This window comes from Catharus ustulatus, chromosome 2 (assembly GCF_009819885.2).
Source record: "Catharus ustulatus isolate bCatUst1 chromosome 2, bCatUst1.pri.v2, whole genome shotgun sequence".
NCBI classification, from domain to species: Eukaryota; Metazoa; Chordata; class Aves; order Passeriformes; family Turdidae; genus Catharus; species Catharus ustulatus.
In genome coordinates this window covers 61085974-61230152 of record NC_046222.1, presented here as the reverse complement: position 1 = coordinate 61230152, position 144179 = coordinate 61085974, and the positions used below count along the sequence as shown (strand labels likewise).

Sequence of the window (144179 nt, the reverse complement as noted above, 5' to 3'; positions counted from 1 at the left end):
CATCAAGTATTCAAATCTAATCAGAATTTATTTTTATAGCATCATTTTAAACATAGTCTACAAGAACATTGCCACAATAATGCAGACGGAACAGAAAAGTGTCGCGCTGTAACAGCTCTGCTTTTTTTAGTACAAGCTCCTGATTTTTCCACGCAAAGAATTTTTCTGCACTAATGAATTGCAGCTGGACTCTATTCCAAGACCTGCAGCAGCCAGTCGGGTTTCATCAGTGGTTCAGTGACAGGTTGAGGGTGCATCAGTTTTGGTTTGTAAACACAGATGAATGGTAGCCACTTGCTGCGGGGGAGATTGGTCCCATTCACCCCTGCCTGAAACTAAAGACAAAGAGAGACCAAACAAGAAAAAAAAGAAGATGTGAAAAGGGAACTCTTTCACTCCTGACATGAAGTCATTCAGCCTCAGCTTAGTCTCTGGAAATCCAATCTCCTTTAATTTCTTCCCCATTGTATGTATATTGCAGCTTTGGGCAACATTTTAATAAGGTGATGTTTTCTCTGTCTAATCCTGGAAATACTTTTTCTAATCCTGGAAATATTTTTCCCAAATATATAGCAGAGGTTCAAGAACAAGGTAAATTATGTGAACCATAAATCATCCCAGATTTTTCTTAGCTCAAATATTAAGGACCAGGCAAATTTTTAAGCAAAACAGAGGCCTCTGGATGAAGATTGTCAGAGATTCATCAATCCATTTTTTAAAAAATGATCCCTACAGGCCAAGAAATCATTCCAGAATCTTACACAAAAACCACAATTTGCTATTAATTTCTGAAAGCAGTTTTGTATGCTCTTATTTGATGGGATGGAAGAAGAACCAGATGGGGGCCCTCTTCCACATGGATGTCAATACAGTTATTACTTGTGAGGATATAATTGTCCTTTAGCATTACATGAATAATTCATTTTTAATTCCATATTAAATTAATTTCATCTTATCCTCTCTTTGAGAATTGTCCTCCAATAAGTTGTAATTTTCTTGAATATATTTATTATTCAGAATAGACTAAAGGACTCATGAGTCATTCATTTCAGGTAAGTGACATTCAGAATCTGAGACTTTCAGGATGGACATACAGGTCATTTTTGTGCCCTGTTACACAGGAAAAATACACAGAACCAGGTTTCTATTTCCAGCATGTATTTACAAATTTGAAATTCACTTGCTTTTACTATTTTGTAATGTTAATCCTAAACCCACCATCTCAGTAATATCTCCAGTAGATTCATTGGCTGGAATATTTGAAAGTAGGAAGAAGTGCTGAAAAAATTCATTAAAAGAATCTTGAAGAAAATATTCATACAGCTTTTTATAACGCTAAGTGATCTGACATGCTGCCAGGGATTAAGTACTCTTACTACCCACCATTCAACTTCTCCTTTGAATCTTTTTCCTCACCTTCCTTTCTTTATATAAATCAAATGTTGTTGATCAGAATTTACCACTTCAACTTTTTCTCCCCTAAAACTCATATCTTCCCCCTTTTCAACCCACAGAAAGATAAAAACACACAATTTTTTAATAACACCTTAATTTACTGAGTCTGAAAAGAATTTCCATGTTTAGAGAGGGAAACTATTCACTTTGGGAAAAAAGCATTTTTATACTAGAATTGTTTTTATCAATTGAATCATAGAGTTCTTTCAGCTGACGTTTGCATTTCTAGTCACGAAACACTTGCCTTTTGGAAAGTTCCCCCCATCCAGAACTGGATTTCTTTCTGTTCCTCAAAAAAAACAGAGAAAAACCTTGAACAATGGGATCCTAGCAGGTGTTCTGGGGTTGTAAATTTGGCCTGTAGTAATTACATGGGTTTTCTGCACAGCCAGTAGAGAATGGGAGATGCTTCCAGAGTGTCATATACCAGTGTAATAAAGGCATTGAGGGAACATAGGAAGAAGCTGCTGTTATTTGAGGGCCCTGGTCAACAACACAGCCTATATCTCATCACCTTGTTTGCAGGTAAATTTGGGCAAAATGAAGGTTACAGTGAAAAGAAATATAAAAAGAAAGGTGAGCAGGAATGGAGAGATCCAAACTTGCCTGGAAAGGATGTACTTACATGCTTCTTCCTTATGTCCCCATGTGGCTTGGGAATGTAATAGAGAGGGACAGTTCCCCCCTCTGACTCTCTCCAAACAAACTGAGTCCTCAGGAGTCTGTTTTTGCATTTGGTAGGGAGAGATACACTTTCATCCATGCCTTGAAGCAAGAGCATGCATCATGTTGATGTTTAGGCTCAGAGAACTCTTCACCACCCTGAGGGATTTACATATCATACCCTATTGTAGACATGGCTCAAGAGAGCTTTGGCATCACAAGGCAAACATTTATGGAAGCATTTGTGTTCGGCTTCTGTAAGATAGAGCAAGTAGTTTTGGTACAGCGTTTCAAGTTACAGGGCACATCTGATACAATCTGAGCTGAGAGCCAGGTGAAGTCAGAAGTCTTTAGCAGTTGTGTCCTGTGAGGATGAAAAAGGGTTCACTGATCACAAGGGGATTGATAAATAACAGAGAAAGCCTGTAGGTAGGTAGCTGGTAGGCATCATGCTGTGTGTCATGTGGGAAGCAAAGGGAGAAACTCCCCAAGTATAACCCATAGTTTTTGTGTCCTGTTACACTAAAGGATCCCCGGGAACCTCCTTGACTTCCCTTCACTGATGCATTATATGTGCCCTATTTTAGTGCATCAGGAAGTCAGACCCCATGCTCAAAACCCTTGACAAAATGAGGTTGACAGTATGATATGAGAAAGGATCAAAAGTTCCAGAAGTTTGAAGCTCCAGACAGGAGTTGGTTCATTAGCACCTGACTGTGTCCTGTGGCTGTGCAGAGTGCAACTACCCTCACCAGCAGCATTAAGCTTAATATCGAAGTTTTTGGTAACACTGATACACAATAAGAGAAACAGAAAAGAAGGAAGAAAAGAAACAGAAGAAAAGCAGCTGCATGAAGTAGAGAATAAATTATGAAAATATTTTTTTAAGTTTTGAAGAAACCCATACTTCAGCCTGTGTTCATGTTATTCTCTTTTGAGCGAGCAGCAGTGACCTTTGTAACTAACCCAGTCTTTCTGGCACATATTTTGTCATTCTGTTTTGTGGAAGAGTCCTGATGAGTTGGGTTTGAAATTACACCATGTGCAGGGTTAAATCTGCCAAAGATTAAGAACCAAGTATTGCAATCTTTTACTGTAGAGTTCTCAATACCAGAAAAAAAAGTAGAATAAACACAAAAGCAAATTCTCACTCATCTTACCAGAAAATAGAGTATTGTCTCTGTATTATCTCTTATGATTAAAGTGAGTTCAGCATTTCACAGGGATATACAGTAAAGTAAAAGTAAAAAATGAAGGGCAAATGCTAGTAGACATTCAGGATCTCACTTTTTTCCTGTCTTATAGAAAAAGGTTAAATTGTGTAAAACATCAGCATATGAAGAGCACTCATTTAAGAGTCAGATGCCATTTAGGTTATAAGCAGAATTAGTTTGCTGCTGTCATTACAGGGTCCAGTGGGTGCAGTTTGCTTCAGCAATCCATCTCACTGTGTGGTGCAATGCATCCCAATTGGTGCATTCTGCTTTGGATCTGCCTTCTGGAGAGAGGCCGGTAGTTTTGGCAGGCCAGCCCTGAAAGGTGTGCAGTCCTTTGTGCATTCCCAAGACTCGGTGTCAAGTGGCTTGTCAGGGTGGAGTGTAGTGCATTATTCTGCCTCTGCTATGAGAGGCTTGTCTCTGTAACAGTATTGGGGATTTCAGGCTGGTGCGTGTTGTTGCTTTAGGGAAGGAGAATAAAACTGGTCTGTCAGACCTGAATTAAGATGGATTTTTGTTGAAAGTTCTTGGAATTGATTTCTTTCCAGTTTCCTTATTGGTAAGAGACATCACAGATGGGTTCGACTTACAAAATATCATTGATTTCTCTCCCCAAACCACAGATGATTCAGCTTGTAATTTCCTCTACAATTATAGAGCAGGTCTCCTTAGAAACTGGTTGTATCCATTCAAAGTTTGGTCTTGTGGAAACCACATTTCCCCTCTCTTTGGCCAGATGTGCTTGACATGAGACCAGAAAAAAAAAGTGGAGGAAAGTACAATAAACATTTTCCTGCTCCCATTCCCTCTTTTCTGCTTCCTAAAATGAGATCCATGACATTGCAACTTCATTTGTCTCTGAGTGCCTTGGGATCTTGGGCTATCCCAAGTGGTGGGGTTGGCTATGGGTGGGCCTGCTTGTGCTCTGCCAGAGTGTTGCATGGCCTTTCTTCTCTAGGAGAGGCCAGGGTGCCTCTGACCTGACACAGAGGTCATGATTTCTGCACCCTGACACAGCATCATGCCACCAAAAACCAGTCAAACTAAACTGATTCCACAATTGGCTCTGCCATGGTTGGCTGTCCTGTGTTTCTCCTCATACACAACTTCAACAAGGCACAGGAGTCTCCACCTTCTCTCTGCATGCCCTGTGACTCTCAAGGGAACATGTATCCATGCAGGGAATCCCTGCTGTGGAAATTGCTTGGCTTCTGGGTTTGAGAGGGAATCCCAGATAAACCACAGGATCTCGTTTAGACAGATAAATCATAGGACCTGATGACAGTTTGAAGAGCTTTGCAAGAGAGAATCTTGTGCTGGGACAAGGTCACACACAGAGTGTCTCTAAAGTCTGCTCTACCCTCAATACTTTTCAGAAAAGGTCAGGGTAAAATTAAATTGATTTACATTTGGAAAATCTCCTCAGGTCTTCTGTCTTAGTAACTGAGAAATGGGTTTGTGCTGGCAATGGAGACAAAAACAGATTCAGTTTGCCCATATCTGCTTCTCACTGTGTCATGAGAAACCCACACACTGATCTGAATTCAATCATTATGGTGGCTGTAGATTGACACTTCTGTAGAAGATGTTACAATCACATCTGTTATGTGGAAAACTTTCATGCATTTGAGTCAAGAGACAGAGAAGGTGTAAGGAAAAGACACGAGAGTGGTGCTTCTATAAGACAGAAAGTTGAACAATGTGTACATGTGTTCTTACATATACATTTGTGGATGTGTATGCAGACATATATGCACTCACATACACACGTGGGTAACAGATATGTGGAGGTATTAAAAATATACATAGAATATTAAAACACACCATCTTACCAATAAACTGAGACGGACCAAAGGAAGGATATGGTAAAAAGAAGATAGATGTCAGTTTTGTGGATGTGTGCTCTTGCCTTTATTCCTTCATCCTTTTCTGTGCAGGGAGAAAAATCCTGGTCTTTGAGGTGTTTATATCATGCCAGCTTTTACCAGCATGGTTCTTTTTCCCTGAAAATAAACTCACTTCCAATATTATACTTGAAATCTGTTGTTGTACACAGATTTTTCCTGAAATGGGTGGGATCTGGTCTTCCCAACACCTTTTTTTCAATCGCTTAAAGTGTCTTTGTGTATCAGGTCCTTAAGCTGAGCAATTAATTGTGAAATCATAGGGGTCTGGAGGCCAAATGCCTGTCTCAGAATGGGAGGCAGTGTGGGACACAGCCCAGTATTTCAGTCAGCACTGTAAAGCCTTTTTGTGCAGCTAGGCAGATGTGCACATGGGGATTTGATTTCTGTAATTTTGTGTGTGTGCTGTGGTGTGGAGAGGTGCCCACTTATCACTGTGTCAGCTGGAGGGCAACACCTAACAAAGATTTTGCATAAGCTGTCCCTTTGGGAGAGGATTTTCACGTAATGCCAATATTGAGGTCTGCTGGTAAAACAGTGTTATGGGACAGAGCTGAGAAGCTTTTCAAATTCTATTAAATTTACATAGGCTCTACCCATTTTTAATCCTGTTCAAACATCCTTGTGTACAGCAAATAACTTCCACGATCCCTTAAAAAAGCACTCATGTGCAGTGCACATTTGCACTGATGTACTTATTTAAAATCCAAATATTTAGTAAAGAGGCTGAAATTGCCTCCATCCTTCCTCTATACAAATACAGACTACAAATACAACACTAGGCCCAGAGAAATCTTTTCCTTAAAATTACTCGACTCTTAATTGTAGATGGGATATGTTTTGGTGACGGCATACTTTTTACAGACACCACAGAAGGGAATCCAGATCTTCCCTAAGTGCAGTGTGGGTGATTTTCAAGAGCTTGCTCAGCAATCACTGAGATCTAAATGCCCGGCACTTTCTGAGGCATGTCCACAAGCATGGTAGATGCCTCTTGCGGAAAGCACAGGAGATGAGGTCTAAAATCACACCTAGATACTCCTAGATAAGTTACCTGATTTACTGTCTGCAAAACTTCACTTGGCTTCAAAAAGCTGCTTTGTTTTCCAGGTAATACAGTGCAAGATGTACTTTGTCTTTTGTGATGATCATCAGTGGATAAGGATTATTGTGCTAATTCTGGAGAACATGGGAAAGTAAGTGACCAGTGTTTTCTACCCACTCTTCAGTCTCACCACAAGATTTTTGTAAAAGACATCGTTTCAGAGAGCTAACCATCTACTAAACAGCAACCTCCCCACCTCTCCCATCACCTCTTTTTGGTTTTTTGGTTTCTTTTTTCCCTAGAATTATGAATTAAATGTGATCATCCCAAATGCATCCAATACCTGGTACTATTCACTGCACATTTCTGACAAATAATCTTTGGCTTGTGATCTCTTTGTGAACATCCATATTCCAAATATGCATGGAGATGCATAAGCCATGGTACATGTGTCTTTCTCCTGAGCCAGTGCAATTAATTTTCAGCAGCAGAGTTTCAGATTGTGAATTAAAACTTGTGTTCCATTATTATCTTACAGTTCTTACTGGAAAGCTGCGGTTTCACTCACTAACTTGGTACTATGCTTGTCCTAAAGTAGTGCAGAAAGTTACAGGGGTTCAGAGATCCCATTGAAAAATAAGATTTTTAGATTTTCAAGATTTTCAACAGACTTCACAACCCACAACCCCCTGATGAAAGTCAGTGGGACACTGTAATTCCATTCTATTAGGACTTAAATGAAATGTTCCGCCTCTGCCTTATTAGCACAGTTGAAACTGGCTTGTTTGAATCACAAAACAATTTCAGAGGATTTTCCTGGATCTGTTATTTCTGCCTACATGAAGATAACTGTTTGCTGTCTGGTTAGCATAGCATGGACATGTTCTCTGCCTGATGTTAGGATGCATGATGCTACTCATGTGCACTCCAGCTCTCAGCATCCCTATGCATCCATGCAGAGACAGATTTTGAAGGCTGGGCAGGGGTTTCATAGGGAAAATCAGAGCAGGTGGATGAATTGCAAAACAGCAAAGATGCAGTCATCTGAAAGGAACAGCGGTGCCGTGGCTGAGGCTGTGCAAAACACTTGGATCAGTTTCCAGAGCTCTCTGTCGCACTTTCTGTCTCCTTTTCCTCTATCCCTATGTTGCTGAGATATTTGTCAACAGAATGGAAATGATACTGTTCCCAAGGAGAAATTGAATTTAATATTAATGCTATCTCCTGTGGAAAAGCAAGAGTGAGTCAGAGCATAGTAGGGTTTGTTTTATATATGAAGTCTTTCATTCTGGAGAGTAACTCAGAGCACAGAGCTGTGAATTTAATGCTACCAACTTGGGAAGCTGGTAGGCAAACACAGCAGGCTTTGTCCATTAAGCAGCAATGTGCTTTGCTATAGTCATTAGAAACAGTTTCACTAGCAAAGAAATAGGGGTAAAATGCTCATCAAAGTCTTTCTCATTGGGCAGTATTTGATAAGTTCCACAAGAAGCTTTGAATACACACTGGGCTGAAAATGTTTAGTATTACCTTGCTTTAAATGGACTCTGCTTTGTCTTTGTCTTTCCAGCCTTCTTTATGTTTTATATTTTATTTATCTTCCTCCTCAAAATGAAACTCTCATCAGCAGCGACTCCTACATTCATGCTGCCCTTATTTCTAAACAAAGTAATATAGCACAATTTAAAATGCAAGGATTCAGTAATACAAAGCAAAGAAAGAGCAACCTTTTCTGTTCTTAAAGTAAACTCCACCTTTCCTTTGAGTGCCTTTTTCTGTTATGTCTCATCGGATGGGCCCTATGACCTGTCATTCCCTGGTAATATGCCTTGGTAGATGCTGTTATTAGTAGCTGGTGCTTCCCCTCACTTTAATACCCTGTGGCAAAGGAGATTATTTGCTGAAGGAACCCTGCACAGCCCTGACACTGATGTATGGATGTCCTGACAAATGGAAGGCAGTGGTTACTTCTGTTTTGCTCCGAGATGCTGCATTCCCTGTTTGTGGCCAGCCATGGAAGGTGTAAGAGGAAGGAGGAGAGAAAGGATAGCGTAACTGGAGAAAAATATGGTGTTTTGTTGATGCTTACAGGATCCAAGGCAGATGGTCAGTCACAGATGGATGCCTTGGGCTGACAGGTCAGCCACAACAGCTATCACTCTGGTTGCTGGCTCCCTTCCCCAGTTAACTGTGTGGCCTGGTCAGCTCTCTCTTTCTCTCCTTTTTACAGAATTTTTGCCAGTCTGGACCGATAGCTGTGGATGGCTCCTGATATCTCAGCCTTTTGGCTGCAGCACAGTCAGTCTCAAGACGGTTGAAAAGCTGAGTGCAAGAGGGAGAGAAAGGGCAGACCATGAAAGAGGAGCTTTGAGGGAAGGGGACACAGAAGGATTGCATGTTTCTGGGTTCTTGTCCATGCAATGGATGTGACTGGGAAGGGTGCCAGAGGGGATCTCATGGAGCCATTGTGATTCCTCACATCCACTGAGGCTGTGTTACTGCAGCATAGCAGATGCAGGTTGGCCTGTGCCCTTTTTCCCTTTCTCCAAGTCCTCCTTCTCTCCCTCATCCACTCATCTTTTTTTTTTTTTTTAAGAGGTAAAAATGGACACAAGCTCATCCTTTCATTATCTTTTCTCATTACTTCTGGTGCATCTTTTTGTAAACTCATTTCCAATTCCAGGAAATCTCTACACATTCTTTGTACTTTTCCAGCTGGAGGATTTTATTGGTGTAGTTCAGCATCCTTCTCTTCCTTTTTGCATCTTTGCCATTTATGCTCAGTGTTCAAGACTAACAGAATATTCACAAAACTGGTGTGCACTTCCCAAGTTTCTATTCCCAAATAGTGTAAGGCAACAATGACTCAGTCATTACTGTGCTTGCCCTTGGGGACTCAACAACTGAATTTAAGGAATCTTCAGCTTTACTAACATTAATAAAAATTGGCAAAAATACTTTAATGTTTCCTTTCCTCCCATCCCTGGGCTCTTAGTCCCCAGAAAGTGAAGAGCTGCACTGGTATATCATGACACGCTGAATCTTTGAGCTGCTGTTTTTCAGGCTGCTGCCATCTACCACTCAACAGCAACAATGCTCTTGGAAGTAACAAAGGGAGCTTCTAACAAGTGTTGCATCATGAAATCATGCTCTTAGTGGTCTCAAATGGTTAAAATATTCCAATGTATCTCTCAGTCCATAGTTTTGTTCCTTAGTTCTTTTATTCCATGCCTCATTTAATAAAATGCCCTGCAAGAGAATAGAGGGAGCAAAAAAAGCAACCAAAAAACCCAAGAAACAACAACAACAACAAAACCAAAACCAAAACAACAAAAAAAAAAAAAAAAAAAACCAAAACAAGAAACAAACATCCCCCCCCTAAATAAACCAAACAAACAAACAAAAAAAAAAGCAAAACAAAAAAATCCAAAATCCTTTCAAAGGCATGTGAAATGACTTCTGAATCAGGTGCAAATTCAGTCCTATTTCACAAATTCACAAATTGCTATGTGCAGCCTTTCTGTGATAGGTCCTCAGGCAAGGGCATAAGTGCTATCTCTACAGCACCATGAAGCTTTATGATGGCAAACCTGTGAGGGGAACACAGTGCCAACGATCCAAGCTCAGCTTCCAGTGGCAGAGCCCACTGGGGAAGTGCCTGCTGGCAACAACATGAGAGCAGTAACCTAAAGGAATTGGAGCCTGGAGGAGAAAGCTGGGGCTGGAGCAGGTGATGAGGAGAGGCTCATGGGCTGTGCAGTCACCACGCACACACAGACCCAGAGCTAGGAGGACCTCTGGGAGCTTGTGGATATGAGTCCTCTGTGGCCTTCCCAGCAGAGTTAATGCTGACACCAACAGGGAGAGATAATGCTTCCTGTGCACAGGGGAATGTGCTGCTTTAACTGATCTCAGGTGTAGGGCCACAGCACCAGGACCCTGACTACCAACAGAAAGCTCAGCAGCTCCAGCTTTTAACTGCAAACAGTACCTTCACACTCCATCATTCACTCTTGGCAAAGGCCAGCCAAATTTACAACCTTCTGCTGCTTTAACCAGAGCCGCTGTGTCTATGCTTGGGCCAGCTTTCATGTGCTGCTGGCTCTTCTCCTGAGCAAGCTCTTCAGCACTTTCAGGGGTATGTGGCCTTGTCACTGGGACAGTAGCAATGGACCGCATCTTCATCTCACAGCAGAATTATTTTCATCTCCCCCACCTGCCATCCAGGTCACATTACCCAAGAATAAGTCCAATTTTTACTTCTCTTTTCTGGACCATGCCTGTGAGAGATCCTCTCAGAGAGTCTCAGCTAAAAAGAGCAAAAGGGTTCAGCTGGGTATGAATCAAATGGATTGTACAGACATAGAGATCCCAATAAAAGGGGATCTGCTAGCTCCTCTCTGGCCATCACTTTCAGCTGGAGTCTCTATTTCTGGTGGATATATTATAAAGTGATATAAACCTGTATTATTTGGTTTTGTCCTATCAACGTCCAGGAATTACAGTAATTTCACGAATACAAGCCGCACCATTTTGACTAAGATTTTGCTCCCAAACCGGAAATGCGGCTAATACTCAGGAGTGGCTAACATGTGAATAATTTTCTGACATTTACAACCTCAGAAGTGCCAGCCAGAGCGCCGAACCTAGCAGCTGCAAAGCCGGCATTTCGCGATTGTTACAAATTGTTACTCTGTTGCACCGCGGGTGGAGCCTGGCTCCCTGCAGGCAGCACGGGGGGGTGGGGAGAGAGGAGGGAGAGCTCTCTCCTTCCCTCCTCTGCTGCAGCCCAGGGGAGAGGCGGGGGGGCCCTGCGCCGCCATTGCCGCGGCTCGGGGAGGAGGCGGGGGGCTCCATCTCCGCCTGCCGCCGCAGGAGCGGGGGGGGCTCCGTCCATGCCTGCCACCACGGGGCAGCGCCAGGCCGTGGTGACCGAACCCAGTGGCAGCGGTGGCTGGCCCAGAGCGGCCCCGCCGAGCGGCAGCGCCAGGCTGGGCCACCTGACCCCGTCGGCAGCCCCGAGTGGGCCGAGCCTGCACAGCCTTAGCTGAGCCAGTAAACCCCCGCTCTGCCGCCGTTCTGTTACTATTTGGCAACTTTGTTGCACGCGGGTCCTCGCTGCGAACGACAGAGCGGCTTATATTCAGGTGCGGCTTATTTATGGACAAAAAACGAAATATTTGCCAACACCCAGAGATGCGGCTTATACTCAGTGCGGCTTGTATTTGTGAAATTACTGTAATGTAAGTCCTTCCAGGTGCGCATGGTACTCTCCATGTTGATCATTAAAATGTATTCTTTCTTAAAAGACACCACCAAAAAGAGAGAATCCAGGTTGTTGTTTTGACCTATGCGTTGATATGGGTGGCAGAAGACAGATTTGTGATAAGAACAGTCCAGAAATGGGCTGTTACAAAAGACAGCATAAAACTGTTCCCATTTGTCCATGGCAATGATTTAGACTGTGATTTTTAAAGACACACCTGATGTAGTGGGGTGTCTGAAGCCAGAATACTTCGTCAGGTTCCCAGACTTTAATGCAGGATGAAAAGCACCGCTGCATGGCCCACATCTGAAATACTTAATTCTGCTAACTTTCTGGGGGTTTTGTTGACCAGCTTGCTTTATTTTTGAAGGAAAATGACTTGAATGAGACCCATATTTTTACTTTCCCTCTGCTCTCCCAGTCACCTATACCTCTACAAGTAATACTTCAGTGCACTCATTCCCATTTCAGAGTCTTCCATGAGTCAGTATATCTACTTAAGCCTGGCAGACACATAAGTGAGGTGACAAGCTATTCTGCTCCTCCCTTCTCTGGAGAACTTTCATCTCTTTAAGAACAACTTAAAGACTGGGTTCCTACCTGAAACAAGCTAGGAACAAATAAGACTCTTCATTCAACTTTCCAGCCTTAGACAGGGTATCAGTGATCTTACTCTGTGTTTGGACTTCTTGAAAAACACATCAGCCTAACTAATACTCTTAAAAAATGCAAAGGAATGCCCTACTCTTTGGACAAGTTTCAAACCTTCTTTCAGGTTTAGAATGTGCCCTCCATGGACAATTTCTGAGAGAAAGAAGGAAAGCAGAGGATGGGGTACAGATGTTCCTGGCAGATATGCAGCACTTAAGCAACACAAAACCAGCACTGTTCATGCCTTTCTGCTGCTGTTGTTGAACTGTGAAAACAACATATATAAGTGTTGCCCTAGATGGCAGTTTTTCTGCAAAGTGTATTGGCCTAACTACAGTTAGTCATAAAGGTTCCATCTGCGCTGTTTTTCAGAGGAAAATTGAGATTCCTGAGGGAAGCCTTTGACTTGGAAAGTGTGATCTTAGTTTTGAAGGTAGAATAGGACATGATATCCTTTAATTCCACTATCCTCTCAACAACCCCGGCCCTATTTCTGTCAAAAAATATGTAGGCTTGAGTCAAAGAAGAGACTAATCTGTTTTAAATTTAATAATAAATATTTTCCAAAAGAAATAAAGAAATTCTTACAAGTTTAATTAATTTTTTTATTTGCCAAACCCACCCCCTTGCCCAGAACTAAGACAACTATGAGCATGTGCAGGAGTACGTTCAAGCAATGTATTAACAACCTAATAAAAATATTTACTTGCATTGACTTTGATTCAATTAGAGATTTACTCTAATTATCCAGCAGAAATTAACTAGCTTGCCTTCTTAGACACTAAACACAATAAATTCAATCATTTATTCAATCAACTGGAATAACTCACAGGGGAAATTGTGTGAAGAACCAAATACCCTATTCAGCCTGGTAAGGGGTGCAGTCTGCTCAGTGCCTTGCAGGATGAACCTTCTGGGTGCTCCCCTTCCTGTGGGTTTGCTCTGTAGCTCCCAGCCCTTGCAGGGATCACAGAGATGTGAAGGGATAATGAAGTCTCTGTCTATACAATTATAATGAATTGCTAGAAGTATTAGAGTTGCTGTAAATAAATCATTATATCAGGCTCATTTAGCCCGATTCCTACTCTCAGATGGCTTGTAATAGAGTCCTGTCTCTGAAATTCAACCATTCCTTTGCAATTAGATTTATCACTAATCAAAAACGGAAGCTATCCCGTCAGCTTTCAAATGCACTTGGAAATATCATGTTGGACTCAAGCCTCAAAGCTGAATGGATTCATTTATTCAAATTTTGAAACCACCCATCTGCAAATATTTAAATGCCCTAACTATTAATTAAAACTTAAAATGACCATCTAGTGAGGTACAGCATCCACATTAACCCAGATATCACAGCACTAGAAGAGCTCCTTTCACCTCCCATCTCCTGGCAACACACTTTCCAACTTCCTGAAAAACTCCATTCAGTAAGGAGTTCACAGCAATTGCTGCAAGATGCATAGAGCTCTGTGGAATGACCAGTCTTGCAGGGACTGTGCCGCCAGACTTGCACCAGCTGTTCTTGGGACAGAGCTCCCTTGTGACAGGACTTTGCACTCCAGGACACAGGGCATTTGCTCCTGGCTCAAGGTTCTCCTGAAAGGCATCTCCCTTGTCTGCCTTGCTGCCTTGTTTGCAGTCCCAGACTGTATGGTTGCACCTGATGCCTGCCTCCTCACCGAGCGGTGCATGTCGCTGTCCTGCCCGGTTTCATCTTCTTTGGATCTCAAATCACTTGCATGGGTAGGGAAAGATGTATTTTGTATCCTGGAAGGTCTCAGGCCACTTCAAATTCAGGACCAAATGCTTATGCAGAGGTGAATACAATCTCTATCCCCCACTGCCAAGTACACCCACAAAATCCCAGTTTAGTAAATTCATCTTCTGCCAGCGTGTACTTGGCCAGGATACCAAATAACATGCTGTGTGGGTGGATGTAAATAAAATCCCTTTATCATTGCAATCTAGCCATCTCTTGGCAGCCATGGCAACTGAATAGCGGTGCTCAGACTTTGTCATCAGTGATACAGCAGGAAAGTTTATATAACACAGGGTATGTTTACACCAAGTTCCACACAAGTAGGACAAAAGGTAATACTGTATTTACCTAGAGCTACAGTGGAACCAGGTATGAGGGAGAGAAAATATCTGGATATGATCAGATTATATTTGGTAGGTAATCCCTTTCCTATCTCATAAATAGATTTAGGTGTCAAAATACTATTTGAAATTGTTCCTCAGTGAAATTCATTTCAATGAGCAGCATTCTGTTAATCTGTACACAATGAGCAGCATTCCGTGGCTCTGTACACACATTCTCCAAAGCTGCTTTGAAAATAGTAAAGTGTTTTTCCACCAGCATGCCATCCCATGAAATACTGGTATTGAATATATTTCACATGTAAGTTTTGGGTCCCCAGGGGATGACTACAGAGAGGAAGAAACATATGCTTAGGGACAAGGAATTTGTGAGAGTAAGAAGTATATTACGTGAAGCAGAAGTCCACTCTGTATAAGGCAGCAGCCCAGCCCCAGTTTCCATCCAAATATCTTCAGATTATAAGCCGCACTGAGTATAAGCTGCATTTCCAGGTGTCGGCAACTTTTTGTTCTTTGTCCATATATAAGCCACAACCTGATTATAAGCCACACTTTGGGTTCGGACCAAAATTTTAGTCAAAATGGTGCGGTTTGTAATTGTGAAATTTCTACATTCTTAGCTATTAGCTAGACACTGGAAATGTTTTTAAAAAATCTCTCTTTTTTTGCCCAAAATGTAATGCATTACACAGAAAGGAATAACTTAAATAAACATTCCTTCTTTCTGACTAAAAATAGGCATATATAAAAGTGAATATAAAATAGAAATACACTGTTATCTCAAGCTGAAATTCTGTCAAGCACAGTGTAATGGTTTTGCAATTTAGTTTTGCTACTTCAATGCAACATGATGCTTGGTACAGTCCAGTTAGTCAAACCATTCAGTATATGGACCTAATTAATATAGTGATTAAGTGGCATCATGCTATAGATTTCAGTAAAGTGTTCACAGTATGCTAATGTTTATACTTACCTGTAGTATTGTGGTCCAAGAAAACTTCTCTGAGCAAAATCATGTTGGACCTGGCGCTGCAGGGTGGGAGCATGGCTCTGTCCCTACTGATATACCAATCACAGACTAGGAAATATCTTGCCTCTGGTGAGAGGTCTTCCCAGCTGAGTAAAATAGGAACTCCCAAGGTGCTCAGCAACACCCTTTTAATTCTTTCCCCAGTCTCTTGGTCTCAAGTGTAAAGTCTCAGTGTAGGTCCCGAATCACAAGGATGAGGTGCAAACTGATTATGAGGGAAGATGCTGATACATGAAGACACTAAGAAATGACACCTGAGCCAGAGTGCAAAAGTGAAAGAAACTCTCAGTTCTCCATAGCATGGCCAGGACCTCACACAAATCCATGCTGCTAATTTCCAGGATAATTCAGCGAATAGCTTATGGTTTAAATCTCCCCTAAAAGCTGATGGCAATTGCAAATTTATCAGATCCACAAGACCTTACTCCCTGCTGTGTCATAGTCATTTAAACCTCCCTGACATCCCTATTACAGCAATAAACGAGATCCATCATATTTGTATGAAAACCAATAATGTACATTGGAACTAAGGAATTTAACAGAACAATATGTTTCGACAAAACAACTGTTTCAATCCAGCAAAAGCAGCAGGAAATAATTTCTTTTTTTTTTTTAGAAAACTCTTTCTTTTTCTATTAAAAACATTTTATAAACTCATAACAATTTGAGTAAATGTGAAGGGAACTCTTTAGTCAGAGCTCAGAAAATGAGAAAAGGGATGATTTAAGTTACAGAACCTATAAACTTGGCCTCCTTGAAGTTACCAGAGCTAGCAGTGAGCGTGATGATAAAAGGGATAATTTGGAAGACTAAGAAAATGTGGTAGAATAAAAAGAAAGGACAAAAGCTACATTAAAGTAGTTATTGCTCTACTTGCTGCTATGCAACACATGAATTTCTCACAAAATTTACCTTCAGTTTTGTGAATTTAGCAAAAACAAGGGGAGGTAATTCTGAAATATTCAGATCAAATTGATGCCTCAGAGACATGGATGTTTGATCTGGGCATTACTTTAAAACCAGAAATTCTGCTGTGTGGTCCAGGATGATCTATGGTTTCAACAGTGAGTGTTACACAGAAGGCTGGATGCAGACCTTGTGCCACATGCACAGCCTGTCCTACAGCAGTGGTAAATCATGTCTGCACATCATTCATCTTGAGCACAGGCTGGAGGCTGCACAGCCACCCCTGTCAGGCTCAGGGCCTGGTGTTGTAACAACAGACACGCAGGGAAAGTTTGCTAAAAGGTCTTGAAGTTAGGAGCGACCAAGTCTGACTTTTAACCAGCTGCTGGGCTCTGGCTACCTCTGTAGTCAATGGAGCAAGCTACAGATTGGACTGCCTGTGGCTAACTGTGGGCATAATGGTTAGATTGTGACATCCTTTCTTACATCCACTGAGTTCTTACCTCCGCTGGGTTGCTAAGGGTCTGGCAACCTTGTCTGCTACCCCTCTAAGTCATTCATTGTTCTCCTGATAATGAAGGATGTCTTAACAACCATCACCTCACTCTGGCTTTGGTACAAAGGCAAGTGGTTTGGACATGGTCCATATCTATGCTGCTAAAATAAAAAAGGCTCAGGTGCCCAGAAGCTGCACCTCAAGCCAATAGGGTGACCAATGTCTACAGTGCCTTGCACAGGACCCTATGGAGCATCCTTGTTTGGCAGAGAGCTCACCAAGACAAATCATCAGATGAGCCATTTGGATGATCAAAGATACCATGTTTGACCTTGTACCCTGATAACACAGACCCATACAATCTAATCAGTTATGAGACACAGCTCAGAGACTGATGTAATATTCCCTGCAGGAAAAAGGAGAAAAAGTCAGATCTACCTGAAAAGGTCGAAGTGTTCTGCATTCTAAACATTTACTTATGATACAGCTTACAGTATTTATTAACACCTCTATAAATGTTGAGAGATTCTCACACAACCAAGATAATTTCAGTAGCACTTACATTATGAAAGACATCTCTCAAGCTTTACTGAAAACCATGACCTTGCCTTGCAGACTTCTATTTTTTGTGCTAATGGACAGATACTTTTTAAAATTCCACCTCCTTCCTTTTACAAGTGGCTGTGTTTGCTATACTGCAAAAGAGCTAATGAAGGCATTCTTATAACTCGTTCTGAGCTAAAGGGATGAACCAGATGACTCAGAGGCTTTGGTTGCTGCAATTTTGTTAAGCTCATCAATGGCAACATCTGTTTCTTGAGTGTGTGAAGCAGGAAATATTTTCTTTCCTTTCTTTCCTTAGTTATCAGAATTATTTAAAAGAGGAGGGGTGAGCTAGAGGTTTGGCTCCATGGTGTCACAGCTACAACATTATTAGCACTTCAATTATTTAATCCAAAGATTGTTTGTGTCTTTATGCTGGACATGAGTGAAGGTCAGGCCACAATGGGTATATCTGGAAGGGAACAGTGACAGTTCTGCCAACACTTTCCATCTGATGAATCTTCATCCAACTTGGAAGTGGTCTATCTCCTTGTTTGAAGAACAGGAAAACTCTCCTGTAGTTTTAACTGTGAATTGACACAGAAGTCACATCCTTTTCTCAAACCATACCCACTTCTACCTGCTTTGGAGGAAAGGGTACAAGACAGTGAGGATGCAGAGGTCGATGCTGTTAGACTTGGAAGCAGCATTGCAAAGGCTGTCCTACAGCAACAGCCATGTAGATCTAGTCCCAGTCCTGCACTGAATGTCTAATACAGACAGGGCAACCAGTCCTCAAGTAAGAGGCAGACAGACAACTTCTTTTTCATAAAGAAATGAAAACATTGATGCAAACAGCTCCAGCATGACTACTCAAGGAACAGCTCACCTGTATGAGAAGGAAATCCCTGATTCAGCCACATACTGAAAACAAACAAATAAGCAGGAGTCCTTCCCAGAAGTATTCTGACCACTCTGCCCATGAGCACTTGGACTCTTCCAGGTCTTCTCACTGTATGGATAGCAGTGGTACATCACGCATACATCAAGCACCAAGGAAAGGTCCCTTAGTCTGCTCTTGTCTGCTTACACTGAGTGTAGGAAGCACAATGAAAGAAAGGAGCACTAGAAAGTGGTTGAGAGGTAGAAGGGCTTGTCTGGGAGAGCAGAGGAAGGAGAGGCACACATAAATAAAAAATAATAATCCATTTTACTAAAATCTTGTCGCAGAGCCTCCTGTGTCAAGGGGAACAATAGATAAGCTGGTATTGGAGGCATGACCAAGAGATGTAGAGCTCTAGCAGATATGCAAACTAATTTTGTGCCTAGTTAGGCAGTCCCAGGGTGTTTTTTGTCGCACATACATGGGCCAACCCCCAAACTGTGTGGCACGATTTCTATTCTTTGTTGCTTTGAAATTCATCCAGAATCCACACTCTCACCCCAGTGCCACAAGAATGTCAGAATCTGTTCTAGGTAGGAGATATTAAGACTAGAGTTGACAGAATAGGCTCTAAACCTTATTTACCCTTCTCTCACCCACGCCAAAGCAGTGCCACAGAGTATGATTAGACACATTCCTCCTGATACTGGCTGTAATGAGAAACAAGAAGTAATGAGATGATTTATTATCCCCTGTCTCTCCCAAAGACCTCAACATGCTGGCTCTGTCCTGTGCAGCTGATTTCAGAGGGACAGAACTCTACTCATTTTCTGCAGCAAAATATCCTGCCTGTTTTCCAACCTAAAGAAATGAGGAGGTAAGGCAAGTCGCCAGGTTCTCAGAACAACTTTCCCTCATAAAAGTAATATATGTGCTTACTGTTTGTCTAGATTACAAAAATTGGAAAGGAGAAGAGAGAACAGTAAATTGCACAATGCATTTTATGGAATGGAAAACACAGCACGACTGCTGCAGTGAAGTTTGCTTAGCCCATAAACATGTCATGGCTTGATGGAGAGCACCATAGTCAGTGAAATGAGTCAAGATTCCCCAAGAGGACTTTCCCCCAAGTTCAGCATGATTTACCAAATTTGATGGAGAGTGAAGAACTGTGGATTGGCTTCAGTGGCTAACTATCCCCTGGCTTCAGACACTCCATCTCTTAACTGCTCTCAGCCTTCTGCACTCCCAGGTGCCCCAAAGTCTTGGAGTAAGAGTCCTGTTGAGTCAAACATTAAACAAATAGAAATGAACAAACAGACCTTGTCCTGAAGACATCATAAGGCTATCTTCAGATTTTTTCTATGCTTTAAACAATATGCTTGAACAGAATCTAAGGAAGGGATGAGATACTTAATCTAGAATTTAGAACTTGTTCAGGACTGATTAGATTCTTAGGCTTCCATGCCAGAATGCTTTCTTCACCCTTGATCCTCTTGATTTCTTTGAGACTCCTGGTGAAACAAAGTTGTAATAGATCCAAACCATGCTGCTGAAAGGGAAGCACCAATGTCCCTGGTGATATTTCTGGTACTGCTGAGCACACAAGCAATAGCAGAATATCCCGGCAGGTGTCACTGGTTAGGCAACTCTCTAAAAGAGAGTGTTGTTGGTACAACCATGGTATAGTGCAAAGTTTAATTAGTGTTTATTCTGTCTCACACTGTGTGGGACAACAAAAGTAGGGTGAGCAACTCAGGCTGCCTCCAGTCCACAGCTGCCAGGGTCCAACTTCTTACATCACTGATGGAAAAAAGTCACAGTAACTCAGACTACTGTGTGTCCTTTATCAGCCTGGTCCAGCGACTGCTTAAAGTCACAAAAAATGTCTACTGTGTTCACTCTACTGTGTTGACTGGGCTAGCCTTTGTATACCCTGCAGGGTCTGATGATACTGAAAGTGGCCCCAGTACCTCACCTAAATAAGGTAGCACTAGTGTCACACCAGCTTATAATCACAAATGGAGCTGATAGGCCCGGTGCCCTTCTTCATTAGAAATAAAGCTCCATAATGCCAGTCTGGGAATCCAAACAGTTTTTCATGTACTGATTAAGTTACAATGAAAAGAAGCAGAGGTAACAAGCTTGAATTTCAAAATAAGTCGCAGAAGAAAAACAGCAGTCCTTCTCTCAATACAGAAGAGTATTCTGAAAGACATCCTAAACATGAAGTTGGCATTCTGTTTGCCTCACCTACAGTGTTTATCTCACGCTGGTTCGCAACAAGAAAAAGCAGTCTTTTAGTAAAAACTGGCTTAGGATACTTCTGTTAATACCACAGGAAACTATTTTTTAGCCTCTTGGGGCTGCTTTCTTTCCTCTGAAATTCTTTCAGGCTCTGGTTGGACAAGGGTCTGAGGAACCCGGACTAGCTGAGGATGTCCCTGCTCATTGCAGAGGGGGTCCCTTCCAACCAACACAATTCTATGGCTCTGTGAGTGTATTTGGCCAACAAGTTTGGTTTGACACCTGATGCTGTTTCTTGCTCTGCAGCAAGGATATGAAGGAGAAACCACATATTCCCTGGTTATGCTTAACCCAGCCATACAGTTTATATGTGTTTGGGGGTCTGCTTTCCCTGTCTGGCTGTAAGACACACCTGACATGTGTCACAAGCACTTGGGAGGACAATTCTGAGCCACCACTGAGCAAGCTTGGTCAGAGTGACCAGCACAGTGTCAGCGCATGTCCTGTCTCAGTCCCAGCAGAGCTGTGGATGCATTAGGCTGGTGCTGTGCCCAGAGTAATTAGATCTGCCTCTGAAGAGTAAGGAGCTTGGGCCAACTGACAGGGCAATGTAATTATATTAGTTCTTCTGGAGCTAATTCAGAGACCACAGCATTAGGTTGAATTTTGTAGCCTAGATATTTCAGAAGTTATTCATTTTGAATTATCTTTCATAAAAGCTCACAAGGGAGAGATTTGGTGCTGCAGTTGTAGGTTCCATCCATCTCTCCCTCCTGCTTCTGCTAGCAATGCCTCCTGTGGTGTGTTCCCTTCCAGTCCCAAAACCTGCAGTGCGGCCACACGAGCCTTACAACCCCTCCAAGCTCCATTCTCCATCAGGAGGCATGACTCTTTCAGAGGGCATCTGCCACATCCTCCCATTCAACCTTGGAAAAGAGCTTACTCCAGCCATTTTCAGGATTGCAGAATGGGGAGTTACACTATTAAAGAAATGAAAATGAATGGTATCAAGCACAATGGAATCAGGTTAGGTTAATGATATTGGAAGGTCATTATTAATTTTTGCTGCCTTTTCAGACTTCCTTTTTTATTTCCAAAGCAGCTTAGATACGTTACTGTGATAAGCACAGCATAAATGTTCAGTCAGACAATCCGACATTGTACCTTCACCTTATTACTTGTGACTGAGACTGCAAACAGCTCAGATCAATCTCAGAGATATTAAATTAGAGCTGAATCTCACTCCATCTCCCATACAAAATGAGCTGAGTTAAATCTGAGATAATGCCCATATCAAGAGACATTACAAACCATATTCTATTGGGTGAAGATTTATTTTTAGTTTTTCCACAGAATATTTCTGGTTATATGAACAATAGGAAAGAAGAGAAATTCTCAGCATTAGAAATGCATTGAATCTGTACATGTATTATGTAGCAGCTAGGGGTTCTGTCTTTAAGACAGGACCAAATAATGATTCTTGCATAATGTAACTATATGACAACTAAAAAGAAGCCCCGGGTTGAAATGGGAAGCAGAGAATATTGCAGAATCACAATAACAAGGTCATTTGAAAATGAGGGCAAGTAAGTAAGCAACTACTTATATCATTAGATATAATGAAAAGAAAGGAAACATTCATTATGAGGTGGGTGCAAAGCAAGGAATAAATTAGATTCATAAACTAAATTGGCACATACAGGCTATTTTCTCTCTCTACAGGTTTAAAAGATTTGTCCCATTTCCCATGCTGTTACTGCAGTTCTTAGGGGCACAAAAGAACCTTGCATCATAAACACTGAGCTGAGCATCACTGTCGTCATCGTGACAATGAAATTGGTTTAGGCCATCTCAAATGGTTTAGTGATCATGTTCTGGCTAGCCCTGTAATGACAAATAGAGCAGAGACAGGTTACAGTCTAACATGCTGTCTTAGGACCACTCAAACTGTCTATTGCTAAAATCTCCTTGGCACATCTTTGTCTTTTTGTTCTACTATTTTCCTGGACATTTTCTGGACACAGATGGGGTGAGGCACAGCTTGAGTGTGTTCAAGCCTTTCCAATGAGTGAGGGGAAAGGTTTGTTATGCGGAGATGAATTGTGCTGTGCCACTTGGCCTCAGGACCAGAGTGTGTTCCTCAGTCTGTTTTATTTGGTAGTGCAAAATGAAGCCTTTGAGAATTATAGAGGTCAAATAAGGTACCAGAAGACAGGGGAAAAAAGACAATCGTAGTTAGTCTTCTTAAACAGAGAAAAGATCAGTCAACATCCTGGAAGTTCCTGGAAGAAATCCAATACAAATAAATGACTGCACTATGTATAAGGATCTGAAGGGTAACAAGAAGATGAATAATAATCCAATGGGATTTATCACAACCAGATTGCATTATACCAACTTAACTTCTGTGTATACCAAGATCTTAGAGTTGAAACAGTTAATTTAACATATTTTTTCTGAACACTGTCTCATATAACTTTCTCATTAAAAAATCTACACTACTGCCCATCCTACACTTGACTGTCCATTAGGAGAAAATGCTTAATAACTGCATTCTTGAGGAGCAACTTTTGGTTTGTTTTCATCCCAAAGGAAAGCAGGTCATACACCTCAAGACTGTTCTGTAGTACAAAATAAAACGTTGTGTGAGGATAAAGTCAACAACTTCAAAAGCGTTCTTGTAACAACTGAAATACTAACGTGTAGGTATACTGCTGGGCATCATAAGCTGAAGCACGGTTTCCATTTAAAAATGGGAGACATCAGATCAGGTTTTACGTGCAGAGGAAGAGCTTCCAAGGCATGCTGTTTGGTTCCACTTTTTGTAAGAACTCAGCTGAAGCTCTCCATTTACTTCTGGGTATCAGAAAGAGAAACCAGAGACGGACTAGAATAAAGTGATATTGAAAGTATGACCTTCTGGAGAAGATTAAAGGACTTGAGATTATTTAACTTAAAAACTGACTGGGGACATGAGAGCAGACCACAAACATTTTTAGAGAGAAGAGAATAATCTGTTCCTTTTTCCCATAATGGTTAGCACAAACAAGAATAACAGGAAAAGTCTCCTAAATCTATGCGTAGGGAAGAACTTGCACAGGTTGCCTACGGAGAGATAGCAATCTCTGTCAAGGAGGATCAGTAGCAATTAGACAAGCAGGAGGAATAAATGACACTTCCTAAGGCTACGTGGACAGACTAAGGCACCTTTTGAATGTCCTTCCCCAACCCAACTTTTCTATCACTCTGTTCACTCCTCCTGTATTAGTGGAATGTTATTTTTCACAAATGTCCTGGTTGCAAGCAGTGGAGAGCAGAATGGTTTTTGTCACTGAACAGTTTAGGATGTTTTCCCAAGTTACAGTCTGAAGTTGTTGAGGTAAAATCTTCCCTAGGAATCCATCTTGCACATCTAACTACTGTGGAGGTTCCAAAATCTTCCCTAGGAATCCATCTTGCACATCTAACTACTGTGGAGGTTCCACTCCTCTTGCCATTGCTATGGGATGGAAGATACCTTTTCCTTCTCTTCAGATCTTCCAATAAATGTGGTTGTGTGGTTGTGCTCAGCTAGGAGAGGTCATGGAAATGCAGGTCACATGCAAAAATAGAATTTTAGGTGCTTTGGAGTATGTGTTGCATGTTTATTTGAGCCTTTTGAGGAAGTTGAGAAGACTGTGAAGAAGACTGGAACCTGCATATGTTGTACTCAAGTTGCTGTACTCTGTCAAGTGCTACAGTAAAAGAAAATAAGGACAGCAGAGAGTAAAAAAAGTAGAGGCAACTATAATAGCCAGTTACAATGGCATATCCACAGGGCAAAAGAAACAAGCACCTGACCCCTGACTGCAGTCCCTATCTAGAACAGGATACTACCTGGATTAATCTGGTACTAAATAGCTGTTGAATGCATAATCTTTATGTACAGACCTAGTGTAAATGCAAATTCCAAGGGGGAAATGTGAGTTACATGTTACTACATGGTTCCACCTTCCTCTCTAATATGGTACAAGTGATAATAAAAAGATGCCTTTTGTGAAACCTGCTGCAGGAGAACGTGGGCTTGAGCAGATGCTTAGAAGCTCAGAGCACTTTGCCCCTTGCAGAATGAATACCAGATGTCTCACACATCAGAGGGTAGTTGCTCTTCAGGAAAAACGTGACATTTAGCACTAAGTCGAGGGAAACAATGGCCTGAGCAGTGCTGTATTACTGTGTTGATGGTTGGATGTGCAGTGACATTTAAAAAATGAGCAGTGGCTTTTTAGTGCTCTACAAACTCCAAACCTAATTCTTTAAAGCCTCCATGCACAGAATTCACATTCACTTGTGGGTATGGAGGAATAGCCAGGTCAAGTCCTGAATATTAAATAATCACTTGTCATTCCTGATGTTGCTGCTTTCAGCTGGAGTCATATTGTTTTGTTTAGGCAGAGACTATTCAAAACCTTTTCATACTCTGGGTTTTACTGAACTGAGAAGACTAATATTTATAAAGCAATTCTTCCAGAAGGGAGACCCTAAGTCTTTTTTACCCCTCAAGAAACCACCCAAATCTGAAAGAAACATAACACTGGCACAATCTACCAACCAAATAACCACTGAAACAAATAGTCAGTGTTAAAAAGAATATGAGGCTCTTCCAAAACAATTTATTTTTATTCAGTCTGGACAGTGCAGTGGCAATAACATGGAGAATTTAGCTTTCCTAAGCTACAACTTTTTTTTTTTAGCAGTCAAAAAGCTCTATAGGCAAGGACAACATACAACCAAGTTTTATTTTGTCAGTGCTGTTGATTTTTTATACACAGTGAAATAAATTGTGAAGCTGTAGGTGTTAGTGGAACCTGAATACAATGAACTGGAGAGGTAGAGAAACTGTGACTCCTGGCCTCAAGGACTTTGCAGTTTAACTCTGTGATCCATATGTTTTAGCCCGACTGAAATCAACTTCTGCTGAGAAGCCAAGGTTTGACTTGTCCCTAGGGGAGAAACTCCAGAAACTGTAGTGGTCTGAATAGTTTGTTTGCTCCCCAGAGAAAATATATTGGGAACCTGTAGCTGTGGCATGACTCATCTACTCATAATGCATGAGGGGCTGGAAATTCCTCTGTTCCATGAAAATAGAGCATGTCCCCTAAGTATGTGGAAAACAGACACAGTGGTTTTCCATCAGGCAAAGGTTTGCTTCTGTAAACCAGAATGAATAAAAATGGAAATGCAGGGATAAGATTGAATGTTGATTTCTAGAAAACTGGAGGATTGTAAATATAATTGACTGAAAGATAATATGCAGAAGCAGTATATCTTTATGTAGGGGTTGATACACCCATTAAATTGATTTCTTCTTTTAAACCAGGGCTTAACACATGTAAACAGTACATAGGGCAAATTATTATTGGTTGGAAACTTGATCACTGAAAGATGAATAGTCAATCAGTAGAAACACTACAGGACCAGACATCATTACATGAATGGCAGATGGCCTGAGCAGCCTTGCAAACTTTATGGAAGTTGTTTTCCATTTGAATGAAAATGAAGAGAAAATGTAACGAAATGAGGTTGCTCTTTCACAGTCTATGAGATATATCCAGCTCTTGCTGAAGTTGATGATGGTTTTGTTCCATGTATAGTGGCCACCTGCTGTAAATGGTTAGCTGAATTTCAATTTTAGCTATATGTTAGGGAAGAATCAGGGAAGAATGTGGCTCAAGGCTTTCTTTAGAGCAAGGCATTCAGTGTAACTTCCCAGCCCTAGAAAAAAAGACAGCTAATTCATATTTTTGGAGTTTTACTTCCTTCAGGGTGATAATACATCTGCTACCACATGCTTGCTCAGCACATTATTACCCTGGCTTGGCTGGTGTCCCTGGGCAGTGCCCTCTGACAGATGGCATTAGTAATATTAATGATGAGAAAGAAAGATCACTATTGGCATTAGTTTTTTGTTCTGTGGAGAGCCTGAAGGTGTGCAAAGGTCTGGAAGGGGATAGAGGGTACTGGTACTGTCTTTCCTCGGCGTCAGGATTAAGGCTGCTGAGGAGGATAAAACCTGCCATGTGCTGTGCGTGGAGCATAAGTCCAGAGGGTTTTAGGTCCTGTCCATTACAAGCATCACATTTATTTGTGGTGTAGCAACAGTAGCAGTAGCAATTGTAATAGAAGCAGCCATAGTTGTAGTAGCAGTAGTTATAATAACAAATATATGTCATAATAACAAAAATATGTTATAACACATTAACTGACTGCCCCTTTCCAAGGGAGTTGCTACCATTTGGGCATAGCAAAAGGGGATCTGTGGGGAGTATGCGGTCTTCCAGCTCCACCACACTAATTGCCCCTATTACTGTTCTTATTAATCTACTTGGTTATTTCATTAACCTGTTTGGCTACAGCTAGAATTAATGTTTAAGGTAGCTTTTCTCTTGCATAGTTCCCCTGGCTGGGACTCCTCCAATTTCTGGAGCATTCTCTCAAAGTAGCTTTTGCAGTGGCTTTGAGAATATCTCCACTGAGATATGCATACTATGTTATTTACTGAGAAATTCCTAAAGAAAAACTTGCCCTTAAAAAAAAGACTTTACTAGACCTAGGCAAATAGATTTAGAAACATTAGAGACAGAGCATTTTTATCCACATGAAAAGATTCCTTTCTTTTTTTTTTAACAACCAACAGCTGTGCTTCATGGATAAGCCCCAGCAGAAGAAAACATGTCCATAGCTGATACAGCTACTTTAAAAGGCTATTGCCAATACCTGGCTTTGCCACTTTCTTCTAAGTGTTTGGAACTTCAAAATAAAACAATTTCTTTTCTAAATATCCTCTGGCTTGCAAAACATACCCTTCAGGATTTCCTCCCTAATTGTCTATATGGAGGCAAGGTGAGCAAACACTCTAAACTAGAAACTTTTTCATTTGTATGAATGTGGAGTGTCCTCTCATTTGAAACTCAAAGGCTTTGGTGGTCTGAATTCTTTTGCTAAACACACTTGCTTTCCTGGAAGGCAGTATGGAATTTCACATAGATTTTGCTGAGGAAGGAGAATGATTGCACTGTAGACATTTAAGCTTCGTATATACTTTGGAAGATGATAGTCGTCACATTTAAACATTAATTTTCACTTCATTCCCTGATGTCAAGGAGATTCTGACGAGGAGACCAACAGGAACAAGCCATAATTTTATTCTCGAGGAAGCTGAACACATTACAAATACTGGTACCATCATTAGCATTGATTGCACTGACTGGTAGCACTGGGGTGAGATAAATCCCTACTACAGCTGACCAGGGGCAGCATTTGCCTTCAGAAAAATAATTTTAAGTCCTCTTCTGCAGGACTGTTTGCAGCTTTGTTGCCTTGCAGTTGCATACCACACCATGGGAATGGTACTGCAAAATGTTCAGTGGAGTTTATGAGGTCCATGCACCCCTACTTTGCTCCAAACCCTGTTGTCTGTCATTTAACAATGCTGCCACTCAGGCCCTGCCTTTGCTCCTCAGAAGAGAGGCACTTTACCCATCCTGTTTCTTTGTGACATGTACACAGCTGACTCTTTGATCAAAGTTCATGTTAAAAAAACCCTCTGTGAGCATAACTTGAAGCTGTGGTAGAAGCATGGTAGATGCAGGGAATGTCCAAGGGACATGAAGCCATAAAAGGTGGTTGTGCTTTAGCAAGATGCTACGCTGGAAATGGCACTGACTGAACTCTTGGTGGTACATTGTGCTTATCTGTGGTTGACTGCCTCATCAATTTTCATTTGGGAACTGAAATGGAATTTGGGGGTGGATATGGTATTAATTAGAAAGGAAACTGGCTGCAATGTGCTTGAAGATAAAAAATCTCTTCTGGTGGGAATCTGGTTTTGTATCCCGTCCAAGTTGTTAAAGATGCATTTTACTGCAGAAGATATTTTTATGCAGGACTGTTAGCTCTCACTGGAGAACAAGTGAATTAAACATGAAGATGATTGGATTAGTGAGAAAAAAAAATGAAAAAGGACTTTGTGGCTACAATAGATTCTTAAGAATTAAGCTTTTATTAGTAATGTCTGCTAATTACCCCATGGATAGCTCCCACATCTATGTAAGTAGTTAGGCAGTTCTGATCATCACGGCACTTTACATATTTGTTTGAGCACTCTGAAAGGAGAATGAAATCATCATAAAACATTCATAAAGCCATGGATAGTTACAACATCTGTCCTATAGCTCATAAATACCATTGGAACACATCTTACACACCAGCAGTATATAATGGTGTGTAGTTTTTAAAAGGTAATAATTCGATGGTAAATTCTCATTAATGCTTTTTGACATTGATCAACCTCAGACACCAAAACAGAGCTTCTTCAAGCTTTTCAGGGGTTTCTTTTCCTTCCCAATTGCAGAGCACAGCTTCCTGCAAATGAACTGGCCCTGCATGGGGTTTCTTGCTCTACTGGGCTCTAAGTGTGAATCAGGGCAACACAGTCATAGCGGCAAAGCCAGAAAAAAAGAAGGAAAAAAATTTGAAGGATGTCTGCTGATTACAGCCAGACATAAATCAATGTAAAACATCACAGGAAAGGAATAAGGGGAAATGCTGTGGAATGCTGTTTGGGAGAGGAAAAGACAGGTTAAAGGATGTGCTAGGAGACTGAAATTCATTAGAGTGCTTGTAAAATACAGGAAAGACTAGATTATAGGGAAGCAGCAAGTGACTGAAGGGTATGAAAAGGCCAAGTAGAAACTGTAGTGAGCAACTCTAGCAATCAACAGGAAAGTTGAAAGCTGCCAGCAATCCAGGAATTTTAATTCAAGGGGTGAAAGACAAGAGCCAGGCTGACTGTCAACCTGAAAACTGAAGTCTGGTCTCCCAAAGAAGGGAAATGAAGAAGGGGGATGGGAAATCGGGGAAAAAGAAATCAAACCCACCAGAAGATAGAAAAGGGACAAGTAATTGGATTTCCAAAGACAAGGAAGATAAAAAGGGAATAGAGATGGACTTGAGAGGAGAAGGCAGTAAGAGAGGGAGTCTGGCATCTCTGCAGCAGCTTTGGGAATCAGAAAACAGGTGCCTTGAGCCAAGGCTCAACAAGACCCAGAAACATAAGAGGTGAGAAAGGAGGGGTCAAAAACAATCTTTGTGGGAAAGCTGACAAAAATCAGGGAGATGGATTAGTGGTGGTCCTAAAACCTGTGTGGTACCAGACAACTGTGAGAAAGAGACTGCAGCCCAGCAGAGAAGCTAATTTGGGACATACCATAAAGATGTAAATCCAGTTGCTTTTTGGGGAGTGTTGTGGGAAGAACAGTTTCCTATCTCCTTTACCAAGCTGTATGCTCCTAAGACGGTCCTGAGCCTGAAAAACTGTGACTGTGACTTGTGCCTGCTGATTTGAGGAGAAAGAGGTGTCTCAAGTAAGAGTTTCTACCTTTTATATCAAAACTATATTTTTTACGTGACAAAAAATTTGAGAGGGAGAGAGCAAGTGATCAGAAAGGACAACAATTTCTCCGTAGTGGTGGAAGATGTTGAGCTTTTCTGGAAGCTCAGAATCACAACTCTTCCAAAAGAGCCTCACAAAGAGGAGCTATCTCTTACCCTGATGTGCTCAGCTGGAGATCTTGCTTTTAGCCACAGCATTAAAATTAGATGTCAGAAAACTCAAGGTCAAACTTTTGTTTTTATCAAAGCTTTAAATCATTAAAAACTTTAAGGACACACTTTAGGAAGGATCCATGGTTGGAAAGCTAGTGGAAAATATTTAGCACATGTGCAAAAAAGCTCTCCTTATTTATACAGATGACCTCTTCTGCACCAGAGCAATTTCAGTCCGCAAAATGCTCAAAGATGCAGTGCCACCTTTTGGACAAAATGATGTCATGCTAGGTCAGGCATGGAGTTGAAAGGAGAGAGAAATAGCAGGTGACATTCAAACCTTGGCCAGAATTGTCTCTCCAAGAAATGATCAGTAGCAGACGGAGAAGATAATTGGAACCAGTATTCATAAATGGTTGTCTGCTTTTTCTTTAAGAAATGTATGTCTTTATTTCCCAATCTATTTGAAAATTATTATAAGGTCAATGAAGTCCACAATGGTTAAGAAAAAAAAAAAGAAAAAAAAAAGGAAAAGGAAAATAAAAGACAAGCAAAAAAGAAAAGGAGAAAAAGCAAGAAAAAAAACATACAGTGGTTATACAGAACTGGAGTATAGGTATCAACTCTGGGCTTCCCCAGTTGTAATGTCAGAGAAGCAGTGCCAAATTCTCCAGGGACTGCAAATCTACAGAGCATGATCTTCACAATTTAGAGAAAAGCATTCAAACAAATATGTGTGCCATCATCTAGATCCAAGGGGACTGCTGCCGTGGTCTTGGAGATTTAAGGGCTGACAGCACAGAATCTGTATGTAGTTCTTGCCTAGAAAAGGAATACTTTAAATGATATATCACTGATCTTCAGTGAACTGCAAAGTCTATGTATTACCTGCACTGGCCAAAGCATCCACAAATAAGAAGGAAGCTAACCATACAGAATGGTGAACTGAAATCACATATCCACCCTGTGGTACTGTCCTGCTGTGATGAACATCCTTTAGGTAATCTCTGTAAGTTAACTATTTCCTTGAAAACACTAAACGGATATGTGCAAATAATGTGGAAGTATAATGAAAATGCTCCCAAACCTTAGTCTCTGCATCTTTCTGTAGTATAAATCTTTTGGATCCTTGTACCCAGGCCAAATCTGACAATGAAGACTTAAATAATTTTCTTCATTTCTTCTCCCTTTACCATAACAGCAGCAGTGGACACTGCAGCCCTTGCTCAGCAGCTGTCACAAATTATATCCATGTGTAGAACAGTCATTAGGGTATCCTAGTATTTTCCTGGAAATGCTGTAATAAAGAATTGCAATCTGAAGGAGGCCAATATTCTGTTACAGACTTCTGTTACTGACATGTCTAATACCTGCCAAGTGGATGGCAGGCTAAAATTACCATAGCATCTTTAAGATTTTTCTGTTTTGCCATTGCTACCACCTTCTTCAGCCTCCACCTTATCTCCTAGGGACCATAGAGTTCAGGGATCTGGGGACCATTCTCATTTTGTGTGAAATTACTGGCAGGTATCTTGGTGGTCCTGGAGCCCATCACATATTTAATCTGATTCTCTTCTTTGTGCCAATGCAGGGATTGCTATTAGACTTCTCTGTCTGCCTCCTTTTCTTCTCATCAGCTTGACTGTTTGCAGTGGCAGATAATTTTCTCCAGAAGGGTGAATTACAGAGTGTATATGCGTTGCTTTCTAGTAGGTAAGAGACACTTTCAAGAGTGACGCAAAGTCCTTCTTCCCAGTGGCATATCTGTGCTAAGGCAGCTTTTCTCTCTCCAGTGTTTCAGCTGTCCTTGACAATATGTATTATAAAGCATCCTGTCTCTATGTGCCAGTCTATTCCAGTAATGTTGTGGATTGAGTATGATTTAATCTACAACTAAAACAAAAATATAATGAAGAAAATGCATTTCAACTGACAGACATTCTTTTAGCTCAATCCCAAATGAGATATTTTGGTTTAGTTTTGTGCATTTCCCTCATGCTTTAAAAAATAAAATGTAGCTAAAGTTAGTCTTGAAATACTATTAAAAGAATACTACTAATCTATAACATACTACGTGCTTCCAAATTGTGAAATATTTTGATTGTTCCAGCATTCAAAAAATAATATATTAGAATTTCATTGCACACAAACAAAATCTATTTGTTTCCATCTGTAAATATTTGTCCATTTTGCAAAAAAATTTCAAGTATTGTCAGCCCAAATTATGTTTTTCCTTAGTGAATAAATAATGCAAATGACAAAGTATGTCTCATTCTAATCACATCTTCTGTTTCAGGTATGCATTATAAATAAAATTGTGTTTGCTTTCAATTTACAATGGATCTAATACGTAAAAGAAAACATAAAAGAAATAGGGGCAGACCTCCTCTCACAGAAGATTATACTCAAGTTTGTATTATACTCAAATTTAGTTCAAATGCTTCTGGTGGGGGCATGTACCAGCCAATGGCTGCTAATGTTTTTTATGCTCTGTACTCACCTGTTCTTGTGTCATTACTGTACTGTGCTGTTTGGTACTTTTGTTGGCTTTTTGAAAATCTGTCTTGTGTCAAGTTTCTGACAATATGACAAGAGAGTTAAACCAAAAGAAAAGTGAAAATGTGTAATTCTGCACGCAGGCACCAGCTGCTGTGTCTATGATTCTGCAAGCTGAAAAGAGGTGCCTGGAGAATGCAAAGCTAAGGGCCTGACTCCAACTCCTCTATTACACCAGCAGGCACCATAAAATTCAGATGCAGTAGAAAGGAATGTCAAGTCATTGTCTGTCTTGTCACGGGAAACTTAAACCTGTTAACGGGAGCAAAGCTTCCTTAACACTTTCCCCAGATAATCAAGTTTGGTAAAATCTAAAACACTTTAAAAGGAGGACATGAGTTTTTAAAGAGGTGGATGAGCAATCGACTCAGCTTTGGGGAAAAAAATGCCCAAATCTCATTCATAAAGCAGTCTCCAATAAATAAGATGCAGGAAATTAGTAGTTATCCCTATTAAAAATACAGAGTAAAGTAGCTGCCGTGCATAAGAATAAGGTGATGGGTTAAACCCGAGGTCATGCTGCAATTACTTTTCCTGAGCATCTCCAAATCATCATCCAATATTCATGCCAATATGCTGCAATTAGAGACATGACTAAGTAGCAATACACAGACAATATTGAGAGAGGAAAAACTGCAGACACTTCTGTAGCAAACTTCTCTTCACAAGTACAACAAGAAGGTCTTCTCGGGAGTGCATCAGTTTCAATTAGGATACAAAGTTAAATTTTCAAGTACACAGTCAGATGCTGTTTTCTCTTGAGAGGACTGATATTGCTAAAGCAAAACAAACCTTCTCCAGGATGAACATAGCTGAAATGGGCAGTTTTTGAGGTAATAGATTGTCCTACGTATTAGAAGCTGAACCAGTATAATTGCTTTTAAAATACCACTCTGTAGTTACTCTATTACCTATGTTCTCTCTAGCCACAAATGGAAATGTGTTTGTGCCTTTCTCTGATGATTGAAATGCTGTGCTTTTTCGTGGTTATTGGTGAGCCACAAATCAACCTGTTATAAGTGTGTTATCTCACATGAATGCCATTAGAAATCAAATTACGCACCCACAGCTGGCTTGGCATGAAGTGACAGTGCATGCAAAGTCTGTGGAGTGCAGGTGACCCACCCCCACTTCCCATGGAGATTTTCAGTATTTCAATGTGAGTGGCCTTGTAAAAAAGAGTTGGCTGTTCTAAGAAGCACATACAGTAGTTTCACGAATACAAGCCGCACGGATTATAAGCCACACCCCCGGTGCCTCGACAATGTTGCTGTCTTTGTCAATAGATAAGCTGCACCCCGAATATTAGCCGCACTTTCGTTCGTCGCAAGAATCTGTGCGCAGCTTTCACAAATTGGCCAATTAGTAACAGGATCGCGGCATAACGGGGTTTACTGGCTCGGGGCGGGGCCAGACAGGCTCGGCCCGCTCATGGTTGCCGACGGGGCCCGGTGGCCCAGCTCAGCGCCACGGCTCGGCGCGGCTGGCCGGGTGGTGCTGCCGCCGCCGCCGGGCTCGCTGGCCCCCCTCTCCTGTCAGCACCGCCCCGCTGCCGCGTTCGCTCGCCCGGCTGGCAGGGCTGCCGCCGCCGGGCTCGCCGGCCGCGCCGCGTTCGCCCCGCCCCGCGCCGCTTTCGCTCGCGCCGCTTTTGCTCGCGCCGCGTTCGCTCGCGCCGCCGGCAGGGCTGCCGCCGCCGCCGCCGGGCTCGCCGGCCGCCCCCTCCCGTCTGCACCGCCGCCGCGTTTCCTCGCCCTGGCCGGCACTGCAGGCCCCCGCACCGCCAGGCTCCCCCACGCTGCTGGCCCCGATTCTGCTGGGCTTCCCCCGCTGCCAGGCAGCCCCACCCGCCGGGCTTCCTGCTTCTGCCATGCTCCCCTGCACTGCTAGCCCCAGTTCTCCCGGGCTCCCCCGCCCTGCTGGCCCGGGCTCTGCCGCCCTCCCTGCCCCGCCCTGCTGGCTCAGGCTCTGCCGCCCGCCCCCCACATTGCTGGCCCCGCCTCTGCCAGGCTTTCCCACCTCTGCCGGGGCCGGCCGGGCTCCAGCTTGGCTTGGGGCTGCCGCGGGCTCTCACTTCCGTGTTGGCAGCTTTTAGAATTTTGTTAATGTATTAGCCGCCCCGGAATATTGGCCGCACTTGCGGGTTTCCACCAAAATTTTGGTCAAATTGGTGCGGCTTGTATTCGTGAAATTACTGTAATCTTGGTGTCAAAGGATGAAATTTCACACACTTTGAGGGATTTGCACCCAATTACAATAATAGAGCTGAACCAAAATTATTTTCTGAATTCAAGTCTGGTAGGAAATTTTCTTTGTTTACTGGTCTGGTTTTGGGGGAGAGGGAGTTAATTGATTCAGTAACACAACAGATTTTGCAAATTCTGTCTGCCGTGTCCTGGAGGTAATAGCACTGAAATATTACTGGAAGATTGTGGTAAAATTCCAGGGACCAAATTTCTCAAATCTTCCTGCCGCACCCACAGCAGTTTATTTTGTTGTTTGCATCTGCTGGGATGCATTGCTTGAGCAGAAACCACAGGTCAGTGGACATCAGGAAGTGGTACCCAGGAACAGAGTTCTCCTACTTTTACTTGCACAGCTCCTACAGTATTGTTGTGCATATGGAAATACTGAGGCTTGTTTACACGAGGAGCAGTCAGCAAGGAGCAACTGGTGCAGCTGGGCCAGTTATAGCTGGCTTTGGAGAGAGGCAGAAGCAGATGTTCTGCTGATGGGGTGCTTAGTGCAACCGGGGTGCGTCCTTCCCTATTCCTAATTGTCAGCACTGGAGCATCCATATTAATAGCCTGCTGCCAACTGTTCCTAAGAAAGTCCATGAGAGTTGCCTTACATATTCATACCTGCTCTGTATGTGCAACTGTGGCACTGAAGTAGCAAAAGACAGTGAACAAAATGTATTGTGGGTCTGTTATGCAAATGTGATTTCTGGAAGAACAGATTAGCTTATATCTTGCTCATCAGCAGAAAGTTAACACAAGATGGAAGAAGGATCTCCTCACCCGGATCTCCTCATCCATATCTCCTCTATCTGATATTGCAGTCTTTATAGAGATTTTTTCAGGTGAAAAAAAAGCTCAAAAATAAACATTCATGCGGTATCAGGCAGCATTTATGATGCAAAAGAGACTGTATTTTGACAATACCAATATTTTCCATAATTGGTAAGACCGCAAAAGTACGTACTTGACTGAACTCTTGAGTGGCAAGTATTTTACTTGTAGTAAACAAGATCATCAGAGAGGCATTCACAGGATGAGACCAAATCAGTGAGCGAGCAGCAGATGGGGCTTGAGATTCAAAAATGAAGAGCACGGGTGACTTCATCTCCTAAATCTATTATTGATTAAACCATGAACAGTCAAGACTCTCATTTCACTCACGTTTAGTGCAGAGCTCTTGGCTGCCAAGCTTAGGGAGTGAGCAGCCTAGCAGGAATTAGAAAAGAGCTGGATAACAAAGTATATGCAGACAAAGTCCAACCACACCATTGTTATCAATATTAACTCATGCACTGCTGAGGCCATTTACAGAGATACTAAAAGTAGAGAATAAAAGAATCTATGGCAGCACTGGTGGCAGCACATGTAAAGAAGTGTCACAAACTCCTTGTAAGTGAGTAATTGATCTCTTGAGTACTGCTATCTGCAACATCTCCTTTTACTCCTTCCTGTTGACACTCTCTTTCTCATCCCTGTAGTGGCTGATGCACATCTACAGAGGTACAGGCAGCTCTGCCTTATCAGAAATTGATGCTTTGATTTTGTTTTTCTCCCTCAGCACCTAGTTCAAAGCAACAGACTTTCTCTCCTATCATGTTGGCTTTTTTTTTATTTTCTTTTTTTTTGGCACAGTTGGTTTTTTGGAGGACTCTAAGTTTTGTCTCCAAGCTCTTTTTTTTTTTTTTTTTCTTTTTCCATTACAGCATCCTTGCTTTTTTCCAGCTTCTCTTTTAACAAAAAATCTAGACACTTTTCTTGGGACCAGGAACAGTGTAACGACTGCTTGGTTCTATAAAGCAAAGTGCCTAAGCTGTTAATAGAGTCATCACCAAGTCTTTCCTACTTCCTATTCTACCATGTGAACGGGCAAATGTGACCCAACAAAGATGCTAAATATCCAAAGGCAGTGCATAGGATTGAATTCTTATTGTTCTGTGCTCCTTCTTCCTGAATGATAAGGCTCCTGCTGACTTTGAGGGATTTCCCTAAGGGCAGTCAGTAACACCAGCAGACTCTTGAATTGCAAAATGCTACATCCTGCTCACTTTGAAAATTTGCTGTCCTCTTAACTTACAAACTGTGGACTGAATCTGAGCTCTTCATGGACAGAACTTCTGCCCTGCTGCTTTACCTAACAGTGAGTGTAGAACAGGTCTTGGGAAAGGTGTTGCACTGTGACAGCCTCTGTCCCATTGCTCAACCCCCTCCCCCCAAAAAACTGGCTACGTCTTCTTTACTCTCCCCATCTAGAATTTATCCACTTGGATAAGATTTTCCTCAGCCTTCTCATCTCCAGAGGATTAGCAGTCCCATCTGTCTCAGCCTCTCCTTGTCTCAAAATGCTCCAGCTGCTTAACCATCTTCATAGCCTCTTCACGGAGTCTCTCCAACATGTCCATGTCACTCTTCTGCTGAGCACAGCACTGGACAAGTACTCCAGCTGTGGCCTCACCAGGGCTGTGCAATGGGGCAGAGGGCACCTTCTTTAACCTCCTGACAGCACTTTTGATCATGCAAGAAGGTTGTTGACTTTCTTTGCCAAGAGGGCACATTACAGCTCATAGTTATCTTACCACGTACCAGACCCCAACGTCCTTCTCTGCAGAGCTGCTTTCCAGTCATCTGCTCACCAGTGTGTGCTGGTGCTTGTGACTATTTCTTATAGTTCCATTGCCTTGACATTTTCCCTTGTTGAACTCCATGAGGTTCCTGTCAGCCCATTTCTCCAGCCTGTCAAGGTCCCCCTGGATGGAAGCATGAACGTCTGGTGTATCAGACAGTTTTGTGCATCTGTGAACTTGCTGAAGGTGCACTCTCTCCCATCATCTGGTCCTTAATGAAGATGCTGAGCAGCACTTGGCTCTGTATCAATCCCTTGGACACACTGCTGGTGTCTGGCCTCCAACAGGACTGCATACTCCTGGTCACAGCCCCCTGGGTCTGTCCACACTATCCATTTGTCCACATATACTTTGTCAGCTACATCTATTTTAAGCTCAAGTGGTAAATACTGCAGCTTCCAGTTGGAAGATACTTTCTGGAGCTGGAGAGTCACTGGCTTGCGTATCCCATGGGGGAATTGATGCAATCAACCACTGGAGTGCTTTTGATTCTGTGATAAATAAGGCAGCAAAGGCCCTTTTCAGCTTGCAACAGCACTTAATCCAAACAGAGCATGACCTGATCTACCTGCAAACCACTGTCATCATATTCTGCACTGTGTTTTGCCTCGAGGGATGGTTACATCTAGCTCCCTGCTAGACACACTCGACCATGTTGATTCTGCTCCACTTCTTAAGAGGTCAGGTCTTTAGGCAAGCACTAATAATTGCCAATGGTGTCCAGAGATTATAGGTTTGTTTTATATCCTGTAGGCTTCAATCCTTTGCACTGATTCAGAAACCCCTGGGATGGCTAGATGAGCTGGTTTGTTTTTTGCATTAGGTTTTTTTCTCTCCCATCTAAATTTATTAACATGGTTTTCAATTACTTTTAGAACCCTGATAGTAATTTATTTTTAATTATCTACCCTATGTAGCTGTAACTTGCTAAATAATCAGGTCAGTTTAAGGTCTCTCTCTGAAAACGAGTATTACAGTCTTGGAAAGGCTCTCAATCTAGTTCTATTATTGCTATTAATTCTAATTAAAATAATACTTGGTACTTATCTAGCAGTTTTATGTCTGGAGTATTTTGTAAACATTTACTGATTCATTTTCATATAATTATTGCAAGATAGGCAGGAAATAACAGTAAAAAATCTGTAGCACAGAGCAAAAAGAAGAAAAACACTTCAATAAAAGGAGTTCAGGAGTGTGTATTACCCATAGACTCATTTTCCTGGAAGTCTGTAGGGTTCCCTGCACATGCATAAGGATCCACTGTATAGCAGCAGAAACCACACATCCTTGGCAGCACATGGCCAAATGCACACTCTCAGCAGGGAATAGAGAGCAGAGAAGTTCACATCATCAGAGTCAGTTTGAAAAGAAGAAATTTAACCAACCTAGCATCAGGATTTAGAGAGACAATAGGTCTCCCCATCTTGATTCAGAGCCGTAAAAAAAAATTGGATTCCTCAGCATATGGTTAAACACCAAGGGAAAAGGACTAAACAGACAAGATTGGATTGAAAGGAAGAGAATAGATCTGAAATTCAAATTAGAGAAGCAATGCTAAGTCCTTGGCCCCGTTACCAGATTTGACATTGACAGAGATTAGTCTTGGCATCATCAGTAATGAGAGAGTTGGGGTGCTTTTTAAGCTAAATTTGCTGCCAATATCTAAAAGATTTGCCATCCATGGATGAGCACATTGTGTCAGAAGGCCAAGAGCTATTAATACAGTCACCACATAATGAGTGGGGAAGACCAAAGGAGCAGCTTGTGTAAGATTAAAGGCAGTTCCAAGTCAACACCATTTCTGCAGTGTTACAGTTCTGCAGATCAGCTAAAGCTGAAGTCTAGAACTCCACTGCAAAACATCAGTGATGCAAAACCACTGATCAGCACATTTGCCAAAAGACACCCAGGAGGCACTTGCAAATTATTTCCTCAGGAAAAAAAGTAAAAAAGAGATTGATGGCTTTGCTCCTTGGGAAAGAATGATGCCAGTATGACAGTTCCATGAGATGGATACACAATCTGATCACCAGCCACCAGAAAAGATGACAAAGAAGCCATTGCCAAGTGCTTCTAAGATCTGTGTCATTAGTGGGCCATGGGTTGAAAGCCTTCATTCCCAGGATTTTTGTCATAAATGGAAAAAAATTCCTCAAAGTGTATGTTGCTTGCAAATGGGCTCCAGAGGGCCCACGCAGTCAAAGGAAGCATGAAACAGAAGGAAGGTAGAGAAATGGCTCTTGTCCAGGACCAGCCAGTTTTCAAAGGTGTAATCACAGGGGACATTGCCATGTAAAGGACAGGCTGAGTATGTGCAAGAAAGATGTTGTTGTTCAGTGCAGTTATTCCTGCTGTCATGAGATAGACTGGTTCTGAAACAAGAAGTATACAGTGTGAATTACTGGTTGTGAGTGGCAGGAAGTAGTGAAAGAGGAATACAGACAACAGAAAGGAATGCTGCACATGATTGCACAGTGCAGTCTCAACATATTTTCTCCATTCACACACCAAATGAGAAAGCCTTCTTTACTTTTGCAGACTATTGGGACCGTATTTAGACAGGACCTATGATAAGAGAAAAGGGCATTTTCAGTTGGAAAACTTCAAAAACAACATGATAGCTGGAGCCCTGAAGAGTCCAGTTCATTGTCTTCTACTCTGGTGGGCACTTGAAGCGAGACCCTGGCTTGAACACAGTGTAAGTTTCTAACCTGTGTCATCAGAAAACCTAGAAACTTCAGAAAATATCAGCTCAACACATTATTTTTCCATTTTCCTTTCTTAAGGAGCTGTGCATAGTTGTGAATTTCCAATCCCTAGATGAGTATACTCCAAATATTAAAGGTTGGGTGGGGTATTGAGCAGCCTAGTCTATTGAAAGATGCCCCTGCACATGGCGGGGGTTTGCATCTAGATGACCTTTAAGATCTCTTCCAACCTGAACCATTCCATGATTCTGTAATACCTGCTTCACCCTGAATGAGTAGTTCAGGAGTCTGACATTTGCAGGAAAGGAACTCAATTCATTTCACAAGCAGAATGTTATTATGGCAGAGGAGCACAATCACTGCAACCTTTAATAAGGATCTGCGGCAGTCACAACAAGGCAAACAATATAAGAGCTTAGCCTACATGAATTTCTGGGTTAGTGCCCACGGAAACAAAATTCTACTGGAGCACAACATGTATTATCCAAAGCACTGAGTCATCTTTCACTCAAAATATCTCCACGTGGTGTGCAGTGTGGATGAAAAGGTTGCCTCCATCCTGTCCCCAGCGCTCTGCTCTGTCAGATTTCCTTTGGTTTTGTAGTTAGGTCAGGGGCTGCACTGGCTTGCAATAGGCCCTGCTAAGGTCTTCTGTCCTATGTCTTCACAGTTAGTAGTACACTGTGACCCAGGAGCAACATTTCCTACATTTATTCTACGTGGACATAGCCAACACCCTTCCCTCTTCTCATGGGTACAGCACTGGGTGCACAGACTCCTACTTTCCTTCCAATTCAGTAAGATCACTGCCAGTCTCGTAAAGGATGTTGTTTGCTAGTTTACTGAGTAATTGAAGATTTAAGGTAAATACTTTGATTCCATAGGAAAACTTCAGCCACTGCTTCACTTCATGTGCTTCACACAAACCAGTCTGCACAGAGGTGTCTCCACAGCCAAGTACAGGTCGGAGTTCCTCATGGCCTGGGCTGGGGGCAGTGAGACAATGACTGTGGTTCAGTTTGATTGTTCAGGTTAACTTGCAACACTCAGAAAATGATCTTCAAACATCTGTTTTCAAGAGGCGATGGGTGAAGTTTTTCCGGGTCATACCTTAACAGACTGGGGCATGTGCTGCAGGTTCTCCTATCAAGGCAACTGGGCTGAGGGGGTCAGATGCCACTGTGTGCTGGCTGAAATCAGCAGCACGCTGTCCCTAGGACATGTGAAAGCAATGATGGAGAAACTACAGCACGACAAACCTCCATCATTATCCAGTCAGTGGAAAACCCAGTGCTCCTGCTCAGAAAAATTTGAGAAAGAAACTAGCAGCAGCCATCTTTTGAGATTAGGGAATGGAGTTGATGACTATGGAGCTAATTTCCAACCTTCTGTGAGAAGACAATTGATACCTAAAAGGGTAACGACATCCATGAGGATTGTGGTTATGGATGATCGGTGCCGAGGCAGGGACACCCTGAGGGACTGCAGCTGTGAGCAACCCATGCTGGGACAAGAACATCTGGAGGCACTGTAGGTGACAGAGTGGTGGGCAAGAGGGGAGAAAGATGCTTCTGTGCTGTTTAAAAATCTAGTTTTTCTAGAAGTTTTATCTTCTTTTCATTAATACCCAAAGAAGTTAGTGGATTTTCTTTTGTTGATTGGCAAGAAGTTACCTGAAGTACGAGTCCCCAAAATAAGGCTTTTCTGCTCATGGTAAATGCCCTTACTGCATCTCACTCCAGGGCTGTCAGTGGTATCCAAAGCAAAGCAGAGATCATTATAGTGAAACAGATTCTGGATTCAGAATAATCAAGACAGAGTGAAGGACACACAGTAGGATAAACCCTATACTTTCAATATTCAATATTCAATATTTAATATTCAATATTCAATTTCAATAAACATTATATGTATATATATTTATCTCATACAATTTCAAATATATATAGATACATTTATGTATGTATACTTGAACTCATGGGTGTCTTTGAAAATATTTTTATATATTTAATAATTTCTGTTATACATTAGCATATTTTATTATATATTAGCATCTTTGTACATAAATGCTATATACAAATTTGAAACAGTGCACATAAAAGTAATCTAATCCATACGTACTATACATATATACTAGATACAATATAACATATAATAAATAATCAGAAGATTAAGCCACATACTTTATGGGTTAATATACTGCTACTCAGCCATCCAGTCTGTATCTCTGACAGACAATATCTTTCTACATTAAAATTCAGATTATTTTGAACTTTAAGTCTATATCAACAAAAACTTGAGAGACTCCTGGAATTTGATGGAGGATTATTGTTTGTTTCTTTTTTTCAAAAATACTTTTTTATTAATTTTGGTTTTGTATATACATACACGTGTTCTCCTGGGGGAAAAAAAAAGTTGCTTTCAAATTTTTTTTTATGAACATAAAGGGAAAAAAAGTATTTCCCTGTTTCTATTGGCAGATTTTACTTGTCAGCAGTCATCATTTCTGCTGATTTCTTTGCTTGGGAACCACGGGAGGATTCCTGTCCAGAACCTGTTGATGAGGAGCAAGGCAGTCCTGGGGACCACGGGAGCCCTTGGGCTGGCTGCATGCAGGAGGCCAGCAATGGACTAGCAATACAATGAACCCATTACGTGGGAAAAATTTATACTTAAGAAAAACTGATTTAAATGTCTGCTTACGATACATGTGAGGACGTTTTGCCTTGCTAAGTAGCGCAATGCCTTTTTTTCTTTATAATATTTCTGTTCACTTTTCACAGCCTAATGTAACATAACTCCTTAATCATGACAGTTTGACACCATATCCAAATTTATGGCTAAGTGTACCTTTCATTGAAGTCAACCCCCTGCTGTCATGCCAGTGGCCATGAAAAGAAAATGTTCTCTTTCACTGCAGAAAAAAAGCGAAGGTGTCTGCAAAAGAATAAATGATCTACTTTTCAAACTGCATTTTAAATCTGTACTTTTAATGTGATGGGGTATTTTAAGTGACTTATTTTCCTTTTACTCTCTATTGCTAATTGGCTTTTCAGGTACCAAAAAGAAAAAAAGGAAAATTAAGTAAAAGAAAGGAGAAGTGTTGATCGGAGAATAGATTTGATTTCTCACAGCACGGTCACACTGTGGTTAGTTATCCACCTGCCCAAAGGCATGCAAAGACTATTCAAATGCTCACTGGCTGAGGGGAGCCTTTCAGACCTGTTTATAAGCAATACAAGTACATCTGCACTTCTGCCCATTTGGTGCTGGGTGAAATGTTAGGGTGGTCAGGCAGACTTAAAAGGAATGGCTGGAGAGATTGAGAGCTGTCATCTGTGTAATGTAACAGAGTTACATTAAAGCTGTTTACAGCAGCATTGGTTGAGGGTTTGATTTTCCTTTTAATGCTGTTTTTTACTGAAATGTTACAGTGAAAAAAGTTATGAAGAGTGAGGGTAGCTCTATGTGACATCTCATTTTACTTCTGGATACAAAGAGAGATGAATGTATGTGGGCCCCCAGCACTCTCATTTCTATTGCCATTCCTCTAGAATTGAAATATCATATATAACAACTTATTCTTTATGGCTTAATTTCCTTCTGCCCAAGCAGCCAATCAGAAACATAAATGGACAAAACCAATTCCACAATAAAACTGTATGTGTATTGTATCACAGCCATATTATTCTGAATTTTAGCTGTTTTTGCCGAAGGATCGATGGATAACTGAAACACAACAGGAAATATTTTGTTTGCTTCTTAAGGACAAACAGAACCACCCAATTGATAATAAAAGTCAGTATGTACTGTTCTGTGAATGCATTCTAGCGTGGCAATTAAGTATTGAGTAAATAATAAACATCTCAAAGCAAACCTTTTACAGCACAAATAACAGAATGAGTTACAAAATACTCTTTTATAATAGGAAAAAGTGGTCCATTATCACTGGAAGCAACATGAAATAACCAATGCTACAATTCAATTACTTGTGCTTTCTCAGCAGTCCAGTGGAATAGTGGGCATTGTTTGGAAGGTAGGAATTCCTTCATTTGAGAGTGTGGAAGCGTTTCCAGGACTCCTCAAATTCTGATGCTGTACAAACCCAGGAAAACAGAAAATATTCTCTGCTTCCATCAAAGGCAGTGGTGTTTGCCCTCTTTTTAATTAAAGGGCCTTGGGAGCTGTTTTACTTCATAAAGGTATCCGGTAAATGGATACTTTCTGTAATCAGAGTACAAAAGACATTGATTGTCCAGTTGGCAGAGTAGCTGCCCTTTAATTAGTCCAACCTGGAAGGTGGATGGTGTTCTGTGATGCTGTTTGCTGCCGTGGGAAGCGCTGGTCGTGCTGAAGTCAATGCTACTAATGACATCTGCTGAGCCAGGTTTCATCTCTCAAGGACAGCTTGCTTTTTCCAAAATTGCAGCAACCTTTCAGGTGGTCTGGTCCCGAGATCTCTCTTTCACTGAACCCTGAGCCTCAAAAGCCAGAGATTCCAGCTCACGGGGACATAAACCTTTGGGTTTCCACAGCTTTTACATCCCTGTGAATGCTTTCCTTGGGAAGATGTCTGCAGCACTTAGGTTTGCAGTTTGGCTATAGCATGATATGGGTGGACAGGGTCACAGACTACACAGATTGTCTCCTAGGGACTTTGTTTTCTGTTTTTATTGAGTACTTTCTTGGGTAGACAATTTTTGCAGCATATTTTCCAGAACGTTAGTCAAGAGTTTTGTTTAACCGGGAATGGCTTCCCTGGGTTGTGCCGTGTATCACTAATCAATAAGGCAGACACAGAGACATAACGTGGGAATGAATTGATGCCTGTGAGGAGAGAAGAATGTGACTAATTATTGCTAAGCCACCTGCTGCCACAGCCAGATTGGAACATCCCCACTGTTAGCTGCTAAGTTTAGCAGCCGATTGCTAGGTGTGGAGGCTTTCTGCCAGCAATGCAAATGCCCAGCACAAAAGTGTGTCTTCTCCATAGCATATCCCATGACTTCAGCTTTTGTAGATAAACTGGCTTCAAACTATCAGTCCACGTGCTGCTAGCAGGATAGGAGGTGTACAGCTCACCCCGTTTGCCTGGCTTTTAGGGAGGAGTTTTGAAGGCAATTTGATACTGAGCCTGAGACACGACTGTGACCTGCAGTGCCAGCACTGACCTTGTTATATACACATACCTGCAGTATGCTCTGCTGCAGCAAGCTATTTTTGAATAGTATTCACTATTAGATTGTGAAGTGCTTGGCAAAGACTGCCACAATTATCCTCTTTTCCAGATGGGAGGACTGAGGCAGGGACAGAGTAGTAACTACTTTTGCTCATCAAGAAAGCAGTCGTAGAGGCTAAAACAGACCCAGGTAATTTGCAAAATCCCTCCTCCTAGTATCTGTGCATGCTTTCTTCTTCAATTCTTCTGGAAAGTCTTTTGATCTAAGAGAAAAGAAATGACAGATCTCACCTGAATAATTGTCAAAGCTGCTTATGTTGTCTGCACCATCTCTAGACCTACAAAGCTCAGTGGAAGTGTGGCTACCCCAGGTATATTGCACTTCAGCTTTTGGCTGGATTGTCCTAGGATGTAAGTGGTTCTTCTACCTGCAGCAACTGTACTGTAATGCTTTGATATATCCCATTTTCTAGGGTCTTCATGGTCTTCAGACAAATTGCCCCTTTCTTCTCTGCTTTCTGAAAAATGAAGCTTTTAGCTCTCCTCCTAGGATCAACATGTGTCTGGGATTCCCTGAACGCACTGAATAAATCACACTGATTTCTCTAGTGTTTTTGAGCACCTGTCTTTTTAATATGATTACTATTCTGATGCATGGAAAAATCTGCCAGCTCAACATTAGTCTCATGGTTGTTGTTTGTTTTTTTTCCTTTTAAATCAGACTGGCTACATGTCAATCTGCAGAGTATGCTGTTTTCCTGCCACTCTGAAATACTTAATTTGCTACCCTCCTTCTCTTCCTTCCTCCATTTCCAAATGGACACACAGACAAATAGGCAGAGAGACTTTCACTTGCTAAAGTGGAAATATGTAGGACTATATGGGAAAAGAGGTACTATTTCATATTTTGAATACCTTATATTTTTGATTTCCTGCTTAAAATCCCTCTGAAGATCATTTTAATTGGATTAGATGTAGAAATTAATTCTTAGCAGTTAGAGACAGCTTTACCTCCTCTGAGCCTTGCTCAGATGTTAATGAATTAATGACAGTTTGTATCTAATTTGGATTAGGTGACTAAACAACTCCAGAAAAGGAGTTTCTATATATAGTGTCCAATGTTGTCACTGTTGGGGGAAGTATGCGCTGGGGGATGGCTGAGGTTCAAGGACTTGTGCAGAGACGATGCTCACTTTTGCAGCATGGAGTCATTAGGGTTTGCTCTGAGTGGGTTTTCTTGCCTTGGCGCTGGAAACAGTCGAGCTCTGTCTCTCCCCCAACACACAGGCAGCTGCACCAAGTCACTCAGAGGAACAGCCAAAAAGCACAGACTGCATGTACCAGGGTAGATGGACATACTAATGTGATAAATACATTCAGCCATAATCACTGGTTCACTGCTGGTGGGTTAAACAACCCACCTCCTTGCTGAAGGATTTTATTTGACAGCAAGGTTATAGTGAAACACAGAAATCCAATATCCCTTCTATAAAATACAGATGGAGAAAAAAATTATGTGGACTAAAATTATGACTTCATATCACATTTAGTCTGTCCTTTGCTCGGATTGGTAGGCTGTGTTTCAAAGCTTTATAATTGATATTGCTCATAACACTAGGGGAAAAGAGAAGGAGGGCAGGCTATAAACTAAGAGATTGGAGCTGTAAGACGTATTGTAAAGCGACAATAGGAAACAAGGAGGTTCAGGGATCACTAGATGGCAGTCATCTCTCCAGCAAGGGTAATTGAGAAACGGAGACGTGAGCTTGTGGGGACACAAAAGCAGCATGGAGGAAAGTAACTGTAAAACCATAAAATTCCAGAAATTGTGTCAAATTTCCTTTGTTGTGCACCAGGAATCCCAGGGCAGGCAATGCTCTCTCTCAAAAGAGGTCTCATTGTGTCAATAGATTTACTGACATGAAGAGAGCAGGTGGGATTGACCTGTATACACGCAAAGCAAGAAAAAGGAATTAATTCAATTTAAAAGAAAAGAAGTTTAGAAAGAAAATTACATTGCCAAAATCTTTTGTTCTTGTATCGGGATGTGAAAATGTGGGAGTTCAAACTGGAGACCTAATAAATTTTAGATACAGATTGCACACATTAATGTTACTTAGTTGCACAGTACCAGCACAGGAATGCAGCACTTTTTAACAAGACCAAAACCAGTAGGATATCTGACTGACTCCAGAGCTTATTAATGTTGTTCATTATTCCTATTGTGCTGTTCGTGGTGCATATGCCTGTGCTAATGTCAGCCAAAAAGGAGAGGTATCCCCAGTCCTTAAGCCAGTACTCAGGAATACACTAAAGTAACCTGAATTTGGGATCACTTCATCATCTCCATTCCATGGTTATGTTATAGAAAGGCAGAGATTTGGAAGGTGAGCATCGCAGATTTATGGTTTAGTTCACTTGCCCTTTTCCAATTAATATGAGACTTTTACACATTAGCACTCATTCAGAAACTTGGAAAACATGGCTCAGGTCTCCATACAGTTTACTGGAATAATTGCTAATTTTAATGGAGCCAGGATTGATTATGTGAGCTCCTATATACCAACAAAGACCATAGAATTACACTGGACAGCATGTTTTCACATCAGTATTGCACATTTGTTGTTGAACTAGAGGCTACATTTTTTAACCTGTGGTGTCATAATTTCAAGTAGATGGTCACAATAACAACAAGAAATTGTTAACATTAGTCCTGTAATCTTTTTTTACTTTAGTATTTTTTTTTTTTAAGTCAAACTTGTCTTCCCTGTGGGAATAGAAATGAATATTTTTAGAAAGTCATCTAGATTTGCTTAAAGATTTGGAATGATAGTAACTAATGGAGAAGTAACTGATTTGTCTGGTCATTTGCTTCTTCAGCATTATTCCAATAGGCATCACTCTGAGACAGTGACTTAGAGGTGCAATGCCTGAAACCTTGGAGGAAGAGTATACAGAGAAACCACTTCCCTGAGAACATGTGTCCTCTTGGAGGTCATATCTTGGAAATAGGGTAAAACTTCTTAACCTGCAAAATTTGGTTCCTCTTTCTCATTTTTCCAGATGGATATCTCCTTCTTGGCCCTGAAGTTAGCCTCCAGTGTGCTTTTATCCCATATACTTAACTTTCAGTCCTTGGTTCCTTTCTACACTTAACTAGATAGCTCTTACCTACTTTCTCCATGCAATGTAACACAATGAATTTGAGTAAGTCTTCAAGCTTCTCTACAAACACCAAAGATGGTACACCTTCAGCCTGCCACACTGAAATGCATTTTCCATGCTTTATAGCTATCGTGTTTTTCTCTGAAGTCTGACTTTTTTTATGTCATTATTTTCAAAAACAATGACAACAAGATTAGACCAGACAGCCATGGTACTTTTTTTCACAATGCTAGAGAAAGGGGAAGCTTCCTGCACCCATATGTAAGAAATATTTCAGTGTTCCCCAAGCAGACAGTCTCACAGGAGTTGGGAATAACTGCTAAGAGATAAAGATTAGTTGTTTATCTAAGAAGATACCCAAGGTTTTCTCCAAGCCATTGCTTTGCAGGATAATCATCTAGTCCATTTGGCCCATGTTCTTTATTTCTAGAGGGATGACTTTACATTTGACCTCAATAAACAATTTCAGAACTTTCAGCACACACACAAAAAATGCTAATTCAATAAACTCAGAGGAACGTGATGGTGGCACACATATTGCACACAATGAAACTTACACCTGAGACTTGTATGACATCTTGACTGTATTCCCAGGCAAGCTGCCTTAAGAGTTCTTATACTCTCATAAGGAGTCCTCTGTCCATTATAGGTAGACAAGTTTGCTTTTAGAGTCTCATAGATACAGGAAATTCAATTCGTACATCATAAGAAAAAATTGTTCCCAGTGTTTCTGAAATAAAATAGAAAGTAGAAGAGGAACGAAATGCTTTTGCTCATTTGGTTCATTTGGACTCTGCATGAGTGTTTCCCTCAAAGTCTTGAGATTTTCAGTGGAATCGAAATTTTTTGTGTGCCTACATCAGTATTTCAATTCAGATCGATAGTATTCATAGGAAGCAAATTACTTTGATGTGCCAGTCACCCCACTTGGACTCTTACTTCAGAATAGTCTTAGATCAACAAAGCTACAGTATTGGAAGGACTCCTGTGGTGCTCCAGTCACTAATGGGCATTGAACCCACAGTTAGTCCATAGTCAAACTGATGAAAATAAGGATAGTAAGAGTCTGGCTCATCAGCAGCAACAGTTTTGCTCTACAAATCTGATCCTATTCAACAAACCACTTTACAATAAGACATAGTTGGTGTACTCCAGCCAACCTAACAAGAGCACAGGTTTAAAGGCACACAATTTCTCAAGCAACATCCTTGCTAGCCTTCATTATAGTTCCTTACTATACAAACTTTTTTCCATCTTTACTGTTACCAGCCCCAGGCAGGATTCTTAGTTTTCACAAAGGCAGGTTCCCTGCAGTCTGATCTGACCTTTACAGATATCAATTTAGAGTCATCAGCTTGGGCTCTCTAAGAACAAAGCAGAGGACCTGATAGAACTTGAAGAATCTGGACTCCTAGATGCTGCTCACTGATTTCTGACACAGTTTCCACATGTTCCATTGACCCACAACCCAGAGAGGAATACGAAGGTCTCATTATTTTCAAGGGATCCAAGTCCACCTGCTTTCATTATCTAGCAGTGGACATCTAAAGCTGAGCTATTCCCAGGAGTTTCCTTCTGTTGCCAATGAAGAGAGATGGGCCTCCAAAAATCATTTGAAATAACATACATTAAAAACTCATCTTGGGATAGGATTTGTCCTCCAGCAGAGATACCTTTTTTACTACACAAAAAGGACCCAAAGGTAACTAGGCTGGATTTATGTATTTTGGTTTTAGATGCAGATGAATCCTATCTGTGAACTGCTTAGAAAGAGACGGAAAATAAGGATTTTTAAGAAGAAAAAAAATTGAAATCTAAATTTTCTACTGAAACCATTATAAATCTCACCATAAGAGAAAAAAATGCCCACAATTATGAAAATTTCTTCAAAGGACAGGACAGGGACAAAGTTTGCTGTTACATGGAAGAATTTAACTGAGATAAAAGTATTGTCCACAGCAAGAGTAATATGGATATGATAAGTAATTATCACTTGAAAGCTTTGCTCTCCAGGATTTTTTGAAAAATTTTGTCCAGTTCTGCTGCTCAGCATCATTGTCTTCAGCTAAGTTTCACCTTGCTGGAATCATGTAATATCAGTGAATTCTTTTACTTTTTTCCCTTTCATGGTGAGGATAAAGCATTTGTCATTAGTTTTCAGGGTGGTATATCATCTCTTTCACACCTTACAGTTCTTAATTTTGTCTGCACTGCTGCCTTACTTGGCAATAGAAAAGAAACTCCATCCCCTTCCTTTTATTAATTTATTTCCACTGGAGTAAAGAAATGAGGATAATTCATGTCAGCAGACTGGGATTTGTGGATGTCATCACAACTCATTAAACTTGCTGAGTCCTGTCACTTGCTCTCTATTATTCTGCAATACAATTGGTGTATGAATTGATACACTATTGAAATTAGATGGGAACATTTAAGTTTTCTCCACAGAGAAGTGTCCCTCTGTTTTATTGTCCCAGTTGAGTGATATGCTTTCCGTGCCCTACTGAGGTATCAGTCCTTAGCATCCAGTATAAATTTTAGGTCTCTCTCTCCCACGTGTTTCCTTCTTCCTTGATTCTTTGACTTTTGTCCTCGTGTAAGCCATATAGAAATCAGTAAGTTTGTAAAGTTGCCTATAGCATTTTAAAACCATATCACTACACTTAGCAGGCAACTGCACTTTTGCTGGTTGGTGCTATGGATCACTAAAACAAGATGGATAAAAGCCTTGTGAAAGAAAGTATATAGGCTTTTTGACCAACTTCTTTTTAGTGCAATTGTTTTTACAAGACTTCTTGCAAAGATGGGCCTCAGAATGAAGTTTTATCTCCCGGGCATGTGGAAGAAAGGCTTGTAATAGCTCTGAGCTGTGCATCACACCTAAATCCTGCTCGTACATCTTGCTATTAAAGGCTTGACTGACACTTAATTTCCATCTCTATCTAGTTGTTCCCCTTGGCTCCTTTCTCTTTTCTTTATTTCTTATGGCTTTCAGTTCTTTGTTTCTTTTCAGGAGTTTCTTCCTAAATTCAATATATTTCTTTCTAATCTACTTCTCATGATATTATCAGGTTAGAAGTGCATTTTTTTCTTATAAGCATTTTATTTAGACGACAGAACATAAAAATCTTCTTATTTCATTATTTCAGATGCTCTTATGTTCTGATTTCAGTAATTAAGCAAATGAGTTTTTATGTTTGGTTAAGAGTTTTTAAAAATTATTTTTCATATCCCATCTGGTATTGTCCCAAGCTGGCATTTTATTTAAAAAAAAAACTATGGTTTTGAGACAGGTTTATTTGGCCATGCATCCAGTTCACAGTTTTAAGACAGAATTGCTCCTTGTACCAGCTTAGGTGAAACATTCTGTATTCTGCATTCTGCTGCATTCTTGCATTTTTGCAGAGTCCTGCAACAAAGACAACTCGTCTCTTTTCTTTTACTGATGATCAAACTAGGAATTAATACTAAAGGCTAAACCATGCCCAAAGAGTGAGTCAACTTTTTTTTGTTGTTGTTGAGGGTGATTTTGGTTTGTTTTGGTTTTTTTTAAAGAGCAGGGAGGAACATATGGTGCTTCCTGACTTGCTCAGTTCCCAGACATATGGATGCCTTCCAGCCACCCGAATGGCAGAGCGGGCTGGGAACAGACTTAGTGCCAGTGCCATGGGCTCACTTGAATGCACAGACTCCCCTCTGCCATGGGGGGAGCCCTGTGGGGTACCCAGGTCAGCACTTCCAGCAAAAAGCTGTCTTGAGGTGCCCCTCAGAAGGTTGCAGAGCACTGTCCAAAAGATTAAATCTATGGTATATTTGTCACTGATACCTTTTGTAGATTTTGTCCCTAAGCTGAAAGGTTTTGGCAAGCTATGTGCTCAGTGTTAAACTCTGACTCTGAGTAACCAATAATGAACTATTTGCTGTCAGCAAAGATTAATTTATAAGTGTAATAATAGTTATATGCTAACTAATAAGTATTTCTAAATGGAATGTGCACATATGGAGCAAAGTCAGTTTTGTGACATCTCTTAACTTTAGTCCAGTTTCATTAACTTTTATTTTCTTCACCTGTTTCCACTGTCATTACTGTCAGCCTTGGGGCAGGCATTTTTGAAACACTCATTTTAATTACAGCACAATAAGAATGAAGCCCCTTGTGATATTTACCAGTAGAATTCTCAAGAAATTTTTAATATATTGAAAATAAATTGTGCTTATAGCACACTGCTTTCCCAGCTGTACAAGACTCTAACTATTCATATATCACACATTTAGCACCTTTTTAACATTTAAACAGAGCCTAGAATTTATACTCTTTGATGACTCACCAGTCCCTGCTGCTCAGATGTAATCCTCATTCAATAAGGAGTGGAAGTCCTGAGTGAAGACAACTTATCGTGCAGTGCTGACTGGGGTCACAGAGCTCAGCAAAGTGGGTTAATAAATTCCAGCATGATCTATTCCTAGCAACAGACATGGTCACTCTGGAACCATCTGTGTCTGATCAATACATGCACAAAGCCAGATAATAGGGAAAGTGTCACTGCTGGATGTTCAGTGCAGAAGCTCATTGCAAAAGTTTATGGTAGACTTTTACTGGCCCCTTAACGCTTGAGAAATGCAACCTTTGTCAAATGAATGATTAACCATTTGCTGGGAGCTTGGGGAAATGGAACAAATTATTTGTAGAACCTGCATGAGTAGGCTTTGGCACAGAGGACCACCTCTGACAGGCTAACTGTACCTTATTAAAGTAGGAAAACACTTCATAGATCATTAGCAAGGAAGTGTTCACAAAAAAAGACTAACTCCTCACTACTGGGAGCTATTAGCACATAGTACCACTGGCCTTTTCCTCTGACATGAGGAAGGGTTGAACATAATAGCCAAGTCCTTGGGCTCACTGCTCTGTGGTTGATGTCTTTTTGCAATTAAACACACGGGCTGATGCTGCCATTGTCTGTGGGCTTTAGCTGTCACTGAGATCAGTCCATGGCTTGGCATAACAGTGACCCTCATGGGCATCACCAGCATCTCCTTTACTCTTTTGCATGATCCCCCTGTTCTGGTACCCACTGTGTGTGCACAGTTGATGTGTTTAGGAGGTGTGAGCAAGTGTGGTAGCAATAGGCTGCCCTGAAAGGATTCCCAGGATTAAGTCTATTGCCAGCCCAATCTGGCATAGGGGGTGTCTGCAAATCCCCCCAACGTGCCTGGAGGCAGCTGTGTGACTCCTTGCATGCATGGAACTCAGTTGCTCAGAGTAACTTGCCCTGAGATATGTAACTGGTGCAGCTTAAGGGACCCAATTTCAGCAAGGTTACACCGATTTATCCCTCTTTGTGATCTGACCATACATATTTATTTAAAATGCTGTCAGATTCAAGGTATCTTATATGCCTGTGTGGCCTATATTGCCTTTAGGATGAAATAGTGTATCAAGTGACACAAACCTCACTACTGGTACACAGTATTTATGTGAGGTGGTGTCCCCTTCAAATTGATGCCTGGCAAACAGCAGCTGAGTGAAACAAGGAGGCTCAGGGATGAAAAATCTTTTTAGCAACCATGAAATCGTAACACATCATCTTCTCAAGGCCTGACCCTGCCTAGGTGCTTTCAAGTTGGGATGTGAATGAAAACTTGTCAGTCGCAAAGATGCCTCTGCAGGCTGTAGAAAGGGAAGAAAGGCCAGTTAGCCATAGTCAGAACTTCCTTCTTACAATCCCACTCCAGGGTTACTCAGTGGTGCCAGCTTCAGCACAAATGTAGGATCACATAATTAATTTAATGTGTGTGTATGTATGTGTATGTATGTATGTACACACACACACACACGTATACATACACATGAGCAGCTGTCACTGTACATACACTGTGTTTCATTTTCCATTCCCCTGCCCACAGCCTTGTCTGTTTAAAGGCAGTCTTGTTGGGTCCAGGGCTCTCAACAAACAGCCATGCACCCTTCTGTGGGCTCCCATAATAGATTTCTAATCTCAGATGGCCCTTAAGTTTAAACTGCCGCAAATATCAACATATGATTTCAGCTAATAGATATCAATTAGTGCCAAGGCCTCAATTTTTACCTCTGAACCCTTTACTTGCCTCAAAGACCAATTTGTGATAACAGACAGATTGAAGTGTGGAATGTTGTTACCTCCTTGATAACCCTTGTGTTTATTTGTAAAAGCAATTTTTTAGAAAGGCTCCGGGGACAACACACATAGTTGCAACTCTGGGAAAATGCTGCAAGTAACTGTTCTTAGCTGTTCTAGTTGGGATTCACATAATCAAAAAAATTAGGCACATAGTCTATGGTGATTATTTGTGTTGTCTCTATAGAAAGCCAAGACAGACAGACACTCTCAGAGGTTGATTCATCTTGGGTGTCAAAGATCCCCTAACAGATGGCTCCACAGATCTGCTCTCCAGACAGTTCAGAAAACTGGATCCTTTCCTCAGTAAAAACACTCCTTGGAAGAAAATAAACTTCTTTCATGAACAATTTGTGTTCACTTCTCCTCTCCACGAGCAAACTACAAACCTATACGAGGTCTCATCGTATCACCTCCATATCTGTATTCCACATTCCTTTGCACTTTATACTGCCTCACGCCATTGGGAGATTGCTGTGAAGATTACAGTTGCTTGTGTTAGAATTGAAATAAAACCAGTAAGAGGGACACCCTCTATGAATCACAGATTTAGAAAAAAGCTAACACAGTAGCATTTCTTTTCAGTACTTGTTTGTTAGCCCACAGACCCAGGCTCAAGTCTTAAAAGTTGCCCTTTCTGCAGGTTCATTTTGTGATAACCTGCAGGAGACCCAAGTGCTGACCATCCTACTTGAAGTCAAAAGGATCTGAAACTTGTAAGACCGTAATCACATTGAAACTTTATATTAAATTATTTTATCTTTATGGTTGTGCTTTTTTGTTAGCAATTTAACTTAGTTAAAATATTTACTGTTGCCTTCTGCTGGAGACAATTATCAGTGTGCAAAGAGCAAGCAATGCGTTTTCTCAGATTACACAGAGAAAGCAGAACGAATCACTGCTTCAAACAGTCTTTTTTTTTAATGAAGGAGAGTCAAGAGAGACATTGATTTAAATAGTTAAGTAATTGGCACTTCGAGTTTCGATCTCACACGCAGGAAAAAAGTTGAAGAGAACAGAAAATTCATCAGAATTGATCCAGAGTGAAAAGGTGCAGCTGAACTTCTGAAACAACATGTAAAATAAAGGTCAACCCTCAAAAAATTAAGTCTGTCAAACTAAACCTTGTCTCTGGGAAAAAAAAAAAAAGGAAAAAAAAAGTTTGGGTTTTTTTATTGTAGTCTGAGGTGGCTTTTTTGGGATTTTTTGTTGGTTTTTTTCTGATTTTTTTTCCTGTGTATTTGTTTTATATTTTATTCAGGTGAAAAAGAAATTGGGCACACAGGATGAAATTTACCTGAGAAGCTTCCTCATGAATTACAGGTTCTACCTTTGCAAAGTTTGTGCTTACGTTAACTTCCAGTAAAAGGTCCAGATTAGTTCCTTGTACCAAGTGTCTTTGTTTTATTTAAATGTGGTTGGATCAGGTACATGAATAATGACAAGCAGGCCAATTGCTAGGATTGAAGGCTCTGGTCTCTGCTGTGCTAGCAATTGCTGACCTTCAAGATGTGCTAAAACAGCACAACATCTGTTTACCAGGCTCTCCGTGAAGATGGAGGAAGCATTTCAGTCGTGAAGTTCAACACACCAAATACAAATCAAGCATGCCAACAAGTTTTCTGCACCTTAAAAAATAACAAAAAAAAAGAAAAAAAAAAAAAAGAAGACAGAGAAAGTCAATAGCAGTGGAGTCTGTCCATTGCAGAGTAAGAAATAATATAGGATAGTTTACATTAAGGAGGAAATTGTAGATTCTCAAGGTGAGAAATGCTTTTTTTCCCCCTGAGTTTTTATTGATCATATTCAATTGAACCAATCAGCTAAGAAATTGGTTGTAAGGATTCAACCTGGCTGTTCTGCTCTTGGCTGCCGAGCCATTGTATTACTCACATCTTTGAAGTTACTTGAATAAGACCTTTGTTATCTGAGCTATGTCAAGACTGCATTTGTTACTTTTTTCTTTTCATACATTTTTTTTGCCTTTGTCATCTAAGACTTAACATTTTCCTTGGGGGAGTAAATATGAAAGGTGGCTACGAAAATCTTATCTTGTGCGAGGATGAAATTTTACAATAATAAAATACCCTGCACCTCTAATGGCCACCAGTCATGTACCATGGCTTTTGAAAGCACCCCACTCCAGACAGGGTTCAAAGGAACACCAGCACAGAAACTCTGCCACCCTCACAGATTAACTCCATAGCCATCACTGTGCCAGGGTAGAGGCAAAATTGCAAAATCCTCACTTCTGATGGTAATATACATACACATTTATTTCTGGGAAACACACAGATGACTATTTCAGATGGGAATAGGGAAACATATAGTTTTTTTATTTCTGTATCAAAACAGTGAGTTACTAAATATCAACAAAGCAGAAAACTTGGAGCACTGTCTGTAGATGTATCAACTGATGAGCTTGTAAAAATTCTGCTTTCAAAACAGGATACAGAATAAATCCTCTGAGATACGGTGACTGTCCAAAAGATTGAACAGAGAAGACAGGGCATAAATTTTTCAATGTTTCCACAGGATAATGTGCTGAAAAACTAACTTTAGGTCTGTCAATTTAATGCTTACCCAGGGCAAAATCTTAGGAAAGCAAAAGAGGATGTGTGCAATAAAGAATTAAGGGTGAACAGCATAATTAATACCAGACAACACAGCTTAATGTAAGATAAAAGTTTAAATATGTAGGAGTTGCATTTATGGTGGGATTTCTAGTGTGAAAAAAATGTGCATTTGTTAGAAGAGCAGAGTTATACAAGGCCATATGACTTTCTCATACAAAAATAAAGAACTATTCAAACTTCAAAGTCTAGATAAGAAAATTGAGAATTTGCTAGAGAGACTTTAAAGGAAAACACTAAATAGGAATCATCTTTCAAAAACAACGTTTCTGTTAGGGTTTTTTACCCAAATGTATTTCAAGGGAGTTCATGGATTGGGAGGGAAGGCAAGAAAAATTGGTGGTAAAGACTGCGGTTGGCACTGGTTGAATGAAAGATAAAGATAGCTCCTAGAGAGAGGTCCAGGCACAGAAAAAGCCGACTTGCCTTCTTTTAATTAAAGAGCTAAGTGCAAAGATCAAACAGCTAGGAACAGGGAGTGGGGGCTCAAAGTGAAATAAAAATAATTATTTAATGTTGGAAAGAAATAAACCCACTCTTTTTAATGAGTGCAGATCAGAGAGAGTTCAAATGAAATCCCTAGAATGGTTTGAAATTTGGAAAGTCTTTAATGAGAGACTGGAGAAGCTCAGGTGGATTTTCTCATTTCAGCTTCCATTTCTACCCAGTGGTATTCGCAGCGAAAGCTCCCACCTCTACCAACAGTGTCAGCATCTGCTGAGAGCCTGCCCACGGCTTCTGCAGCACCTAGTCCTGCTCAGAGCAGGGTCTCTGGCAGCAGGTTGCTCAAGACTGTCCAGTTGAGGTTTTAATATCTCCAGGGATGCAAACTCAGCAGCCTTTCTGGGCAACCTGTGACACTGCCTGATAAGCTATTTAAAAAAAAAAAAAAAAAAAAAAGGCTTGTGCACTCAAATAGAATTTTCTGTATTTTAACTTGAGCCCTTGTCCTGTTGTTGGGCACCTGAATTCATTATCCTTCACTCTCCTCCTTCCCAGTATTTACCCACATGGGAGATCCCTCTGAGCCTTATATTCTGCAGCACAACAGTCATAGTTCTTTCAGAGTCTGTTCTCATATCAAAGATGCTCTTGTCTCTTCACCACTTTCATGCCTCTTGGTTGGACTCACTCCAGTATGTCCATGTCTTTCTGGGGAGTCAAGCGCTGGACCCAGTACTCCTGATGTGTCTCGCTGTGCTGTCTAGAAGGGAATGATCACATCCCTTGACCCACTGGCAGTGCTTTTCCTGATTCAGCCCCATGTCAAGATGGAAAAGGATGGGATAAATACGGGATATAGAGACGAGTCAAGAAAACATATTGGTTAGTCAGAAAGGAAAGAGAAATGATTGTAAAAGAATAAATGTTACATTGAAGCAGTAAATAGCAATAGTATTGTTTCCATTTTTAATTCCAGAGGATATAGCAGAAGAGAGCCTGTTGAAGCCGCCAAGAGCACTAAGGAAGAACCCCTGTGTCCTAGTTTGGAAGACAGGTGTCTGCTAAGAAAGGCAGGAGCCTCTCTTTGAAATGAAGAATGTAAACCCCCTCCCTCCAAATTATTTTAATTTTGAAATCAAGGGGCTCTCAGGTAAATATATGGGAATTAGGAATAACAGTTCTTTACTAGGGAAATTAAAATGGAAATGCAGTACTACAAAGAAACAAACTCCAAACCCTGACAAAGTCAGAGTACAACCTGACACCCCGTCAGGCAGGGTGTTGGTAGCAGTCCCATTAAATGGTGGCTGCATCCTCCTGCAGTGATAGATGTGATTCAATTGGAGCAGTGCTCCTGTAGAAGGTGCAGTTTCCCTCTGGAGGTCCAGTGGTGATGTGGAGAAATCCGGTTTTCCTCTGGAGTCCACTGGAGAAAGGGGCTCCCTTAGTGTCCCAAAACCTCTGTTTTTATCTTGGTAGGAAATGTTGGGCTCTTCCCCCTGTCTGGAGCAACTTCCAATGGGATGCAGTAATTTTATCAGTCCCACAGTGGGACTCAATGGGTCATTAGCAGAAAATGAATCCCTGGAGGAAGGATGGGGTGTGAAAAGATAAAGAACAATGCCCCACCTGGTTTCAATGGATGGCCCATTAGCAGAATATCTGCTGTTGAGACAAGGATCACTGCCCCACCCTCAACAGATGGTGATAGAATAGATACCTTTTCTCACACTGTATTGTAACTCCAGACACCCTGGAATACAAGTAAATGGGAGTGATTGAAGGCAATTAGGAGGAATACTTAAGAGAGGAAGTAGAACAGATTTCTGCCAGACGGTTTGTATTCCAGGAGCAAAAGTAGAGAAAACAAATATCTGGAAGGAGTCGATGTGAGAGAGCCATTACAATCATAGAATCATGGAATGATTTGGTTAGAAGGGACACTAAAGATGATCAGTTCCAAATACATGTCATGGGAAGGGACACCTGCCATTAGACCAGGTTGCTCAGATCTCCAAAGACTGTGATGGGGAGCAGAATCATGGCATGGGCCACAACAGTAACAACCAGCTCATGGAATTGGTAAAGCCATGTTTTCTTCTCATTTCACGTGAATTTCTATTCTTTTGCATAATGCAGAACAGCCAACATAGCCTGCGTGCCGAGAACTGCTCGAAAGAACCTGGTGGTTAAAATGTTCTCCAAGACAGGAGACACGGATTTGGATTTCTTGATGCAGAGGCATGAACTGAACACGGATGAGTGCCATAAAATGTAAGTTATGAATTAACTCCTTTTCTAGTAGTTTATAATATTTTGCCTTAGTGGGGCACATACCAAAACAAAGATACAGTTACACCAAATCCCATTGTATCAAAGGCTTTCTATAAATCTGGAATATTTTTTTAAATAAAAGCTGAACAAAACCTGTAAACTGAATGAAGCAGTCGAAATTATACACATTAAGAAAAAGAAGGGTCTCAGGAGCAGAAAACTCTGTAATTTACCAAGTAAATGCTTAAGAAAATTCATTAACTGTTTTATGCAACTTGGTAATTTTGTACTAGGAAGCAGGAAGGTATTTTTAAAAGTAGGGACAGATAAACCATTGGAACAACTTTTGAGTACATAACAGAGAATCAGTCTTGTAAGTCCTTAAATAAATACTACGTTTCTTCATAGGAAGGTAGTTTCTGATCTAGGCAGACCATAAAATCTAAACATAGGACTCTTGCTGTCAAATTATATAAGAATTCAGAATAGCTGATCATAATGGTTCAGTCAGTTTGTTAAAATGAATTTGACTCAGCAATGAAAAAGCAAGGGGGTTTCCTCTTGCAACTTCCAGACCCACACAACTCCCTGCTGGGAGGTTTTTTTCTGAAATAAAAAGGAGATTATCAGTGCAAATTATATTGTGACAACAAAAAATTTAAAAAAACCCCAAAACCCCTAAACCCTCCATTTACTCTTATGCAGTAATAAAATCTGGCTTTATGCAACAGCACAAAAATAATTAGTTGGTTTGTGTAAGTTGTAACTAGAGGAGCTATTTGAGTTTGAAAGCCTTTATCAAAGGTTTACTCTAACAAGTAGATAGAAAAGATGCTCAGCTATCAGTTCCTGACTCTCAACAAACCTGAAGCTGTTTTCTCAGTCTACCACCAGTTTATTTCATTATAATGCCCTTAAAGAGATGTCATAACAGCCCTTTGCTCTCAAATTTACAGTTTGTGCAGTGTATGTGTGTATGGAGATACTGGAAGCTTTCCAACAGGATAAGAACTTATTTTTCCAGACATCCTGCTAACATCAATTTGTGGATGGATGTAACTTCTTATCATCTCCATTGCAGGGCATGGCTGTCAAAGACACTTCCTGGGCCACTGTTCATATAGATTTGTTTGTTCTGTTCAGAAAGATATGGGAGGAAAAATTCAGATATTCCTCCATTAAAAGGGCTGGAATAGTTAATGTCTGAAATAGTTTGTAGACAGCATTTCAAATAAGAGATTGAAATGCTGGATAAGGGGAAGCACTTTGATCAAGTTTCATCTTTGAAGACAGCCAAAGGAAAGCAAAAAAGCTTAATGGAAGAGGTTACTCAAGGTGACCTGCCATCACTGTTCCTGAATGTGAAAGTAGCAGGTTAATAAAAAGTTATTTTTCTTTGGATACAGAAACATAGCAACACAGTCAGAATTTCAACTTGTTGGGGACAATGGTACCTTCCCCTCCCACTCAGCCTTTGGCTTCACTGCTTCAAAAAGACCACCTACAAGTGTGAGTCCCATTAGAGTAAAATACCAGGGTCTGGCTACAGCAAAGACATTTCCTTTAAAATATATATGTACATATGTGTATATGTACACATTGCCCACTCTGTAGACATATAGCCCCAGCCCTAATATCTACCAAAGGATGTTGGGTTGAGGGATTTATTGGAGAGAGGTATATTCAATTTTTACCGAAGAAGTCCAATGGCACAGCCAAATACCACTTGCAATGCAGTACCACTATGTAGGTACGGAAAAGTCTTCCCAAGGAATTTTCCCAGGAATTTTTACCCAAAAAAAGGCTAAACCAGAAAAAACTGCCAACATGTCCAGCATTTCCTATGAACATCAGCTAGCTAACAGTATGAGAGATCTGAGTAATTTTTTGAGCCAAAGACAACTACAGAGTGTCCCACAGAGGAAAGAAAATATTGCAACATCCATGATTCAAAAAAAATCCTTCAGGTGACTCATTATGAAGTTTCCATGTTGCAGAGGTGATGGAAAAATATCATGGTATGCCTGCATGCTGAACAGAATTCCTCAAGAGACCTTTAACTCAGCCTAAGACATACTTGCAAATGCCTCAGACTCTTTTTCTTCTCTGTGTGCCCCATGTAATGTGTACTGCTGATTCTTCTTCTACGTTAGAAGTATCTCTGTCATGTAGCTGACTTTTAGAAAGCATTGAAATGTTGTCATCTGTCTCAGAGACTGGGAGACACAAATTAAATTCCACTGGACTAGAGAGACAAAGAAAAGCAGGAAACTATAGTTAGTGTTGGAGCAGTGCTCCCCACTCCTGTAAACAAAAGTTGCCATGGTAAAACAGGCAAAGAGAAAAGACACTACATCATATCACAAAAGATGTGGAGAGATCAAATACATTTCAGTGTTTTTTCAAGCTTTATTTCTTCCTTTCTTGTGTTGCATTTTTCTAAGAACTTATTTAAAAGATACTGTCTACAATGCACATTTTTCTTCTTGAGTGTCTGCTGTTGTGTACAACAATAAAACAATTTCACAAAACTTCCACAAAAAATCCCAGAAAACAGCCAAACAAACAAAACCCCAGCAACATTTCTCCTTCCCTTCCCAAAAGAAAACTCTACATGCTTTTTTACATTGTCTCTGAAAGGGCTTTCTCTAGGTATAAACCAGCAAGTAAACACAGATATTACTGCAGTTTCTGCAGTCTTCTTTTCCAGGGATCATGAAGACTGCATAATTACATTCTCCAAGAGGCAAAACAATTTATGATAAAAAAATTACATACATTCTTATTAAAAATTTTATAGGACTTTCATAATCATAAGCTGTTTCAAATGTGTATGCATGAATAATGACAGCTAGAAACCAGTCTCTGCAGATTGCTCATGAAGAGGGCGAGCAGCTGAAGTCAGGGTAAGAAAAGAATCACAATAAAGAGCAGTTTCTTGGAGCTTTTATGAGGTCATTTGGCCTAGGCCATATAAAAGTGAATATTTCTGAAATGCCCTGCAATAAGAGGGAGAAAAAGGAATTAAAATTTATCTTTTACAGCAAAAACAAAATTCAAAGTCAACTTCTCAGGGATTAAGTCTACTGGAAAATAAAGTCTTCCTTTTCTTCCAACAGGTTTTAGCTTTTAATTATGTAAAGCCTTCATGAAGGGATTTCTATCTTTTTGTAAATTAAATTCACAAAATGTACTAATTATCTGCAGACATATTAATAACTCTTTGAACAATATATTAACAACTCTTTGAACAATATATTAACACAGCAGGCTGAAATGTGTTTTCAGAACAACAGTAAAACAAGGCTTAAAAATACACCCATCCCTATTTCCTGTACAGTTCATATGTAAACACATTATTGGTATTGTAAATAATGATGAAAAACAACAAAGGATCCAATGTATTGAACTCCTTCAGCTGTCCACAGGTTATAAAACCTAGCAGAGCTGTGGACTGAAAAAAATATTAATTTCTGCCCCTCCAGGCTATTGCCTTTAACTACATATTGTTATTTCTTTTGTGAATTTAAGTAAATTTTTAATAACAATTTTACTTCTCATAAAACTGAAAAGACAACCCATGAGAAGCCAACAATATTATTTAGATACCATTCTTCAGAATAAAGCCATGCTGAAAAAATATTAACATAATGTTATATATGATATTAACATTAACATACACTGGAGTAGCAAATGATGAAGAAAGTCACATTAGAATATCTAGATTTGTAGGAGAAGGGTTGGAAGCAAGGGGCTTTTAAAAGTTTGAATATTTTAAATTCCTTTTTATAAAACGCCAGAGTTATGTCAAAGCAATATCTTAGGGAACTAATAATCTCTGTCAGTACTTGAACTTGCTTCAAAACTCTCCAAGCCTAGAAGGCTCTGCAGACACACTTGTATCAGAACTGAGAATTAGAGCAGGGAACCCCTTTCAGAAAGGAACACAGGTGCAGTGAGCCTTAAGAAAAGGACATTTTAAAGCAGAGGGCTTGATTTCTCTGATTCAATAGTGGTGTTTTACTGACAACCCCCACTGATATGCCCAATCTCCCTGTTTGTTTGTGAAAAATGATTGGAAGAACACAGCCCATAGCAGTATCTCCTTTCACCTGAGAACACTGAAAGTTTCAGTGAGTCACCTCCTGCACTTCCAGCCCCATTCCTGAGCTGTTCAGGTTTATCCTGGCACAGGCTATGATGCAGAGAGAGCATGGCTGTAGTGAAGCTTTAGCCTAAATATCAAGGCAGTCCCAGAAGATGCCTTCAATGCCATCACAGGTTCTTACCTGCAATACATGTTTTGTGATTCTTTACAAAATCGTGTTTCAGATTAAGTATGTGCCATTGCATGGCCCCCAAACACAGAGCTGGAATGCATTTATGTTAAGATCCCTTCTCATATTGTTTCAAAATTAAACTACGTAAGTTGCCATAATGAAATGCCAAATTCAAAGCTAAATTAATACTGTCCTAAAAAGAACAAACAAATTCACTATTCTTACCTTGCTCTTCCTTTATTTCAACTAGATTGACTCCTGGATAAAAAAAAGCGTTAGTACAGTACAATGTGCAATACAATTACTTATTTATGCAAGGAATTGTGGCTATCTAGTTGTGTGGAGCTTTCTTGATTATTTGAAGCCCTTTTGAAACTCCACTTAAAATAACAAGCAAACCCTTCTGCAAGATTCCAGTCCTAGCAAGAAACATCTTTGATTTGAACTCTAAATAAATAGCAGGATGTATTGACTCAAGAGATAAACATATCTTGCTTCTGCTCGAAAAACAAAAATCTAGAAGTATTCCAAATATCTTCAGATACTTCAATCCTTAACACAATTTGAAAGAGTGAGAAGTTTCTTCTGTTCCCGCCCAGATTGCCACTATTCTCATTTAGGATGAGATCCTCAAAACAAAGAATGACTAAGCTCAAATCAAGGCAGGTGAAACACATCTGCATATGATGTTTGACAGCCTTGCCAGAGGTAAATCATTAAACTGAGCTATAGCCTGCCTGAACCTACTCATCTGAGGTCCCTTTATTGATGCTGGTGCTTCTGCGTAGTTTCTGTATTTTCTGTCAGGAAGGACAAGCATGTTTCTCTCAGTAAAAAGAAAAAACCCAACAAACAAGGTAACAACCATTTTTAGGAAACAAATTAATAACCTTTTCAAATCAGATTGCACACAGACTAACCAAGTTAAAGCTAAGTTAGCAAATCATATTATTCGTTTAAACAAATGCAACCATTGTGAATTGCATTCTGGAACCTTCTTATGCAAATATTCTTTTCTCAACATTCCCATGTTAAGTAAAAGCATTTTCTTTGTTCTGGGAAACCAGAATTTTTAGTGCAACTTGATCCTTCTGAAAGTATATTAAGGATGAATTGTTTACAGAAACCTGTGGCATGCATGCTGGCCTTGTGACTTCAGGGGCCTTTGAGCTGTGGCTCTTTTTGCTGTGCAACAGTAAACTTCATGTCTTGTTCCCTCTTCAACTGGTCACAAACAGCATAAATCAAGTGCTGGTTGAGACTGAAAAGAAACTTTCCCATGGGTCATGCTGCAAGAACTAAACAAAATGCAAACCCACAAACCATGTTTATTTTAAATAGTTTTATCCGTAAATCATGTTTCCTCAAAACAAATTTATCCAGCATCTTATTGAGTTCCTGTTCTGCACATGGGAAAGGAAGAGAATGGGGTTTCCTGTCCCACTGCACCTGTGTATTCAGGGCATAGTTGCTTTCCACAGCAAATATCTAGAATTATGCATCCACTTAAAGGGCAGAGTCAGCATTCGAGGGAGCATTTCTCATGGTTATGCATCACTCTGGATATAATGGAGACATGAGACAGGAAGATGCAATATGTCACCTTGGCTTCTGGATTCTGGGTTTGCTATGGCCCAGAGAGTTTCAGCAAGACAACTAGTATTTCATGAAATAAGAGTAGACTTATAAATTTCATATGTTCAGGATGTGACCTCTCCCCTTTTACAGAATAAACAAAAGGGTACTAGACAGTGCTCCATTTTCAAGCAAAGAATTAACAAGATCTCTGTTACAAGCTTGCCATGCATTAGCGTTTGGTCTCTGCAAATCCCCACATACTTGGATAGCGGCAAATCTCACCAGGAAGCAAATAACAAAACGTGCATCTGTTTCAAAGTTATTATTTTGTAACAACAAAAGCGTTTTACTGGTCATTTGTGCCATAACAGTGAACAAATACTGTCTCAGTTCTAAGTCCAGGCTGAGTAATGATTAAATTAGGAAGAAATTCTTTACTGTGAGGATGGTGTGAATGCCCCATCCCTGGAAGTGCTCAAGGCTGAGTTGGCAGGAGATTTGAGCCGCCTGGTCTCATGGAAGGTGTCCCTGCCCATGGCAGCGAGGGTGGAACTAGATGATCTTTAAGGTCCCTTCCAACCCAAACCATTCTGTGATTCCATGATACAATTTTATTTGTTAAACTTTGGTATTGAAAGGACAACTGTTATTTTCTAATCTTCCTATCCTAGAAGGTTTATCCTTATGTCAAAGGCAGAGCAAAGGGCATTAAAGCTTCCTTGATAGCATACTGCAAGACTCAGGACTTTCTCAAGGGTCCAGTAGCTCAGAGATAGAAGTGGAACTTCATTATGCTGTTTTCCCATTAAAAAAGGAAACTACATAGCCACCCAGAGAGTGGCCTGGCATTTATAATCAAAAAGGCAGAAGATCCTTCTTGATATAAAAGCTTATAAATATTCCCAATAAAACACAAAATGTCTGGAGGGCATTTGAATTAATGAAAACTCATTTTCTATTGCTTAGGGGACAATGTCCAGACATACACCATATATTCAGCTTCCTCCCCTTTTCTCCATGTCTTTTGTGATATCCATGTCCCTTTCTGAAACCCCCAGCCCCAGGAAATCAGGGCAGAGCCGCAGCTGCTCTGGAGCTGTGCCCATGCTGCTCTGCCAGAGGGCTGCAGTCAAACAATGCAGAGAATGCACCATCCCTCAGATTGGGCACTGTTTTAGGTTGTCTCCTATTCTAGTCACTGCTTTTCACAAAACACAGAGAAATTTCATTATCTCTGAGACTTATAATCCCTTTCAAATTTGGCTAAGATTGGCCAGCAGCTGGAAAACCTTATTACATGCAGACAGACAATGTGATCATACAAACTTCATTTCTTTAGGAAACCAGGCTAATAGAAGTAACAGTGAAAAATAGAGTAGGTACAACAGCAATAGAGCACAACATTCAGTTTCTGCTAAGTGTGAAGTTGTTGTGACTGTAAAGAGTTCAAACAGGGAAAAAAACCCAAAAAACAAGAAGGAAAGAGAACAAATATTTCCTCTTTGGTGCCACTGCACAGATGGAATAGGCTCAAAAATTACCTTCAGGTCTTTACTTTGGGAACCTTTTTAACTTCTTTTAATCTTAGTATAGAGTCTGACCTGTTTCAGTTAGCTGCCTTGTAGTGTAAAATGCCAGGCTGCAGACTACATGACTTGTAAGCCCTGCCTGGAGTTCAGTTCTTTTTGTTTAAAATCCCAAAGGAAAGAAGAAGAATCTCGGTATAATCAAAGACACTAAGATTGCTGCCTCCAGCCTGTCTTTCGAGAGATTATTTTTCTTTCTTCTACTTGTTACCAATACTCATTTTTTAATTCCTATCCATTATGACATATTCTTTCATAGTTTAATCTTTTCCTGCTCTGTTTAGTCTTCAAATCTCACGTTATAACATAAAAAAAAATTAGATCTAGCATTACCCAACAGAAGACAGGTTTCTTGGGAGTCATTAAGTAAATAACAGAGTAGGAGATTTATCACTTCTATACATAGGGGTTTATTGCATTTGTGTTGATGCATTCTTTGAATATACATATATATAAAAAAACTCCTCACATGGATTGGCTGCATACATCACAGAGTCATCTATTGTTAAAACTGTGCCTGGGCTGAGCACACTCGTTTGGTGATACCAACACCTGGCCTGTGAAAGATGGCATGTGCACTGGCTAAAGGCAAACCCCTGCCACCTCCACAGACAATGGCAAGGTTTCCAGGGGTGAAGGCAGGTGCTCTGATGGAGATGCTTGAGTCAGATATTGGGGGTATTGGCTGTGTCACGCATTTTCCTTGGAGTTTATCAGGAAACAGTACACAAAGGGGGATGAACGACACAAAGTGCCCTTGGTGCATTTGTTAACCAGGCACCCTCCAGAAGACTTTACCTTTTACACTTTCACAACTATCAGGTGCCTGCAGTCTCTAATTCTGCTATCTGCAGACCTGCTGTCCTTCAGGAGGTGGCTCACACACTGTGCTCTCTTAGTCACACTCTTTAACTAGCCTGGACATCTGTAACTTGGCTTCCATCAGCTTCTGGACTGCCTGACATGTTTCAGATCAGTAAAGCTGCTAACATCTGCTCACAGACCTTACGGAAGGTTGTGTTGGCATGTTCTGCTTCCTCTCACCAAGACCAAGAACCACTACAAGGCTCCGGAGCCCAGGGCTTACCCAAAGAGAGCAGTGATGAAGACACCCATTTCCCACTTCCAGTACATGGAAAATTCCAGCAGCAAGAATATCTGCTTTTGAACTATGCCTTGACTTTGGAGATGGTGGAACCAAACTCTTCCTGGTGTTCTCTGGCCAGCATACACATCCTCACCAACCAATCCAATTCAAGCTTTTATATTTTATCAACTAAATACCTTTCTCTTCACTGTCACCCACAGTAAATTCTATTAGACTCTCATCATTTTCTTCTTAGTCTTCCTAACTCTTCCATTTGTGTACTAGGGTCCTTTCATCAATAGAGTTTCCACCTAATGGATGATTCCGTCATGGGTAATACATATAATTTTTTTTTACACTGAAACGTGCCATTCTAAGCAACAGTCACATTAATGTCTCATTAGGACAGTTGAAAAAATAAATTATGGTCAAGATATCTTCAAAGAATTCTTAAAATACTGATTTTAAATCAAATGTAGTTGAGCCTTCTTTGTAATAATTTTATATAGGTAAAAAATTAACAGTATATATGGAAATTTATAGATACAGTTAGAGATGATAGAGATATAGGATTTTTTCCCTTTTAAAAAATCCCTAATGATTTCACTATCCTTGTTCTGAATTTAAGAAAATACCTTGGATGTGGCTCCTTGGATTGAGTACCTTTCACACAAATTCTGCTGGAAGAGCAGCTGTTCCTCTCTCCTCCCATTTGAACAGTTTATATTTTAGATAGAATTTCTTCTTGAAAGGTATTGAGGACAGCCAGCCAGGGCTGTAAGTTCTGTCAGGCAAGCACACAATAATGTCTGGAGAAAAAGTCAATGTTTAAATCTGTACCAAAAAACTTACCAAGGTGCCATTATTGAGGTAGTCCAGTATATCCAGGGTGGTAGATGTCGTTAGGCTGTGTTTTGTTCTGGAGTCGGTCCAGGAAAGCATTATTTACCCTTAAAGTGCAATAAAAAATTAATAATGACTGAAGGCAGCTGAGAAGTTCACGAACTATTGAAATTCAGCATTCTGTGAGTGGCTTTCCCTTCCCATCTGTTCAGTGCCATTTTCCTGTATTTTTCAAGCCTGTGCTGCATAACCATGGATGGGCATGAGATCAGGTAGCTTTAATTTTCAATTCACCATCCTTATCCTGGGATCAGCCTGTCATAATTAAAAGGCACACCTCGGCTGCTGTGCATAATGCACCAAAATTTTACATAGAAACATGACCTGCATACCACCACCCAAATTTCTAGGGAGGTTACCTATTTTGACAATTGACTTTAGGTAATCTTTCAGCCTTCAGTGCACAAGGAAGTTTCTAGAAGTACTGATTTCTTAATAAAATTGGGAAAACCCACTTAAGATTATTACTAATAGAGACAATTTATGCAGCTGACAACTTTCTCTACCATCCAGCTCTGAAATTCTAGCATTTTCCTGTACCGCTCTATCAATCTGGAAAGCGTGGACAAATACAGACACAGTTTTCCTCAATCTGTTTTTAATATTTTCACATTGGGATTGTACAGCATGAAGAAGAGAAGCCTCTGGGGTGACCTCACAGCAGCCTTTCAGTACCTAAAGCTGGCTACAAGAGAGATGAAGAGGGATTTTTTACAAGGGCATGTGGTAACGGGCAAGGGAGAATGGCTTTAGGCTGAAAGGGGGTAGATTTAGATTGGATATCAGGAAGAAATTCTTCACTATGAGGGTGCTGAGGGACTGGCACAAGTTGCCCAGAGAAGCTGTGGATGCCCCATCCCTGGAAGTGTTCCAGGCCAGGTTGGATGGGGCTTTGGGCAACCTGGTCAAGCGGAAGGTGTCCCTGTCCTTGGCAGGTGTTGGAACCAGATGACCATTAAGGTCCCTTCCAACCCAAATCATTCTATAATTATTTGGAAAAGTTTTTCTTTTTCCTTTTGATTACTGCTTAGGACTGACACACATGCTTAGCCATGACTGTTGTTTAATGTTTTACAATGATGTTGGTAAGAATGAGATAAATAGCAAAATACTGGATTATTTCTGTCTAGGGATATGAGATGGACTGAATCAAAAATCCTTCATTAACTTCTATGAGTAATTATTTCAATGTCTTTGCTACAGAAAAAAAAGAAATGGAAGCAGTTTGAAGAGTGGTTGACTAAAGAAGTATTTTTTTATATATTTACATAATGATTAAAAAAAAAAAAAAACAAATGTTGTTTTTACTATTGAGCCTGAGCATTGTTTCTTTTTACCGGCAGAAAACAAAGCTGAGAATAAAGCTGTGCTTCAGGATAATGAAAAGTCAGTTAAGTGACAGAAGTGGAAGATGAAAAATGTTGAGCACAGGGAGGTCACAGCAGTGGGGCACAGCCTGGGGGTGCAGAGAACGCAGCTGCAGAAGGTGTTGCTGCACTGCAGGTTCCATCTGAATCAATACCAAATCCCAGGTTTAGCGCTGTCTGCTAACCTCAGAGACAGTCAACCCAAAGATGTGGCATGGACAAAATAGAACATTCTAAAATAAATTAAAAAATAGTTATAAAAACAAACAAAAAATATAAATACCTAGATTCACATGCAGATGCACAAAAAAAAAAGTGTAGCTGAAGCTACTGTACTAGTAGTCATCCATGAAACAATTAGCAATTTCTACCCTCTGCTCTATCCTATGCTGATAGGATAAATAAAGTGAGAAAGGGACTCTGGGTCATACTGCATACAGTGAGCAGCTGTGATGATGGATATTAGTGGCTCATTTAAAAGCAAGGCTAAACCAGAGATGAGGTCAGGGATCTTCATTGCAATAGTCTTCTAAAGCATGAGTGCCTGCAATTTTGAGACCCTTTCCAGGTGGGAATTGAAATTGAGTGTATTCTGCATTTTTTGCATCATACCTCCTCTGTTCATTTTTAAGTGCTCTTGTCCTGGTTTCCTCTTCCTGCTTTTGTTTAAGTTCCATTAATTCAGCCTGACAATGATAAAAGTGAAAAACAAACAAATAAACAAACAAACTAACTTACTTTTAATTAATATCCTTATGCTGCAAACCCTATTAATTCCTTACGATGTTAACCTCAGGTAGAGTCAGAGCTTCTCTCAGTAGTACTTTACTTATGTGACAGCACTATGTTAAAAACTGAGCTAGTTTTTCTGTTCAGCATGTGGATGATTTTTTGTTTGTGCCTTAAAAATGGGAAGTTACAGGATTCGGACATTTACCATCCTACATTCAATGAGGTATGCCAGACACCAGTCTGCTTTCCCTTGTCCCAAAACAGATTTGAATTTCCTGGTGGGTCCATGGAGCATGGACAGCCAAAGTCAGGAGCAGATACAGCTGTCACACCCACAGGGTAGGAAGGAAAGAAGTCCTTTGCCTCCTGCCTCTACAGAGTGCAAGCAGAAGGTGAGATCTGGGGTATGTGATGTGGTGTGGCACCTCCAGCTCGCTGGCGCTCCCTTCAGGCTGAGGAGGGAAAACGGTACCTGTTGAAACGATGTGGTGGAAACATGTGCAAGCTTCCAGCACTGCAGCAGACTACCAGCCTTACGTAGCATTAAGGTATATAAACAGGGTCAAAGGGAATTCTTTTCTGAGGAGAGTTTGCTCATGCAATTTTAGCCAGAACTGTGAACAAAACACAGTTGGTATGACTCTGGTCTGTATGTGTCCTTGTTTGTCCAGCTCCTTCTGCCTGCAATGCACTCAAGAAATTGCAGATCTTTTTGCAAAAGAGATTTGGCTTGCAGGGCAAGGGGGAAGGCATAGGAACAGACCCATCTTTCATGTTTTCCATAGCAACTGCACAGCAGTAGGAATAGAAACTGAAATAAAATGATGTGGTTAGATAAAAGCTTCAATAACTGAATGGAACCACAATACCATTTTTTTTTAAAAATCAATTTAAATGGAATATTAAGTAAAAGGTATGCAATAAATGTATGGAGAAAATCAATAACTGAGAATGTGTTGTGTATCAATATTTGTCTAGCCCTAAAAGAAGAAACAGGATTAAGAAATAAAAAAGCCAACCTCAATTTTCACTATTTTAAATAACTATTCAACCTGAAAATTAAAACTCAGTGTCTGACTTTCCAATATGCCGACTCCTCTCTTGGAGTAATGTTCTGAAATATATTGTGTGTGTATATGATGCGGTGTGCAAAGTGTACTGAAAATTTCTAAATCAAGCAATACATACTAAAACCTGCTCTGAAGAAAAAAGGGAGCTGACAATACCTACACATTTTATAGCTACACTGTGCTAGGAGGTACACACAAGACAGAATTCACAATTACTTTAATAAATGGTGGTCTGAAGTAGAAACGAGCCAACATATAGCCAAGGGACAATTATTGGAGCCCTTAAAATACATATTATTTACAGTAGGTTTGTAAGTAGTACATTACTCTGCCCAATAGGTAGCAGCAATTGTGAAGGCAAGGAGACCTTGGAACCACATAGCAAACAAGAGTAGCCTTAGAAGCAGCCAACACCTCCTTAGCAACCCATGGAAATCTCTAAAGAGTCTACAGCTCTACACAAGTCCCTTAAACCAAACCCATGAATTAGGGGCATGCTAATTTATATCTGTAGTTATTTTCTCTTTGGAAGGATCCATGTACAGACTACAACAGGAATCAGATTTACACCCATCCAGGCTGGTATTCAAAACTTTTTCTCTGTATAGGTTCTGGGAATGAGCATACACCTGATGGGATAGTAATTAAGAGACTCCCTTTTGCCCCACCCTTTTTTCCCAGTATCATAGTTGTTAGAATACCATGACATGAGGACACATCCCCAACATGTAAAGAAAGAGGGGATGAGTAAGTTCTCCAGCTCTAGAAAAAACTCAGTGCATGGAATTTGTTGTGCTAAAATTCTCCCACTGTGGAAGTAGCTTAACATTAATTTGGACGTTAGTAACAGCAGAGGCAGAGCAAGTTGTTATCACTTGTTCACATGTTTTCAAATATTTGCTAGATTTTCAAGTGCTGTCCTCCCTTCACAGTCAGACCTGGAGCCTGACTCCAGGTTCAGACAGGAAATTTTGCAAAGTGCCATCACCTTTGGTAGATGAACTTTATGTGGATATGGTACCCAAATCTGTACCAGAGGAACTGCATCTTTCAGGCAATGCATGATGCATATGCAGAGTATGCAGTTCAAAGCCGCAGTTATGGAATGCCTGCTTTTTAGACAATTCAAAACACTTTAGTTAGGTAGTCTGAAAGGGCACAGAGAGGCATATTATAATTAACAGCAAATCTGAGCATTTCCACATCCCCATTTGAAAAAGCAGGGCCCATGGCCCTCAATTCTCTAGAAAGTGACAATTCAGAGAGATCATACTTAATTTCTCAGTAAGATGAGTTCTGCCTGCAAGAGAGTAAAGTGGTTTCCTTAGCCGATGAAATCGGTTGCCATGGTCAAAAAACCCTCTGCACAATTATTCAAGTGAAGAGGTGAAAAGGAGCTCATTTTCCAGATGCAAACAGCCTTGAACTCAGAAGATAATTGTCCTGTCCCTGTTCAAATTTTACAGCTTGACTCATTTCTCTCACAATATTTGGAAACAGTGACTGAATCACTTTTGCTAAAGGGAAGCTCTGTGCATAGGCGACAAGTAATCAATGTATTTAATTGGTTTCACAGCATGCAAAAATGATACAATATGCAAACTGTTAATGTATAATTACCTTCCTCTGTTGTTCTTGCTTCATTTCCTCTAATCGTCTGTTTTCTTCCTCTCGAAGAGCTTGCTTATAAGCATGGCTTCTTTTCTATTGTTCAGCAGAAAATAAAAACATATTGGTGTGGTGAGAGCAGGGGCAAACTCCCAAACCTTATATTCAAATTGTTATATGGGTAATAAACAAACACAAATGGTCGAATGATTCCAGTTACTTAAGAAACAGATTAGTCTTAAGACTAGAATTTAAATAAGAAGTGGCCTAAAGCCTCTCAGTCATTCAGTTTAGTTGAATGTCCACCTGCGCATCACACCCAGGTGGTCACAGCAAGTGCTGTTCTGAGTCCCAGTGACAAACCATAAAGATATCCTGAGCAGTCAGAAAACACAGTCAGGATATATGACAGTGAGATGGGGTATTCTGGGAAGAAAGAAAAGTAGTGAAAATATTAACAAGATAAAAAAGCAGAATGGAGGCCTTGTAACAGAGGCGAACACAGGATTTTTTGTGGCGGTAGGGCAACAGGAGAGATCAAACCTGCTATTATTTGTAAGGCATGAAGAAAGTTGAGAATCTGAACCACACATCATGAACAATGTAATAACTTTGCAATAGATTTTAATTACAATAACTAGCCCTGGTCTCTCAGAAGTTGTAATTGTTTGCAAAAAGCCAATCAACGATTTGGGTCTTAGAGGATCCTTAGAATATTATGCACTGGAACTTCTGCAGTGAGGTCCTTGAGCAGGGACATAATGTAGCACACCAAAAAATGAGCCAGTAGAATTTAATACAAGAATTGTGCAGGTTTGACTTCAGTGAGGAATTTGTTACAGGTCTACAAAATATTCCCGAAACTTGATATATGCATGCAGAATGACACCATTAAAACAACAGGCACATAATTTGCTAAAAAGACTGAATAGAGAGGGCAATTATTAATAGCTCAATTTTGAGCTGGGAGAAGTTGCTGCATGTGTCCAGGGAGACTCATTCTGGGTCCGATATTATTCATTACTCTCCGCAATGGCTTGGAGAATTGTGTGGAGAGTATGTTAATCAAGTTGGAAGACAATAAAAATCTACACAGGATTTGTCACACTTTGAAAGACAGGATTAAAATTAATTATGAGCTTGATTAAATAAGAAGGCCCAAAAAGTCATCAATGACAGAGTCATTCAAAAGAAGTCAAATTCGTTTATGGATATGAAGCAACATTTGGCAAGGATAGTTCAGCTAGGTGTGCTAAATTACTATCACTATCCAAGAAGCTATGTGAGGGGAAAATACTTTGATCTGCATCACATTGTCCCAGACTGTTTTCAGAAAAGGATTTTCAAATTTTAAAAAATCACATACTTGTATCTATATTCCCCCTTTTAGCGTGCATGTTAGGCATGTCCTAAGTTTATCACACTTCACTATTTCAAATACATTGAAACTGAATCTTTTAATTACTCCAGACAAAGGACATATTCGAAGTAACATCCAAAAATCATCCTAGTCTTCCTACTGGTTTACCATTTTGGTGCTATGCCAAGTTTATTTAGGTAAGAGCTCACTGGTTATGTGCCTTGGATGCCTGGCTCAGAGGCTGTGTCTGTGCCTATAGACCTAACCTCATCCAAGCTGGTTGGGAAGACTTTGCTAACTGCATTGCTGTGTTACAAACAAGTGATTATTTGATTCACAAAGCTACAGAAATGCAGCCACACAAAAGACAAGTATAATGTCAGCTAGTACTAAAGAACAGTGCACATAGATGAGATATTTCATCTATTTGGACACTAGTGGCGTGAAAAATGAACTACAGGATGTAACAACTTTTTGAGAAACCTGTCAAAACACGGAAAGAGAAAGCCACACAAAGGTAGGTGAAGCAGAAGACCAAGGCTTAAAGTAGGTCATGTACAACTGAAATAGTTCAGTGTTCCTTCAGCCATCCACCCACTTCTGTATGGATATGAAGACAGCACACCAAAATGCTGAAATCCAAGGCAGTCGTGGGGATGTGAACTCACTTGTTTTCACAGTTCAATGCTCACACCATACAAAGGCTGCAGAGCTAGGCCTTCCCTACCAAAGAGCAAACTCCCTGCTGTTTGGAGTGTTAGATGTTTCAAAAAGAAGGTAGAAGTGGTTTCAAGACATCTTTTCTCCCTTTCCATATCCCTTCATCTTGGTTGCTCATCTAGGACTACAAAATGCAGTCTAAAAGCCACTCTCCTGTAATTGACCTTCTGTTCAGCAATGCTGGGCAGAAATTGGCTCTTTCTAGCTATATATGTGTCCACATTTGCTAAAATATCTTTAGGGTTTTCAGAGATGCAAGATATCCTGGAAAATTAAAGGAGAATGGCACCTATTCTCAACATCACCTTCCCTTTTCAAGCAATGAAAACCAGGAAGAGATACTAGATGCACGACAGATGTGTCATATATCCTGTTGGCAGCAATTTCTATAAAGGGAGGATTTTTTTCCCATTTCTAAAGCATCTGAGGAAATATGGAGGCAAATCTTCCCTTCCTGTTACCCAGCAGTTGGTGCTCAAGGCTGTATACAAGAGAGGGCTGCCCAGATCAGACTTCCAAACTTCAGCTGAGTTGCTTCCAATGTTAATTTGTGTTCCCTTGGCTCCCTGTTCTCTGTCCTTCCCCAATTACAAACCTCCCCACAGGAGAAATACTTCTCTCTCAGGGTTAAATCCCCTCACTGAAATTTTTTACATTAGTAGGAAAGCTTGGTTTAGACATGAAGAGACTAATTGTATGTGAAAAAGCCTCTTAGAGTCAATTAGAATAATGAAATTGAAGCAATACTTTATCTATTTCCTAATTACACTGATACTTACCAGACTATTTCAAACTGGGACAAAGACCCCAAGCAGTGTATGGAATCACTTTTAGGATGCAGTGAGAAACAAGCTTCTTTTTTGACTGGGTTTTTAATTCAGTAAAGCATCTGCTGACATGGAGATTTCATAAAAGCTTACCACCAGTGGATGGGTACAGGGCATACTTAAGATTCTAATCTAACCTTAGAATATAAATCTAGTGCTCATTTATCAGAAAGAGATCTGTGAGCAGTCCTCTACTATGTAGAATTCCCTTCCATTATGGAAGAGACAAGGTAGGCAGTCTCATTCACCCAGAAAGCCTCCTTGGTGCTCACTGAGTTATGTCTCAGCAATTAAGCTCAATTAGGATATTCTAACACTACACTATTGACAGCACCTGGAAAGCTGATAGAAAATACAGCACACACTATAGTTTTGCTTACCCATGCTGTAGATTCTGGGCCAGGATTTGCAATCTGACAGGAATCACTCTTTGGCAAACCCACATCCAATCTGTTCAGTAATTCATTGGTTTTGCTACGAAGAAATTCAATCCAAATAGAATTGTTAGTGCCTCCATAAAAATAAACACAGCTTTTTATTCCACCCTTGGAGTATAGCCTAGACATTTTATCATGTGTCTGCTGAAAAACATCGCAGGTAGGAAAAAAAAAGGTTATGGAAACAGACAAATGGCACAAAGGATACAGAAACCATACTGTGGATAAGACATTTGCTGTGATGATTTTTTAAGCAAACAATTACGGCCATTTGCATATTTGGGGTGTGCAGCGGCTATGCTTTCCTCATTGTAAAGCTCCTATAAAACAGACTCACCTACCACTGGACTTCATGAGGATGCAACTGCTTCACTGAATTGTTGCAAATTCTTCTATGAGATCTAGAAATCTCAGCTACGTACTTTAGAAGATTATTTTCAGGAATTTTCCTTCACAGTTAATACAATGCAGCCTTACAACAGATTACTTTATCAAGTAGAAAGGTTTTTAAGCATTTTATACCACTGAAAAAAATGCTTGTCTTCGGTTAATGCACAACATTTTTCTTTCTTATTCTGGAAACAGCAATTTTCTTTTTCCAGCTGCATGCCTAACAAACCCAGAATTTTAAAGTAGCATCACTTTGCTCACAGTTTCGACCGAGTAGAATTAAACCAGGACACAAACAAAACAAAGAATCGAAGTTTGTGTGCTCTGGTGAGGAATCAGTTTCTTAACCTGCACTCCCAGGCACGTATATTGAAGACTTTTCTCACTCAAAGGAACACAGTTAGAGGAAAGAGGCAATTTTATTTCTGTGTACAGCTTTGGGAAACATGAAAGCACTGAAGAGAGAGAAAAAAGAGTGCTTCAAGAGATACTGAAAGCAAAGATTTACTCTTCTCACAGGGCAAACAGCTAGCTCTATATGGGAGACTCACCAAAGACTTAGACTTACAGAAAAAGCCTTGGCTGCTGAAGAGTGATTCTGATTAACAGCTGAAACAGACCAAGGGTGTTTTTATATTTCACTCCATGATCTAAAACTGAGAGTAAATACTTTATTGGTAAAATGTCCTTCTGGTCAGTAAGGAGTGATATATTGAGAAGCTGGGAAAAGGAACAAGAAACCACAAGTTCTTCTCTGCTACTCTACACAATACAAAACCATGTTAACACTTCAGGTACAAGGTACTTGCTTAAATTCTAGCAAGTCAAGTTTTTGGTATCACCATTCCCATTTCACTTCCTTCTCTCCTTTACCTAGGCAGTTAACAGACCTCAGACAATGCACAAGAATTTGAAAGAACCAGATGAAACATGTTTCACTGATCCACAAAGTACCTGTATATAAAGGTTGAACTAATTAATGGTCTTCTTATACAAGTGTTAAGCACTCAAATCTTTTCAAAGACAAGTTATTAAGTACTAAGGTTGCACAGAAAAGTTTTGGGAACATGAAGATTTAAATTGCAGATTTTGTGTTTCTCTACCTATGCTAAAACTGATCAAATAACAATTTATTTCTACACCAGGAAGGCTAAGAACTCCTACAAGGAATTTGGAGTATATTTCAGAAGGCTGAAACTCTGCAAAAAAGTATGTGGCAACCTGGTGCTATACCTAGGTATCCTAATTCCTTATTCCTTCCTGTTCCACTGGGCAAGAGAATGACATGGAGTATGTGGCATTTCTCATTATTTGCATAGAAATGTGGTAGAAGCCACTAAATTTCTCAGATCATTACACTGATAGGTAAAAACCTTACTCAGATTTAGTATTAGAAAAGACAATTACAAGAGTGGAAGCAAAGTTCCTCAGCAAGACTGTGCAATGCCTTTAAACACCTGACTAAATTAAGTAATACATGAAGTGTATTACTTAATTTGAAGTGTTTCTATTGCAAGAAAGGAACTTAGACTTCTGAGTTTTCTGATGAAAGACAAGTCAGGTCTTATACATATTAATCTGTTGTGTGTCATGTCTATGGAAACCCAGCAATGCACCTAGGGTGTCCAGGCAATGTCTGAATGGTATTTTTCATAATGCTAAACCTGCAGTCATAACAATGCAGAGCATAGCTTAAACCAGACTGCACAGAAAGAGAGAATTCAGGGAGATGACTGTTCAATTAATGTTCTGGAAAGCAGTATCTCCAGAAGGAAATCAGAATATCAGTATGCAGTCAGACAGTTGGAGCAACATCTCATTCACTTGCTAAAACTTCAAGGGCTAATCAAAAATGCTGAAATGTGTTCCTCTAAACTTAGCAACATTAAGGAAAGAAGACCATGAGATGAAGAAATTTATTTGAATACAGGAGAATCCTGATACCCTTCAAACACAGCTAGGCAAAAGGAGATACAAGATTTAGGCCAATCAAGAAGGCATTCTCCTAAATAGGCTGCTGTCCTGAGTTCTGACTACTCTGCAGCATCAGTCTGAAGAGAACCACTGATATTCTGGTTAAGCTGGAGTGATCTTATAAGGGTATTTTGACTTGGTAGCCCAGTCTCCCATTACACCATCGGGAAAAAACATTTTGCTTTGGTAATTAAAACAGCTTCCTCCCATACTGGTGTGTTTAATAGCACCAAGCACTACTCTTAGCATGGGAACTCAACATCTATAGCTCAGTAACTATTCCTGGAATAGTTTTGTCCTGTCCAAAACAGCACTTTTGCAAATAACTCCTGGCTTCTGTCCAGGAATGAATATCAACCACATCTCCCAACAGGCATTTTAGATACTACCACACCATTTTCGGAGGTAAAAAAGTTTTCTAGCAATGGAAGTTGGCACTCTCAGACCTGTTGGCCTCAGAAGTGACAGTGATTGACAGTGTTTAATTTATCAGTACCGATGCAGAGGTGGGGGAGTGAAGCACAGTACTGGATTTGGGGTCTGAATAACTAGAGCTGTCATGGGAAAATATTAACTCTGCTGCCAGGATCATTGAGAAATGTGCTGGAAGGGGTTGGTGCATGACAGTGGAAATCAGTCCATGTTGTAGGTGGTCTCTGTGGGGCCTCGGATATATGGCTTTACATTCTAAAGCTACTCTTCAGGAAGAGTCCTTTTTTTAAAGCAGCTATGCAAAACAATTTATTTGAAGATCACCAAGTAAGTGTAAAGTACAGAACCGTGAATTTGCTCAGTGTTCCACTGAGAATTGTGTGATTCAGGCAGCCTGTACTCACAAGCTACTTGTGAGCCCACATGCATTTCTCACTCTTTGGGACTAAATGCTGTCCACATTCCCAGTAGGGTGAGAGGAGGGTGGTTATAAAAGGGGATGGTTATAAAAGACAGAGTGAGCCAAGGTTCCTCTGGCCTGTAGGAGTTCACATGCTCCAACAGGATCACCAGCCCTGACAGCTGAGAAGCAGACAGCTCCACAGTTGATTCCAAAAAACAACTGCAACAGATCTGAAGACCCACAATGATCTCATTGCAAGATCCAAGGTCTATAATCCTTTGCAGAGTAAGGTTTTCAATTTAGTGTGTCATTTGCTTTTAACTACTGTCACATCTACAAGGATAACAAAAGTCTTGCAAAGGATTCCTCCTTCGGGACATGAATGAGGTTATGGACTGAGGACCCAGCATTTTCTTCTACCCAGGAGTTGCACAACACCACTTGCTAAGCTTTCCATTTGAGACTGTATTCCTCTTAGAACAGAGAGAAAATAAATTTTCTGCCTACAGATAAGTTCCCAGCTTTAAGTCTGTTTTATAGACTAATATTAAAAATACATTAATTAAAAATACCTTCATGTAATCTTCGCTAGTTCTTCCCAATGGAACAAGTGGCATTTAATTCTTTTGCTTTAATTGATGGATATTGAAATGCCAGAATACGGAAAAATATACTGCCTTTTATGTTAGTACATTTGGATTAAAAAAAAAAAAAAAAGGCAGCACAATAGTTTTGTATTTATCATTATCATAAATCTATTTGTTCCTCTTGATAAATTGTAAAATATAATGGCAAATTGTTACTACTACTGAAAACAAGACAGCTCATGAACTTCTTGTTTTCTCAATCTGCAGGATCTCCACCTTTACGATTCTGCTCTAATGAACATCCACAAGCATGCTGAGTCATTCAAAAATAACAATTAAAAAATCAAAAAATAAAGAACCCCAAAGCACGTAAATCATAATAGTAATTGCAAAGATGAGACAACTTGAGTAGTCACTCAGACCCCAGAAGGAGCATTTAGTGTTGGATGACATAGACTCATCAGGTTCCAAATTAATTGCCTGTAAGCAATGCCAAAGTAACATTTCACCATTTTCTTCCAATTCAGCTGGAAAACTAGGAACCTTGCATAAGACATATATGTTAGTTTCACAATTCAACCCAGAATTTTCATGATAACTTTTTAAAACAGCAAGACTCACCCTCTCAGAAAAGAAAGCAATCCAACCACAAAAACCTCAACCCCAAATTCATTCAAGACATCTTTTTGCAGCACCAGCAAGTTCATTTCTGGAGTGTGTTTAGGTGGGGGACTCATCTCTTATAGGTAAAAAACTACATTAAATTATTAAAACATCAAATTCATGTGTGATTTTGATGGCTCTTCTGCAATGCCCTTAACTATGAAGAAAGGCCATTCTCTGGTTATTTCATCCACTTGCTTTCCAACAGAAATCCTCCCAGTAGCAACATACCAAGCTTAATACAGTATCCACAGACTTTACTGGCAGTAATGCAAGATCATAGTACAGATGACTTGGACACACCTAATGATAGTTAGCAAAAACTGCTATTTTTGGCTGGGAGGATTTCTTGTCTGCAAGTTCTTGAGCATCTGTTCCTGAGTTTGAGGATAAGAAAAAAAAAAGGTGGCACTAGTTCATCATAGGTATAAGACTTCAAGAAGTATTAAAATAAGTTGTTTAAAGAAAAATAAAAAGTAACTTTTCCAAGAGAATTATTTTCATCATTTCCTACCCAGACTCAAAACTAATCTATCCTCTCAACCCACCTACTTTTTTTTTTCCCTGACTGGATGAAATAACACAGCTCGGCTGTTCATTCCTCTCACCAAGTCATCCAGTATTCCAGGATGCTATTTTAGATGTAAGTTTCATTTATTATCTGAAGTAATAAGCATAAATCCAGTTTTAAGGAAAATGCAGTTTGGTATAAGTCTATTGCATTCCATTCTGTGTGCTCCATCTGCATGTGCAATCTGCTTCTATATTTTCAGCCAGCTTGCATGGGCAGATTAATGCGCACAATTAGAAAGCAACCTCACAGGCGTTCAATAAACTGCTTTCATTATTACACTCAAGAGAGTCCCTTTGGATGTCTATAAAAGCCTAGTTTTCTGCCTGTTAGCTAAATAATTGACAACGCTTAAAATAATCAGGAGCAAATGAACAAAACGAAGACAATTGTGGTGAAAAGAAGCAAACAAAGGATTCTCAAGGCTGCAAATGCTTTTTGTGCGCGCCCTCTTTCATTCTCTTTAGCAACCTGTATTAAAAGTCTGGTCAGGTTTGCACTTGCACTTCTGTGGGGAAAATTTGTTGCCAGCCTGCTGTTTGAACCACACATCATAGGGGACTGAAAACTGGCAAGGACACTAGCATTTATCCTGTAAAAATTGATAAATAAATAAAAATTCTGTTTTGATTCAGGTTTTATTCTCTTGCATTTTATGACTTTTGAGAAAACTGCTTTGGCAGGCAAGCGTATATCAGCTTGGTTTGGTGAACCTCCTGCATTGTGTTTGGAATATGCACTCAGAGACACTCTGGCAAATTCTGTTTCCAGCTCCAAATTCTGAGCAGATTATATTGCGTGTGCACATGTACCCGGGTGCAGCAGTGCCAGGAATTTTTACAGGAATACAACCTTCATGAAAACAGAGGCATGAATATGTAGCAAAGGAAAAGACGAAGTGACACAACAGACATCAAGCACTATTAGAAACTAACTCTATTTTTAATAGTGCTTTTTTCCATTACATAAATAGGTAGATGGCTATTAGGAAAACAGCAGATCCCATCCAACATTGCAATTTCTGGAAAATCAAATACAAATATAATAAAAACATCTAACTAGAGATCTGGGCTAAAACCACATGGTAAGACACCCTACAGTTCAGACACAGATTCACACAGCCTGCACAGCAAGCCTCTGAAAACAGCCAGTCATGACATATCCATCCTCATTACTGTTTAAATGACAACTGTGGTGTACTAACTAAAGAGGGATGTCTTGTAAAGTCCTGCTTCCTTTTGGAAAGATGGGCACTCAGTTCTTCCTTTGCATGGATTAGCAATTGCAAAGTAAGGACTACACAAGCCTCAGTTACTTTTTAATGCACTCTGACAGAAACACAATCAGGCCAATAATGCAAAATGCATCCAGGATATCATGACTCAAAAGGAAGGACTCCATTTCATGTGTAAGTAGTTTCTGGTAAAAAGTCAACAGATACTCCCCATTTTCTACATCTGGCATCTGCAAGGACAGAACCACAAACTACAGTAATCCTGCTATGCAGCAACTTCACCCCAAAGTCTGTTCCTGTGTGCTCTGAAGGCTTTTAATACATAACTTCTTCAGGAGACACCTTGTGAGTTTTTTGCTTTAGTCACTGAACAAAGCCTGAGTCCACCCGGGTCAGAGCAGAGGCTGATCCCAAAATTATGAGGCTTGCAGACTTCTTCACCGCAGTCTGCATGCCTGTCTAGATTACATTCTCACAAGACACAAACACATATTCAAGCAACTGTGGTAACAGATACAGCTGACTTTCAAGGACCTGTTGTACACAAAGAAGCTAACAAGGATTTCAAGAGATAGGAAATAACTATATTCTGTAGATAGCACACAAGGTTACAGACAATCTTTCTTTTCAGCACTCACTTCGTGTTAGACCCTTTGAAAAGGGATTTCAGTGAGAAATAGTGACAGGTTTTTAATCAGAAAAATGAAATTCTGGGGCAACATCATACTTTATTGTCAGAGCATGTTAATGACATGAGAATCCTAAGTGCCTTTCCTTATCAAAAACAAGCGGCACTTGATGCAGGAGAGGTACTGATTGGGCTGTACCCCTTGGAGGTTGTTACAGCTGGAGGTGGTGATCAATTTTAAAAGGTTTCCCAGTTAATGAGACTGCTGGTAGGCATTGATCTCCTCAGGGAAATTGTGATGTTGCACCTACAGATCTTGCAGAGGACAGACTGACAAGGGAGTTTATCTTTTGAAATGGCTCTATAGGCCATAACTTTTTATGCAGCACATGACCTTCATTGCCCCCGTTCCCAGCAAGCAGAGGAGATCAAAATACTCCAGCAGAGACAGTAAGGAGGGGTACAACTTCATATTTGTTCTCTTTGCCTCTAGACGAAGGGTCTTAGAGAAGGGAAGTAATGAGTCACTCAATTTTGCATGGCAGACAAAAGCACATCTCTAAATGCCAATCACTTCTATGTGAACGTGTCACTAATAACCAGTAGCACTTCAGTGGAGTTACTTCACAAAATCTGAAATGTCATACAGAAGCTTTTCATTACTCTTGGATGCTGTCCTCCTTCATGCCAACGTTTCTCAGCAATGGATCCTCAACACCCTCCAGTGGTACACCCTCCCCTCCCTGTGCCCATCAGAGAGTTCTCTCAGACCAGAGAAGGCACAAGTGTCCCTGTGTCTGCTGAGGAATCCACTCTGTAGAAGTAGCTCAGTGTCCAGCTCCCTGAGCCCCAGGCAAAGGGTCATGAACTGCCAACCTTTTGCACAACAAAGGGCCTGGGGACCTGTCACTTGGCCAGGGGAATGGACACTGGGAGAAACTACAGGAGCTGACAACCCCGAGACTTCCCTGTACTTAGACTGCAAGGGGATAAAAGCCATGGGGTTCCTTTGTTCAGGGCGCCTCCTTGGAAGTACCAGCTCAAGCTGCTATTTTATTATCTAGTTATTGCACCATGATTAAACGACATTAAGTATCTGGATGTCTGAGACTCTGCAATGGGAAACCTGGGGTTGAACTGGTAACCTGTTTTGAACGTGGTGTGATTGTGAGCGTGGGGGGTTTGGCTGCAAAGGGGCCCCAACCCCAGCTCAGCTGAGGCCAGGGTGACTGACCGAGTGGCTGCTGGATGGTCGGACAGGCAAGTTTCCTTAACATTGCAGCATGCAAGGGCTTTGCTTAACCTAAACTGCCTTCACTGGAGGTAGGTTTCCAGCTCACCTCCTCCAGGTGAAGGATCTACAGGGCCCTTCTGGTGTATGCTCAATACATAGTACATACAAATAATGTTCTGATAGTTAAACTCGAGCAGTGGAGCTCGAGATGCTCTAGTGATGAGTCCATGTTCACTTTCAGTTGCATTGGAGATGAACCAGCTGAATGCTCGCAAGACTTTCCCTAATCAATGGCTGCCAAGCAGTGCCCAAGCAGCCAGAGTTCCTGCGCCACCTGGGGACTACCTGGCTGCCCACACAGAATCATTTGTGTTGGAAAAGACCTCTATATCATCAGGTCCAGCCATTAAGGCAGCACTGCCAAGTCCAGCACTCAACCATTTCCCTAAGCATCATGTGTGCATGTTTTTAATACCAACAGAAGGGTGACTCAGCCACTTCCCTGGGCAGCCCGTTCCAATGCATGGCCACCCTTTAGGTGAAAGAATTTTTCACGCATGCCCATTTCCTGCTTTCCTGTGTTTCAGAGGGTTTGGGCCTGCTTTTGCAGAACCAAATTTTCTTTTAATGGTAAAGAGTACTCAATAGCAGGATTCATTTCACCCTAAGTAAAAATAAAGGTATAGACAGTGAAGGTAAAAGAAGGGAAGAGATATGGGGCATTCATAACTGAATATGCCTTAAGATAAAAAAATCAGATTAAATGGGAAGACAAGAACTCTGACAACTCCCTGAGGAAAAGCAAGGCCCATACCTGAGGACCTTGCACTGCAAAGATCTGATGTGTCTGTTGTTGATTTAGGCTCAAAGAGAATCAAAGTATCTAGTCTGTCAAAAACAGGCAGAGATCTAAAGTTGTGAGATCTTCAGAATTCCTGAGGAATCAAGAGGGGGTGTGTGTGTGTGTGTGTGTGTATGTGTGTGTGTGTAGGCATCCACACCAGGAAAAACAGCAAGCCAAACACCAGTATCTAGAGAAAAATACTGGCAACATATTAAGGGAAAGAGCTACGCCTAAAGCCAAATTGGAAGAAACAAAAGGAAAAATAGAAGAAAAGCTGGAATCAGTGACAAAGCACTAAAATGTCTGTACCTTAGCGAACAGTCTGGGCAAATGATGAAGGAACTGGAGCCACTACCATGGGACAGAAGTCCTTCTTTAAAGGTCACAGAGAAGGAAAAAGCAATCAATCAGGCTAAGAATACAGGTGAGTAATTTCAGAAGCCAAAGATAAAAAAGGTAGAGGTGACTAAACAACATGTGTGTTAATTATCTGATAGAATCAGTTTGGATCAGTTAAAAACAAATAAATGGGGTAGAGTGAATGGGCAAGGCAGGAACTTCACTGCCAATGAATTAATTATATCAGGACTTAGGCTGTATCTAAATCTGGCATTAAGTAGGTATTGGGAATTAGGTCTTTACAATAGATCTCCACATTTAAGTAGGACTATGCTAAATAGAGGAAGTCCTCATTATTTACATGTGGGTTAGACTTCTTTACTAGTCAACAAAATAAATGGGTGGAGATGTAATGTAGATTCTGTTTTGATAATTAGTCTTGGATTGAATAATTAGATACTGATTCAGTTGGAGTAAAAAAGTATGAAGTAATTTTATAATTCATAATTTTAATTCCAAAGTATTTGTTTTAAGAAGCCAGGAGACGTTTACAGGACAAAATTACTCACAGAATAAGGTGTGGAGGAGGCTTGAATATTTCGCAGAATCATAAAATCATTGAGGTTGGAAGGGACCTTTGGATGCCATCTTGTCCTACCCTCTGCTCAAGTAGGGCTGCCTTGAGACAGCTGCCCAGAACTTTTGAATATGTCTAAGGATGGAGAATCCACAACATGCCTGTGTAACCTGTGCTCATGTTCAGCCACTCTCAGGGTAAAAATGTGTTCAGTAGGAACCTCCTGTGGTTCAGTTCGGGCCCAATATCTTGAAGTCAAAAGTTTCAAGTCAAAACTTGAAAAAAATAGCAACAGAAGCCAAATCCTTCCTAAGCCCCAAACCAGGGAAAAAACCCACAAACAAATAATATAATATTAAATAATAATTAAAAACCCAAACAAAGAAAACAGAAGGACAAGTAGATCAGGAATTTTAGGTAATAGGTGTCAAATTTTACTTACTACTTTTGATCTTCAAGAAGCATCTCTCTTCTTTGCATTTCTTCTTGTCTTTTTTTAACTTCAAGTCTCTCTGCCTACAGCATTAAAACCAAGAAAAAATATTTGAGGTTTCCAAAAAAACAGAAACAAACATCAATTATTTTAATTTCAATATTTTGGTTTTTAAAAGGTCTATAGCAGTTGGGTACAGAAGTGACCCTCAAATTTAAAGGTATTCACTCATGAACAAGCATCTCCTAGTCAAGAGACCTGTTTAAATTAGAAAATGACATGGTGTTTCTGGTTTCCATCCACCCAAAAGGCCTTGTGAGCCTTCACAGCTATCACAGCCCTGCTGGGGGACATCTCAGGCTGCCACTGATACAACCTTGGTCCTTGCAAGAAGGCAGAAGACCTAAATCTCTGCGCCACAGCAGATGATAGTCCTGTGGCACAGTGATGTGAGTATAAGTAGCTCACAGACCTCACCTGCAGGAACATTGGGTACTGGCCAGTTGAATTCATGCTAAGACAGATGAAAGTGGGAGACATTTGTACTTAACCAGCATTCTTGTGCCTCAGATACCATAGCTGGTGCAAGACCCACCCAAATCCTTGACACATAAAACTCCTCTGTGAATCGAGATACTGCACAAATGATTAAGTCCTTTAATATATAATTGCACATAATTTCCAATGGAAGTATCATCTAAGCTGCCCAAATCCCAAACTCAAGTAGAATAAAACACTAAAATAAAGCAAAAATTAAAGAACTTGCTGCAACATCAGCAACATGCAGTTCAAGCTAAATTCCAATAAAAGGAGGCCAGACAATTTTTTGTTTTGGCTCACAGGATGCAGTTAGGTCCAGTGGGAAGAGCAGTCAAAAGGCAGTTTGGTGTAAGAAAAGCACAAATTAGAAGTGCCAACCTGAGATTTCAGTCCACTGTATTTTGAACTCCCACACTGCAGTTGGTGGGGGGATGCTCCCGTAGGAGCTCCCAGGAAATGATCACAACAACTCACATGCAGAGCAAAATACAGCCTCAGACTGTCACTCTGTTCATTGCCCACCCTCAAAATGAAAAAAGGTAATTGCTTGGTAACCCAGCAACCAGGCACTGCTCTGAACAAAGTGCCCTGGAAATTTCAGACAATACCTTGCAGAGATGAGAAGGGAGGTGTAGGTGAAAATGGCCCCTGTGGCCAGAGCCCCAACTCAGGGAGAGAACACTGCCTGAGCAGAGATACTGTGCAAGGACAGGGAGAACAAGCAGGGGAACATGTGTAAGGGGGTAAGGGGTGTTAAGAACAGAGTTGAAGCCCCCAGTTCTATAATCTTCTTCCTGTCCTGCAATGAAAAGCATTTCAGAAAAATTATAATTCTACTGGCAGTTACTCAATTACTTTGCCTTTAGCAATTTCAGGATGCGTATTTTTTAATTGGATAAAGAATGACTGTCTGAAAGAGATTTGCAAAACAAGTGCAAATTTCTCCTTCGCCAGCATTGGATTAAGAAAGAAAATCCTTTCAGATGCCTGCAGATAGGAAAAGAGCCACTATGTTGTGTGATGATATAAAGTGCTGGAAGGCAAAAGACTTAGAATCTGTTATTTGGAAAAAGGCAGTGAGAAATAAACAAAAGGAGGAAGGCAAATCTCTGAATAAGATGTCCTGTTGTTCATTCATTTGACATGCAGAGACAGTGATAGAATGTATGACATACTGATGCAATTCAAAAATTTTACCAAACTGTAGTAAGGAGCATCACTAAACAGTATGGGTGATTTTAGAGTGTTAAGGGGATATATTGTTTGCTCCTAACCTGGACACAGATGGTATTTTAGGTAAAAAAACTCCTACTCATTTGTGCAGCTTCACAGTTTACAGGAAAAGAAAGGAAAGAGGCAGAAAAGAAATCTTATGCCTTGTGTTATTGTCAAAGATGATGCTGTTACCCTTGAGACACCAGCCATAGCTCCCGGGCTTTTCCTCAACACTGCCCAGTACTGCAAGCTGATGCCTTCACCTCTGAGAAAACACTGGATGTGGGATCATATTACAAGGCTCCTGAAAGTTCAAAAAAAGGAATTCAAAAAGTTCCAAAAAATCCAAAGCTCGCAGGACTTGTTGTGGTCTGGCTCCTAGCTAGTGACGTCAAGAGAACAGTGATATTAACTTTGATAAATACAACCCCTCAGTATCAACTCTGTCTCCCACTAAATGAAAAAATAAAGAAATATCCTACAGCTATTCTACCACCAGAATGGCACCTGAAGAAAACTTCAGCATCTCAAAATTACTCACTTGTGGCTGGCATGACTATTTTTCACTCTGGAAGTTTACCCTAGGACACCTGCATAAGGATGCATACAAGTGACAGGCGACAGGACGAGGACATTCTCTAACTAATGACAATCTATCAGTAGACATTGCCAAAGCACTCCACATTTGGCACCATGTTCAAAAAGCCAAGAGTGGAACAGCTGTGATATTGAAGGTAAACACTTTGAAAAATGCCAGCAGAAGGTCTGTAAAGTGCCCAGTTTTAACAAATTCCTGAAAAAAGGCTACTCATGCTGATTAACACAGTCAAATTAAAGAGCACATGATTTGATAAAGAATAAAACAAAATTACTGCTTTTCCTAAATAAGACAGTTTCTGAAGTTGGCAGGACTTTTTACTACATAATGTAAGAGAAAAAAACGTTGCATGCAGTAGAATTACACTGAGCCTTTTCACTTCAAATTGTTTGAATTTCTAATATTCAGTCCAGACCTAAACCGTACAAGGAAAGGCTAAAGGCAGGGTAACAGCAATCAAAATTCAGTGACAGGAAACAGAAATATCCGTTGCACTGAGTCTTCCAATTTTACATAAGACAAATGAGAAATGCTTAAAAAACAAGAAGCCAAGTATCAGCTGCTTGCTTATTTTTTGGGGAACTTCGACAGTCCTTTCACCCAATAGACACAAAGGAAATTATGATCCAGTCTGGTCAAACATTATGATGTGAAGGGCTGCACAAAAGATTCCAACTCCAGACATCTATTACTAATGAGCAAATAGTAAAAAACTACCTCTCATGTACTTCAACACTTTCTGCAGATTAGACACACATCTCAGCATCAGGGGAAAATGCATAAAAAGGGAATTGCCTGTTCACATTACTAAATCTTTTCCAAATTATTTCACTGAGCACTCAGATCATTAGCTTTGAATACCCAAACTCAGGCAGCCCACAGCTACCCCATGAACAAACCCACCAGTCCCAGGACAAGCTGCCTGTCCATAAAGTGCACAGGAGACCCGAGTATTTGTTCACACAAGGTGGCTCTGTGGAGCACGGAATGAAGAATCTTTCCTCTCTCTGGAAGCTGGAGAGAGACAAGGTAGAGGCCAAGCTGGTCTTCAAGCAGCTAATGTCTCCATGGTTAGTTAGAGGATGACAGAGAGAGGCAGGCGGACTTGTACAGATAGTGAGGCAGACCTTCCCTATTTGGGTCCTGCTTTGGCAGACACACAGTTTTTGCTTGCTCACAAAGATAATGGGAAAGGGGATGTTGCTTTTCTCTGAAAAACCAGCATTAAAATTAACATAAACAGATCCTAAGTTCACAAGCAGCACTGGCTTACAGTACATCATCCTTACAATCAAGGAGGAGCTGAGCCGAGTATCAGCACCCGTTCTAGTCATCGCACATTAGTCTGTAGGGCTTTGCCATTCATGTCTGTTGGCAAAGAAGCTTTCCAGCTGTGAAAGTTCCAGGGCTCCTGCTGATAAAGCTGGCTAGCTATTATCTTCTCTCAGACTGTCACACAATTTGGTTTTTATTGAATGAATAATAACCTTGAGCAAAAGAAGGGCTGGCCAGCAACAAAAGACAGCCTGTGAACTTGCAGAAAGACATGCTCCCAGCCAATGCCCTACAGGTGCAGTTGAATACAAATCTATCACTTCAAATAAAAAGCTCCTTTCCTTTGGTAAACAGAGCCCAACAGTGGTTGTACAGCACCAGTAGGATCCATGTCATTCTCAGGTCTTGGGAGCCTTTGATCTGTAGACAGGGTGAGATAGCCAAATTGACACCTTCCAGGGGCTTTTCATCATGCTCTCCTTAAACTCAAAGTTGAATTTTTGATACCTAATCATCTTCCAAGAAGAAATCTTCATCATCTCACTCACTATTGTGGAAGACAATCTGAATAAACAAATCAAACTAAGAGTTTCCTTTCATGTACCTCTGTTTTGTTTGATTGCTTTGTGGGTATATGTTTATTTAGTCAAATTAGACAATCTGTTTGGCAAAGATGCTTCCTGCAATGTTGCATCCTCCTTCAGAAAAAATGGATACTTACAGTTTTACTATCTACAACGTCTATAAAGATTTTATAATCTGTGGGAGTGAAGGTAAGGAAATTAAAGAGCATGAAAACAAACCTGATACATCAATATATTTTCCAGGTGTAACTAGAAATTATAGCAGTCTTGTAACATTTTTCTTGTCTGATACCCATGGGCAAACAACATAAATAATTAATCCACTCTCTTCTACTGCATCTGGAGCTATACATGAGATGGTAACAGCTAACGACATTTTCAGGTGATAATATTTATTGTCCTGTAAGCTATTGTGTATGAGCTTATGCCCAAGGTATAATACTAACCACTGAGAGACCAGGAACAGACTAACCACTACCTAGAGGCAATTACAATTATTTTTGTTTATGTGTGCCCTTGTACACCAACCAGTATTGACAATTTTTTAATTAACTCTCAACAATCAGTTTCTGCACAGAAAATCATTTTTACTGTTGTGGAGACAAAATTTGCAAACCTAAAATCTCCCTTTCTCTCCTTGTTAAGCACATCAGTATCTTCTCCCTCTCCTTTAATTTTTCATTTAAATTCCACACCGCATTCTCAAGCAAATATACTTGTTGCCACCAAGGAGACTTTTACAAAGGCTTGTGCAGCACAAAGGACAAGAAGATGCTTTAGCAAAATAATAAAATAATAAAAGAAAATTTGAAAGTGATCTAACATTGGTGTCAATATGTGGAGAACATTAGAAGGAAGAGTGAACAGACCTACTAGCAAGACACTTTTGTGTGCAAGCTGTAGAAGGACTGGAGGGGCAGTTAAATTTCAGAGTGCTCTCAGCACAATTCAGGTAGACTACACTGACCTTTCCACGATTTGGAAATCTTTTCCATGCTGACAGGTTGGATTTTCTAGTATTCTTCCCATGTGCACAGGCAATTATGGATTTTTATAAGGTTTTTGTGCCAACTTCTACAATCCAATCTTAGAGAGGGAGCTCATGCCAAAGCAAACCAGGTAACCTGCATGCAGTTTACTCCTGACCTTCGTGCTCTCCCTTTCTGCTAACTCTGACAGAGAGATACAACTGAAAGGAGTTTCTGATGAGCCAAAGGAACACTCAAACCTCCAAAAACCCTGGGTAGGCTTCCTTCAGCCAGCTACAAAGAGTGGAGGACTACAGTTCCTAATTCCTCAATACCATCCAGGGCTACCACTAAATTTAATTAGCCAGCTCCACGTAGTTCAGCAAAATCAAGCATCAAGACATGAACTGTTATCTGGCTTCAAGTTTGCAGTAACCAGTTTACCTTTTCTCTCTGAATTGCTTTCTTTTTCAGGATCTCAGCTTCTTCAGCTGCCTTTTTTGCTTTTACATACTCTTCTCTCTTGTGCTGTGTGACATAAACACAGGAAGTTATTTTACATATTTATGTATACAATGAACGCATAAGATTACTTGACTCATAGTGCACATCTTTCAAATCTAAAGTGTGTTAAGGGAGAGTTTCTGGATTTTTTTCCCCTTAAAATAAGACACTGAGTAATGCAGGCTGTGCAACAGCTACTCCAATATCGGCTAAGAAGGTTGAGAAATCTAGGACTGATAAATGGGCATCCATGTGAGGACTTGCACAGCTGATTGATAACTTACAAGCATTTATACCTCTTGTAACAGGAACAACATTTCCACATAAGCACGGGACAGGGTGGTACATTGATCAATTAGTCCAAGCCTAAGCAGCATGCCGGAAGACACAGCACGGCATTTAAGTGGCTTTACAACTGCTCTGGTTGTTATTTGAGATATCATCTGTGATACAGATTGCTACATATTTATAGAAAGATTTCTCATTTTCTTTGGTGCAGAACATTAGTTTCTGATTTTCTGCTGCTTCCTTCAGGTTTCATGACTTTCTCCTGTCAAGCAGCTGTGAGTTCACTTTATAGTCATACAAAACTATAGGCAAAGCTTTCTTTTGAGTTCTAAAAATAAACAAACAGAATTATTCTTACAGACCTTTTTCTGGTATTTAGATTGCATGAGAATCATTTGCTGGTTTTGTCGTACTTGAGCCTCTGATTCGTTTCCACCTTAAAAAAACCCAAAAATATAAATAGCACTTTGTATGACCACTTTAACTGCAAATGCCCGTCAATTCACAATACAGCAATATAACAGATTGGATGTATACATATACAGGAAATTTTTCATAATTACAGTAGCTGTCTGACATTAAAGAGAACAGGTAGAAGACCTTTTTGATCATTTCTTTCATCCATCAAAAGCACTTGCCTATTATTTGCAGAGCACTCATTGTATCATCCACTCTACCAACAAATATGTCCCTGCAATATATGATCAGTTTACTGAGGAACTATTCCATTTTCAGAAAGTCAGTCATGCTTTGCAGGTGAGTTTTCATTTTCACATCCAGCTATCCCCACCTTTGCTCGGTTTATCACAGACATACAGACAGAAATTCTATTGCTAAAAAGTTTATCTTTTATCTAATTTAGGATCTTGGACTCTGCTAGCTCTAATGGGATACTATCATTTTAATTTTTTCTAAATAATGTCTTGAGGCTCAAGGAAGAATCATCTTTCTGAGATGGAAGTAAAAGCCTTTTCCCACAGACCTCACATTCAGTAGAAGGTGTACTTTTCCAAAGCCATGGACTCTCTTTTGTGAACATCTAAAGCTCTGGACATAATGTCCAGCCTTCAATAAAAAGAAACAAAATGACCACAAACAAACAAACAAAACAAAACAAAATGAAAAGAAAAAACAAACAAAAACACACAAAAAAATTATACTAGATTTTAAGGGATGGAGGAAGTGACTTTGATTCTATTACTCCGCTCTATTTTCCAAAATATTTTCTTTCTATAGTAAAGGAAATAATTTGTTACTGAAACAATTTTCAATTGTTGCAAAAATAACAGCATCTCTCACTCCATTCTGAGAATGGGACCTGTATTTTCCCAATTTATTTTTTTCATTAGGAATTCCCCTCTATGTGATTCTTAATTCTACAGAAGCAGCTGGACCAATATGTGCTGCCTTAGGTGCCTGATATCCTGGGCTCTATCAAAAGCAGCATGGGCAGCCAGTCGAGGGAATGTGATTCTGCCCCTCTGTCCTGCTCTGCTGAGATCCCACCTGCAGTGCTTCATCCAGCTCTGGAGTCCCTAGTATCAGAAGGACATGGACCTGCTGGATTGAGTCCATGGGTCAAAGATGATCAGAGGGCTAGAGCACCTTTCCTGTGAAGACAGGCTAAGAGAGCCAGGATTGTTCCCTCAGGAGAGGAGAAGGGTCCAGGGAGACCTCCTAGCATCCTTTCAGTATTTGAAGGGGTGTACAAGAGAGCTGGAGAGGGAATTTTTACAAGACCATACAGTAGTAGGACAAGGAACAACGGCTTTAAACTGAAAGAGCAGAGATTTAGATTGAATATAATAAAGAAATGTTTCACTATAAGGTGCTGAGGCACTGACACAGATTGGCCAGAAAAGCTATGGATGCCCTATCTCTGGAGGTGTTCAAGGCCAGGTTGGATGGGGTTTTGAGCAACCTGGTCTAGTGGAACATATCCCTGCCCCTGGCAGGGTGGTTAAAACAAAATTATATTTAAGTTTCCTTCAGACCCAAACCTTTCTATGGAATGTATGACAACTATGGACCTTTCAGGAGGGATCACTCTTGTCTAAAGGTAGCTGTCTCCATTTACTAGTGGAAGGTAACTAATCTTTAGGAGCTTTTGTGACATTCAGTGAATGGGAGATCAATTCCCTAAGTGTGGCAACATTTCTATGGACACAAATAAATCCCTAGGATAAGTTCTCAAAAGAGAGTGACCATACAGTATAGAAGCAATAAGCTTAGAGTAGCAATAAGCATACAGCTAGCGTTGTAGAGTGTCTCTTCCCCTAGAAAATAAAAATGCTGCTGAACAAGTTTTATTTGCAAAATTTTTTGTGCACTGTAGTTTTTTTCATTGGTACTGATGGACATCATCTCAGAACAAACATTTCTCTGATCATTATTAGAAATTGCCTATAGCCTTTCAGCCAGGTTTAATTCATTCAAGTTGGCTTGGCTGTAACATGTCAAATGTTCTACTGAAGTCAGAGGGTGTTGTGCTCATATATAATAATAGTAGAAAAGAGACTATTTCATTTATCAGGGATGATTTGTTGCTCCACTCGTGGCTTAGGGAGAAAAGTAGAACTTGCATCCTTCATTGCTCTCATCTCTCCATGATGCCTGAAAGTTTTCCAGTCAAATATTAGAGTTGAAATCCAGAATACTTATTTCCCTATGGAAAGCAGAAGTGTTAAAAAACTTCAACTTTAAGAAACTTCAACTTTATTTAGAGATTTTATTTAGTGACTTGGATTAGATATGCAGTTCCCTAAAATTACTCTGGGAAAATAACACATGATACTTTTTTCCCTTAATGAGTACCTACAGTGATGAAATTAGAGATGTAATTTCAGCTCCATATTTGTTCCTATGGGAATATGTTCTAATAATCTTTGCACCTCAGCTCTTTTCAGAGGTTCTGAACACAGTGCCTGTGTCTCAGTCTCCAGGAGTAAAAGTAGCAGCTAGAGAGCGACTAACGACATCCTATTTTCTTACTTTATTTTTTTGCTGTTAAGCAGCTCCCTAGCCAAGAGAGAATTTAAATGCAGTGGGGCCAGAAGTTGAGACACCTGACACTCAGTCATTGCAGCTTCAAGGGGCACCCTCAGTCACACAGCCAGCCCACACACACCAAACACACGAAATTTCTTTTTCTAGATTTCACTTTCTTCAGCAAAAAGTTCTACAGTCTTCTTGTGACAGGAGTATGTCTTCTGGGAGATACTCACAAGTTCCTAGAAGCAGATGTTACATGCGAACTCACAAAGATTGTGTCTGGCCACACATCTGCACTTGGTGGTGGGAATACAGGGTATTGCCACCACTGCAAACAACTGTGACTCAGCTGCAGGGCAGGACATGTGGGACCAGGATCACCTTGAGCCAAAAATCAGCTCTGGGTTGGAGTCAGTTCAAGTTCCTCTGTCTCCCACCTGCTGTCTATTTTTATACACTACACCACCACAAACTTATCTTGTGTAGCCTGCCAGAGAAAAAACTTAATTTGCAGGTCAAAGCAAACCACATCCTGCACTGTGCACCCCAAATTCTCCTACAACAGCCAAGGCAAGGAAGGCCAGCTCTTATTTTATAAAATGTTTTTAAATTAAGTCGGAAATATCACTAAATTCAATACTTTATAGCAGTTGCAATTCAAGATATCTCCTACACTTTCCCTCACCCATCTGGAAAACATCTTGGTTATCTTAGCAAAAGAACATCAGTTATGTTCAGGGTGTCTTAAATTCTTGCAGCTTTTTACCCTTTCATTTACTTGTCTGTTGTTATCTTTACAAAATTTGTAATACAGGACTTCACGCACATTTAGCCTGCAAATGCTGAAGCTGCAGGGATCACTTTTGCCTGGCAAGAGCCAGCAGCCAGGAAAGCACACGTAGTAACACTGAGGAGTTTCCTTACGGGTAGCTGGAGGGTCTCCAACATGCTATCCATCTGCACACTAACGACAAGTATGTGCCCCCTCAGAGACATCAACCACACACAGTGTAAACAGCAGGACAGTTAATCCATCTGTTTTCCCTAAATGTTACTACAGATTTTCTACTCTGATCTTGACAGATTTCTTGAGTGACAATATCTGTTGTTTTGTTTCAGAAACATCTTCCTTGCCACGATCATCAAGAAGCCCAGAGCACATACAATAGGCTCACGTCAGCCCTTGCTGACACTGAATCTCTTTAGTAAGTAGTGAGAAAAAGTGAAAAATGTCTCATGTCTTCAAAAATTAAATTTTGCAATTCTCAATTGCTGATTTACATGTCTTACCCAGTCTCTGTGGCATCAACGTAATTGGCCCTGGCCTGTGTTCTTTCTTCCACTGCTCCAGGTCATCGAGCTCTTTCTTAGCAACTGAGCAAGTATAAAAGGAAATAAATATACAGAAGTTAGAGGAATACTAAAAAGCAGCTGTTACTGCTAATTGCATGTAATTCTGAAGACCATCTAGGACAAACTTGTTCTCAAGGGATGCAGACGCCCCCACAAGAGGTTATGCAGTCACTTCAATGATCAGCTAATAAGGCAAACATTTTCCCTAACTTGAGACTGTAATAGTGAGCAAGCCTAGGACTCAACCCCAAAAGTAAAGCAAAAACCAGCTAGGACACTGCTAATAGACTGCTTTTTTAACCCCTAGGAACCTATAGGTAAGTTCCACAGTACTTACTCCTGCAGGTAAAGCAGAAGATGTTACAATGAAGATGTTATTGCTCCATAGAGGGAAATCCTTGTGGTGCATTGCTCCCCAGCAGGGAAATGAAAAGTAATTTTCCCTCCCAACCACATGCTCCCTAAATAAAAACAGGAGGAATGCATGAATCAGCTTCAAATTAACACACTTCACCATAGGCACCCACATGTGAGATGGGCAGCAAGCTCCCAGTGTAGTCAGTGGCAGTCAATACAGCCAGGGTGCAGCCATATGCTCTTAGGATGGCTGATTTAACTTCTCTCTTTGTCGACTGACAGAGGAAAAAACACAACAATTTCTTTCACTAGCAAGGCCAACAAAGCCTATGGAAAGAGAAGCTGTGTTTTACACTAGCACTTCAGTTGTCTAGGAGCTTATTTCTCTCTTCTATCCATATATCCTAGTGGCTGGCTATGGCTATCGGAGGCTAACACCAGCCCTCCTCTAACAGGACAAAGCCAGGATTTGGGTAAACTTCTAAAAAGACCCAAAAGACAGATAACTGCCTTTAATTTCACCTTTAAAACAAGCATTTAAGTAGAGACTGCTTTCAGTGAGGTCCTATTTCTGCCAGCATCCAAGCCAGAAATATTTGACCTACTTCAGACCTTTCACGCTGCCAGCACGAAGTGAAAACAGATCTTTATCAGAGCAGCAGCATCTTTGCTGTTAACATCACAGATATTAGACAACTCAACTTACTTTGCTCCAACTGTTTTCTTCTGGTTGCATTTGGAGTTACCAAGACATATGGGCCAACACTAAAATGAAAGAATACACACTTATTTTTCCTGTTTACACAAAATCAGGACTAGAAAGAGTACCTTCATCAGCAAAGTCAGTTTTCTGCTGTTGTAGGAAACAACTTCAAAGAAAAACTAGTATTTATTCTGATCCAGCTCTTTAGGAATTTTTGGTAAGTACTCTAGAAATACTTGTTATATTTGGAACTGGCAGCAGATACCAAGGATAATATTTTCAGGAACTTCTAGCACAGGCTTTGATGTTCTTATTCAAGTCTGACTCTAAACTCCTGACATAGAATCTCATGCATTTCAAATCAAATCACTTCCTTGAATCAAACTGTTCCATGTGAAGACCACTGTCTACTGGGAAAAGCACTGGTGCTGACAGTCCCTCCCCTTACCCTGTAGGCACCAAGCACCTTGTGGACTTAAGCAGTCTGCCCAAAAGTTGTCCAAGGAGTGTGCAAAGTCACACTGTTTGTGATGGACCCAGATGACTTCCTGTGTGCCTGAGCCTCAGTTTCTCTGTCAGCCTTTCATTTTCACCAGGCACCAGGAATTCCTTGGGCATATTCATCTTGCTGTCACGCCTAAGGTGCGACTCACTGAATCAGGACAAGTCCCTGTTTTGCCAGACTTAATTCAAAATGCAGTTGCTGTCTCAAGGAGCTATCAATCTAACGTGACAGCAAAGAGGCAAGACAGGGTTCAGAGTGTATTAAGAGACTCGAGGTGATCAAAAGAGTGATGAAAATGTGTCAGTTCCACTTGAAGAAGACAAAGGATTTTATCTCCATGGTGTATCATGTGAGTAGGAGTTTACAGAGCTCCCACTCAGCAGAAGCTGTGCTATGGGCGTGCAGGTTTAGTAGAAATGCACTAAGCAGCACTTGACCCCACGCATCAGAGTCTTGGCAAGGTTTTATATGCACATGTGGGCACAAATATTTAATCTGGTTTCATTGCAGGGAAAGCACAAAGAGAAGAACAGCTAGCAAAGAATAATCAGGGGTGAAGGCTGAGCCTCTTCAGGAAGGGCCACAGGGAGTGGCTTGAGGACAAACTAGTAAGCAGAGAGAGAAGATGGCAGTGGAAAAGTAATGAAACAATAAGGCCCAAGACTAATGCTTAAAAGGGGAATGAAAATCATGCAAAGAGATCAAAGTGCCCAAAGCTGCCTGCTGCCGTATCGCTGTAATTCAGGGCTTGGAAAGAGAGTATTTATATCCAATTACCTCTTTCTCTTTGAAGACTTATTCTAGGAGGATGTGGATTAATTTATGAGATTAAACTAGTAAAGATAGAGCCGTGAGCTTTAATGGTGCCATTTAATATGATCATTTCCCTTTCTGCCAGCATCCTCTGGTGCCCCCAAGACAGTGAGACTGTTCTGCACATCTCCACCAAATCCCAGACCCTCAAAGGCAGGAGTAAAGAGAGCAGAGAGCAGCAATGCCCCACTGGCATTCACCACACAACTGCAAACATCACTTAAAAGAAGCTTTGACATCACACCTTGCTTATGGCATAACATTCCTCATAGGTGATGTTGTTTCAGATTTTTCTTTATTTGATTGAGTAGTAGCATTTCCAATTTATCCCAAAGTGCCTTTAACAAGCTGCTGTACAATATATCTGTTTTGAGACTTTTTTATAGCTTTTGTTTTTGTTTCAGATATTAAGATCTTATTTCTCCCAAGCTCATACACAAAAATTATTAAGTACCTTTTAAATTCCCCTCCCTTCCCTTTGGCATTGATAAAAGTGTCTGAAATTGTGGGTTGCAATGCTACATATCTTCCCCTCCCAAAAATCAATCAGTGCATCTAAGATATCACACTGCTTTGCAGCACTAGAGGGCAGAAGAGTTTTTATACCATGTACTTTGATGACTTCAAACAGCATTTGTCTTGTTGCTTTGCTTTAAGTTATAATCAATTCTTTTAAAAATAGCCCTTGGCTTGTCTGAACATGTATGAGAAATCACAGTATCAAATCTAGCCCTTTTGCCATGAATCAATTCCTTTATCAGCTTCTGCTTTTTGGTTGGAAGGCTCAGACCCCAGGAGGCCAGGTGGGGCCCATTCTTCTGGTACCTGACCATGGCCTCATCATCACCTCAGAAGGACTGCACATGAAACATAGCAAAGATACAGACAGTTTACGAAAGAGGTAGAGATTACAGTACATTTACCATTTGTTTTCCAGAGAGCAGATTAAGAGTTGTTGTGCTTAAAAAAGTGCTTATTTAAAAGTAAAATTTGTTTCCATTTCATTGAAATAAAGGCAAAGAAAGTGAGGATGACAAGTCTCCAGTGGGGAAGGGAAGGGGAGAACAGGACACCAACTTTTCATTGTCTTTCATCTAATGCCTTGTTTTAGTTATTATTAGAAATTATAAGAGGAAAAAAAAAAGGTGGGGGAAGCATTATTGAGTTTATCTCACTTGATAGTATTCACCTTGGCCTCTGGAAAGAACGTCAGAGTGTGGTTTTGGGTATTGGTATCAGGAAGGGCCTTAAGCTGAAGGAGGGCAGGTTTAGGTTAGATGCTAGACAGAAATTCTTTACTGTGAGGGTGATGAGGCACTGGCACAAGTTGCCCGGAGATGCTGTGGATTCCCCATCCCTGGAGGTGTTTAAGAGCAGGCTGGATGAGGCTCTGAATAGCCTGGTCTAGTGGCAGGATTCCTGCCCATGGCAGGGGGATTGGAACTAGATGACCTTTAAGGTCTCAAAGAATTATTCTCAGATTCTCAGATCAGGGGGAAGGAAGAATAAGCACATGGCAAACTTCTTGTGAGAGGGGTGAAAGTCTGGGTCCAAACTGATTCCTTGCCTTTTAAACCTACAGCACAGCAGCCAGATGAGCTGCTGCCTGAGAAACTCCACCTGCCGTACCAGTTTTAAAATCTTCACCTAATATCCCTTATTTTCTTGAGATTCTCTTTTTGAAGGAAAGAAAGCTAATGCAAAAACCCACCACTAGCTTTCACCTCATGTTTTTATTCAGTTTGCAGGATATTGTATGTCATTTCTTTGTTCAGGCAAAACCTCTGATCCAGTTAAGCCCATAAAACCCGCTACAGCCTGTCAATTTAATATTCCAATCAGTTTCTGGGTTGCCACAGTAGCCATAAGTCTGAAGCAAATTATACTACTTACCTGGGGAGCAATTAAGGAAATGTGAAGATTTGAAGCTATCAGTGGTGTGCAGAATTTTATGCTTTATATCAATATATGAAGTGCTTCAAAATCCACAGACAGAATAGATTATAAAGAATTTACCTTTACAGTTTCCCTAATAATGATTCTAATTGTTACAAGACTTAAGTCTATCTTTGAGGTAGGGTTGTTTTATAAATGCAAGTACAGAAGTCACTGGAAAGGGGCGGAAGAATATCTTGCCCCAGTTATAGCTCTTCAAAAAAGAAAAACCATCTTCTGCCTTTATGGATCATATTAATCTTGATGAGTGTTTTTTGCTTTATTTTCTCTGCAGAAAATGGGAATGCATTGACTCATTACACAGACTGAACAGATATTAATGAGAGTAAGAAAGTTGTAACCCAAAAAGAGAATGTATCTATATTGAAGTTTTAAAAAGGAACCTCTTATGATTTTACAAGCAGATACACAGGACGTACCACGGTTGAAGGATTATAAATACCTATGTAACAATATATATCATTATGGTTTAACCCTGCCACTAACTAGGCACCACACACTTGCTTGCTCACTCTGCCCCCCGTGGTATGGGAGGGAGAATTAGAAGGTTTAAAGTGAGAAAACTCATGGGTTGGGATAAAGACAGCTTAACAGTTGCACACACAAGCAAAGCAGGACACAGAATGCATTCACCACTTCCCATGGGCAGACAGGTTTTTCAGCCAAGCCCAGGAGAGCAGGGCTCCATCACAGGTATGGTGCCTTGGGAAGATGAACTCCATCACTTTGTGCATCCCACCCCTCCTTCTCCTTTCCTCAGCTATGTATGCATGAGGTGTTATGGCATACACCTCTGCCAGTTGGGGTCAGCTGTATTCACTGTGCCCTCTCACAACTCCTTGTGCACCCCCAGCCCTCTCTCTGGTGGGAGGCAGAAAAGACCCTGACTGTGCCAACCCTGCTCAGCTGTAACAAACACATCCCTGTGCTATCAACACTTTCAGTCACAAATCCAAACAGTAGCCCGACAGCAGCTACTATGAAGAAAATAAGCTCTACTCAAGCCAAAACCAGCACATACAGAGAGAGATATAAAACATTCCAGCCAGGAGAAACAGGCCATACAGTCATAGATAATCTGTAATGATAGTTTACACTTGGAGTGATCAGTAACATAAGAAAAACCACATCTGAAAACTTAAATTCTGAATCATATATGTAAATCTATTCTTCTAGCTAGCTCAAGGACATCTTTTCAGTGCTTTGAAGGCATTGAACACAGCAACTGTTGTTCTACTTTCTTTCAGATTTGTATAAAATAATTTATTTCTAAAATTCAAAAAACACATGAGGACTCCTGTTCACTGGTAATAGGTTTTTCAGAACTGTGCTCTTCAGTTTTTCTTCAAGACCACTCCAGATATCTACCATAGGAGAGATTTTCAAATGAAGTGTGAAATAGTTTAAAGAGTTACAAAATGAATGGGTGTTACAAACTATTTCCAGTTTCGCTGTGCTTTATACCACGGGTGCATTGGTACATAAATGTCACAGAGCTGAAAGCCAAATATCTTGCTCTGCTGGGCAGAGTGCTCTGCATAACAAACAGAAACTAAGGAGAATGAAGTTGGAGAGCAACACAAATGACTAAATCTTGGTGAGGAGACATGGGCAGATTTAGTTTGAGGAGGGACCTAGGGAAGGATATGGGTGAGATACTGCATTAGATTGTATGTTAAGACTGAATTTAAAAGAGAAAAAGGATCGAACTGCCAAAGCCAACTCTTGAATTTCTTTCAAAGATACACTAAGTTGAACTTTGCATTCATTTATCAGGAATTGTTTTAAGAGCTGTCAAGTCCACACCACCACAAAATATAGTTTTCTCCAAAGTTCCCATGCCTGATGGAGCAGCCATATGCTTCTGAGCAGTGCAGAAGCTGCCAAATTAAAGGGCTACAAGATGCCAAATCCCAGCAAGCAGAGAACTGTCCTGTAGGTATCCCTATTTTGCAATGCACACACACCCAGATGCTAATGATATTTGACAGCCACAGTTCTAGACCTCAGCTGAGCAATATGCTCTGTGTCCCAGCAGTGCCATAAGCAGAGCTCTAGGAGAGTGTTCAAACCTTGCATGCAGGCCTGGGGCTCTGGCTTTCCATCTTCATCAGTGGCATCATCTTACCACTTTGCAGCTCAGAGACAAAAGTGATTTACTGGGGCTTAGCATTACACACAGTCTGATTCATCCTCACTGCACATGTGCTCTTAACACAAGAGGCAGAAAATAAACTACATTAGCAGGAAATGTTTATAATCAAGAATCTACCTTCACAAACTTTGTCCTGTGTTTGCCACACACCAGGAATGCACCTAATTACCACAGTTAAAATGATGTCTGGAAGATTATTAAACCAGGGTAACTCACTTCTGTATCTGGTCCCCTTCATTGAGAACAAACAACATTTCTGCTATTATGTGGCTTTAGGTAAAAGCAAAGAGTTAAATGCTGAAGAAGTGAACTTTCAAGGGGAAGAGAGAAGGGAGAGAGCAGCAGAGAGCACCCCAGGAGAAAATAAGGGTCAGAAATATGCTGGAAAGAAACAGACCTGAGATTGTGGTGTTACCAACATGCTTGTAGAGAAATTCCTGAAGTTAAAATCTGGTCCAAAGTCTAAAACTGAAACTTGGAACTGAATTTCCAACAGTTTAGATGACGCTCAGACTCAGCGGCTTGTTGTGGAATTAGCACATCAGAAAGAAGGGCAGACACTTCAGCCAGTACTCTGTTTTGGACCATCTCAACCAGCCTCTAAAGATCCAAGGAATTGTCACCCTGAAGGATCAAATCAGGAAGCCAAGGGGTAGCTCTCAGCCAGACTTGGCTCAGAGCACAGCCTTCTCTCCTCTGAAAACATTAATTGGTCAGCCTCTGCTTGTGGTCAGATTACACCAAAGGGGCAGAGTTCACTGTGCCAGTGCTGTAGATCAGTTTCAGACCCAGCAAACCCTAGAAAAGTCAGACACAAGCCGTGCTCATGCTGTCCCCATGTCCTAGAGCAGCTAGTTGCCTCAGTGCAGCACAGTGTCAGAGATGTAGGGAGCATGCCAGAGCCAGCTGGAGCACCTGGTAATCACTAGCCCCGAAGAGCATGGAGCATCATACGTGGGCAGGCCAGGCGCTGGGCTTGGCACCACCAAGTGCCGAGCCAAGCCATCCCCTGCAGAAGTGTGTGTATGTTGCATGTCAGTCTTGCCAGCATGCCTAGAGAGCTCAGCAGGTCAGGTGCCATATCACATGAACATTGAGATTGGAGCCAGTGGCATGTTCATTTCTGCTTCCCCCCTTCTTTTCTTTTCTACAATGTATTTCCTCCTCTGGCATCTCTGCATCAGAGAATTTGTCCTTTCCTCGCTCCTGCCCAAACGCAGCATCCTCCCTTACATTTCTTATTCATCACCTTGCCACAACTCCTCATCAAGCCATGCATCAAGAGAACATGTCAGGCCTTGTGCAAAACAAGCTCTTCCAAAAAAGCCTTCTAGTACAGAATTTGGAAGGACTTCCTTGCCTCCCCCAAGCATTACATGGAGCAGCAGACTCCCCAGTCCAGACTAACAGTATAGTTCCTGTCTTACATAGACCCTGTCACCAATCCTGTGGCTGGAGAAAAGGCTGGCTACTGACCACAGTGAAGCCAGGCATCTCTGAAGCACTCCACTGGGCTGTAAACATTAGTACATCAGCCTGAAAGACAGAGGGTTGTGAGACTTCTCCTGTGCAACAAGAGGAGAGCTAAACTCTGAACAGATTTTCCATAATTCAAATTACTGGGCAGTGGGAAAAATAAGCATTTTGCTAAAATTCCACCTAGAGTTTTGCAGATTAGCTTTTTAGATTTTTGTAAAGAAACTTCAGTTCATGAAAGAAAAAAATCAGAACTGCTAAGTATAGTCTGTCAGCAATAGGATGACACCATATATATAACACCACAGATATTTTGGCTTTTTTTTTTTTTAATTTAGGATTAAGATTGGAAAAGGAAGGAAAGGAAAGCTCTGATAGATTTGGCTCCAGCAGTCAAAGAATACAATTTCTGAAGTCAAGTAGTCTAGCAAGTTCACTCTCCTTTCAAACGAAATGATGAGGAACTGTTACCAGCTGTGCAGCAATATATCTTCAGGCTTTATTATTTTGAATTTCAGTTTTTAATGAATTTTACCAGAACCAATATTATTCTTGGCAGCTTTAAAGGCGCTAAAGGCAGACTGCTGAATGGGGGCAGCAGTTTCTTTTTCAGGCACTAGCTATAGTTCACCCTCTAATTTCCCCACTTTCCTCCACCTTTCTTCTGTACTGACTTTTGTTTCTGAATAGGTATAAACGGGGGCAATTTGGGAATTTGCTTTCTACAAGTTAATTTCATGGCACTTAGCAGACAAAGTGAAGCCACTTAAATGCAAGCTTATTATTATAAGCAGTTTCAAGCTCTTGTCATCCTGGTGACTTTTTTCTCCTTGGCCTGAAACCACATTCTATGTATAACTGGACGGAAATATGCAAATTGTGATTTCAATTTTGCATTTGAACAAGTATTTTTCCTTTTATTGTTACTTCTCACACTTTACATACTCCATAAGGGCTTTTCCACAGCAAATCTATCCTCTAATAACAGCTGCCCTCCTCGTATTTTTAATAGTCCAGTTTGAATATTGAGTACTGAACAGGACTGCAACATGCTAAATCCCACACATATTTCACGCATCCAATCTGAACAAAAGGTCTCCTGATCCAACCCTAAGATGGTCCTGAGGTGTTTTCCCATTTCCAATTTCTCTCACAGCCTGAGACAGAGAATTTGCATGGAAACAATTCACATAGAGCCTTCAAAAGAGATCCCAACTCCTGCTTTTCTGGCAGCAAAACCATATCCCTGTCTATTTCCAAAAAATAGCAAGCAGAAGCTGGAATAGAGACACTACTTGGCACAGAGGTATCCTACTTGGGGCTCTCATGTTCCTTCTGCTATGCATATTCCAGAAATCCTTCAGTAATGCTAGACTGTGCTTTTTTCTCCCACTGTCACCCTGTGACTTCAGCTCTCCAACTGCTCTTGCTATCCCAGAGCCTGAAAATCTGGACCATTCTGAGGGTGCCCCAGTATCTGAGTTTTAAATGTCATATTAAAATGGATTGGTGGCTAAAAAGCTGAGTCAGCTTCATCACTGCTAAAATGATATTTTAATCAGAAATCTTTCTTGAAATGTAACTTGAGAAAATGAACAAAGTAATGATGAATAAAAACATTTTCTTTTCTTTTGCTATTCTGTTTCAGTATTTCAGATGCTATCTTCTCCCTTAATCTGTGTTAGTTGAGGAAATTGCAGTTTAAGTGGCTTCATCCCATTCAAACAGCCCGGTAGCATCCCCTTTCTCAAGGGAAGGATGCAAACCTCACTCTCATTCACTTCATTTTTTATTAGAGTATTAGTTTCCCACTTATATTACATGGTTTCTATTTCAATCTGCCTTTCCCTCATCCTTCTCCTCATTAACTGAATACTAATGAAAACTTTAATTTGTACATCCAATATTTAGGAACTAATTCTTTGGTAGAACTTTATGAAGACACAGAGAGAATATTTTCACATAACAGAAAATACTACTCGGTCTTCGCAGTGGATGCACAACAGCTTTATGTCTGCAAGAATCATGTAAGATGAAAGAGGAAACAGGGATTTGTGTGATTATATGTGCCCTGGCCTTAAATTCTGCAGGGAGCTCTGGCAAACCAAATGATTAATTATTCACCTAACCTTTACCAGGGGGTTTGTATGCCAGACAAAAAATGGGTAAACACAGCCATGCCAATGGGAAAATTCCCACTAGCCTTGCTGCCTCCTCCTCCCCCTGAAATAAACCCAAGCAGCAACAAAATGCTCACAGCGCAGTCACATAAACAAACTGGGGCTGTCCTTGATCTACTGTGGATACGTGGGACTGTGAAAACAGGCAAGACAGAGAATTTTTCATATTTGGAAGTGGCAGAAAATAAATAGACTGTAACTAAGGAACTGTTTGCTCTCCTGAAAGTCAGTCATCGAAGCGCTGGTGGATTTTAAAGGGACTCAGCTCTTAATAGTCCCTGTATCATTACTATCTAAAAGGCAAGCATTCATAGGTTTCAATGAAAAGCTCTGATCTCTGCTTGCCATCAGCTGCCTGCCACCTCCTCCACAGGTGGCTCCACCTTCTGCATTCAGAAAGAAGGAAAAGGAAGCTGAAACAGTTTGCAGTTTTGCCAGCTGTCCTTTGAAAGACAGAAGAAAAAGAAGCAAGCCAAGCAAAATCGGCACATAACAATAATAACAACAATCTTAGCATTACATGCGCTGTTACTAGGAACTCAGAAGCAGCACATTCCGGGGAAAGGAATAAACACTTAGCTATGGTCATGTAAGCATGTTTATAATAAACACACACATATAAAATACACACACATAGCTTTCAGTTTCTATTCTGTATTATATCTGCAAGACACAGCTTATACAGTCTGTCTCAGGACAGTCACTGGAAAGCTAGAGATGGACTAAGCATAGATTACAATAAAGCACAAAATGCTGAAGATTTGGTTTTAGTTTTGTGAGCATGAAGTTCCTGGAAGCTGTTCTGCATCCTTGACTGCATTCAAAGCAGTGCTGGAATGCAGCCTATATCCATCTTTTAAGCCAAAGTAAGTATTTTAGACTTTCCAGGATGAAATATTAGGAGACACAGAAAACAGGGAGCTAGAACTAGAAATTTCACTTTGAAAAAAGATGCCAAGAAACAGACACCACGTACAGCAGTATCCAAGGTACCCAACTGGCCACTGCTGTGGCACAGGGTGTAAGAAATGCTATCAAGAAGCCTGCCAGAACAACTCAGGTCCCATGCAGGAAGCTCCAAGAAGATAGCAACATGCTGCTTGTGTGCTCAGCCACATTCAGGCTCTCTATAAAATATTTACACCCTTAAAAGTGTACAACTCGAGTAAACTGGAGAACAGGCACCCAAATACAGATAAATCATCTTACTCAGGCTCCTGGTTACTTACTAGCGATCTTGCTGTTGTTGGGCTGATGCTTGGCCACTTTGTTTCACTTCAGATGTTGTCACCTTCTGGGTGTTTTCACCCTCCTCCGCTTTGTTCTCGCTATTCCAGGGGTTACCCTGAGAGGAAGATGGAGTATTGGAGGCAGTAGCTGTCCTGTACCTGCTGCCTTCCCTCCATCCTCCAACCCCAGACATGGTTTTGCAAGGACCTTGCCTTGACAGAAACCAGGATTGCTGCTACGGCTAGGGAAATGCTCACAACTTTAGTTACCGCAAATCAGTTTCAATTCCTGGTAAACTCCTCCCCTTCCTGAACTTCGGACTGGCAGGCATGCCAAAACATGCGCTGGTTTCTGAGGCATCCTCCAGCTGAAGCTCAAGTTTCATCTCAATCACAGCACCCAGGCAGACAGGAGTCACAGGGTGACAGCAAAGCTGATCTGCACTAATAAACCAGGTGACAACAGCTTGTGCAGAGGCAAGGGGAGGTCTGACATTTTTCTGATATATTTCTGACATATATTTCTGATATATATTTCTGACATGTACTTCTGATATATATTTCTGACATATATTTCTGATATATTTCTGACATTTTTTTAACCCAGCACTTCTCTATGACAGAGGGACTAACTCCTGGGGGTGTTATGACCCACCCCTGAAGGTGAAGGTAACCCAAGCTCTTGTTAATAAGGGTCAGATTAGAGTGAAAAAACACAGAATGGTCAATGCTTGCAAATAGATAGATGATATAGATATAGATATATTAGATATAGTAGATATAGTAGATATATTAGCTATATTAGATAGATATATTAGATATAGGTATATGAAAAATTTTGTTGCAATGGAAAGCAGCTATATAGCCATTTTACTTATTATTATCAATAGTAACATGGCAGTATGAAATCATAAAGATATCACTTAAAATGTGCAAGGGGAAAAAAGAAGAAAGAGAAAGAAAGGATAAGAGTAGGAAGATATATAACTACCACCCCTGGATTTACAAGGAGACTTGAGTGTTTCTGCTGTTTGAAGTGATGAATGAAGGTCTTGATCCATTGGTGGGGGTGTTTGTAAGAGAGGGCAATATGGCATGGTGAAAGCCAACATCCTGCCTTCCCAAGATCTGCCTCTTATCAGCCTCAAAGCCCAGTTTGTAGACTCTGGAAGTCATAAATTCACCCCCTCTGTTTTACACAGACCAGAGGTTTGCCATTACACACCCAAAAATCCATCCCTTTCTTGGGGGGCTGCAAACCTGGTCTCAGCAAAGCACCCTGGTGCCTTCATAAATGGGTAACTGTTTTGAGTCATAGTCCAGTCTCTCACAAGGGGTTTTTCTATTTTGCATCAGTGTACAAAGAAATATGAAAGAGAAACTAAAATCTAGCCTTCAGATAAATCTTAAGGCAATGGTCCTGAAAAAATTCCGATTCAGCCTTTCAATTCTGCTCATTCCGAAAACTTCTTTCCTAATTCTACCTGGATAGAGGACAAATACATGATCCACTTATTGAAAAAGGAGATCCATTGTGCAATCACATCGAACCAGTGGTAGTGTATCTCTGGGTTCTGCAGGGCTGGGGATAACCACCTCCGTAATATCATTAGCAAATAAAAGATGTTTAGCAACTTCGAACCCAAGTGAAGCAATGCTACTCCAGGATACTGCAGCAGAACTAAGGAGGTCCAACTCCACACATGCAGATCTCATCACTTTGCCCTCAGCTGATCAAGCTACACTAAAAACACACTGCTGGCCAGGATTCCTGAGTGCTCAGACCACCTAGGTCTTACAGCACTCCCCATACATGATGGGGAAGAAGTAAAGTAAAATGTCATATGGAAAGCCACAGTCTGCCTGGTGGTTGTAATGTTCCTTGGGACCCTGCCACCAGCAGCTCACGTCCCAGAGCTTCTGTATCAACATCTCCTAGGCCTGCCCCAAGAAGGCAACACCCATGGTCTCTCTCTCCCCTCGTCCCTCCTAACATGCTCTGCAGCACAGATGATCTTCATTTGTACACAAATCATTCTGCAGACTTTGGAGTGCAAGGGCAGTGTGCTGTAAAGGGATGAACTGGTTGCATAGTCCCTTGCAACACCTCTCTTCACAAATATATATATGTATTTATTGTACAAGGTGGTGGCAAATGAAAGCAAGCATGAAGCTTACAGTAATTTCATGACTATAAGGTGCACCCTTTTGACTAAAATTTCGGCCCAAAACTGGAAGTGCTCCTTATAGTCCGGTGCGCCTTATATATGGACAAAGTTGCGAAATTTGCCAACCTGGAAATGTGAGCCGCAATGGGGGGGTGCAGTGTCGCGTGAGCGCCGAGTCGCGAGGGGAGCAGGTGGCCGCAGCTGGCAGGAGCTGTGCGGGGATGGAGGGAGCCAGCCCTGGCTGCCATGCAGGGAGAGAGGGAGGCAGCACCAACCCTGACTGCCGCGCGGGGAAGGAGGGAGGGAGCAGCCACAGCCGTCAGTCCGGCGTGAGTGGCATAGGGAAGGAGGCAGGGAGCCGCCGCCGCCGGTCCGACACGAGCGGCGCAGGGAAGGAGGGACTGGGTGGCTACGGAAGCCGTGAGCCGCAGCTACCCCGAGTCAACCCGGACCATGGGCAACCCTGAGCCGCCCCGGACCGCGGGCAGCCCTGAACAGTCACGAGCCGCTGCCGCTCTGAGCTGCGCCTCGCCAGCAGCACCGGGGGCGGGTGGGAGTGCCGAGGCCCGCGACACGGGGAGGGTGCCCGGGGCTGCATTTAAAGGCTACACCAATCTGTGAAAAATGTTTGCAAATTGAGCACCTGCCAGTAAACCCTGCTATTGCATGATTACGTTACTCTTTTGTTATTTTGCTGCACCCGGTGCAGCTCCTCCCTGCACAAAAAAAGTGTGCCTTATAGTCCGGTGCGCCTTATATAATGTACAAAGTTGCAAAATTTGCCGGCTCCTGGAGGGGCACCTTATAATCCGGTGCGCCTTTTGGTTGTGAAATTACTGTATTCCCTTCCATAGAACTCCAGGGTCAATACAGGAAATGCAGAAGCACTAGAAGTAGTACAGAATTAGTAGCAAAGTCATGTCTGAGGATTGCAAAGATTTGTGGGATAACAGCTGTGCCTACAGACACCCTATCTGGTAAAAATCCAGCTTTGACATCTGGAGTGTTCTTATCCATGCAGATTGATGTCTTAATAACCCATATTTAATTATGAAAATTGATTATAATTAATGTGGTCACTGCTGCTGGGTCTTCAATCCTAAAATGTTATGTAAAATTCAGATCTAGCATTGGTTTCTTGTTGAAATTTAGAAACTTTTGGCTGAAAACAGTAACTGTAGAATCTAAATATTTATATCTATATTGCTCAAAAAAATAGGGATATGAAATGAGCTCAAGCACTAGAAGCATGATCACTTTTCTTGCTTCCATGCTCATTTATTTCATAGCTCTGTTGTGGACAATCCAAACTAACTCTATCCAGGACAACTATCCAGGTCTGGATCTAAGGACAGCTCATGCCAGACATGACTCCTAGAAAGTCAGTATAAACTCTTGGAATTCAAAATGCAAGGAATTCTCAGGACATTGGGCCTGGAAGCCAAAGCTTAGAATTAAAGACCTTGGAAAAGGCTTCCAAACTTACGGCTAGAAACGAGAATGTAGATTTATAGCTAAAAGCAGAGACAAGTTAAATAGAGAAAAGTTTAGCTTTAGAGTTTATGATATAGAAAAAATAAAGGTAGTTACAAAGGTAACAAGAAATTTTAGAATGCAGCAACATAAATTTGTGTGTTGTGGTATGATTGGCTAAGAAAGTTCACACTGTAGTATGAGTCAATACGATGAAATATCTTCGTATTGGATTAGAAACAAAAATATCTCTGTCGACATTGTTTTATTGGTCAGTAAATCCTTAAAAGATCTTGTACCCATAAGTCTTGTGACTTCTGAGCTATGCTGTGAACATCTGTAAGACGAACTTACCCTTTGTGCCTGTGTAGAAGATAAGACAAATAAACCACACTTTCTAAAGCAACTCACAAGTCCCGTCTCTCTGCTTCATTTGGAAAAAGAAAAAATTCCTGCAAGAAGATGTATCATGGGAGCAATAAGCCCACACTTAGAAGATGTGACATGGGAGCAATAAACCCACAATTAACAAGTGTACCAGATTTACTTTGTCCACCCTAAACACCTCTTCCTCACTATCCCAGCAATCTCAAGCTCACCCCACGGTCTCTGTGTGATACTCAGGTGTATCACTCCTCAGCCCTTCAGTTTCATGCTACTAAAACACAACATTTCACAGTCTGCAACCCAGCTCTTACATTGCTTCAGATGCATGGAGCTGAAATATCCCCAAAATAATAATAAATTTGTAGCACCATGGCAGTAGCCTCTAAGGCTCTCAGGACGCTTGGAGTTTGGTAAGGACATGCATTTTGCCTCTGCTAGGATCACACCAGCCACTTAGCAACTCTAACCTAGTGGAGGCTAGTCTTGGACAGCATATATATGAGTCTGTACTAGCTGTATTTAGGAAAAAGGATCAGCCTCCAGCCCTGTTTTATTTTGTGTTGTAGATGTTAAATAGATGCTAAAATGTCAGAATGCCAATGTATTCAGTCTCCTGAAACATGCAAACACCATCAAATCTCAACCCTTCCCAAATCCTCCATAGGGATTTTAATTCAGTACTTATATTTTTCTAAACCCACCAAGTACTAGCTGCCAATTCTATCTAAGGGGCTATATTTGCAGTTGTTGCACATCCCTAGCTGGATCTGAGGCTGTGGTGCACTTGCTACCAAGTGAGCACTCACACAGCTGGTGGCTGCCTCCCTCTCCGCCAGTAGGACAGGAGAGAAAACAGGAAAAGGAGTGAGAAAATTCATTCATAAAAATAAAGCTTTTTTGTCTGTAAAGCTCTGTTGCCTCCAGCTATTAACAACCATTTTTTTCTTTTACTTTGTGGGAGACAGCGAGATAGAAAATGATCTATCTTTTGCTCTAAGAAAATTCCTCAGTAGACATGTGAAATATTAAGAATCTTCATATTCCCTGCCTCACCTGTGTTTCTCATGAAATTGCAATAATAAACCAAAATTACTTCTGTGGAGGAACCTTTTATACTGAACCTTTATTTCCAACTGTGTAGCACTGTGAACTACACCAAAAATGAGAGGTATCAGAGACCTTTTCTCACTGTAAAGGATCTGAGTCAGCCATGTCATCATTCATCATTTTTTGGGGAATGTTAGATAGGATAAAACTCTCTTATATTAAAGAAAAAGTATTAAAAACCCCCATAAAATTAAACCAATGTTATGTTCCCTATCTTTCTTTCCCAGAAGACAATTGTTTGTTCTTCATTATTTCACTGTTGGTTTATGGCATTTTAAGATTTTGCATGTTTAAGGGTTTTTTTTTCCCACAACCACAGACACATTACATTAAAAGCTAAGATTTTTATTTAATCCAAGGATGTTAGAAGCCTAAAGCTTGAAGAAAAGCATCAAACTGAAGTAGACCTTTGAAAGGACAACCAGGACAGGCAAGCTTTTGTACAGTCCACTCTATCTTTCTCAGAAGTCAGGAAATTGTATCAGAGGGCCTTGATTGCTGGAGAAATGCTTTTTCCTTTGTCATCAGCACTAAAACACTTGGTCCAACAGCTGATTATGATGCTCAAGGCTCAAAGCTTTTTTGCCTGGATATTTTGGCTAAGTAGGTAAGACATGCAGCTGGTTATATTACAGAGCATATTGAGTAATTGATCATTGGGAACATATCCCATATCCCAAAATAGATCATATTTTAGAGCAATGGCAAATGATGGCAAATATCCCTAGAGGAATATCTATACTTAGCAATGCTAATAGAGTTGTTATACCATGGTGGCAAAATAAGAATTGAATTTTTCGAGGTGCATTTTACTTTACCAATGTTTTTCTGGCTGAGTACTCTACCTTGCTGTACAATTGGATTGATCGCTTTCTGCAGGGTTGATAGCACTAATTGTTACAGCTGAGGGTGCTGGAGAAGAGAAATTTCTCTGTTCCCTGGAGAGGAGCCCCAGGAGGAGGGTAAAATGTCAACATTTGGTTAAGATTTATTCTTGTTTAGATTGAGGACTGGAATTTGTCAGGTTCAGCAGAAAGAATGCCATTACCTTTGACAAGCATGCGTGCGTGGATGTGTTGGGTAATCTATTTAGGAGATGTGAAATGCTGCACACACTTCCCATTTTATTGCAAAAAGCTGAAATTGACGTACCTGTCAAAAACCATCATCTTCCACCCTCTAAAAGAAAATTGACCCTTGCTTTCTCGGCAGTATCCTTCAGCAGTACAGCAGGTCCACCTCTCCTTTAGATAATAATGCTTCAGCAAACAGAAGTGGGTTTTGAAAATCTAATTAACCTGATGTCCAGAATTCGCTATATTGAGGTCCAGTGCCTGAATATTATTGCTGCATATTAGGAGCAACTCTTTAGCTTGGAGAGTGCTATGCATATCTATATTGCTATATAAATAATACCAAATAATAAAGCAGGGCTATTTTAAAGGTCTGACATTATAAAAACAATCAGGACTACAAATGAATGTTTTATACCGCTAAAAATACCTGCAAAAAAAATCTATTGGAAAAGGCAAAATTAACTGGTAAACTGCACAAATGGTATCAGAAGCAAAGATCTCTAAGAGCCATTGCTCCAGCTGTGTGTCTAGAGGGAAAAAGTCCTTGAGAAGTCTGGTAGTATTAAAAGAGTATTTGTAATATTCCTGAATAGATCTTTTTCTTAACAGCTTTTAAAGCATAGATTTACTTATTCACAAAAGATATGTGAGCTTTTAGGCATATATACCATCTTCTTCAAGGAATAATTATACTCCTTGAATTCCTAAAGGCCATTATTAGTTCCAGCTTAGGAATTTATATAATATACTGCCTTGTGGTACCTAGTCAACCAAAGGTGTCATAAGGACAATTATAGTGTCTAGAAAGAACATTACATTCTTCATTGTGTTATTTTTCCAAATACATTACTTAAAGAAATTAGTAGAAGTCCACAGCTCATGCCTCTTTTAACTTTTATAGTATACTGTGGTAATTAAATACACAAATGCTTGTAGGAGAATTAACTCTTCCAACTTCTAATCCTGGCTGGGAAGATTTATTCTTCATTCATTTGTATGCACACGACAATTCAGCAAGGCTCAAGTACCGACTTTTCCAGTTTTATATGATATGCCTCATGATTTCCTTGATAATTTTCAATTATACTCTCTTCTCTGCCTGACCTCAGAAACTTTAATCTTTAGGATGAAACTTTGGTCCCTGCCATTCTAATTTCACTAATCAGGTGCTGCATTTACAGGTTCTTTGGAAACTCTCAGAGGTAAAAATCCCAAACACAAATTTCCTCCTTGCTATCAGTTTCACAAGATTTAACCTGGTATCCATTTCTAGATCCTCCTTCATTCCTAGATCCTCCTTCATTCCTGACAGAGACTCTTGCCAGAATGGATCCTGACTACAACACAGAATACTGTAGCACAGACTATTTAGGAAAATAATTTATAGGGAAAGCATGCAGGCAATTAACTTCAATGGCATAACAAATCTGGACAACATTGCTACACATTAATAGTGACAATATGCTGGAACATACCAGTGTTTAGGAGTGAATTAAACAGTAATGGACAGATTGTCTCTACCAGCACCATCCTGTGCATAACGCAGCACACAGCTGCGCCACGCTGAGAGGAGCTTCGGGAGAGAGCCATAACCAAACATCCAGCTGTTTTTATTCCTCCCCTCCTTGTTTCCGAGGAAAAGAAGCCACACTGTTTCACTTTTGGCAGAAGCCACATTTTCCTTGTGTCGATTATCTGGTTTGCTCTGCCTAATCGATAATCCTGTGGCTGTATGTCCAGAAAGCAGCAGCAGTAGCGTGGCTGGTGATATGAAAAAGATGTTTTGAGCACAGTTCTCCATCTCACAGTGTGCCTGGATGTATTTATATGGACCGTATTATGACCCAGTGTCTTTAAGTGTCCAATTTTTCTACCCTTACAATGACATAAAATATTTCCTGAGTTCATAGATTATAATTTCCTTCCAAAGGTGATCAAGCACCTGACAAGGGCAGATGCTTTTCTGGATTTGATACTTTTAAAGAAGGAAGAACTTGGCTGCTGTGACCAGGAGACAGTAGTATGTGGGCAAAATAGCAGAAGCACAGCTTTGAATTAATGAGAAAAGAATTTGACCTGTTAAGGAGTCTCGGATCGGAGATCAGCTTGTAAACTAAGGAAGAGACCCTAAATTCCAAAACTTTCAATTTATTGTTTTTTAAGCTAGGTTTGCTAATCAAGAAAGCAGTAATTGACATACTATTCTGCATCAGTTCTACGCAAATAAATGAATACAAAAACGATTAGTTGGGTACATTTTTACTGATTCTAAGGCAAGTTTTAAGTTTCTATGAAATCCAGTTTCACAGAAGGTTTAAAAAATTAATCGTACATGATTGTATGTTATATATCCAATGAAGAAGCAAAAATGAATGCATCTCTTGACGAATGGATCATCAAGCAATTTCCAATGACTTTTCTCTTTCTAAGGTTAATGAAATGCTGTGTGTGGTCAGCTCACCTCTGTGGCACTTTAAAAAGATACTTAGGAGATGCTCAGAAGAGCAATCGTCGTTTGAATTAGGAGGTGAGAAGAGCAATTCTTTTTGACCAGTCACACCGCTTAGCAACCCGATGGTCCAATTCCAGCGCCGGCACTAGGAGCAGGAGGGAGGGAGAAGCAGCACAAGGGAGGAGGCGCTGCACTGCTGTGCGGACACGGGGCTGAGCATTCCTGTGGGACGGGACGGAAGGCGATGGACAACTTCTGCCCAAGGCGGCATCAGCCGAGGAGCGCTTCCAGAAGGGCCACCTACCATCCAAAAGGGCAGCATTTGCAGGGAATCAGAGTATCTAAACAGTGAAACATATAGAGACATATACACCCACTGAGGTGCAAGCGTGTACATTTAAAAATGCATCTTTAGTGTGGCTTTTTGTTTTTTTCCAGATTAATTACGCTTTATCCTTTCTTTTACGTGTGTCCCCCCCCCCAACTTTCTAAAACCCTGTATCCCGAAGGTGGGCACGAATAATTTCCGTGTGGCCTGAATGTTTTTTCTCCCTTCTGATGTTTTTTTTAGAGATAATGTATTTATTATCCCCCATGGCTCCGTTGCCACTCCCGGGACGCGGCGCACCTGCCTCGGCCCCGCGGGAGGAGGCCCTTCGCGCTCCGTCCTGCCGCGCTGTTTGTCCCTGCGGCCGACCCGTAGTGCTCGCTCCTCCTCGTGCCACCATGGAGGGCGCCGCGGCCTCTGCCGAGGGTCTGCGCTACGCCGAGTACGCCCGGACCCCTACGGGCACCGGCAAGGGCCAAGCCGAGCTGGACCGCGGGCTGGTGAGCGCATGGCGGGACCCCCGCCCCCGGAGGCGTGAGGCCGCCACTGCCCCGTTCCCACGCCGGGCCTTCACACGCGTGAAGGGTGACGTGTGTGAGCGGGGCGGGGGCCGGGGCTGCGGGACGGGCGTTCTGCGCTCCCCTCGGGGCTGGGCAGGGAGCCTGGGGGGCGGGGGATCCCTGCCTCGGTGCCGCGGGTGCAGCAGCAGTGTGGGCAGCGGTCGTGGCGTCCCGTGACGGGAAGGGCGCGCCCGGGGCTCCAAAATGCTCGTGGTCCCAGCTACGACCCAAAGCAGAGGGTCCGCAAGCAGAAACTTTTATTGAGTGCGTTACATGGTCGGCGTGGAAATGCTGGCTCTGACCTACTGTGTAAGCACACAGCAGCGGGTTTTGGATAAAGGGGTAGGATGAAAGGGAAGAGAGAAAAGAAGATGAGAATTAAAGGTGAATAGAAAAAGGAAGAAAGAGGAAAAGTGAGAGAAAAAGAGAGAGAGAGTAAACGGCATCGCCAGTCCTGGTTCCTGCCTCAGTCCGGCTGATGAAATGTCCTGGGGGTGCCTGGGGATGCTTTTTATGGCTTGGTTTTCCCTGCCAAGAAGACAGATTTCTCACTTTCTGTGCGATTCTGGAAACCGGCTGGAGGAGTTGGGGGTCTTTGATGGGCTTGATCCCCCCCATACAGTGCGTGCCCACTCATTGGCCTCGTCTTTGCACTGTACAGTGCTGTGTTTACCTCTAGGAACTAGAACAAGGAAAAGTGCTGCCCTGCTTCTGCATGGCCCCCTTCTCCAGCCACATCTGGTTCTTTCCCACAGCGTGTTAATACCAACAATCCTTGGTTATTACCAACAATTCCTGTCTATCACTACCAAGAGTCTTTGGTTGTCTCCACAGCCAGTGGGTGTTTGGAACATAGACATTTGCCCCTTGTCTTCCGGGATTCCACAGCGGGGTACATGGGAACGCTTCGGCCCCAGCATTCGTAAACAAGGCTGAGAATTCTGTTCCCTGCCATGAAAGGTGATACCTGACACATTTTCACCCACTGTGCAAATGTTATTACCACAAGCAGGTTTGAGTGTTAAAGGTTTTGTAGAGCTCTTTTTCAGAAGAGTAATTCTCATCTGGTACTTTGTAATATGGGAAAGGCTGTGTGGAGGCAGTGTCTCCAAAATTTCCAATGCTGTATCATGCACTAGAGGAAAGGAGGCTGGGACTTTATCTCATTTCTTTCCTGTGACTTCACCTAGTTCAGAGAACAGTGAGTTCCCATTGGAAAAGAGAATTGGGAAGAACACACAGCTTAAAGCCCCAGATGGTGAAGTTTTCACATTTTTTTAAATGGTTTAAAAGTCTTACTTGCCTGACCTAATTGTGTGTGTGAAGTTGTCTCTACAATATTTCTACTTTTTTAAAACACAGTTTTAAAATTCACTGTTCTCTAAGTTATTTATTCATTGTTACTACAGTCTAGGACTTTTTTTTTTATTCCTGCAGAAGAGTCTTCCTGTGTATTTAACAGCAAGTGTGTATGTAATCTTAAGAAACTGGCTCTGAAACTCATTGTTGTCATGGCCATTCTCCCTGCAGAGTGCTAACGGGGAATTCCTAGGATTTTGTTGTGTCTTTGCACCTTCTTACCCATCTGGGATAAAAGTTGCGTTTGGAGTTAGCATGGCTTGCTTTGTTGTTGTGAACACTGTCATATTCTTACTGAGCTCTGGAGACTAATGTGGGTCTTTAGAGGACTGGATATCTACGGGTTTTCCAGGATATTAGATGAAAGTCGCCAGATCACTGTCAAATTTACTCTTGTAGTTGTTTCACAAAAGCATTTGGAGCAATGGAAGAGCAGCAGTGGAAGCATGAGGAGTCTGCTCTCAAAGATCACCCGCAGGAATCTTTGTTAATTAATACATACTCAAGAAGATTGATTTGAATACCTTATGGTAATTGTTCTGTTAGTGAATATTGTTCTGGTTCAATTTCCTATGAAATACCATCCAGAACTGTAGTTGTAAGTTTATATACAAACCAAAATATTGCTGTAAAATTAAAGAACACAAAATTACATGAGAATTTTGTCAGTATGGAGAACAGCATCTTGCTGAAATTACTTTTAATTCACTGTTGGAAAGCAACTTACAGTAATTTCACGGCTATAAGGCGCACCGGACTATAAGGCGCACCCCCCCGGATTCGGCAAAATTCGCAACTTTGTAGATCAGATAAGGCGCACCGGTCTATAAGGCGCACTTTTTTTTGCAGCGAGGCCCCGCCTCCAGCTCACCCCGTGTGATTGCTGACCGAGGCCCCACCTCAGCCCGGCAGCCATTGGCCCCCGGGCCCGCCTCCACCCGGTAGGGGCGGTGCCGCGAGCCACCGAGCCACCCTGGACCCAGCAGCCATGGGCCCCCGGGACTGCCTGGACCCAGGAGCGGGGGTGCCGCTGGCCCCCTAGCCCACCTTCATCTGGCAGCCGTGGGCTCCCGGGACTACTTCCACCCGGGAAGGGGGGCGCCGCGGCCCCCCTAGCCCACATTCACGTGGCAGCCATGGGGCCCTGGGACTGCCTGGACCCAGGAGCGCGGGTGCCGCGGCCCCCCAGCCCGCCTTCACGCGGCAGCCATGGCTCCCCGGTACTGCCTGGACCCAGGAGCGGGGATGCCGCGGACCCCCTAGCCTGCATTCACGTGGCAGCCATGGGGCCCCGGGACTGCCTGGACCCAGGAGCGGGGGTGCCGCGGACCCCCCTAGCCTGCATTCACGCGGCAGCCATGGCTCCCCGGGATTGCCTGGACTGGAGAGGGGCGGTGCCTCGGGCCCCCTGGCCCGCCTCCACCCGGCAGGGGCAGTGCCGCGGGCCTCCGGGCCCGCCCCCAGCCGGCTGCTGTGGCACTTCCGGCTCCCCCCACGGCTCTCAGCTCACACTTCCGGTTTGGCAAATTTCGCCACTTTGTACATCAGATAAGGCGCACCGGACCATGAGGCGCACTTCCGGGTTCGAGGGAAAATTTTAGTCAAAAGGGTGCGCCTTATAGTCGTGAAATTACTGTAAGTTTCATAGGAAGATTTAGACTAGAGGGAAAACACTAGATTATGGAATCAAATCAGTTGCATAGAGTTTGTAATATAATCCCACTTCAAAATAGTTCTGCCTCCACATAGTGTTAGTAAGATGTTTGCTTATTCCAATATTCCAAGAGCAGTATTCCAATAAACTGTGACTCCTCTTCTGAGGAATAGAAGCCTTACTCTGTCTTCCATACCAAACAATCATTTCTGTTTCAAGTCAAGAATTTTTATTTAAGGGAATATCTATTTTCAGAAATATTTTTGTACACTTAGTTAATATACTTCTGTATCCTTCTTTTTAGCAGTGTTCAGAACTAAAAAAAAACCCGCAGCAAACAAGCAAACCAAACCATAAAAATTTTTAGTTAAGCAATTTATATTTGTGTATTTATTTGAATATAGGTGAGTATTTACTGTTTTGCTGGTCCATGATTAAGCATGGATTAATTGCAAAATGCCATTCAACCCATGAAAACAAATTACTGTTTTCTCTGTACTTTTAATTCTGTTCTGAGGTTTCTGAGGCAAAAGGCTGTAGAGCTCCTGCTGTGTATGTGAAACGTAGTAGTGAGGTGACCAAAACATTTTTCATTTGACTGAGAGGGGTGTTCTACTGGTTGTGGTAGAAGAACCAGTATAAAATCCAAGTCCTGTGCAGGTAGATAGGTTTTGACATTTGGGCAGCATTAGCATTTGCAACCCCTTGTCAGATGTAAGTGTTGTGCTGAAGTTTTAAAATTCTGCATTTGAAATTACTTTGTTTATAAATTTAATTTTTTTTTACTTCATAAAAGGAGAAGTTCTAATGCTAAGAACTATATATGTAGTTTTATTTTTTGAATACGTTTAAGTTAGAAGGGCACCATGGATTGGGGATTTGCAAAAATAATTTCTCATCCTCCCCTGTTTCTTCTGCTAAAAAATTAAGGCTAATGTAGAATTACATATTAAAGGAATAGGCAGAAAATCTCTGTTTTCTAACAGACTCTGTTAATTAATGTACTTTATGCTCTTTTGTTTGCCAGATACTTAGTTAAATGATCCTGCAGTTGCCTTTCTAATGCTTGTGTCTTCTTATACTAATTTCTGAAAAGGATTAAAAAAATTCAGGTTTTACAGATTTAGTATAACTTTTTCATTAGCTTCCTTTAATCTGGTTTGTTACTGAAGACTGAATTACATAGTAAAATTAAAATACTGAGATCAGCAGAATAGCATGGGGGTGATGACTAACCTTTGGGAGCTGATTCATTGAATAAAGAAAGGGACAGATGTTAGTTTTTAATATTTTATTTCTTTATTTTTCCCTCTTGGATCTTAACGTAATGATTTCATTTGCAGTCCACATCTTGGAAGTTTCTTAATAGCATTTTTGGAGTGGGGGAAGGTCAATACTGTCATAATTGAAAGTCAGTGTGTATGCATTTATTTATTTATCCCTTATGGAATGCAATTTCAAGCAATAGGAGACAAAAATGATCGTGGTGGTAGTTGTATTAGCATGCTGTAAATGAACTGCTGCCTTCCACAGAGAGAGCGAGCTGCTTTCATTTAATATTGACCAGAAAGGAGTGCATTTAATTAAAGCTTTGGACTTTGCATTTCAAAGCACCAGGCTAACCTTGACTGATTCTTTTAAATACTCAACTGACTTAAGCGAGCATAGAGAAGGAAACTGAGTCAAGTTGGACTTAAAGAACTTACTGGTTAGTACTTGGAGCTGCCACTGCTTTTATGAGATTAGAAGTTTCAAGAAAAAGCCAAATCTGCAGGCTTTCACTGACTCAAATTCTGTTTTTATCACATGTGTATAGTTAGGATACATTCACACCATAATAAACATCCAAGATGCTTTGATGTGTCAAGTTATCACTTATTTTCTAATATGTGTCAAGTGACTCTTCTCTAACGTGCTCATAATGCAAATAAGGTAAGTTACCATTAACCAGTATTTCTCAATTTTCTGATGCCTGTACTTCACTTAAATGTGTGGACAGTCTTTCATTCTTCTCTGGCTTGAGCTCTGTACCACTTTTACCAAGTATTCTGTCTTGCCTTCATTTTTTCCTTGATCCTGCATCCCGCTGCTCTTCAAGGGCTGCTGCCATGGTTTGTTTTTACCTGCTGTGTTCCCAGCAACAGCAGCTTTCTACTAACTGCTGGTGCTTTCCACTGAGATTGGATGAATGCAATTCCAGAAGACATGGCCAGTTCTGTCAAAGGGCCTCAAGGGTCTCTGGGCACTGTGCTCCCAGATTACTGTGCGAAAGCACTTAAACTACTTCTGCACTGAACTGTCAGAATCCTGGTATTATTTATTAGTCTGGTCTCTGAGCTTGGTCTTGCCTGTGATGAGGTGTCTGCTGCTAATGCCTTGTTGAAACCTGCATGTCTTGTAAACTGCTGACTTAAACCACCTTTTTGGTGGCAAAGCAAGTATAACTTAATTTGGACAATTACAGGCTATTTTTTTTTTTGCCAGCATGATCTATTTCACACATTGTTGAGCTCTTAATTGACTGTAACCACTTAGTAAAAGATCCTTGCCATCAGTCTGAATAAGTCAAGGAAACTCTTGAATATTAATCCATGGTCACAAACCACATGACAGAATAATATAGAATTCCTATAGGGTTATATTTCCAGAAGGGTGGCTGTTTGTGGTTTGCGTCTAAGTGGAAGAATTTCTTTGACTATAGAGAGCCTGGGAAAACTGATTTGTGAGAAGAAATGAAAAGAGTTTTTGTTTAGTGAGAAGATGAACTGTGTGCTTCACAATTTTACATCATCTACCATTTAAGATAACATGCTTAAACTTTTTCATGGGGAAAAGATGAGAGAAAATTTTGTGGAACTGAAAGGAACAACAGGCATAAAACTACTACATTATTTTTACATTCAGAAATAAATGCTAATACTGAGACTGAAAACTGCAATGAAATGGAAGAGTTAGATTACTAACATGTAATATAAAGGCAGATTTTTAAGGCAAGAATTCCCCCTCAGGTAGGTGGGAGGTAGGTACTTAAAATATGCAGCATCCAGATGCTAGATGCAGAGGAATGCAGCTGCTTCTCGGTGACCTCAGAGGAGGTTACGACTTCTGTCCTGTTCTCAGTACTACAAGCAGCAGTCACAGCCACTTGTCTTCAAAACCAAAGCTGTAGGAGCCACTGGGCATGAGGGCAGCACCTACATTGTGCACAGCTGCCTGTTTGCTGGGCAAGTTGCCAACCCATGATCTAGGCCCTGCTAAGGCATCTCTAGGAAGGCTTTGAAAAGAACTATTTCCTAAGTCTTCCCCTGCTCCCACAGTCTAGAAATGAGATTCAATCAAAACCGGAGTATTTTAGCTCCAGAAGTCTTAGTGGCAAAGGCATCTTGGCTCCAGATCCAGTTATTAGGGCATTCACATTGAAGTTGGAGCTTTAAGTCCTTCTGTCAGAATTGCTTGTATACAATATATAAACCAGTTATGGGATAATTGTGGAAGTAAGTTATACATAGAAGAGACAGTCTGGTGATAAAACCATTTTTACTGTCATTATGTTTTGAATTCAAGATAAACCTAATCTGATTTCTCAGGTTTCCCAGGGGAATATTCAAGGCATTATTGAACTGTTGTATGATAAGACAGGTAATGCCACAGATGACTATTTTCTTTGTTTCAAAGATTACATGGAGGCTTTTCAGAAGTGGAGAGCTTGTTACCCTTCCTGAATTCTGCAGACATGTGAGAAGTCAGTCCTTTCTCCGAAGTCTATTTCATACCTTTCATCAGCTTCTTGATCAACGTGGGGTTACTTCTTACCCTTCTTGAAGTGCCTTTTTCAAGCACGGTGTAGGAAAATACATATACCTGATACGGAAGTTTTGACTTAGTTCTTCATGCTATTGCAATAAACTGATGCTTTGTTATGTACTGTGTTGAACTAATCTGCACAAGTAATTTCAAGTAATCCTGTAAAACTGTGTGCCCTCTGTTTTTATCAATGCATACTTGAGCTGATTTCAGTGTGTGTTCACTGATTTGCTAGTGGGTAGTTCAAGTAAAACCTGACATGTTGGAATAGGTTAATGTAACTGAACTATAAAATCTAATGTAGCCTGTGGAATACAGAACTTACTTACATCACTGTTGTAAGTTATAAATGAAATGTCCACAACAGACATCAGAAATGCTTGTTGTTAAAGTAAAAGGTGTGTATATATCAAATTAGAATGTGCATGCTATTCTGATTCCTGTTTCTCTGCTTTAGGCCAGGACTATGATAGCGCTTGGACTGGGTGTTGCAACTGTTGCATTTGCAGGTAAGGTAAATTGTCAGTGAAACTCTCGTTTGTAAGCAGTGATTTCCAAAAGGGTTGATGAAGTTTTTATGAATATAAATAGTGGAAAGTGGAAAGGTTGCTTGAGAGTATTATGGAAAATTGTGTCCATCTATAGTTTCTGTCTCTTCAAAGTCATAAATTCCAAAGTTCTTTTTGAAAAAGGTGGAGAAGGCTGGAGAATGTAATTTTATGGACTGCAGCTAAAGTGCTCCATCTGCTTTTTGTCTGCAAAATGAAAGGTGAAAAGTCTATTTACTTAATAATATACTGCAATGTGTAGACCCTTTAGTACAGAAGAGTGCAACAAGATGCTGTGATGTGAAGATGATGCTTGACAAATTGAAATAGAGGAAAATAAAAGGTTTTAGTGATTATAGTGATTTATCTTACTGTTTCCATACTACATTGTTTATTACCTGAACTGTTTGCATCTGGACTGTTTGTTACTCTGAAAAATAGGTTCTAGTTTGAACACAGGGAGTGAGTTTAACATAAAATAGCAGAAAGTATTAAGAAGACAGTGAGATAATGCTACATCACAGCATTTCAACAGAGATACTCTAATGTGGTATTAGCTTCTGTTAGCATAGGTGCACACTTAGATCACTAAAACATGGACATGATATGTGTTTTAAGAATGGATGCAAGACGCTATTTGAAGCAGTGTCACATTTTATAAATAGTTTTTTCATTGTTTATAACAGTAAGTTACATTGCTAAAGAATAGTTAAAACAGTAACTACTGTTATTACTTTTGGAGAGAGGGTTTATGTGGAAAATCTTCCAGTAATATGGCATAAATCTTGATTCTGGTGTTGATAGACCTGCTTTGTACTTCTGGGAGCACAGCCTTACAGGAATCCCTCTAGTCTTTCCTAGCTATAGACATTCAGTGCTAGTGAGGAGTTGCATGTCTCTGAAGCCCAGAAGATTGTCTTTTTGTAAAAAAATTAAAAATGCAGTATTTACAAGGTGTATAATTAAGCGTACAGCATCACAGCAAGAAATGTGTAGTACATGGATTTCTTTTTTTGAAGACAACCTTTGAACAGTATTTAATAAATAATGTATACACAAAACTGATGTTTCAAACTGCACTTTTTCTTAAAGTTCACAAGGCAAAATGTCTTTATATATCATATTGAAATGTATTTAAATCTATTGATTTAGTGAGTTAAATAGTAATAGTGGGTCTTTGCAGTCCATGACTAGGTTTTTAGATGCAGTATACTAAAATTCTTCTCCCACTCCCAGTAGTTTGTGTTTTTTTAAAACCAAAATTCATTCCACTGTAAGGTAGTGAACATAAGTTGGAGCTTGTTTGTGGGTTTGGTTTTTTTTTGCATTTTAGTGAATATTTCACTTCACCATCTTTTTCAGGTCGTTACGCTTTCCGCGTTTGGAAACCATTGGAGCAGACAATTACAGAGGCAGCAAAGAGGATTTCAGCTTCTGTAAGTTTAGATGCTACTTTATGCTAAATTTATGGTTTTATATTTCAAGTATTCAGAAAGGAGATGTTTTATGTTAAATACAGTTAAGTTCCAGGTAGATAATTTTTTTCCCAGGGTAGGGCTCCTCTCTACTGTATAAGTTCTGGCATGTTGTCTGCTATATTTTAAATCCCTATGGGTGAAACTGTATCAAAAGATGTTTATGAGCTTGATAAACAGTTGCAATTTTTTCTGCTATTGTTCCTTGTTCTGGTACCCTTTACTAGTAAGTGTTAAGATGAATTGTTCAAGTACACTGTAAGAAAGTCACTAATTTCTAAATATTGCAAAGTGATGATATGCAGTTTCATTTCCAGCAGCTAAAAGGTGAAAAAATTTAGTCTTTCAGATACAGTGTTAAAAATCAAGAAGACAAATTGATGAACTTCTAGGATGGGTTGCCATGGAGATGGGAGAGCTTGTGTGCTGGTTAACATATGAGTCGTCTTTTTCGTCTTCCCCAGCTAATCTGAACTTTAACCAGGTTTTTGTTCTCTGGTTTTGCCCTGCTTGTTGAAAAATACAATAATGAGAAAAACAATCAAGAAGTAGAGTGTTGTGTGGGATGCATATGCAGGGAATATTTGAGAGCATTTGCTTACTGCTTCAGTGTCTACATGTGTTCCATTCCTGTTTGATTGAAGTAATTCCCAGTGAGATAGATGTCTGCTTGTAGCAGTGTGTTCCTTCAGAGTTCATAGTCTATGTACACTTATCCACAGCAAAAGAATGCAATTCCTTTCATCATGCTGATGGGTGAATATGTTCAGGAAGTACTTCTTGCAAGTTATTATTTCCTTAAAAATATACTAAAGGTAGGTTTTTGAAAAACATGACATTGGCATTGTACCTACTAACGTTAGGCCAGTAGCAGCACAGAGCCTGTGTAGGCAGACACTGCGGTCCAAATTCATTTGCCATCTGTTCTTGGTGTTCCTGTGCTAAAGGTGCAAGCTTGATCAAGGCAAGCTTCCTGGGGAGGAGATTCAACTGTCCTCTTGGGGCTGATTCACATTTGGTTTTGCTTGCCCTATGTTTCAGCCAGAAACAGTGCTCCTGGAAAACTTTTTGTTCTCTGTCCCTCTTATTGCATTGCTGTTGTGAGACCAATGTCAGGTTTTTTTTTCCTATTTAAAAAAAAAATTTTGAGATATTCCCATATCGCCTGCCAAAACAACAGAGGGGATTTTAGGTACTGTGAATTAAATTGCTTTCACATGATACAGATACAGGCTGATTGCAGGCTTGCTATATGTAGCTAGCAGTACATGTGGTTTCAGAGTATGGAGTGCTTCAGTCTTCACCCTCCCTCCCTCTCTCCCTAGCAGTTTTACTCTAGCAATTCTTTTTCTATCCATTTGTAGATATAGGCTAGAGAATCTAAATTCAGATACATTCACATAAGAAAGCAGGCAGTGACTCCTAACACATTGAAATGTGACATGCTGCTGCACAGAGAGGTGTCTGTTCCTAGGAATCTGCATCTCTCAATACTGACTGAGCCAAGCTCATTACAGACCTATCTCATTTTTACCACTGTGACTTTGAGTCCTGCAGAATTCATGAGCAACCATAAAGAGCAAACCAGGACCTTCTGCGTTCTAAGTGTTCCTAGTCCCTGGAGCAGTATCCTCTGTCTGCCTTTCTGCCCAGAACTGTGTGTTGATTTCCAATAGGATGTCTCTTCTGCTATTCTATTTCTGAACTTGAAAATACAAGTTTTCAGTGTAAGATGAGATCAACTGGAGGCAGTAAAAAGTCTCTTCCTGTTCCTCTCTTCCTGTACTGTGTATATCTGCTGGCTTTATATTTGTGAGAGGGTAATGATAATATTTTTCTTCTACAACCATGGTCCAAATTGAAGAGCCTTGTATAATTCTTAGCTAAGATTATTTGACTTTTACTACTCTACAGGTACTACTTTCTTGGTTTGTATTTTTTAATATTTTTTATTTTCCCCTTAACAATTAATTATTTTCTTTGAAACAACAGAGAAAAGATTAAATGCAAAGGTGCTATTTAAGTGCTTCTTCTCCAAGCTGCTTATTTTACTAGTTTTACATGACTTTTTATAATTTGAAGCTGCTGAGTATAATCTGTGAATTAGAACTTTCATCATGTTTCTTGACAGCTTATTGCCCTTTACACTGTACTGACAAAGGTTACCAAGCAGTTGGTACTTCTATCTCTGCTTGCTGGAAAAAGCATCTCATGACCTTTAGTGTCTGAGCTTAGTGTTATTTTGCTGGGTTTCTATGGTGTTTGAAGGCACCTTGCTTGGTCACTGTAATTTTCAGTGCTTATTCTAGCTTTCAAGAATGAAACCTTGTCGCTCGTGGCCTCCTTTTTCTTGAGACTCTGTGAACAGCTGCCTATTGAAGTTAGCTGCCTCCCTCTGTAAGCCCCCACTCTTCCTCCTCCATTTACAATGCATCCCCTCCTCTGTTTGCAGTAGAAATCACAGTTGATGTTGGTCCCTCCCAATCACATAAGGTGATACAGATGCTATTTGTTTTTATTGTCTGCTCACTAATAAATGACTTGGAAAAGATCAAGCTGAGCAATTATGAAGTGATCATTTCAAATGTTGCTTGCTATATCTTGAGGATTTTACACTTCCTATTTACTTACGTAAATAAGGAACATGTAGTCAACAACTGCACTCATCTTTTAGTCAGAAATAGTAAGCAGAAGCAAGTAAAAGCTTTATTCTGAATTTTTACCTCTCATTCAAGAGTTACTTCATATTTAAGAATATATATTTTTAAATGCTTGTGTAATTTAGTCTTGAAGTTTTCTACCATCTTTCTTTCACTGGAGAAAGATGCTAGAGGAAACATTGTTGTTTCCACTCTATGAGAAGTCCTAATGCTTGCTCCCACAAAAATGTTTTTTTTTCATTTGAGCATAGTTTTGTCACTGGTGTCACAAATGACAGTGACACTGTTTTGTTTCTGTGTGTAGTGAGAAGAGTCTGTTGCCACTAGAAGGTACGTGGCTCTAAGTAGTCATCTGGCTTTTCTTCCTCAGAATTAATGCCATTAGTTATACTATTAATATTTCCCTGAAGTGTGAAATAAAGAAGCAAATATTTCAATAGCATTCATTACCTTTCTTAGCTAACTAGCTAGCTAGATAGATAGAAGATATTGAAGACAGAAACAGTAATTCTGGGCCAAATGAACTGTCAAATACTCAAATCCCACAATCATGAAACTGTGTGTTCCATAACAAAATTATGCCTTCTGTAGCACATCTTTAGGTTTTCCCACTCTGTTTCCTTTACTGGGTCTGATTCTGCTCAGACTCATAGAGTTCTGAATTGAGAGGTAAGGGTAGCAACTATCTCTTTTCCTTAATTGAAAATAAAGTTTCCAGAGAACAATGCAGTCCATTTTTTAAGATTTCTGTTCAAACTAAAGTGAAGGAAGTTAAAGTTGATATTAGCAAAATTGTCTATTCTATCACAACTTCTAAATAGTTTGTGGTTATAGTTTGTTTTTTGTGTTTGGTTTTTTTATCTCTGGTGTTTGTTACCTTTTTGGTGGAGGACTGTATTTGTTTCCAGAAAAATTCACTATTCTATGTAATATAATGTATGGTTTCAGTTTTGGTGTTTTCAGTCTGTTAACTGGCACTGGAAACAGTGATTATGCTTTCCCTTTGTTATAACCAAAAAAGTATCTTGAAGATGTCATGGTCCCTATGCATTGTATTTTCTTTTCTGATTGCTTTTGTGAAGATTTGCATGACTGAGTAGATATGTGCAAAACACCTGCACCCATTTTCTGTCCTTCCCTATGCCCCAAACCTATTAATAGCATTTGTTCAGACAGGAGGACTTACATAAATTGGTGAAAAGTAATAATGCGGAAGGAAATCAAGTAAATAAAATTATAGTTCCTCCCCATCCCCCAAATAGTACAAAGAAATGAAGAGCTCATTTCAATGATTTTCCAGTACAAAATTATCTTTGCAATTGCTCGAGCTAATAAATAATCAAATGTCTAGAACTGCCCGCTCATCAAGGAGTTCTCATAACAGAAAAGTATCTTTCTAGTCATTACTTGGAATTTACAGATAGGAAAAAATATGTTTTAGCTTGAGTAGCATGCAAAAGTGCTTTCATTAGGGAACTAGAAATTTGCCAGGGTGTTGCCTAAGTGTTTCAAAATTCTGCTTAGGATGGAGATCTTAATTTAAGAATTGGTTATTGTTGCTACATTCTTCACTTATGAGAAGAAAATATTTTTTCTTGGAGACCGATTCAACAAATTGTTTTTGTTTGTGTGTGAAATGACACAGGCAACAGAATTTCTTTTTTCATTCCTCTTGGAGGTGAACTGAGGCTTCCTAAGGTTAGAACAAGTGTCAAGCAAGTAGACTTTAAAAACATGAAAAATATTTCTGAGTGTAAGCCTGCAGCCATCCCTCCCTAGTCTCTCATTTTAAATAGTGTTTTAAATTACATCTACCAAGAGCAGAGACAAGCTGTGTTAAAGAAAATTCAAATGTTGCTCTTCTCTACATTAATAGCAGACTAGTGGTCTCCTGCATTAGAGTTGTATGTTAGAGTTGAAGGGTAAAGAATTCAGGAAACCATCTGCACCTAGACTGCTTTGGTAGCAAATGTTTCTGGAAAAACTTTCAGAGAACATTAAAGTATGCTTTTTCTCTTTTGCTTGTAGTAATTGTTGCAAATTTCTATGCAGTTCTGCTCTTCAAGGGTGTTACCTTTTGGCCATTAAATTATTGACATAATTTCCCTTCTGAGAACCACAGAAGTGCTGTGTGTTCCCTTAGTGTTGCACCCTCCAACTTGTCGTGTCCATGTGCACTATTACAGACCTGGTTTGTGTTACCGTATAGTTACAGAAGTGGCTCCTCCACAGATTCTCACTGTTGGCTTGGCACATCCACAGTTCCTTCAGCTTTGTTACCTGTAGTGTTACAGTAGTGGTTACTTTATTCATGGTTTGGGATGGGAAGGAGGAAGATCAAATTAGTCTTGGATCATAACAGCACACTACAAAAAAATGTCTTTTGTGGTTGCATGTGACTTTATGGTAGCAATGTGTGAAGTATTTCTGAACCATACTTTTGGGTATCTCTCCTAAGCTTAAAGACTTTGCTTAGATACCATAGACAGAACCTTTAAATGCTATATAATGGTTTTGAAATTATATAAGAGGGTTTGTGTAGATATAAGGCAAAATTCTCACTGAATATGAAAGGCTGTATTTAATGAGAAGAGTGTTTTTTTCAGGGGCCGGGCACATTTTATTTGGGGGTAAAGGGAATTCTTAAAATAGTCTCAGCTCTCAGGCCAGACTTCCCTTTGAAAGCAACAAAAGAAGCTTATTTTCCCCCAGTTGATAGGTTTTGCATTGAGGAAAAAGCTTCAGTCTTGTTGAGTGATTACTTGTGCTAGTTCCCCAAGGCCTGGAGCTACATCTGATACCTCTGGGACTGACAGAAGCATTCTCATTGTAATCACTGCTAACCATCAGTGGTGGTTCCATAGGTTTTTTTCATAATTTAAAATATATTTATGGTTGACAGATATATTTTCATCCCATTCTCTGTACAAATCATTGCTGTAATGATTTACTTTCATCTCCATCTCCTTTTTAATGTTCTTTTTTCACTGTTTTTTCTTCCCTTCTTAAAACAGTGGATAAACCTTCATATGACAACGAGTTTAAAAAAATTAACCCCAGATCCTGAGTCTAATAGTTGTCAGTCATTGGTTCATTTACCTACTTGCTTTGTGGCAATATCTGAAGTGATTGTCCATATCATCCATGGATGCCAAAGTATTGTCACTGTTGGCATTTTCCATTGTGACGGTACCAGTGCTGTTCTCAACAATTATCCTACTTTCCCTCCCATGCCCTCCCCAACACATGCACTGTACCATCCTATGCTAGTCTGTACTTTGATTCTGGACTTTTTTGCCTTGAGCCAGGATTTTAATGGTTGTAGCTATTAATATCTCTTATTAATAGTAGAAGATTGTGAAAACACAGGTAGTTGTTTTTAAGTTATTTTTTTATATCTTATCACTCAGGAGAAGTCCTTTCATATTATCTATTTTCCAGTCATGCCATGCCTTCTAAATAAATTATAGATGAATATAATGCTCTGAATGAGGTCATATAACTCCAGTTTAGTTCCTGGCACCTTGTACATGAACTAATTATTGCTTTTTTCCCCCCTTTCTTCTTTTTAGAGTCTTTCATCGTACTATAAAGGAGGATTTGAACAGAAAATGAGTAGGCGAGAAGCAAGTCTTATTTTAGGTGTAAGGTAGGTGTATTGCATCAATATGTTTTTACTTCAGCAAGTATTGAATGAAGCAGATGCATGTTTCAAGAATGTGGAATACTCTTGCCGAAACCATAACTTTTTTTGTGAAAGACTTCTAATGGCTTATAAATTATTCTAATACTCTGCTTAAACTAAAAAGCAAACAATAAAATGCTCATAAAACATGTGACTTTTGTTTGGATTGAAGGCATGGTAACATTCTGCAGTGGAGAATTGTTCTTGCTGTGCCCTGGGTCCCTTTCAGCAGAGCCACTCCCCAGCCAGGCATTTCCCAGCCTCTGTAGCATTGCAAGGGAGACTTCATCCCATGTACCAGACTCTGCACCCGTCCTTGTGGAATTCTATGAAGAGTTCCCATCAGCCCCTTCCTGCAGCCTCACGAGGTGCCTCTGAATATCAGCCCTGCCCTCCAGCATATCAGCTGTTCCCACCACAGTGATAGACTTCTTGGCCAGTTGGTGATGTTAGGAGCCAGCATGTTGTTGTGACTCAGATTGCGAGTCAAGGAAAATGTGATTTTGACATTTTATATTTTTTCCCTGTGATAAAGAATCTTTAGAGCCCCTTGTGGGATAAACAATAACTCATAAACAAATTTGAGGTAAACACCTCTTTTCACAGTTGCTTCTTTGAGCACACCTGCATGATCTTCTATAATATGCAATTGCCACTTTTCCCCAATTATGGTTTAGCCATCTGAGGTTCTAAATGTGGTATAACATCTTTCCTTTTTAGTATTAAAAACAGCTTTGCAAATCAAAATAGAGGTGATTGTTATTTATAGTAGTGTGATAAATAACTTTGGTTTTGTATTTATATAATCCAAGACCTTTCACCCTCTGTTTGTTTCTTACTTTCTAGTTTACTTTCTGTTCATTTGAAGTATTCTTTTCTTATGCAGTTCTGTGAACTATTTTTGCAACATACCCTAATTTCACTGTGACAGAATAATAATTAGAGAGGTTGTTTACCTCGGGAATTTAGTTGGGCTGATACCTTGCATTCAAGCTTTATCTACAAAAAGATTAATTAATTGAATCATCATTGATTAAGAAGTCACCTGAAGTGGAAAACACTGATTCATTTCTGCATACTAACAAATTATAAAAATTATAATTTAAAATTATAAAAAACTGAACCATTCAAACTGTCCTTTTGCATACAAGAGCCTTACTGTGTTGGCATACTGCATCCATAAGTGGTTATTTTTCTGGTAAGGTACATATCTTGTATTTAATTTAGGCCAAGTACATATTTTATGTATGTCATTGGAGTAAACAGCATTATGTAGGTAACACCTATAAATCAGCATGTCCCTGAATGTAACATGTTGAACAGCTTTGCAAAAATAACACATACAGGTATTTTTTTCAGGCCTCAGCAGAAAGAAAAAAAATTTATAGCTGCTATAAAAATATTTACAGTAGAACAAAATGTGATAATATTAAATATTTGTTGTTTTGTCACTGATCATAAAAATATTTATTTTCTTGGAGGAAAAATTGTGTTTTCCACATTTAATGCTAGAATAACCAACCAGATATACCCTAGAACTGTTGCCACTATCCTGTTTTTCCCCCCTGAAATTATTTATTTTAAATGAGTGGATATATTGCATTTTACAAAAACCTGTAAGATATTTGTAAGTGTCAAATACACAGACTTTTGAAAAATGTCATTCTCTTTGCCTTACATTTCTTTGTTGCTGTTGCTTCCTCAGACATGCAGTTTTATGTTTTGTCCACAAGATGGTGAAAATCTCAAGTTTTAATTATTTTAGCCAGTATAAACTGTTAATTTTTAGCATGAGTGCTCTGGCTTTTCTTGTAAGCACTTCAATTTGTTTTTGCAGTCCATCTGCTGGCAAGGACAAAATCAGAGCAGCGCATAGGAAAATCATGATTTTGAATCATCCTGATAAAGGTAAATAATTATTACTTTTCTTAACTAGCACTGGAAAGGAGGAGGCTTAAATGAGATCCTTTAAGTTTTGTGACTGTGTAAATAACCACATCAAGTGTAAATGTTTGTTGTTTATTTATTGAGCTTCTGTGTGTCTTCTCTCAGATAAACTGAGCTTTATGAACCGGTTTTACTAGTTTAAAGTTGTTTTCTGTACTTGTGCTGCTTCAGTTAAAACTATGAGCTTGGGGACCGGTTTTCCACACTTTGCAAAAACTTCTTGAAAATAAGGAAAAATAAACTCTAAAAATTTTACATTAAACTAAAATCCTGTTTCGAACTGTGATGGACCAGTTGCATGCATGAAAGTAACTTTCTGTGGGGAAATGTTTTGCAGTTACTAAGAACATCATTGATGAATTTCATACTTTATGGTATTCACTTGGAAAGAATGTAAAGCTGGGCACTATTGCTTTACTGGCCAGGTTTTTAATGTAAATTTATCTTAGAGAAAGGCTATTATTATAACTTTAACTACACTACAGCTGGTTGAGAAAGAAAGCCCATATGTTCATTGCTGTTTCTACTTTAAAATAACAGATGGTGAAGAGTTGCACTGTATTTCAGAAGTCAAAAGGGGAAATCAGAGGTTTTTATATCTTTTTGACAGAATTACAGGCTCTCTACCAGCACCCCATTTTAAGAAAATGAAAACATAAGTGTGTCCACTGGCCATGGAAAGTGTTTAGCTGATGCTTTTCTTTCTTCACCCCTCAGTTTAGTTGCAAAGCTGTCCTGCTTGTTTGATTTAAAACTTTAATTTTCTACTCTTTTTATAATGGGTAAGTTGTGCAGACCTAGAAAGGAAATTCTCTTCTTAATTTCTAGTATATTACAGTGGTCAAAAGTCTCTTTACCACCAGAGTCCCTATTAGGTCAAGTTTTATTAATAATGAACTTCTGAGTTTGTTGTAGCAGTATGTAGACACCTGAGCCAGAGAGAATTGTCAATCTCCGTGTAGATATTGAGTAGATCTGAAGAGATGGTTCCTGTTAGGAAGATCCTAACAACCCTTGCAAAGATTTTAATGCTGCACTCTTAGAGTTTAATGCCCCTGCAGCTGGACACTGTGTAGGTTTGGATGGATGTAGTGAGCCCTCCTGCGTGATAGTGAGACACGGAGCATTTTCTCAGTGGGAGCTGCAGTTGAAGGGATTTGTGCCTCTCAATGCCCCTGAAGCTCTTCTGGTATTGCTGTAGAAAAAAACCATGTGTAATATCTTTAGCTGCAGAGTGAGGGCCTGGAGTAATCTTGAACATGTGGCATCACAGGGAGGCTTGTTTGCTTGTGTATAGATCACTTCTGGCTGTGGGTAGCACAGATGTTCATTTAAAAATAATATTCAGTGGTATAATGTAATTTTAAAATAATATTTTACCACCTGGAGTTGATAGAAGAAAGAGCAGTAATTTCAGATTGTAAGTTACGTATGTTCTGAGATCCAAACTGTTGGAGAGAGAAATACTGGAAATAAATAGGAAATATATAGAAATCTGCATAATATTATCCCCAGAGAGTACTACTGTAATGGTTGCTTATTAATCTTTACAGTTGCGTTTTAAAGTGTTTTTGTATTGATACATTGTGTATTATCAGTTACAAATTTTATGACAGAGCATTTCCTCACAGAAAAAAAAGGAAGAGAGAAACCTTTTGGACTTGCCATAATTATAAACAAACACTTAGGCAATCATGAGATTGAATTTCCTCTCATCGGAGGGCTACAAAATTAATATGGCACTTAAGGATGTAAATGTAGTGAAAACATTTCCAAAAAATTTGAATTTACTATAAGATCCTGTATTCTAGACATGTAGAAAATCAAGGCACATTTAAAAATTACGTTGAATAGATTGTTTATTGCAGGTTTTAGTCTTTACTGTTTGTTTGATCCTCTTATCTGCTCTGTGAAAGAAGCAGTACTCAATAGTAATCCTATTCGTTGCTACAAGGCTACTTGATTTTAAAAAAGAAAAAAATAAATTCTTTCTTCAACACCCAATTCATTATTCATCCCTTGCCCTGCCTCACTTTCCTCCAGTGTCCCTTACCTGTTAGAACTACAACACTCAAAAAGACCAAACTGTGGAAAAGAACTTTTTTTCCAGTTGTTTTACTACACCACAAAATGACTTTATACTGATTTGGATTCCTGCAGCAACGTCCTTAAGAAGTCTTTAAACAAGCCTCACTTTTATATTTGTGCGTGCCTACAACTAGCTCTGCATGTTTATTTTATCATTGTCTTTTCTGATTAATAGAATGAATGAAATGGTGAATGAAAAAAATAAAGTTGAACAAATGCCTTGGAAAAGGCTATGCAGTGCACAGTACTGCTGGAATCACATTTTCACATAAAAATATAGGTGTATTACTGTAAGTGGTAAGGTCCTGATACAGACATTGCAGTGTTGTTTTTGGTGACTGTGGGCAGATGGTTGGCACTCAAGGGGAGAGTGAAAAAAACCCAAACACAAAAAGACTGCTGAACTGTAATCAGATTGTTAGATGGAGCGTAGAGCAATGACAGTGTTCAGCAGTAGGAGTTAGAAGGCGTACCATGTTTAAATAGCTTTAATGTGATGATCTCTGGCTGGTAGCTCTGGGCATCTCACACAGGAGATGCTTGCACAATAATTCTTTGTCAAAGTTATTTGAAAATTTTACCTCTCAGTTTTTAGGATGAGTGGAAGTAATAGCTGTTAGGTTTGAGTGGATGTTCAGGACAGCTGACCTTGCATACATTTGCAGTAGCATCCCACTGCAAGATCTAAAGTCCCATCTCCACAGGATGCAAAATGATTTCAGATTTCAGTCTTGTCTCTAAGAAAAGTTGTGTGTTATTTTACAGTGATTACATGTTTCTCATGTTTCCTTATCGATCAGTTTACTTCATATGAACGTCACTTGTATCAAAAGGATCTGTGTAGGAAAGAGCTAATAAAAGTGAGTAATAAAAAGATGCTGCAGGGAAGGTAGTTTGGTACTTATTGCTAATGTCTAAACAGTATTCCTTTCCCTTTTCTCTTCTCAGGTGGATCACCTTACTTAGCAACAAAAATAAATGAAGCAAAAGACTTGTTGGAATCCAGTGTCAAAAACTGAAACCTGAAGCCTTGGACCAGAAGATACCTTGTGCAATAACTTTCATGTCTGCTAACTCTGCACAGTTTCTTAACATTGATTACTCATATTTATTGTCATAATTAAAATGTTAAAATTATTTTAAAACAAACTGAAATCTTTTACAGTTATGTAAAGTTATGTACAGTTATGTCCCTACAAGGAGCAGGGAATTGGAATGATGATCCTTATGGGTTCCTTCCAACTCAAGATATTCTATGATTCTGTCCCGGTTTTAGTGTATTCTTACTGAATTATAATCCCTTACAAGCTTCTTTTGACTGTGGTTTTTTTCAGAAGTATTTGTTTGTTTCTTTTGTTAAATTTTGGATCTTTTAAAATAAAAATTTAAAAATAGACTTTAATATAGGGTTGTTTCTTCATTAGTAAAGAAATAACCCTATCTTTAAGATCACCATAAAATCTGTGACAGTGTGTTGAGTCACAGTAAATATGACAGACCCCATTTGGCAAGTTTTCAGCACCACCTTATGCTTGAATCTGTTAATTTGTGAAGTAGTAGAGGTTGTTCATAGGTGCAGTTTGAGAGGTGCAACTCGGGACAAAACGACTGGTGAAACTACAGACTGCAGCTTCCACTAGACTTATGGGGCTTGGAGTTATGAAGGATGATTTTTGGGTTTGGTTACTTCTTTTACATATTAAAGGATCTCTGAAATTTCAAGTAATTATTTAGACATGCTTTTACTTCAAGTCACAGAGTATGTTTAATCTCTAGCAGTTGGGGTAAACATGGGGTTTTCATGGCAATGGGATTGAAGAAGGTAGGCCCATGTGGCATGGCTTAGATGGATTTTCCAGGCTGCTGCTTGTCTAGGTTAGCCCAGTTGTGTGAGCCTGGTGTAGAACTGAGACAAGAAACAGGAACAAACAGGACAGTACCTGCTTTGCATATAGCTCCAGGAGCACTTCCTGGGTTAGTTCTCCACTAATGCTCACATTTCTGCGTTATGCTTCATATCCCAGAGCATACATACCTCCCTCCTTTATGTAGTGTCCTAGCAATGGCTTTCCCCTGGCTTTGGGGAATCCTGAAGTCCTGGACCTCAGACTTTAGAGAGATCAAGTTTTAATTGACAGCTCAGGATAGGTTCTGTTTGGGGCACTTGGCTGCTGCAGATTACTACCAGTAAATTGTCTGCAGTTGAATTAAATCTAAGCATAGACAGTCTAGAGTATTTACTGCAAGACTGAAAAATTTCTAGTGTCCATTCAAACACTGTCATTAGAAGTACAACAAATAGCTTACTAAAGTGCTACAAATACAAAATTTAGATACTCCGTTTTCTAGGTTATTTAGCCAGAGATAAGTGGCTAAGGGCACTTAATATGACGTTGGATGCTTTAATTATTTATTCACCAGAATGTGCATTTGTAGTTCATCCTGTGGTGGATGCAGATTATATTGATTTTTCCTTGAAAGGAAGAAAAAATGTAAATTATTTTTTATCAGGTTCCTCCCACTTTGTCACAATTCCCTTACTTTCATCAAAGAGAGATAAAAAATTTTAAGTTGACCCTGAAAAAAAATACTAATTCTAAGTACTTTGGAGACTTCATTGCAATTACAGTGGCAAGACATATGGCCCAATTTCACTGGATAAAGCAAAAAAGATGGCTGGGAGAAACCTGCCTGGGAATAGCATACCCTATACAAGTACTATAGTTGCATCATACCACTACTGCTCTAATACAAGAAACTTGAATGAAAATAGTTTATTCCCATGCAGTAGCTTTAATTGGTTCTTGCCAAAGGAGTAGCCATCAATTAATGCACATTTGGGGTGGGTCATTCTTTCCACTGGCTTATCAGTGTGTATTGGCAAAAAATAGAAGTGCAACAGTTTTAATTTTGGGAGGAGACAAGTGAAATAGTGGTGTTCCTAATTTTCTGAAGTGGAATCTGTAAGTGATATGAATCATTGTGAAAAATCAAAATTTATGTGAATGGTAGGTGATAAAAGCATTCTGCTGAATGATTTTGAACTGACTGGCTGTTGTTTTCATACAGCTACCTTTTTGTCCTGAGTAAAATGAGTTGCAGAGAGCTGTTCTAAATTATCAGTTACAACAAATGCATTAAAGATGGCTCCTTGCTCTGTTCTTAAAAATTAACTTCTCATGTCTTTTTAAGGAGTAGACATTTTGTCTTTTTCTGTGAGATTCTATTGTTGATAATTTTCTTCCTGATGTAATTATTTATATCTGATTATTTTGGATGAAACACTTTTATCTGCCTTTCGGTTATGAGAGAGGTTGTCCTTAAAATGAAGAAATAAAACCGAGTTCTAGTTCTGGTTTCTCCATTTTTTTTTCAGAGCAGACTATTGACTAGTTAACAAATTTGATAAACTAACAAATTCAGCAGATTAACTGGCTCATCCTATCTCTGGAAAATGCTGTAAAATGAATGAAGCTAATGAGAAGCAGTTGTGAAAGCATCACACATACAATAGCATATTTTTTCTCGTCTGTTTATTTGCACAGCTTACTTTACCTACTAAGTGGTGTTTAGAAGGATGAATATAGGACAGGGAAGGCTAATTGGGGAAGTGCTGCTCGATTTGTTGTTGCTGATAGTCAACATGGCAGGCTGAGGAATGTCTTTGGAGACTGCCTTGCAAAACAGCACCTGGATAGATGCTCAGCTGGGCTAGGAAGAACAGCATGCTACTCTTTTTAAAAACATAGCCCAGTAATTTAATCTTAAAAATATTCAGCCTCTTGAGACTATTTTCTTTACTTGTCAGATGGGTGTTTTTTGTGTAAGAAAAGTGCATAGAGGTTGATTTATTCTGGTACAATTTCTGTCCATCTGTAGTACAAGCAGACTCATTTTTCATGTGTTGCTTTAATGTTCAGAAAATGTTCATCTGTAACTTCTTAGCTTGGGAATTCCCAGGTGTTTTTCTACTTGGATGATAACCAGTCCCAGATACTCTCTACCGCTTCAGAAGTCAGGCAGGACTGAGTGCACTTATATGGCACTGCCGTGGGTGATTCCCAGTTTATTTAATGAAGCAGGGCTTGCTCATCTGCCTGATTTTTGCTCTTAGTACGTGGAAATTTTACCTAATATTTAATTCTTTACTCTTCACACAGCAGAGTTAGGGATAGGTCTACAAAAACACCCAGTGAAACATGGTTAACTGCCTGTGCATGAGTGCCACTTGCAAAACTTTTCCTGGCTTAGGATGGGACTGGGATAAAATTGAGACGCAGTTCACAAAACCTTTGCCTGATCTTCTAGGTAGTTTTAAAGGTGCAAATTTACTGTCCTGTTTGCTTGGATTTTAGCTTCTCTATAGGTGTAAAATTACTTTCTTCTTGCAAGGTCTTTGCTCAGTTCAGCACCTTTCTCATCCTTAAACCAACAGATTGAGTATCTGGTGCCTTCAGTTCCCTAAAAAGCCTGATCTGCTGTCTGTGGTTGTAGGTGCCTCATCAGCCTGGGTGTGAAAATCACAGTATCTGACCTGCTACTCAGGTGAGATTGGTGACGAAGCTGGGCTGAGGAGGTGACAGCACTTGCTCTGCTTCCTGCTGCAGCTGTGCCTTGCTGCAAAATGTAAGGCTCATAAAGCCTGTGAGATTCCTGAGTACTGAGCTCGGGTCAGCTTCAAACTGTGAAACATCTAAACAACTTGATGAAATACACCAGCTGAGGTATTACTGACTTCTTAGGAAGGTTTTTCCTTTAATTCCAACTTCTGCATGAGCTGTTTGCTAGTCTGACTTTGGCAAGCAGCATGATAGACTGGTACTAAATGGCCAACTAAACTTTCCAGAATTATTAGTTGAATTATGACAAAACTAATGTTTTCCTTGGATCATAAGCAGCAGGGGGTTTTTTGTGTAGATTGCAAAACCATATTAATGAATTTGGATCATCACCAGCATAATCTTGGCACTTTTGAACTTTGTCATTTCAGCAATTGCTCTCAAGAAGCAGGTTGTAGGTACATGTATGTATAAGCACACACACACACTCACACACACACACAAAGCTTTTCTGGATCCTGTGTGAAACTTTGCATCTGTACTGGGGCACACATTAAAAAAGAAAACTTTTCTTGATTTTTTGTTTTGTTTTGTTTGCTAAATTTTCCAAATCAGATCAAGACATCAAAAATAATGCCAAAGTAAATTAGAGGCCTTAATTTAATTATGTGCATAAATAGGAAGCAAATTTTAAAAATAAATCAACACACACCACCCAAATGTCTCCAATTTCTGTGTTTTATTGAGTTTATTCTCAGTGTTGCTCTGGTAGGGATACATACAGTGTAGTTAGAGTCCTTTAAGGAAATAGTGTACTGTCATCATACTGTATTTGCACAAGATCCTTGTACCCAACTTTTAAAATAAAAGGTAAAAATAAAAAATGACAGCTCTTTGGGATTTTGCCCAAATAAAATTTTCTGTTTGCAAATGATTAAAATTTAAGCTACATTTAAGATAATGCTTTTTTATTTTACTCTGGGGGTATTGAGTAGGAGGGAGGGAATTCTAAATCATAATTTGATGTCTTACTGATTGTTAATGGTCAATGAACCATGGGTACTCATGAATACTTGAATTGTCAGGCTAGTTAGAAATGCACCCACTTCCTTTATTATTAGAAAATTGCAAAACTATACTTAGAATGAGAAATATCATTTTGACAATGGTAACATCATCAGATTAACATTCTTAAGATTTTTCAAGTGGTAGTTGTGGAACACAGAGTAATTGCTTCACAGCTTCATGTGACATTAAAACATCTCTATTGCAATTTCCTTATTTATATACTAGCTTATACAAGGAGAGGTTAATTGATTGGATTTTTTT

General features: G+C 40.3%; 2 protein-coding genes across 3 annotated transcripts; one reads left to right on the top strand and one right to left on the bottom strand.

Moving 5' to 3' along the window:
* Nucleotides 1-62351: 62351 nt before the first annotated feature.
* EPSTI1 (epithelial stromal interaction 1) lies at nucleotides 62352-109772 on the bottom strand. 2 transcript variants are annotated; one of them, XM_033084852.1, is made up of 12 exons: nucleotides 109521-109772; nucleotides 99210-99268; nucleotides 98084-98167; nucleotides 94165-94238; nucleotides 93455-93538; nucleotides 87840-87913; nucleotides 77465-77558; nucleotides 74190-74273; nucleotides 71380-71453; nucleotides 69350-69447; nucleotides 64472-64504; nucleotides 62352-62965 (listed from the first exon to the last, which is right to left on the bottom strand). In XM_033084852.1, the coding sequence occupies exons 1-10, from the start codon at nucleotides 109712-109714 to the stop codon at nucleotides 69360-69362; spliced, it is 909 nt and encodes a 302-aa protein (XP_032940743.1). In that variant the 5' UTR covers nucleotides 109715-109772; the 3' UTR covers nucleotides 62352-62965; nucleotides 64472-64504; nucleotides 69350-69359. The 2 variants fall into 2 exon arrangements, with proteins under 2 accessions (XP_032940743.1, XP_032940753.1); XM_033084862.1 differs by lacking the exon at nucleotides 64472-64504.
* A 9091-nt stretch (nucleotides 109773-118863) lies between these two features.
* On the top strand, nucleotides 118864-141644 carry DNAJC15 (DnaJ heat shock protein family (Hsp40) member C15). The gene is made up of 6 exons (XM_033052020.2): nucleotides 118864-119011; nucleotides 126346-126397; nucleotides 127799-127872; nucleotides 134144-134220; nucleotides 136094-136164; nucleotides 139240-141644. Exons 1-6 carry the CDS (start codon nucleotides 118910-118912, stop codon nucleotides 139308-139310), a joined length of 447 nt encoding a protein of 148 aa, XP_032907911.1. The 5' UTR covers nucleotides 118864-118909; the 3' UTR covers nucleotides 139311-141644.
* Nucleotides 141645-144179: the final 2535 nt, after the last annotated feature.

Bases quoted from the DNA above. Each gene is read 5' to 3' on its own strand.
- EPSTI1 (XM_033084852.1), bottom strand. From the start codon at position 109,714: ATGTCTGGGGTTGGAGGATGGAGGGAAGGCAGCAGGTACAGGACAGCT. The intron at 94,239-98,083 runs GTAAGACATGTA...GGTTTTTTTAAG, and splicing joins GTTGATGCCACAGAGACTGG to GTGGAAACGAATCAGAGGCT. The intron at 74,274-77,464 runs GTAAGCAAAACT...GCTGAACAATAG, and splicing joins GCCCAGAATCTACAGCATGG to AAAAGAAGCCATGCTTATAA.
- DNAJC15 (XM_033052020.2), top strand. From the start codon at position 118,910: ATGGAGGGCGCCGCGGCCTCTGCCGAGGGTCTGCGCTACGCCGAGTAC. The intron at 119,012-126,345 runs GTGAGCGCATGG...TCTCTGCTTTAG, and splicing joins CCGAGCTGGACCGCGGGCTG to GCCAGGACTATGATAGCGCT. The intron at 127,873-134,143 runs GTAAGTTTAGAT...TCTTCTTTTTAG, and splicing joins CAAAGAGGATTTCAGCTTCT to AGTCTTTCATCGTACTATAA.